This window comes from Orcinus orca, chromosome 5 (genome assembly GCF_937001465.1).
Source record: "Orcinus orca chromosome 5, mOrcOrc1.1, whole genome shotgun sequence".
NCBI classification, from domain to species: Eukaryota; Metazoa; Chordata; class Mammalia; order Artiodactyla; family Delphinidae; genus Orcinus; species Orcinus orca.
The window spans coordinates 3,911,678-4,055,856 of NC_064563.1; the positions used below are offsets into that span (position 1 = coordinate 3,911,678).

The following is a 144,179-nucleotide window of genomic DNA, read 5'->3' on the forward strand; positions in this document are numbered from 1 at the left end:
CTTCAGTTGTCAAAATATCTTGACTATATTCATATACTTATTCTCAAAAATGAACACTATATCAACTTGAATCAATTAACTTTTTTTCCCCTAAGTTTTATGCCATAGTCATTATTAGCAATACTTAATTAGTATAAAATACTTTGCTCTCCAGAATATAAACTGCAACAATAAATTAACAGAATTATTCCAGTTTTCATTTAAATTTGGACAAAAAGAGCTAGCTCGGAGTTAAGAAAAAACAACAACATAAACACAAAACAGAAGAATGTTGTGTTCAATTTTAAAATATTCAGTTGAATGAAACTATCCCAGCAGAGAAAAAAAACAAATTTATCATGTCATAAAAAATACGTTAAATTGGAAATGAATTAGAAAAAGAAATAGTTATTTGGAACGGCTATAGGAATTCTGCTTTAAAGTAACCAATTGAATTTACCCAGTAGGTTCACTTGAAGATAAAATGTGATTATATGAGAAATTTATAGTTAAGTAGCATTACATTAATTCCTTATTTTTTCCTAGTACACTTTAATATGTTTTTCTTTCCTATTCTTTGTACATACTTATCTTCCCAATAAAAAATAATAAATAATGAAGGAAGTGATGGGTAAATGAAATTTTATTTTCACTATAATTAGATTTCCCCTCTCAGAAATCGTCCATCTTCTTAAATCACTGTGAATTAAACTATAAGTGTTTCCTTTATTGCAAAATTCCATGCAAAGCATGCTAATCCTTTCTCAGGAAATCTCAGGATCATTCTGGTATAGCTGTGTTTACCCAAACTTTGCCAACAGTTTGAGAACATGGTTTTTAAGAGGATCTACACAAGTCTTGGACTTGCGGAGATATCAGTAAATTTGGGCAATTCTTCCTTGCCCAAGTGCTTCTTCACCTACATGAGTACCAAAGTTCTGCATTAACCCCCATCCCGGGAGGAAGAGAATTTTCTCATATACTAACTACTGAATTACACAGGTTATTTCATTTAGTTTTCAGAATAACCCTGCAGTCTGGGTATTAGTACCCACACTTTACTCAAGAGGCCAGTGAGCCTACATGCCTCACCCAAGGCCACATCTAATAATGGAAACTCAAGCTCAGTCCCCTTCCTCTCTATACCCAGGGCATTCGTCATGCTTCCTCCTCAGACATCATTGTTTACCAAAATCACTCTTCTTCTTCTTTCTGTATTTCAGGAGTTAGAAAACTATAACCTGTAGCACAAATGTTCCCTGTGCTTGTCTTTACAAAGTTTTATTGGAATACACACCCACGTGTTTACATATTGTCTGTGGCTCCTTTTTTGACACAACAGCAAAGCTGAGTAGCTGGGACAGAGGCTGTGGGTCCACAGAGCCTAAAATGTTTATTATTTAGCCCTTTCCAGAAAAGGTTTGCCAGCCTCTGCCCTATTCCATCTACATGTTAGATGAGAGAAAATAAGGCTATCTGTACAAGATGTATGTAAAAGAACAATTTGCAGAAAGATTTATATATATATATATATATATATATATATAGTATGACTCTGTTTTCGGAAGAAAGTTAACATTTGCTTCTATGTATACATATAAATACTTGCAAAGTTCATATGCCAAACTGTGGTTATATCTGAGGCATCAGATTATATAGGGAAACTTTCACGATATTTTAAATATTTAAATTACTTCAATATCTGCTTATGTGAATTTCTTTATTTCTTCTTTCTTTACTCACCAGGTATGGGTCCTCAGGCAGTTCCCTTCATCTCTGCAGGGCTCTATTTTATCTGTAAAATGAGGAGCTGGGTTAGGCAATCTTTCAAATTCCTTATAATTCTAACCCCCGCCGCTGTATTTAATGCAGCCGCCCAATTTCCTAGGATCATTTAATTTTGATAACTACCAATCATAGGGAAAGATGTTTGCAGGGGAAAACTATAATTTAAAATTTTCCATTTGTCATTTTTATTAGAAGTAACCTTCACAGACAACTCACTCTTCTCAGACCATTTCACTAGAATCTCTTTCACGAGAATAGTCACAGGAATTCTAAGATACCACTGTATTTATAACTCAGTCTAAAATTAATTTCTCATCAGAGAGCATAGCCAACTGTGATTCTTGGGGACAAAGGTTCTCTACCCCGATTTCAAGTTTGTTTTCTCTAAACATGATCTTTTTTGGTTCCCATTCTATGACTTATGTTTGCATTTGTAATTTGTTGACTTGCTTTTGTAAAGAACAAGACACTGAACTTTTGTCTTCAGAATGCTCATATCCTAGAAGTTCCCATTTCCTCTAAATTTGATTTTGTTTTTAGTTTTATTTTAAAAGCAACATTACAAATCTCAAAAATCATTAAATATATATTCCTATTTTATATCAAATATAAAGTACAGAACATATTTTTGTAATCATTTTGTGACGAAATTATGAAAGTTAAAATCAAAACAAGTACCCAGTAAAAGTGACCTATGGAGAGGATGGACACAGTCCCAGCTAGTGGAGGTGTACATCAGTATGATTTTCTGGGGGGATATTTTCAGTCATATATTCAAAGCCTCAGGAGTTTAGCCAAGAAATTTCACTTTTATGAGTGTACCCTAAGCAAATAATTAAAATTAAGGAAAAGGTAGACATCCCACTATTTATAAAAATGAAGAACTAGTAAACAAATGTATGTAAACAGTGGCTTGCTTAAGGCAACTGAGATGCAACAATGTTATTAAGTACTATGCAACCATTAAAATTATAATATAAAAACAATGTATAAAAGATCATGGGGAAATGTTGGTTCTAAAAAGTAGAAAATGGCTGTAAAATAATGCATATAATAGGATTCCATTTCTTGTGAAAATGTATATGTGTAAAGATTTTTATGTATGTCAGAAAGCAACTGGGAGGATGCCAGCCAAAATGTCAATACTGGCTACCACTTGGCGAAAGAATTATAGTAAATTTTTGGATCTTTCGGTAAATTTGCAATCTTTCTGCATTGACCACATATTATATTATCATAAGAATTATTTAGAGGCAGCAAATTATAGTTATAAACATAACTGTAAAGTCTCTAGATTATGTCTACCCATATGATCAGAACTTCATGGAATCAATCATTTCAATGATTCAGGAAGCATATCATTTTAACTGAATCTAAGTAAACAGTTGTTTTTTTTTGTTTGTTTGTTTTTTTGCGGTACGCGGGCCTCTCACTGTTGTGGCCTCTCCCGTGGCGGAGCACAGGCTCCGGACGCGCAGGCTCAGCGGCCATGGCTCACGGGCCCAGCCGCTCCGCGGCATGTGGGATCCTCCCGGACCGGGGCATGAACCCGTGTCCCCTGCATCGGCAGGCGGACTCTCAACCACTGCGCCACCAGGGAAGCCTTCATTCTTTTTCTTAGGGCAGTAGGTCATTCATTTCTGAGCTCTTTTTGAAATAACTTATAATATTGTACTTATTTGCTTTTTACTTGGTTTTGATGCACCTGCCGATTCAATTGTAAGCTCCATGAGGGCAGGAGTCATATCTTTTTGCTTCATTTGGCACAGATCTCATTAAATACTTCAGCGAGACTAGGTAAAAGAACAAAACAACTAAAGCTTTGCAACATCTTAAAATCAAAAGTCATTAGATTGGTTGGTCGGTTCCTGTAATCTCTAATGGCCCAAGTTTGGCAAAACATTTCCCGCAATTAACCTCTCAGAACTTACAGAACCCAACCACATGAAAGCAGAGTGTACTATATCAACCTCCAGTGTATTTATGGACACCAAGACCATCAATCTTGATGATCTAGGGAAAGTTAATCTTTACCCGCGCACTGCCCATTATTTAATTTTATGCCTTTAAAAGATTACATCTGATAAATCAGCCATAATCAAAACTTTGAACTCCAAATATAATTAACCAGAGGCACCCCAGTACCATTTAGGTGAAAGTCAAAGTGCAGGACGTTCACACTGAGAATGCTGCAATCTGAGTGGAATGGAAGTGCATGATTAGACATTGGTCAGCCATGTCCAGAGAGGAGAGTCTAATTCAGGAAATATTACGCACGCGCACGCATGTGTGTGTATGTATAAAATGCTGATTGTGCAGAACTCTGTCTTTACATCACCTATAAAGACAGGCTTCCAAAGCAAATTAATACTGTAAGCAACATGTTTTTCAAACAACTCTGTGTGAATCATTTTTTTCTAAGCAATAATTCAATTTCATGGAGAGCTTTTCTAAAGGACTTTATTTGTCAAGCTCTGAATACACTGCCTTTAGTAAAAATATTCTATTTCTTTAAAACTAACTGATAGCTGAGCTTTCTCCATTGTTTGGGCTAGTCTTCCTCCAGTAGGTTGGAATGAATTAAAGTTCATCATCTCCTTAAAATATAAAAGCAAGCACAAATACAATTTAAAGGCCAAGAAACTGAAACAAAAGAAGTTCTCATTTTTCCTTTGAAGCTGCTCTCAATACCATAGGATCCACAAATGAGGAAGCCTTTCCTACACCAAGTGATCAAAACAAAAATCGAAGGGGAAAGTTACTCAATTATCTGGTAAATTCAGTCAGTGAGGAAAGCCAACCTAGATTAATTGAGGCTCCATTTTAAGTACCGATTTTTGCTTATGATGTTTCTAAGAGATTAGGGATTTAAAATTCAGTCTCTAGAGTAAGCATTTTTGTCTTAAATTAGAAGTTATAAAATAACTCGATCAAAACCCAACTCCCATTCTCAAATGTAATTTGAAAAATTACGGAGACAACCACAAGTCACTTAACAATGGAATATCTTACTTTAAGTCATAATCAGTACACAAGAGTGCTTATTGCAAAAGATCCCTAAAATGTCTCTTCCCTACTGGTTTATAAATGCCAGTGGAACTGGTTTGCATGCTGAAGGCAACAAGCATGGAAGTTTCCGGCAGAAAGTCTTATAAAGCTTAAATGTAGCAGTGGGACCATTCCGACTCAGCCCATAAGCTTCAAGGTTAGAAGCTAACGTTTCAATGATCTACCTGATCATCAGTGGTGAATCACTGTGGAAACTGCAACAATGTCCTGGTATTTGGGCTAAATGGTGGGGAGTGCCACCATGAAATACTGCTTCATGGAGAGCTAACAATGAAGGCTCATAAACTAACGATATGGTTACTTCAAGGCTTAGTAATTTGTTCTACATTCAATCAATTTACATGGACTTTAGCTGGTTATTGGTCATTAAGGAGATTTTTCCCTCAGGATTCTGAGTAAGGTCAAAGGAAGAATTGCGCTGAGAGAGTATTTTATTTTGTATGTAAAGACAAATAACACTATATTTTGTTGAATAATTGAAAGAATTCTATCCTCTTAAAATGCTGATGGCAAAACCCTCAGCCAAAAGAAGGGTTTAATTATCTTCCCTGAGATGCACACAAGTATTAAACAAATCAACAGGTATTAGACATATACTGAAAATTCCATCACAATATAACCCGATACTACAAATGGCATTATTTCGTTCTTTTTTATGGCTGAGTAAGCAACATGGATGGACCTATAGATTGTCATACTGGATGAAGTTAAGTCAGACAGAGAAGGACAAAAATCATATATCACTTATATGTGGAATCTAAAGAAATGGTACAAATGAACTTATCTACAAAACAGAAATAGAGTCATAGATGTATTGATAGTAAACAATCTTCTTATTGGTACCAGAGGAGAAGGGGGGAGATAAATTCGGAGATTGGGATTGACATATACATACTACTATATATAAAATAGATAACTAATACACACTACTATATATAAAATAGATAACTAATAAGGACCTACTGTATAGCACAGGGAACTCTTCTCAGTACTCTGTAATGATCCATATGGGAAAAGAATCTAAAAAAGAGTGGACACAGGTGTATGTATAACTGATTCACTTTGCTGTACACCTGAAACTAATACAACATTGTAAATCAACTATACTCCAATAAAAATTTTTAAAAAACACCTTGCTACTAAGAGCATCTATTGCTCTGAGACAGAGTCCCAACTTTTAAACAGGTGGCAAGAATCTAGTAGGTTCAACCTTCTTCTCCCTTTACACCTGCTTTCTATATTCTGGAAAGTTTTCTATCAATGTCCAAACCATATTTTTGCACATATTAAGGTCCTTTATTTTAGACATTCGGTGTTGCAAACTGGTGAGCTACAGGTCAAATTGTGCACACAGATATGTTTTTGAGCCAGTACTCTTTAAGGCTGAATTTCAGTGCTTTTAGATGGGTCTATCTCTTTGGCTTCTCAGAGGCTCCCCTCTCCCCCACTGCCTATACCAGCTGTTTGGAAGCTTTCTCACACTGACAGTGCCTACCCCGCCTCTCATGGTTTGTTTTCCTATCTTAGGAGAGTGCCTAGCATGTGTCAGTCCTCTGCCACCAGCCTGTTGCCAGCAGGAAATTAATCTCTTGGCCCCTTTGAAACCTCTTCCTGCACATTGGGCTCTGAATCAAGAAAACTGCCAAGAGTTGGGCATGTTTCCCAGGATGATGATAGTGATTACTTACTGTCACCATGGACTGGTAAAATTAAACTTTCTTCCCATAGCATTTAATGATAATCATGGAATACTGGACATAGCACTGCCCACACCCTCCTAGATCCCTTTCGGAGCTTTGCACACATCAGCTCCCCAGGTGTGTTCACTCCAAACAGCCAGCACCTGTGACTCTTTGTGGGCTGATCATCAGATACAGGAGTAATAAATATGGCGCCGTGACTCCAGGTACGTCCTACATTAGTTCCAGAGCTCCCCAGCAGGACAGGACCTAAGTTACTCTCCAGCGTACTTTTCTTGATATGACCCCTTTGTTAGTCTCCTTCTCTTTCCTGTCCTACCCCTCCCCAGCTCTTCCTCTTACTTTCCCCCAATCCTCACCATAAGCTCTGCTTCTGGGAAGCCTACTTAAGACAGCTCATTTCCTAAATGGGAAGGGACTGTTCTAGAGACCCCGTAGTGTTCCCATAAAACAAGGTGACTCAAGTTGGAACTTCTGCGAGTTACAATCTCTGTACTATCTCTGCACATGCAATGCACTTTGAATTCTCAAGGGCCCTCAGTACATAAATCAGTTACCACAAGGATGCTTGAGGCTGACAGCAGAATCATCCATCAAATGCATGCCTGGTACTTGGCAACAGGTACTTCCAGGACATGCTAAATTTGCAATAATGTGCAAAAATTCCTGTTGCTGTCAAGGAACTATGGGACACCTTACCAGTTCGTCTCTCTTTTTTTTAATTTACCAAATGACAGGATTAATTTACAAACTGAAATCTCAAACCTCAATATGGTTGTGAATTTTAACTTTGGAATCATATTTCTGAAACGATGACTTTTAATTTGTTACTCTTGAGAACTGCTTTTTGGCAAAAGCAGAACGAATAAGCGTTAACGATGTAGCCTCGGGTTCAGAAACGGGTGTTATGAGTTTCTAATACATGAAGTATTTAAAGGCTGATGAGACAGTACATTATATCTGCATGGTAATTTAGTTCAGAAGTTCACAATTATTTTATTTGCAATATTAATTGCTTTTGTCTCTCAATAAATGACTCTGTAGGAAGTGGAATTCAATTTCATTCATTTTCAATAATCGAGATTGCTTTGAACCAGCTCAATAACTCTCACTCCTCTTGGCCTCCGATGTATTGCTGGTGGTAGCACATAAATAATCTCAGTTTTCCTTTTAGATTCCTAAGCAGAGCTGGCTTTTGGCAAAAGAGCTAAGGAGACACGGTTAGCTGTCCACACCCCAGCCCTTTGCTTTATGGCCTGTTCAGCATCCACAGTCCCCCTGCTTCTCAGCTTCTCACACTGTGGTCACCCCTGCCCCCTCTCTCCCGCCAAGGGCAAGTGGTAGGAGAAAGTGATTCACACACCTGGGATCTCGAGCCCCTTGCCTTTGCTCATCCTGTGCCTCTGCCTGAGGTGGCCTCTGCCTATACATCCAAATGCACCAAGAAGTGAGCTGGTGGGTCAAATCAAAGACCGCCATCTCCGCAGAGCCCCTGCAGCTCTGCCTGGGGTAGGAGGGAACATGTGGCCCCCCGGGCTCCTCTGCACCCCTCCCACCCTCCTTCAGCTCCTCCACTGGCTTACAGGTTTTCACATGCCTCTCTCCTCCACTAGACAACTGGCTTCTCAAGGTCACAAAGAACAAACCATTTATCTACATATTTCATGTAACGCTTAGCTATGCTCCTTGTTCCAAAAAAGTCTGAATTCAGAGAAAGACAAATACCACATGATATCGCTTATATGTGGGATTAAAAAAATGATACAAATGAACTTATTTACAAAACAGAAACAGACTCACAGACCTAGAGAACGAATTTATGGTTACCAGAGGGGAAGGGTTGGGGGGAGGGACAGACTGGGAGTTTGGAATTAACATACACACACCACTATATATAATATAGATAATCAACAAGGACCTACTGTATGACACAGGGAACTCTGCTTAATATTCTGCAATAACCTAAATGGGAACAGAATATGAAAAAGAACAGATACATGTGTATGTAGAACTGAATCACTTTGCTGTACACAAACTAATACAACATTGTTAATCAACTATATGCCGATATAAAATAAAAATTAAAGAATGTATGTATAACTGAATCACTTTTCTGTACAGCAGAAATTAATACAACACTGTAAATCAACTCTACTTCAATTTAAAAAATTAAAATTGGGGAGAAAATAAAGTTTTAACTTGTTTAAAAAAAAAGTCTAAATGAATAAATAAACCAATGGATGAATTAATAAGCAGTGCGTTAAGAGCGGCTTTCTGTGTTTTAGCCCCATGAAACTACTTTAGTTTCTGCAGCACAAGTTTCACTAACTCACCTCAGAGCCTTTGTTTATCCACAGATCCCAGTCTTGATTGGGTTGTACTGGTTCTGTGTCCCTGTGGACCCCCACCCAGCCCCTATTAAACTGAGGACCCCTCAAGGGCAAGGACACTGGCATCCACGCCCAAAGTAGGAGCTCAACCATATCTGTGGGATGAACGGGGTCATGGTGCCCTGTGGCTCCATTAGGTTTCCTTTCCAAAATTTATACTTCAAAAGATTCCAGGCAGGGTGTTTCATGAACAAGAGCAAAACAAAAACACAGTAAGAGCCACACCACTTTTATTGGACTTGCTACATGCCAGACACTATTCTAAGCACTTTACGAATATTAACTCATCGAGTTCCCACAACCCTTTGCGATGGGTGCTATTACCACCCCACTTTATCCATGAGGAGAAAAACACCAGGAAATGAAGCGACTTACCTGAATTTATTGACAGTCTCCCTTATAAAAGCCTGGTAATGGTGTCAGGACATTAAAAGGGACAGCTGATGTTGAGACAGGGAGCACCATCACAGCGTAAACCAACACATGGCTTCCCTTGTTGATAAAGTTTTAAACTGGGGGGGAGGGGTCAGTTGAGTTAAACAGGGGACTTAGTGATTTCCTAATTTTCATTGCAGATCCTCTCTTTTGGCCCTGATGCTCTTTTCTTATCCACATTTCCAGTATTCTCTTGGACATTTTCCTATGGTTTGATAACTCACACTCATTATGTCCACAAACAACTCATTCCTCTCCAGTTTCTGCTTCTAATCACTTCTCCAGTTCTGTGAATGGAATTATCATTAATCTAGTTATCCTGATTTGAATCACTGACCTTTTGCCCCTTTTGCTCTCCTCTTCCAACTGTCCTAGAGTGTTTTTCATTCCTTTCCTCACAGCTGTCCCATCCTTCCACACCCACTGTCCGTAAGCAGCTTTAGTTTTTTCCTTCCTCTCACCCCTGAAATCACAGCATCCCACCTTCTTGCAATACCTTTACATCCATCCTGTTCTAAGATATTTTGCCTACAGCCGCCTGATTTTTCTTCCTAGAGAGCAGTTCTACCCTAGCACCTTACTCCAAGGTTTCTAGTAGCTCTCCTGCTCTACTGAAGCCCACATGACTTCTTCTACCTGACAGTCAAGGTTGTTGGTGGTTGGTGGAGACACCTAACACTCATTCTCCACACCACATTTCCATAGAAGAAATTTCACTTCTGGTCCCTCCTTCAAGAGAGAGCAGTGTCAGAGAGAACATTCATTTCTGCCCAGTCTGGTAAGACTGAGGTAAAGATCTTTGTATACCCGTGATGTAGTCGAGCTTTGGCTGATTTCTGTTATAAGACATCCCTGGTCCCCTCTCTTCCACAGACTCCACCCTTGGGTCTAGAGGCTTGTGGTTGTCGACATGCTCTGTAGACAAATACATGCAAAATTTAGAAAGCCTGACTAAGTTCCTGTTCCAAACTACATCCCCCATGCTAACTTTATTGTAAATTCTGCTGGTAACTTAATTTGTGTCTGACTCCTGTTTCTGTCTGTCAAAATGTTCAGAACCCATAGGTGAAGGAATATGGCTAATGCCTCAAGAACCTCAATAAAAGTCCTCTATAACTTGGCATCAATTTATCTCAAGTCTCTTAACCAACTTTCAAAATGTTGACATGAAGGTTCTTGCCCAAGTTCACTACGGGTTGTCCTCCAAGTGCACCTAGCCCTCCCATGCCCTTATGTCATTGTGCATTCTGACTCTTCAGAGAACACATTTCTCACCATTTTTTTTTTTTTTTTTTTGCCTGAAAAATCCTGTTTCAGGGACCTTTTAAGATGTTACCTCCTCCAAGATAAAAGTAGTTTCTCATCTGCATGAACTCTCAGCTCACTCATGTTCTCTTCCATGAGTTAGTTCACCTTGACTTATTTTAGTTGTACTTTTGTCTCATTGACTTTTCTTAACTGTAACTTCTTTGAAGTATCTGTTGTCTGATAACACAGAGCTGCTAATGAATTAATAGTCGTATCCTCAAAAATCAATTGAATTGAATATGGGGTCTTATTTTTAAACAGAAAAAAGCTCTATTAGCAATAAATTTTCTTCCTGTACAAATTCAAAGATTTATCACCTGATATTTGCAAATACCCTTATCCTCCTCTCATGTTTCTCATATTTTTAAGCACTTAAGATTCAAAGAGGGTAGACTCTACTTTGATTTTTAGGTACAAAGCATCTTTAGACAGTTCTTCAAAAGTATTTGCAAGCTTCCTTTTTTCATTTCTTTATAAACCTCAGGCCAACACCTGTCTTCCTGCTGCAAAATCTCCCTCTCTCCTACATTTACAAATAGAATGACAATTGTGAGCATTCTCCTCCTCCGTACTTGTACTTTATCTGTGTTTCTCAATACCCCTGACAAGTAGTTGAAACTCTGCTCTATCTCAACACCTGCTTTTCCTCTGTGATGATTAAACATTTTCACTTAAAATTCCACTTCTGCCTTTTCTATGGTCCCACCTAGAAAGGCCTATTCTACCTATGCTAAACACAGCATATCAAAGATACACATTTATCTCTACTTCCTCCCTAAAGGCATAAATCCACAAAGTTAAAGAGAATGGGAGAGGAGATGACAGCAGATGAAAGATATCAACAAAATTTTAGTATCTGGAAAGCATACGGAAAACTTTGCAGACCAGAGAGAATTAAAACAGTAAATTGTAGCTTGAGTCAAAGAGGAGTGGATGGTCAGCAAGAACCAAGCCAGTTTATATGACAAAAGGAAAAGTCATCAAAGAATATGGCATTTTTGTCTAACAGCAATGTTTATACAATCATATGCATAATATTGAATGCTGATTGAATTAAAATTGTGCTAGAGCTATGTTGGAAAATGCGGATGGGAACTGAGTACATGAGTATAATATGAAAGAGTTAAATTTTGATCTTCTATAATTGGATGTCAGTAAATCATTTCCACTACTGAATAATCACAAACAGTGTGAAAAAGTAGATTAGAAACATTAAAACAGAATAAAAGAAAATTGCTGAAAAGTTGAAAACAGTTGCCCCAAGGGAGCAGGAATCATTGCTGGAAAATGCCGGAGCAGGGCATTGCTGCTTTGTCATAAGCCACGCAGAACTATTTGACTTCTCGAACCGATACTTTTCCTCTAAAAAGAGACCTCTTCACTCAAGTGTAACAGGACATAATTTTAATATTTCTGAAATCATGAGCCTTCTGAGAAGTAAAGCTTCATTTAAAAAGTATCACCTCAAAGGACAAATAACAAGTGCTGGAGAGGGTGTGGAGAAAGGGAGAACACTGTTGGTGGGAATGTAAATTGGTGCAGCCACTATGGAAAACGATATGGAGGTTCCTCAGAAAACTAAAAATAGAATTACCATATGATCCAGCAATACCAGTCTTGGGCATATAACCCGACAAAACTGTAATACAAAAAGTTACATGCACCCCTTTGTTCATTGCAGCACTGTTCACAATAGCCAAGACCTGGAAGCAACCTAAATGTCCACTGACAGATGACTAGATAAAGAAGATGTGGTACATATACACAATGGAATACTACTCAGCCATGAAAAAGAACGAAATAATGCCATTTGCATCAACATGGATGGACCTATAGATTATCATACTAAGCAAAGCAAGTCACAAAGAGAAAGACAAATACCCTATGATATCACTTACATGTGAAATCTAAAATATGACACAAATGAACTTATCTATGAAACAGAAACAGACTCACAGATGTGGGGAACAGACTTGTGGTTGCCAAGGGGGAGAGGGGGTGGCAGAGGGAAAGATTGGAAGTTTGGGATTAGCAGATGCAAAATAGTATATTTAGGAGGGATAAACAACAAGGCCCTACTGTATAGCACAGGGAACTATATTCAATATCCCATGATAAACCATAATGGAAAAGAATACGAAAAAATATATATTATATATATAACTGAAATACTTTGCTGTACACCAGAAACTAAAACAACATTGTAAATCAGCTATACACTTCAATAAAATTTTTTAAAAATATTAGCTCAAGGGTCTCATCTTTAGGATTGATCCTTTTGTAAAATATTGACCATTTCAGATAACTTTGGTCGTACGGTAATGAAATGTGTCTCCTGTGCTCAACTAAGGCCAGCCCTGTGGTGGTGAGCATGCCTCCTGCTGGGCCCTTTCCGCAGACAGTCTGGAGTGGGTTGGGGCAGAGCTTTCCAGGTTTGATTCTTGCACAGCCATCTCATCATACCACCTGCATGTTGTCACATGAAACTCCATGAGTCGAGAAACCTGACACACTTATATAAGCCTGGCATATGCTTTTCCATCTTTCTGAAGTTCCCTTCCTCATCTGCTTAGAAAACTCTTTTAATTATCCTTAAAAATCCAGAGTAAATATTCTTTCTTCCATGAAGCTTTCCTTCCCCAAATAGTTAAGGATCCTCTTCCTGTTTGCTTGATTCTATTACTTACCATGTCACTCACAACCAGTTACCTCTCTACATGTCTTCCCTTTACTAGACTTTGAGGTCTTTGGGAGAGGGAACTGTGTCTTATTTATTCACAGTGCCAAAAATATTTATCAAATGAACAGATCCAGGAACTTAGGTAGCTCCTATCAAATACCTGAAATGTTCATTAATTCTACAGGAAATCACCGAGAGCCCCACCATCCGCTTATATCTAAAAGTCCAGTCAATGTGAAGAAGCTGAGCTAAAATCCCATGCTTTAATTCTCAACACTACATAAGAGGCATTTTGCACAGACAGATGTCACAGAACTACATGTTCAAAGTATGCCCTCTTGCCTTTATGAACCTCAAAGCCTGTCCCAGAAAGTCTGCCAACGTTTTCATGACAAGCAACTCAATTGGAAAAAGAATGGCCAGAATGATGGAAATTAGTAAGGAAAAATTGCTAGTCTAGATCATACATATTCCAAAGTCAACGCTGAAATTCTCGAAACTCTAAATCAATATTTGGTGGACTTTTGACAATTCTCTGTCCAATCACATGAATGCTAAAGTCAGTAGTGGAAGAGGACAAAATCTGTCTAGAACTGGTAGAGAAAACTGTTTCTGATGAGCCTCAGCTTGCCCTTCCGAACCTGGCTCCTTTCTCCCAGTTCCTGGGATGTCAGTCTTCCACAGGCACCTCTGAAGAGTCCCACTGCTTATTCTGAGCTACTTCAACCTGGCCTGATCCACAAGACTTCTCCAAATCAGCTGAAAACTATGCCTGGTTTCATTTCTGCACCAAGGACAGTTATATCACTGCTGAACTAAAGAGAGACATGACCTTAATTTCTTTCTCTGCAGATAAATCTTTTTCATCCCCTAAAACTATAAAAGCATCGCTGTATAGAGCAAAACAATCAGATAAAGAGTAAAGAAATCTGAGAGCAATGTCTTTCCCCAGAGAATCCACTAGTTTTCTGCTACCATAAAGATTAATCAACACATGCAGAATGTCTCAGAAATTGAGATACAGTTATAAACATTTTTTTAACCTTAGTGAATATATACAAGCAAAACTTGGACAATGAAATAAGCCCTTGAACATCATAATACATTCCTTCAAAATATCAACATTCTGCTTTTACTGACATACGTTAACATGGGAAAGCTGGATGCATTTATTTGGGATATCATATGTTGGGGGGTAGAGATGCTTTGTACAAAGTATTCTGCAAGGCGGAGCCATTCAGTTGAACCATGTAGGAAATACAGATTGGTAATTTGAATGGCCCAAATCACCGAGTTAACAATTTTTCAATCCAGTGTTTTTCACTGTGTAGATAAGATTTATACAAAGTGGAGATGAAATGAGCAATAATCCTAGTAATCTATGCTAGCAGGACAACCTGTGTAATTCAGTACAGAAATGCTGGTAGGCAGCAGCATGGTGCAGTGGGAAGAGCAGGTGTTGGGAGCCCAAAGGACCTAGGTTCAAATTCTTTGAGCCTCTCAGTTTATTTCTCTGCAGAAATAGGGAAAACACAAGGGCCACTGTACTGAGTGACTGGAAGAAAGCCCCCAGCGTAGGCTTAATAAATGGTCATGATTATTCAAAATACGCCGTGGTCCTTCATCCTATTCTACCCATGGACACATGGCCTCAAGTTACCATGAAACACCATTTTCCTTAACGTTTATGGCGTCCTATCTAGTAGGTGTGGAGTCTGGGTGAATATTTTAAACACTCCCTTTTCTTCCTCCACCAGGATCTTTTACATAAACATTTTTTTTTAATGAACTCCCCGCCCCTAGCCTTTCCTTATGGATTGTGCCCCCGACCTAATTACACAAGTACCTGATGGGCTGGAACGCTTCCAAAAGGGCCTCTTAGGAAAAACAATCTGAAGGGTTCTCTTCCCCTTCTTCTGTAATTACATAATTACTCAGCTGACTAATATGAGTCACCGTGTGCCATTCTAATCTCCCAGGCACAAAACAGTTTTATTATTTTCCTTGGAACTACCTAATTACCCGACGGATAGCAGTAACTCCAGGGCTCTTTTCAGTAAGTAATCTGTAAAACTCAAGGCTGAAACTCCTCCAGAAGTCTTTGAAAATGGAGGAGAACTTAGAATATCATTCACCACATGAGACACTGGAGTTCTCGGGGACCAGGGTGGTCGGATGATGCACCACAAATAATTCTGGAAAAAAACAATTGTTCAGACTCTGGGCATGGAATAAGTTAATGAGGCAGATTCTCCCTGCTGGGTTTTAGGAAATAAGTGTTTCTGAGACAGAACAGCAGTGACTGAGAGCAGTTAAAAAAGAACTTAGCAAGCATTCCCGATACACGTGTACTTATTAATAAACTATATACAACTGCTGTGGCTGATCCATATATTTACTATTAGCGAAGCTTAATATTTTGATACAGCCTAAATAATAATAGAAATTATGATATTTTTCCATATCCCAAAGGATGTTAGTGTACCCTATTTTGGAAAATGCTGCCTTCTAGAATACCAAAGTCTCTAATATGTTCTAGAATTGGTTTATGATTGGCTTGTAGTCAGTCTCTATTCACTTAGGGAAGAGATTAGTAGACTGCCTATATTAATTTTTTTTCTCCTTTTTAAAAAGGAATGTGAAAAATACTCATGCAAGCCTGTGAGCACATCAGCCTATCCCAGGATATGTCCTAGGAAAGGCTCAGAAACCAACAGGCACAAGAATCTTCTCTCTATGTGGTTCCTGACCTTCTTCTTCCCCTAATTTCCCACCCAACCCCAGGAGTGGTGGATTTACGACAGCCTCTTTCTGGTCTCGAGTTTAAACGGTTGCACAGACTACGTGATTTAGAAAGCTAATATGTTGGCCTATGCCTTGGGTAACATAGATTTTCAATAAAAAGAAACACGTATTTATCCAAGCTATTGAACAGCTAGGTCTAATCAGTATTAACTCTGATCAAGCCATTTTCCAATGTATCATAAAATACTAAGTCATGGTCATAATTCAACTGTATCTAGAACTGTCCTCTATAGTTCATATTCATTAAAACATTTTAAGAAAAAGGCTACAAAAATGTTATTTTAGGACTAACAGAAATATTGAACCTAAAGAACTTCTGAAGCTTCACAAATACAGCTGAACCTAGTCATAAGCTTGTAATTTACTGAAGTAATTATTGATTCAAGTCCATGACAATGAATTTTATATTCCAGAGATTCACAGTTCCCATTTCTTAAAAGTTTCACAGCTGTTAGAAAAAATAAATTAAAAAAACTGTTCAGTCAAGTCTGATTCTTCTGGTAGATAAACCAAATCACACAGTGTAGTAGAAGTAGCTACGCTGAAGTCGTTTTGACAGTTGAACACAAACAGAGGCCCCAAACAATGCACACACAGAAACAGTACACTTCCCTGGGGGAGGAAGCTCTGGCCTTGAATGTCTAGAAGGGGCCAGCAGGCTGTGCATTAACTTAAACCTCTCAGATAACACACCTCACTTTCTCTTTGGGAAAGGCCTCCTCATCAACATCCCCTGCCCCATCCTGGACCCCAAACTTCCTCAATTCTGTTAACTATGGGAGAGAAGAGAAGGAAGCTTCCTGACATATCTATAAATGTACATCTCACTCTCTCTTCCCAGATTGGAGGTTTAAGACTGTCCTTTATTCAGCCATCATCTGGGAAAGCTGCTTTTGCAAGGAGGTGCTATACCTGTGCTTATCCCAGCTTTTAGACCAGTGATTTCCTAGAAACAGACCTGACATCTTTCTTCCTCTCTTCTCAGACCTCTTGGTACCACCAAACTAGACTTAAAGAGTTTTGAACCTTGTCATTGGGTATAGTCCATTCTACAACTAGAATAAAATAGCTTGAGAGACTTTGATTATCAAGTTGATGACTCCCCTTCAAGCTGTGAATGTGGATGGAAACTCTTAATTTTTTTAAGAGACATGGGAAAGCCTGAGAGGTCTGCAGAGCCTCAGCCCCCAGTTGGGATGGTTTGAGCTCCAAGTCCTGACACACACACACATGGTTTCTATTAAAACCCCTGAGAAGTACTTCTGTACAGCATCAAGCACACGTTTCCTCAGCAAGCCACAAAATAAAGTGCTATTAATTCTCACCAATATTCACAAAATGATTGCCTTTTATTGCATATGTCTAACCTCCTGACACGGTCTCGAGGTCTCCTATACTTTTCTGACCCATGGGCAAACCTCTTTGCATCTTAGGGAGCATGCTGGGGGGTCATAAAAATGTTCAAGGCTGCCTCAGTTATAAAGTCTAATATGCTATGCAGAAGGAAACCATACTGATGTAATTATAAGTAGTCTTTTTTTTTTTTAGAAAAGGAAAGATCTGCAAGCTTGCTTTTCCTTCCCTCTTGCTGAACTTTATGGTAGGAATAAGCTTTCTTTCTGTAGAAAGGCATTCCTTTTGAATCTATTAATATATCACTAGAAATTTTCCTTTTTTTCTCTTCTTTCTACCTCCTTCCCTCTTTCTTTCTCTCTTTCCCTTCCTTCCTTCTTTTCTCCCTTCCTTTCTCTCTTTCTCTCTTCCTCTCTCTCTCTCTCCCTCTCTTTCCCTCCCTCCCTCCCTTCCTTCCTCTCTCTATTTCTTTTTCACTTCCAAGTTCTGTTGAAAGTGGTTTTCTTTTCTAAAGTTATTTGAAAAAAAAAAACACATTACATTTTACATCTACTCTGACCATTCTCAAGTTACAAGCCTCTGAAGTGTGCTTGGCCTGTTGCTGGGTGTATTTATTACCATTAATAAATGAGTCGCTGGCATAAGAATGCAAATTTTATGTGGCCCATGTATAAATGAGCCTGTTAAGAATGACCAGATACACATTTTATGTGACTGCTAAATAATTATGCCATAGAAATACAGCTTGTGAATTCAACATTAAAGAAAGAAATGGATTTGAATAATGTTAGAATGAATATTAATCAAAACATGGTTTTAGTGAGTTAAGGTCATAAAAAGAGGACAAAGAAAATGTCTGGGTTTTAGGAAGAGACTGTGGAAGCTTAAGCTTACCATGACGACCTTTGATGGCCACTCCCATACCTTCATATCATTACAGTATGAAGACACATCCGAGTCACAAAACTGCTCTTATGTTTTCAACAGTTCTGTCTGTGAGGATGGGTATTGGATGAGGGCTCCTGAGGCTGTGTCTATAGAGGGCAGCAAAACTTACATCAGAGTTGAGAAAATGGCATCAGGTAACAGGGACATGACAGAGAAGGAGACAGACACAATCTTGGGGCTCACATGCAGAGGGGGATAGGACAGTCAATACAGTGCACTGTAGTGTTATAATCATGGTGGGTAGTGTTTGAAACCAGAGTTTTTTAAAGTGACATTTCCATGTCAAGCTGTCTCACGCAATCAGAAATCTGAATGTTAATTTAATGTCATTTCTCTAGCCTGACTATTGAGCGGCAGCTTCGGATAACAAGGATGGGCTCAGATCAGCTGGCAGAGGGGAGAGTCCAGAGCAGACACTAAGGCAACCTGCGAAGCAAAGCATGATGCAGTCAAAAATTCTCGGGTGTTGGAACGCTGTTACCAATCTAGAATATTTGAGTGAAACAGTAGTTACTCAGGCTTGGTCTGAAAACAGTTTCAGAACTTAATCTAAATCCCTAACGCCTTCACTAAATATTATAGTATCAGATCTCTTTAATTAGTAGATCTTTTGGTAAACATGTAGGGCTTGGGAGGGTTTCTTTGGCCATGCAATGTTTTAAAAATATTAGAAATCACTGCCAAAGCTTTAAAAATATCAGATTTTTCATAAACAACTACATATCCAGTTTCTTTTTTTTTTTTTTTTTGAAGTATGGGGAGGTCTGGCAATATTCCCATCTTAGCCTCACTCAGCAGGAACACAGCAGCTTTCAGCTTCTCTCTAGAATGGGAAGTGTGCCACCCACTTTACCATAGTCTCTTCCATTCCTGATGTCTTCACACCTTGGGGGATGTGGGAGGCGGACCTCACTGACTTTAGACACGTTGCCTTTGGAGGCAGCTGCTTTATAAATTTCAAGCTTTAACTGCATCACTAATTTAGACAATTCATGCTTTTCAGCATTTTGCCCTCCTCTATTCCATGGATGTTATATTATTACCTCTACTTTACTCAGCTCCTTTATTCATTAATTCCTGCATTTCTGTGGCAGTTCCAACTCCACCCTCAACTATTTATACATTTATTATTTCAATAGATACTTACCTATTATTTTATACTGATTGGGGATTGTGGGGAGCAAAAAGATGTATAAGGCACAATCGCTGTTCTAAAAGGCACATTCCATAATCTAAAAGAGGAGTTCAGAGTGGAGAGTAGCAGGGATTTAAAAAACTAATAGCTGTATACTGTTGGTGAGAATGTAAACTGGTGCAGCCACTATGGAGAACAGTATGGAGGGTCTGAAAACTGAAAATAGAGCTACTATATGACACAGCAATCCCACTGTTGGGCATATACCCAGAAAAAACTATAATTCGAAAAGATACATTCATCCCTATGTTCACAGCAGCATTAGTCACAAAAGCCAAGACACTGAAACAACCTAAATGTCCATCAACATAAAGATGTGGTGTGTGTGTGTGTGTGTGTGTGTATGTATACCTGAGTCACTTTGCTGTACAGAAGTAATTAACACAACAATGTAAATCAACTACACTTGAATAATATTAAAAAAAATTCTTAGCTGGAGAGTCATGTGGAAAACCATAATTTATTTATTTATTTATTTATTTTTTTGTGGTACGTGGGCCTCTCTCACTGTTGTGGCTTCTCCCGTTGCGGAGCACAGGCTCCGGACGCGCAGGCTCAGAGGCCATGGCTCACAGGCGCAGCCACTCCGCGGCATGTGGGATCTTCCCGGACCGGGGCACGAACCCGTGTCCCCTGCATCGGCAGGCGGACTCTCAACCACTGCGCCACCAGGGAAGCCCGAAAACCATAAATTTTGGTCTACATTTTGTAGGAGGACTAGGGTAAGACCTTTTATTTGTCCTGTGTTTTCCCTCTAAACTATGTTCTCTGTATTCTTCCCCTCTTTAAGGATATGGGGCAAGGTATTTGAGCTAGGGGGGGCAAAGAAAAGAATATGTATTTGAGAGCCAGACCCATGGGCCTTTCCCTGCACACTTTTCAAATGCAAGCTCTTAAGGATGGTGTCAAAGAATTTAAATATGTAAACGCTAAATGGTGATCTTGAAAAAAACTTGTGGAGAAGATGTATCCGTAGAAACATTAATCCAGCATAGAATGTTAGAGCTGGAAGAGATACTGTATTTTATAGGTGGGAAACTTAGGACTGGGTAAGTGACATACCTCAGGCCTTGGAGACAACAGTAACAGCCAGATCTCAATCTCAGATTTAAATATCCCCAGATATTTTTTGTTTCTAATTATCTAATAGTAATACAGACAATCCAATTATCTCACTGCTCACCACCCTCATCCTTTGACTTCTTTTATTAAATAAATTCAACAGACAGGTATTGAGTTCATTCTCTATGCCAAGCACTGTTCTGGGTGTTGGTGATACAGCATGAACCAAACAGCCAAAGGTTCCAGCCCTCCTGGAGCTCACATTCCAATCTTGAGTTGTCTTTGAACCCAATCCAGGCTTATAGCACACTAGGCAGACCTTAGACCCATAGCCCATTTACCTCCTAGGACTACTGGAACTATCCAGTGATACAACAACCACAAAAATGCAGTGTAACATCAGAGGGTTCTATAAACTTTTGTTGCAAATTCTAACACTTCAGTGACGGATTCAGCTCATTTGGCCAGTCATGATGTAAGAGAAACCATAGTAATTGATTCCATCCTCCTATAAACCACACAATATCGCCTACTGGCTTCACCTTAACCCAAACCTGGTGCAAATCTGTTGAAAGAATGGTGAGTCCACTAACTCTATAAAACAGGCCATGCAGAGAACTGAATATCATGTCTCAATTGCATCCTACAGAACATCCAAACTGAATTATTTGCTTTCCCAAAGAGCTTCAATTTTTTCCACTTCATTTTGTTTCTGTTGACAGAATTTTTTCCACTGCTTCCACAACATTTCAGACCAGAAAACAAAAATGTACATGCAGCCCACATTTCCATAAGTGCCCCTGGCCAGCAGGGCTCACCTTCAGGACATCACGGGAAGTACCATTAAGTGGACTTTCTCTAGTTAACATCTTTCTCTTTTCTGAGCCAAGTAAAACCCTTCCGTGAGGAGCTGTCTCTCCGTGGCTTTCTAACCCAATCTACAGACTGTTTGTCTACCATCCAACTAAAAATGCTATATAATTAAGTAGTCCAGCAGCCACATCTAATTTTCTGCAAAAACTCTGCAATGATTCTCCACTTCCACTTTTCTCCAAAGACAGCCCTGTGTCCATTCTTGACACTTCTTCAGACTGGGGAACTTCTAACAGGGACAAGACTCAAGAATTCAGCTTCTTATCCTTTAGATCTCAGCTTTCACCCCCAAACGGTCTCCTAGCTTTTCACAGCATCCAGTAATACACAAAACGATTGTAAAAGCATAATCCACTGTGGGCTTAGTTAATTAATGTCCATTTCCACCTAGAACATATCCAGATTCATATTTGTCTCCTCATGGCCGTGTTCCCGAACACCTGATATAATTCTTTCCACATTGGAGGCACTTAATACATATTTGTTGAATTAAAAGAATTAACAAATTAGACATAATTAGTAACAGCCAGATCTCAATCTCAGATTTAAATATCCCCAGATTTTTAAATTTTAAAACATCTAATAGCAATACGGACTGATAATCTGTATTGCCCACGACCTTCATCCTTTAACTTCTTTTATTACACAAATTCAACAGATACGTATTGAGTTCATTCTCTATGCCAAGCACTGAACATCATTTGAACTGCAAAATCTCTCTGACCAGGCTTACACAGAACAACATATTTTTCATCAACAGAATAAAAAGGCTTTGCTGGTCTCCCCATCGTCTTATTGAATTCACAGCCCATTTTCCATTGAGGTTTGGTCTCAACTCGAACCATTCCTGCTACTACAACAGGACTCAACACTCTCAGCATCTCACTTCTGCTCTGCCTCCCCCCAACTGGTCTTACATGCATCCCTTTAATCAAGGGCAGAGTGCATGAAATTTGATAGGCCAGCACATGAGCTTTATTTTGATGTATTTTTGTCAAGCCTGTACAGACAAGTGGAAAGAGAATTGAAACAGAAGCTGGGAAACACTGCCCGAAATGATGTCAGCAGATAACTTACAGAGTTTACCTTCCTACTAGTTTTAAACCTCGCAGGCAAAGTAGCCACTCTTTGTCTGCAGGTCAAATCCCAAGCCTGAAATCAGGGAAAAAAGGCAAAGCAAATCCCTAATAGAACAGTTTTCATCCTATGGTCTCAGAGATTAGATTTCTTTCTATTTTAACAACAGAGGTTTATGCCTCCCTGCCTTTCCAAATCATACCCGGAGGTTAGCAATATGGCTCCAGTCGGTAGCCAGTAAATCTCAAATAATGTATCGATAACTCTTCATGCTTTTTCTATTGTTCTTAAAACATAAGAACTGTCTCATTATGTTAAGAATAAAAGGACAAGTTTCCACACTTAAATGCCAAGCAAAGAAAGAAATCCCTGGGAAGCTAATAATGAAACAAAGGTGGTTTTCTTCAGCAGAACTGTGTGCACTAAATTGCTCTTTTATGTGATTTTTAGGGCAATTTGCCACTTTCTTGGCACCATTTCATCACTTTCCTTCAGCAACAAAAAGAAAAAGGAGGGCCACAATGACCTATATATTACAGCTCTAACAATGCACGGGCCGGACTCTCCCAGCACATGAGTCTCATTTAATAATGGAGATTTCATTTTCTTATCTAAGCTGGAGAAACTGGAGGGTACATTCTCATTACCCCAAGGATTTTACTGTTCCTCCCAGTTTGTCCATCAGAGAATTTTCATCTTTCAATGCTTCATTGTATATGATGACCCATGTGTTATACACAGTGTACCCATTGCATTCATTGTGCTATATATGATGTATAGGTTATACACAGCTCCATTTGATACAGAGCATGTATCAAATTCCCTCATCATAAAAATGGGGAAACTGGGGCCCAGAGATAGGATGACTTGCCTTCACCGATGCAGCCCATCAGGGCTACAGGATTCAACAGGTCTTAAGGTGGATTATACAGTTGAGAGCTTAGTGAAATTGGAGAGGTTTATAACCAATCTAAGCCTCATTTTTCCCATGTCTAAATGGGAAAATACCTATCTGGCTGGGCTGTTCCAGGGGTTTTCAATGAAAATCCCCCCACCCCCTTCCTGGAATGTTATTCCTCTTCTCTCCTTGGACTTGCTTTCCCCTTACTGCCTTGTGTCAAATTTCACATCTCCCCAGGAAGCCCTTGCCGATCCTGCCGACTACCTCAGGTCCACAGGCACTCAGGACACCCTGTACTTACTTCTCCATTATAATTTAGTCACAGTGGTAATTAAATGTGTGGGGAATTTGCTATGCAGTCTTTCTGCTCCACTAGATTATCAGCTCCATGAAGGCAGCAAGTCAGCCTCCATCTCTGGTCACTCTCACATACTCTGTCGCCTACCTCATAGTAGCTGTTCTTATTATGTACTAGTAAGTATTTGCTAAACGAAAATCAAAACACATATTCCATAAATGAAAGTCAATGTTCATGTTTCTTCTCAGCCCTTCTGGTGGCTGAGCCAAGAGACACATACGTAGCTCTTTGCACCTCTCCCAGGTCAGTCCATTCCTCTCTTTAAAAACGGCTTAGTCCATGGTTTCTGTGTATTGATAGCAGCTTCCTGATGTCTGACGTTTTATCTCTCGTTTCGTGTGAACAAAACAATTGAGGAAAAGTCAGTTCTGTGTTTAGCTCTTTTGGCAAAACAAACGTCCCTCTTCCCTTCTCCCCCCACCCAGCATTTGCCCTGAATTTGACTTCACCACAGTCTACATTAAGAACAACAGCTAAACCTTCTTTGAAACTTTATTCACCATGGCCAACAGGAAAAAAAAAAAAAAAAAAAAGGGCTGGTGAAATTCCTTTAAAATGCGCTTTAATCTAGCTGGAATGCCATAAATTGCTTCCAGATGTGCACGATACAAAAGTCAATCAAAGCTATTTATACTGACACTCTACAGTCCAAACAATCTGAAGCCAAATGCCATGTCTCTGCTTCAACAAAGCTATAAATGTCAGTTTTGTTGAATTTGGAGAGGTGTTGAAGAGTTCATGCAAGTTTGAGTTCTTGACTCTTTTAGAGCCAGCAGTAATTTTGAAAGGGGGGGAAATAAAACCATGACACACACAGACTTTTGTAAATCCCCAACTTCTCGGAGCATACACGACACCTCTCATATATGACATTGAAAGTCCCACAGGTTTGAAGACAATACTCAGTTTTCTAAGACAGAGAAATGTAGCTCTTGGACAAGACACCAAAGACCCCAAAGAATCTGGCCAGATACCCTCAACCCACCCTGAACACAAACAAGCACACTTGGAAGTCAGCTGGCTGCGTGGCCTGTAGTGATGCCTTTTTGACATCCTCGTGATCCTGACGTTCTCCAAAGCAGCCTCCACACAAAGACAGTTCATGTTGTTGGTACCACATGCAGGTACAGGTGTGAGCACAGCACCTGAGGTCCAGGTGGCCACCTGGGGGATTTGTGACATAGAAATGTTTGCTGTCTCTCTCCATATGAAATGTGATTCCAGGCTTTCTGCCTTATTCAGCCTCAAAACCTCAGTGTCTGGTGCACAGTAGGCCCCCAATAAATAATGCTGAACGAATGCATACTTAAAGGAAAAGAAAACCTATGAGTGTAGTCATTTCTTTTCAGGGATACACTTAATATCAGTGAATTCAGAATAGAAACTCCTGATATTTACACAGTAGATGGAGACAGCTTGGGCTATGGGGGCCATAGACTTGGGGTTTCAAATTCTACCCTGTGGACCGAGGAGTGGTGTGACTCTGTAAATGTTTCCTAAGGTCTCTGGACCTCAGTTCCCTCCACGGAGTGGGGTGGTCAGGAAGTCTATCTCCTGCAGTCCTGCAAGGATGCTGTTCTCCTTCTACGCCAGGCCTCCTCTGGAGCTCACTTCTTTCTTTTGTCCCCATGGCTGGCATTTACAGTGTTTGAAAAACAAAAGGAGACAGAAACAACTCAAATTTGGAACCAGAAATAATGGAAAATCCAAAAGTGAACCCTAGTCAATTCTCACCCAGATTGGCACAGCACCTGGGTAGAACTACATGAGCTTTCTCACGGTTCCACCTCCTATGAAGGGCCGTGGGAAGCACCACATTACAGCATTCACTGCCCTCTGGGCAGGTCCTGAAGTATAACCACCCTTGGCGGACGCAGGCACTGAGGCTCTGGGTGAGATCCAGCCACTGCCTGTCTCTGTAAATATGTCCTATTAGAGCATGCCACACCCATCCCTTTACCTATCGTCTGGCTACTTTCACACTACAGAGCAGAGCTGAGTTGTCACAACAGAGACTGTAGGGCCTACAAAGCTGAAATTAAACTGTTTACTATCTGGCTCTTTCCTGCTGACTCTATGAACTTGGGCTCTGAAGCTGGATTCCGTTTTCCGGTACCCAGATGATGGCACATCCCTTCCTTTGATTCAACTCAGGGAAGGCCCTTAACAACCTTAATCTCAGTTCTTCATCCATAAGATGGAAACAATAGCTACCCTGTATGGCTGGAAGAATTAGATGATTAGGTGTTGAAGCATTTAGCACAGTGCCTGGCACCTAAGAGTTAAATTAGCTGTAGCAGCTTCATCATTACCACCTATCAATATTTCTTGACTTATAAGGCATATCATATCACATGTGGGATAGTATATGGTAAAGGAAAAGGAGAGCAGCCTTTGTGTGGGAACAATTCAGAGGGTGGGGGCCATGGCCATAGGAAAGCTCCTTGTCTAAAAGGGGCAGTGACCCCTGAAATCCAGCAACAGATGTCACCTAGGAGTGTCAGACCAGGTTTTCCAGGTTTTTGGAATTTTTTTTTTTTTTTTTTTTAAGGAATGGAACTTAAAAAAATTTTTTTTATTTTTTAAAATTTTTGGCTGTGTTGTGTCTTCATTGCTGCACGTGGGCTTTCTCCAGTTGCGGTGAACAGGGGCTACTCTTTGTTTTCGTGCTTGGGCTTCTCATTGCAGTGGCTTCTCTTGTTGCAGAGCATGGGCTCTAGGCGGGCAGGCTTCAGTAGTTGTGGCACATGGGCTCAGTAGTGGCTCGCGGGCTCTAGAGCACAGGCTCAGTAGCTGTGGCGCACAGGCTTAGTTGCTCCACGGCACGTGGGATCTTCCCAGACCAAGGCTCGAACCCAAGTCCCCTGCATTGGCAGGTGGATTCTTAAGCACTGCGCCACCAGGGAAGTCCTGGTTTTCAGAATTTCTAAGAGACACTGGAGACTGAGATACTTATGTAAAATCTCCCATTTTTAAATGCTGTTAACTAATTAAAAATTTTAAAAATCACTTTGTAAGCCTAAAACACCACCAGTAGTCCTGTTTTTGATGTTTGTCTCGGTAAAAGAGAGAGGAGGAGGAGCAGAGGGGAAGGACCTTTGTGCCTGGCATAGGAGACGGCCTATGTTCGTGTTGGAGTTGACCTGGAATACCTTTGTTCTGCCATTAAAAACTATTTTAGTTGAAGGTTTGCTCTTAGCACATCTACTTTTGTGATATCAAACAAAAATTTGCATCCGTCTTCCTCCACCTAGAGAAACTACAGTCCATACACTTCCTGCCCACACCCATTCAAGCATTTATTTTACACCTACTATGTGAAAGACACTGCGTTTTTATGCTAAGTTGCAGAACATCCTACAAACCACAATGTTCTGGTCCTCCTGACACACACCTAAGAGATCTGAGATACATCCCAGCATCCACTTTTGGCCCCCATGGTGAACAAGTGAGCAGAGGCTGAGAAACACGCTCAGTTCAATACTCATTCTGCTGGGGTGACTGCATCTCACAGCCTCAGAACAACTTGAAGATTTTAACAATCCTTAATCAGGAGACATAGATTTTACCAATATTTAAATTGTCTACTCTTCACTATCTTATGGGATGAGGGCTGGGAGAGACCCCCATGTACTTTTCCGGAACATACGTTTTTCAGTGATGTCAGATAGAAGGCTTAAGCTAACAAATTGTGCTTGTGGTGCTTTGCATTGAGCCAACCTGGCTAAGCTGAAATTTGTTTCCCAGAAGCCCCTTCTCTGAACGGGTCAAGAGTGATGTGCCTGAGGTCTGGAAGCAGTGGTTATTATTGTCTCGTGTCCTTGTGTCTGGGGGCAGTTCTGACTTGTTCTTACTCCTGTCCATGTCCAGCTCTCCTTGACCACTGACCTGGCTGTCCAGTGATCCTCAGGCTCCTGGCTGGTGCCAGGCAGTGCACCCACAAGTGGGTGCACTTGTGCAGCCTCCCTCAGAACACTCCCCAACGCCCATTCCCTTTGCAGCCCCTTTTTGGGGGCTGGAGGTGCCTGTGTCTCAGATTTACTGACTGGCGACTTCTCTGATTCTCCCTTTCAGACTTTGACTTCCCAGTTCCTCCCACAGTTGAGTAAGGTCTGACTCCTACGATGAATTCCTTACCCCAAGACTCAGGGTGAACTCTGCTTCCCTGATGGAACCCAGACTGATACAGATATCATTTACTACAGATATGTGATTGCTATTTTGTCTCTACCCCACTGCCTATAGGTCCGTGGGGGACCAGGACACCGAAACTCCTTTCTTAAAGCTCCAGAGCCTCCTAATAATATCCACTCAATCAATATTGACAAAATAAAAGAAATAGGAACATTCATAGGATCGACACCATCAAACTATCTATTTGAAAAACAGAAGCACAAGTTTTATTAGTAGCAAAAGCCTAGGTGAATGCCTGGCAACCAGAAGACGTTTAATAATTATTTGAGTATGAAGAGAAAGATGACTTAAGCTGAGTGACTTTTCAATTCAACTTAACAGGTTTCACTGAGTGCCTATGGGTTGCAAAGTGCTGTATTCATTGCACGAGGTAATACAGTCGTCTACGATTGATCATTGACTTGTTTTCTTTTGTATGATTGTAAACAATGTGACCACAACCAACCTTGCCCTTCTATCTGTGAGAAGGTTTGCAGGATAAATGCGCAGAAGCTGTGAGAAGTTGTTAGAACAAAGGGTGGGTTCGGTTGTAGTTCCTGCCCCTGGCACCCCGCCTGCCTGGTCTTGCTGAAGCGCCCTCCACCTACCATCTCTGTTCTACCAATTGATACTACCACCAACAGTGTATAAACGTGCCTGTTTCCCACACATCCCGACCACTGCAATATACGATCAAGCTGTTCTACCTCTGCTGATCTGATCAGGGAACAATGGCATCTCAGTGTTGTTTAAAGTGAATATTGCTTTTGAATTTGAGTAGTGCCTGGAGTTCTCACCTCTGCTTCCTTTCAGCTCCACATAATCCATCAATAAACCAGTCTCACCCTGGGATGGATTAACTTCATAAGGCAATAAGGGATCCTCAGCATTTATGGAGCACTTCAGCTAATGACTGGAACTGGCTTCGAGGGGGAAAAAATAAGTGTTGCAGCTAATTATCCTAGCCCACAGGGACATTAACTTTTACTGTCTTTGTTTTACCATTCTTGCATCAGGTAAGTGGAAGGTGTGGACAAGCAGGCTCTATGCAGACTTTGGGTTAATGAAGATAAATAGGCAGCTCACTGATTGTGGATGTCTTTGCAATGCAGTTTCAATGGTGGCTACTGTTGCCAACACTGGCTAGTGTTGGTAGCAGAGATAAACAATTAGTGAATTTGTTATGTAATTATGGCCCTATTAATAGTTTTCTTGGGAAAGAAAATAATTTTGGCTTACTTGATACTCTGCCTTGATTACAGGGTTAGTAAATGGGTGTGGATGTTTAGGGGGAAAAAAGTCCTTCTAATGGCTTTAATCAGGACAAAATCTCCCAGGAATAATAAAATATTAACTATAACAATAGAATGTTAAGAAAAGTACAATTTATTAATTCTCTTACTGTATTTTTCCTGATAGGGATACTACTCATTCCAGCCTTAGGTTTCTTCGTTTATTTTTAGTGTCTGAGCACTGACATTAATTCCCTAAAACTGGAATGAGACCTTGGAACAAGTATATAAAGACATGGAATTATTTACAACTGCCCTTTTCAGTTGCTCTTACTTCATACAGAGAGAAGATAAAAAGTTGGATGTTCTCAGGTATGGCTGATGGAAACAAGTCTGTCCAGGGGCGGTTTCCTTCCAAGGCTCGACCCCAAGTGTTTGCTACATAGTGAAGCCAGGTGGGAGAGAACCCCTTAGCTAAGAGAAAGCTGGGGGTCAACAGAACAGGGATGCCCATGAACCTGTTCAGTTTCCACTGTGTTCTCTTTGCCCTCATACCTTCTCCCTACCTTCTGCTCCCCACCCCAAGGTTCCTCCTCCAGATATCAGCAAAATGTCTCTACTATGGGCAGGGGGGAAGGACAGGGAGGATCATAACATCCCTTTTCATTAAAACAACCATCTCTCTTCCCTTGGGAATCTGTAGGAAAAGCCTATGGGCTGAGAAGGGGACAACAAAACTAGCTTAGGACCTGCCCCATGTGTCTCGGTTTCATGAGAGTTTCAGTTCGAGGACAGACCTGCAGTGTACCCAGCGGCTCCCCACGTGGTGGTGGGGGAGCAATTCTAGCCCCCAGCGCACACCTGGCAACACCTGGACACATTCTGGTTGTCTCAGCTTGGTGGGAGGGGGTGTGACTGGCACCTAGTGAGTAGAGGTCAGCAACACTGGTAAACATCCTATAGCACCGAGGACTGCCACCCACAACAGAAATTTTCATGTCCAGTTCAATAGTGCTGAATCAAGGAACCCTAAGCACAGCAGAACAAAGGTTTCATACTCCTATAATGGAAGTAGACTGGGAAAAGCCTCCAGAATATAAAATCTCGGGATGAGAATACTCAGAGACTGATATTTTGCTGTATGTCCCTGTTGAAGGCGGAAGAGGGTTATTTTTGTTTGTTTGTTGTTTTAAGTTAACCAACATATATGTGAGTACCTAAAATGCACTGAGGATAAACTAGAAAAAAATACCCCAGGGCCTTTTCTCTTGAAGAACTTACCTTTAGGGTTACAGGGACCAGACAGACATATTTGATAAATTCAAGGGAGCTCTAGAATATGACACAGTGAAAACCAGCTCTTCGGATGGCAATGATTCCTCCACAGCTTTTCCAGGAAGCTGTAGGGCTTCCTCAAAGTCATGGGACAAAATACCAAATGTTCTCTTAGACGTTCCAAGTGCAGAAAGCTGAACTTTTCTAGGCCCCAGTTTATTTATTTTAATAGTGCTCAGGAGGAGGCATAAGATAATACAAATTATAAACGTTTACTAAATTAAACCTCAATACTGTTTTCCTCCCTCAAAAATTTATTAAACTTATTTGACTTTGTTGTGATTAAAAGGCCACAGCTATCAAGTTTTTAACCAAAGCCAAATCCGTGGAAGAATATGGAATTAAGTATTGTCCAACACTTTTTTATTGATTATAAATTTCAGAATCACGTTTCCAACCTAGCTTAATGGTCATAGAAAAAGGCAGAAGAAATTACACTAGGGTGATGATTTAGAAAATAATACAAAGTAATCTTCGGCTAGCATGGCTGGCTTTAATGTGTGTAGGGGCTGAATATAAAGTACAAGTTGAACAATGCAATATTTTTCCTCTCCCTGATCTTTCTCAATCTCACACAGGCTCGAGCAGAAGATAATAATTATTTTCCAGTAACATAATAATAATAGAAAAAGTATTGACCAGCAATACAATCTATTTGATCACCCCATATGACTCCATTCTTAGTGCTGAAAGCTCAATTTGATGGCATGAGATAGCTGTCTCTCAGAGGAATAAAGGGCTTTCTAGCTGCACCATAACTGAAGGATGTGATTTGTCTTGCCTGACACCATATTCTATGCGTCCTCAAATTCAGAAGCCCTGTCTCATACATCATCAAGCAGATATTTTCGCTCTGGTATGGTTTCTTGGACCTGGCGTTCTACAGCAGCGAAATGCAACTAAAGGATTTCTGCCTTCTACTCTGTCCCATGCTAATGTCCTTTTCCCATTTGGCTGAAATAGCAGCAGGACCCTTATTGCCCACTCCTGAGATGAAGAGCAGCACTGCTGTGCCACAAGGGACTTAACACTGGTTTATGGACTCAGAGCTCTCTAAGGGTTATCTTTAACACACAAGGTGTCCTGGAGTGCTAAACGGTGCTTTGGGGTGTCGAGGAAGTGGCTGAGAAATGGGTCAGAATCACATAGAGAAAAGAAAACTCCCCACTGGCCACACATTTTTTAAAGCTAAGAAGCCTCACCAGTGAAGACCAAGGAAAAGGCTCTCCTGGGCCATTTATCCATAAACGGAAGCTGGAAATACTTTCCACTTGGAATTTATCCCCAGGTCACTAGTTTTGAAGCAGTTATACAAATCAGAGTTAGGCCAAACTCAAGACCAATTCATTTAATTTATTTCTTACCCTTGGAGTTTACTTTTTTTTTTTTTTTTTGCCAGAGGCTCTTGCTTTCTAAGAAAAGGAAACACACAGTCCTTTGACTTCTGGGTTCCTCAGCACCGACCTAAGGTTTTATGAGGGTGGGAGGGATATTAGGGGGAAAGTCATGGAGGACAGACTCAGCTTTCAGACTGCGAGCGGGTCTTCGCCAAGATGCCCTGCTCTTCTGTAAAATGCTCTCTTTATAAGAATAGAATCGGCCAGCGCCCAAACCAGCTCCGCCTGATGAAAAAGGTCCTAATGTGAAGTGAAGTCCTAAAGTAGACGACCCTACACCGCAACTAGGATTTTGCCAGGAAGCCTGTCCAAGGATGTGCCTTTCTATCCTTCAGGGAATGAGAAATACCCACAGCCCTGGGATGGTGGTGAGAACAGGTCTGGGCCCCTCTGTGCCAGCGACAGGCAGGGGCTAGAGCTGGGAGAGGCACAGAGTCGGGCAGGTGGAGTGGGGGAGTGGTCAGCTCTCCCCGGTGAACAGTCTCCTCTTAAACCAGCTTCCCTCTCTCCCGACGGCCCGCCATTCTAACACACCTGACCACAGAAGCGTTCTTTTTCACTGCTCCTCCTTCCTCTTCTGAATCCGCTGTGTCTCCCAAACTGATGTCCTACCAGGCTAACGTCTTCCTCTCCCCAGTCTCAGTGTAGCCACCCCAGTCCATTATTTTAAATTACACTTTGGCAATAATGCTCCCTCTTCCTGAGCCCTATATCCCAAGCTCTTAATGGAACAGGTCTGAGAGAGGCCCAGGAATTTGCATTTCTAGCAAGTTCCCAAGTGATGCTGATGCTGCTAGTTCAGGGACCTCACCTTAAGAATCACTGGCCTAAAGAGATGAAGCTGGTGATGAACAAAGGGGAGAGAGCCTGACTCCCTGGAGCGTGCTATAGCATAGCATCCCATCAATGAGCCTGCGTCAGAGGCACTTGGAAAGGCCAGATGCCGTCCTCAGAGACCCTCGTTCATTAGGTCTGAAGGAAGGCCTGGGAATTTGCATTTCTAACCAGTTTCCAGGTGATACTGATGCTGCCGCCCCAGGGACCACACTTGGAGAACCACTGGGGTGAGGATCCCATCTCAAAATGAAGTGAGGTTGATCGACATACTGTAAGGTGATTATTTTCATTTCAAGTCAACATATAGTTATTTATAAGACAGTTCTGAAATGGTTATGAAGGCACATTTGCAGGAGAGTTTGAAAAATTCATGAGCCAATGAAGATGTCTATTTTTTTCAGAGAGCGCCTTAAATGCACAACCGCCCCACCCCCGTTTTTCTTTAAAACGATTTTTTCAAGAGTACAGCAACAAGGTGCCCTGCTGTGATATAGTCAAAACATAAAGTGTATACTGAAGCTTAACTAATTAACTACTGAACTGAAAGTAAAACCCTTCTGAGGTTGCTTGCACTTCTGATACAGTTCACATACCTGCTCTTCTAAGCCAGAGGCACTTTTTTTTTTTTTTTTGCGGTACGCGGGCCTCTCACCGTTGTGGTCTCTCCTGTTGTGGAGCACAGGGTCTGGACGCGCAGGCTCAGCGGCCATGACTTACGGGCCCAGCCCCTCCGCAGCATGTGGGATCTTCCTGGACCGGGGCACGAACCTGTGTCCCCTACATCAGCAGGCGGACTCTCAACCACTGCGCCACCAGGGAAGCCCCAGACGCACTTTTAAATGGGTTACTCATAATTGCCTCTGAGGGTCATAAAGAGATAAAAGAAGTCTTTGAAAAACATCTTTTTGATAACAATCTTGCTAATTATTAGAGACAACAGAATTATATTCTTTCTTTCCATTAAACGTATGTTCTGGGGTGATCGTATCATACGTTAAGGTACAGACACACACATGACCTTCCGATTTTTTTCTTTTTTTTGGCTTATAGAGACATAGACATAGAAAGGATTTGGCGATTATATAGTAAATGATAGGATCCCACAATTTTAGAGTTGAGAGGCTCCTGAGAAGTCGTCCAGAGGGGGGTGTATTTTAGAAAGGGGAAACTGAGGCTCAGAGAGGGCCCCCCCCCAATCAACAGGCTTGCTCGGGTGGGATTAGGGTAGGAATTCCGGTCACTGGACCCCCAGCCAGCTCTTCCATCATCCTCACTAATTCACTGCCCACCTAACCTAGTTCTCCCTTCAAACTCTTTCCAAACTCATTCATTCATTTTGGATTTTTCCTGCTTATTTTCACCCATATCCTGTCAGTCATCGTGTCCAGTAGATTCTCCCTTTATAATTTCAGACAAAGCTGTCCCACTTTCCCATTCCTGATTATAGAATTCTACTTAAGAGCTACATAACTCAGTGGTGTGCTGGAGCTGGTTGGTATTGGCTCTTGAGACCCAGTGTTAAATTTTCAGCAATTTGGCTGGAGAATTGTTAAACACGCACAGCCGTTAGTAAGAATGAAATTACATAAACTGACAAAAAGCAAATGATATCAACAGCAAAGATAACAAAAGACTAAACCCTCATCTCGTACTCATTATTTTATTACATTGACTATTATTTATGGTCTGGAGGTTATTCACGTCTACTGGATACAGATGGTGGCACTGCTATGGAATGATGCGCTTTTATCCATATTGGCCCAAGTCTGTGTTCGTGACATCATGTTGGTAACCTGAAATCAGCCATGATGGGGATATTTACACCACAGAAATTGGCAAATACTGCAAGTAAGGATTTTCCTCCCTAGAGAGATGTTTGTTAAAAATTTTTGAGTGCACCACTTGTTGTGTGCTGAACTGTGCTCCCTTCATGCCCTGAACTGAAGCCCTAATTCCCAGAACCTCAGAAGGTGACTATATTTGGAAATAGGCCTTTAAAGAGGTGATTCAGATTTTTTAAACAGTCATATTTGTGGGTCCTAATCAATCTGACTGGTGCTCTTATAAGAGGAAATCTGGATGTATAAAAGGAAACCAGGGGCATGCACACACACAAGAAAAAAACCATGTGAGGACACAGCAAGAAGGTGGCCGTCTGCAAGCCAAGGTAAGGAGCCTCAGAAGAAACCAAATCTACCAACACCTTGATCTTGCACTTCTAGCCTCTCAGACTGTGAGAAATTTTCTATTTAAGCCACATAGTCTGGCATTTGTTATGGTCGCCTGAGCAAACTAATACAGCACTGCATTTAGACCTGCTCACACACAGGGCCTTAACTTGAAGCCTTGATTTCTAGGTTTTATAATTCCCTTTCCCTCATATTTCACAACTTGATGCAAAAGTTCAGGTATCTCAGAAGGTCCAAAGATTTAAAGAAATTTATCATGGAGGGGGGAGTGGGGATGGTTACCCAGAATAACTTAAAACTCACTTTGTGCTATTCTTCTATTTCATGTAACTTGCACATCGGTTCTGACAACACACACTATCATTCTCAATAGTTTGAAATTGCAAACTATTAGGTTGAACTACAGGAAACTGCTGATGCTTGACCATTTCTTAAGCTATAAACATAGCAATGTCCTATAGTTCAATTTCATAAAATTTGACTATGTAGCTTGGGAACTGCCTTCAGATTTTTTATTTATTTTATTTATTTACTTATTTTTGTGCAGTACACGAGCCTCTCACTGTTGTGGCCTCTCCCATTGCAGAGCACAGGCTCCAGACGCGCAGTCTCAGCGGCCATGGCTCACGGGCCCAGCCACTCCACGGCATGTGGGATCTTCCCGGACCGGGGCACGAACCCGTGTCCCCTGCATCGGCAGGCGGACTCTCAACCACTGCGCCACCAGGGAAGCCAGATTTTTTATTTTTAAACCAGGATTTGTACGATTCACAGACAAATATTGTTTGTTCCACCGAGTGTTTATTTGCAATTTGAATTAACTCCCAACATTTAAAAACTGAGCAAGTGCCCTAAGAACTCTGAGATTCTGGGCTCCTGGTTGTACGGATGGTCAGGCAGAACTGCACCTGTGTCCCTCCTGGCAACTAGTCCCTCAAAGTGGAGCATATTCTCTAGATTGTTCCAGACCCTTGCACAAGCATGTTGCTATTTGTGTCACCTGCCTGGTCTCAGGCATATCTGTGTGGGTAACTATGAAACATACAGTTCCTGCTCTAACTTTCTACTTCCCTGGCCGGCTCACATCTCATCAACCAGTCGAATATATACAAAGTGAGATAACGCATCATCTGGGGTCAAGAGTGAAGCCCAGAAAGGCAGGCTCCCTGGTCTCAGCACAGCCCTCTAGGGCTAAGTTTGACATGATACAAACATGCCTTCATATTTGTGCACAAGTCAAAAGGAGAAGCGTTCTGACACCCTAAACCAATTGGTACCAAGGTTACTAATGAAGCAATGTGCTGACAACCCGCATGAATATTTGCTATCATCTGAATACAATTAAATGGCACTTAAAGTTCATCTTGGAAATGCCATATAAATGAAAATGTCGAAATTACTTTATTTCAGAAGGACAACCTCAAAGGAGGGATAGCAAGCCTTTATTCATACGATGCTTAAAACTTTTATTGGCAGATATGGTTTTCTCTAACCAATTTTTAGTTTCTTTAATTTCAAGGTTCCATTTAATTTCTTATCTTGCTGCAGCTGAAATCACTGTCTAATGGCTTTTTAGCCTGTTAGGTTACTTCTGATATTTAAGGCCTATTTTAGGTTGCTTTATTGATAAGAAAAGAGGCCTAAGAGAATTTTCTTACCTGCAAAGAAGATAAATAAAAATTGATCACAAAGCACAATTTGTTGCTTAATTAATGTTTACGATAGTCTCTATAATTACTCTCAAATGGTATTACTTTTAATCATGTCCGTTTATATGGATCAAAAAGTACAACACGATGTATCCCCAGAGTCTCAAAGTTAGGACAATTCACACTGAGAACTATTTCCAAAGTATTCTCTACTAGTTCTTTTGACTAATAGTCAGTAAATATTATTTACTAAATAGTTGCATTTTGGCTGTATCCACTAAATCACACAAACATTTCAATAACTAATAAAAAAAAAGAACTATCTAGTTTGCTCAGGGTTACAATGAAAAATCTACAAGAATCTTACACATTTCTATTTGTTTTAATCATCCCAATTTTCTAATTTGAGAGTAAGGGTTTTGACTGTTAGGAGGGCTCATTGGAGAGCATGTTATTGTGGTTGATTAATTATGAAAGATTCAGACATTAGAGCTTAATAGTCCTTAAGGATTATCTAAGGCCAATTCCTTCACTTCACAGACATAGAAACGAATGTCTAGAGAGAGGTAGTGAGTTGTTCACGAGTTCATGGTAAACTTCAGTCCATGATAACGCCACACTCACGTACGAGCACACACATACACACACACACACACACAGAGTCACACTCATGTCTCCTCCATCCCCCCCATCCACATCCACAGAGATTTCTGCACATTACTTTTTAATTTACTCTAAATTAATTTCTCCAGATGATTTTTTTATTTTTGTTTTTGTTTTTTTTTCCACACGCGGGCCTCTCACCGCTGTGGCCTCTCCCGTTGCGGAGCACAGGCTCCGGACATGCAGGCTCAGCGGCCGTGGCTCACGGGCCTAGCCGCTCCGCAGCATGTGGGATCTTCCCGGACCGGGGCACGAACCCGTGTCCCCTGGATTGGCAGGCGGACTCTCAACCACTGCGCCACCAGGGAAGCCCTCTCCAGATGATTATGTTGCCATGTTAATGACAGTTTAGATAGCTAGTCTAACCTATGGAGGCTTCACTAGAGAAACTCACATGAACTTCTGCTCTATTCTTTCACAGTTGTATTGCATATAAACATCAATGTACCACATTTTTATATTTCATACTCTCAGGACTAATCACGGTGGCAAAAATTCATCCCAAGTCCCTAGTAATAGTGATCCAGAGCCTGCAAACCCAGATTCTAGTTTGACTGGAACCCAAGAAGGATAAGCTCCCTTTGTCACAAAGCCATGTCACCTACATTTCCTTTATGTGGGAGGAAACCTTGGCTGCAGTCGGTATATTCTGTGATCGCCCATGAACACACACTGAGCTATGAGTCCCAGGCCTTCATTTAATCAATAAAAAGGCAAAGCCAGCTTTCATCTCAGCTTCAGTAAATGAAGAAAAGACAACAGAGCCCATCATTTTAACGGTGTTAGTCAATTAGTCTACTCAGGTGCTTGGAAATTACAAAAAAGGTTTCTTGATTAACCAGATCAGTGCTAAGCTTGTGGCCAGAATTTCCTCACATTACTATGGAGTGTAACCTGTGGTTTTGAGGGAGAGGTTACATATCCCAAAAGGTCTGAAGGTTGTCATGAAAATTAGGCCTACTATGGGCTCCCAGACCCAGACAAAGCACAAAGCCACAGAAAGAAGCCTCTTTCCTGGAGACCTGGAGCTCTCCTCTTGGGCAACAAAGTAGCCCCCCTCTGCAGGTCCAACTCCCTCCCTCAACCCATCCAGCCCCTCTAATTTGTTTTCCATGAAGCAGCTAGACTGATCTGAGCAAATGTGATCATCTCCTCTGTTTAGAGCCTTATGAGGACTTTCTGTTGCCTCGAGTATAACGATAAACCTCCGAGGTTCTGCTCCATCAGGTACACCTGACACAGCCATCCTCACCTCACCTGACTGCCTTTTCCTTCTGCTGCAGCCACACCTGCTCCCTTCCCCAGCTCTTCCTGACCACGCCACCTCCTGCCACCCCTAGTTAACCACAGTGCATCATTTCAAGCCTCAGCTCAATTGTCAGTTCTTCAGGGGAGCTGTTCCTGCCCTCCCTTTTTAGAAATGCAATCAAAACGACAACGTGATACCACTGACAGTACTAAGAGCTAGTAAGGATAAGGAAGAACTGGAACTCTTGTACATTGTGGTTAGAAATGCAACATGCATGGTCCTAGAGACAGCCATACTGAGTGAAGGAAGTCGGACAATGACAGATATATGATATCACTTATATATGGAACCTAAAAAATGATACAAAGGAACTTATTTACAAAACAGAAGTAGAGTCACAGATGTAGAAAACAAGCTTAGGATTACCAAGGGGGAAAGGGAGGGTAGGGATAAATTGGGAGATTGGGATTGATATATACACACTACTATATATAAAATAGATAACTAGTAAGGACCTACGACAACACAGGGAACTCTACTGAATACTCTGTAATGACCTCTACAGAACAGAATCTAAAAGAGAGGGGATACATGTACATGTATAACTGATTCACTCTGCTGTCTGTACAGCGGAAACTAACACAACATTGTAAAGCAACTATACTCCAATACAAATGAATTTTTAAAAAACATTCTAAAATTTTAAAAAAAGAAAGGCAGAATTGTACAGCCACTTTGGAAAATAGTTTGGCACCTCTACTACTGATGAACATATACACCCCTTGATCCCATAATTCCATCCCTGTCAATCTCATATGCCCACCAAAAATGTGTACATATTTTCATTAAAAGACATGGACTAGAAAGTCCATAGTAGCACTATTCTTGACAGACAAAACTTAGAAATGGCTCCCTTTGCTCTCTAATAGCAGAAGGGATAAGTTGAAGTGTACACATAGAATGGGATACTATATGACTTATACACAACTATATAGATGAATCTCACAAATGTAATGTTAAGTAAAGTAAGTTGATACAAGAAACCCACAAAAAGAACAAGCAATGTGATTCCTTTTATATAAAGTTCAGAAATTGAAGAAATATTTCATGTTTCACAGGTCAGGATATCGGTCACCCTTGCGGTGAGTGGTGACAAACGGGGGCAAGGGAGGCTTTTGAGATGCTGGTTATATTGTTTCTTTGTGAAAATTCATTGAGCTGAACATCTATGATTTGTTCATTTTTCTGCATGTATAATACACATTGATAAAAAATATCAAAAAGTCTCCATTTAGGTTCTGGAAATAACAAATACTCATTCTTTGTAGCACCTGTCTCTCAAAATTTTACCCTTGATTTGTGTCATTACTTGATCAATGCCTCTGTTGTCCTCTCAAGTCGTGACTGAAGTTCCAGAGTTTTTAATAATTATTACCCTCCAGCGCCTCACTCATTATTTATCAAATATTTGATAAATTAAAAAGGACAAATGCAGAAATGCCCATTTTCACAAACCAATGTCAATCTCTGATTATTTGATTATACTATCCTGCTTCAGTAATCTGAAGCATGGACCTGGGCAGCCCAGGTCCTGGGCGCCAGCACTCAGTTTGTAAGACCGGCATCTATTGGGCTGAGGCAGGGAGTGACTGCTCTGTCTGGTTGACCACTGTTCCTCTGGAACTTAGCACAGTATTTGGAACATGACAGGTTCTCAGTCTTTTGTGCTTATTTTTGTTGAGCGAATGGAAGATTGAATGCACATTAAATTGGATTTAGTATCTTTCCAGTGTACAATACCCTCAAGTGAACAAAAAAATAACAAGATGAATCCATCTGTTTTACTTCTCTCATCCTGGTTGCAATAACCTAAATGTATATGCTCATTTCTAAACTGTTGAGATCACAGCCCTGCCAGACTCCACTTCCCACTTCTCCTTGCCTCTTGGGTCCAGATACCATAGCATCTGGTTGTTCTGGTGAGTTTACAGCTTATAAGGTTAAGTTCTTAGCTCACTTACAGGAAGCCATCTTAGGGACTTCCCCGGTTGACTCAGTGGTTAAGACTCTGTGCTCCCAATGCAGGGGGCCCAGGTTCGATCCCTGGTCAGGGAACTAGATCCCACATGCATGCTGCAACTAAGAGTTCGCATGCCACAACTAAGGAGGCTGCCTGCCTCAACTAAGACGCAGTGCAACCAAATAAAGAAATATTTTTTTTAAAAAAACAGAAAAAAGGAAGACATCTTAGGGCACTTTTGAAGGAATCGGTAATAAACTATGGCTTCCAAATGACAAGATTATAAATAAGTTGATTTGCTACTTTTCCAGTCTAGAAAAACTCTTGACTGGCTTGAACATAGAAACTTTTAGGGAAGGTGATTAAGTGATTAAATATAGATTGAGGATATTTAATTTCTTACTTTAGGATGTAAAATTATATTACACTAGTAATATATTACTTTCAGAAATACTACTCCTCACTGTTTCAAACAATGTTACTAAAACTCCACATGCATCTTTTAAATCTGTCTTCACCGTCAAGAGAACCATAGTTTCATCTTCTAAGAATTTTCCAGAGTATCATTTTATTTCCATTTGAGATGCTGACTTTTTGAGTCCATGTAAAATGATGCCACTGGAAAATTTAGGTCAAGCCTTAAGCACTCATTTGTACAACCTTGGGATTCATTACTTATTTATTCATCCTATAAGTGTTTGTGATCTCCACAACATAGGAATTTGCTCTGTTGCTTTTGAAAGGGATCTTCAAAAGGCTTCCAGCTAATGAAATCCAACCCCATGTTAAACTTGTCTCTTTTTAAAAGAATGATTCTTTTCATGTGACCCCTATAGGTATTCAAAACCAGCAATGATGGAGGATACATTTCTCCAAGGAGGATTCTTGGTTGTTCAAAGTAAAGGGACTGTGACACTGTCCCCTACATGAGATGCTTTACAGAGACTTGAGTATAATTCCTACCTTTTATTCTGAAGGCTTGTTTTGAGTAAAATTTCCGTCTTCTATTCAGTCATATATGAAAGTTTCTATGCCCTGTGGAGGTTGGAAAAGGTGGTCCGTTCCCCAGGGTTTAGGGGGTGAGAGTTGGGCTGAGAGATGGGTAGACAGCTCCTTTGGGGCAGCTTGCTCAGAATCTACAGTGACCTGGAGTCTCTTTCATCTCCAAGTCCTAATTCTGAGTTCTGCCCTGCTGCCTGTGAAGCACGGAAGACTTCACAAGTCAGACCCAAACTGCAGCCCAAACCATTCGGCATGGGCCGGCCTGGGCTGGACAGGGCTGCCTTCCAAACTCTCCTGTCGTTCTCCTTGAGTACCTTGCTGAGTATCTTCCTAAAAAGCAAGGGAATAATCATGCTGTGTCTCAGCCTCCTCCACCCCGCCCCCTCCCCTGCAGCAAAAGGGAATGGAAATGAACACCCTACCTGTCTATCTTTTGAGCTAGTTACAAGGCTTGGTTATTGTCTCTGCTTCCCTCTCAGAGACAGATAAAAAGCTCTGATATTCACATTCACCACACATTAAGTATTAATGCAAATTAGGCTTTGTGAACCTTGAGCTGCAAAGAATTATTTTTAGAAGCTTATAAACCTATGAAGAAAAAGGTGATGGGGATTTGGCATCACTGGCATCCTCCTATATCCAAACTGGATTCTGTGTGCCAGTCACTAGCCAGCACACCCACAACTGCATGGCTTCCTCCCCTCTGCACTGCCCTTTGTGTACTCACAGCACATTCTGTTTTCCGTCTTTCTTTCGGGCTTCTCTAACAATCATGCTGACTTTCTTGCCTTAGTTTTATTTCTTGAATTTCTATTACACCTCAAATACAGTTCTAAATCTGATTCAACATTTTTAGGGCATTTTAAAAAATAACAATTACTCAACAATACTAGGCATAAAATTCCCTCTGCTCGGTACAGGGCAGTGGATGCTACGGTGAAATGTTCAAATGAGGTGTGACAAGGGGAACTCCACGGCTGTAATGAAAAGGTGATTTCCCAAGAGTCATCTCTTAGTTGAAGGCATTTAATTTTCAGAGTATCTCAGTATTTGAACAAGTTCTGTTTTTCCTTCTTTTCATGGTTTCAATAGGCTGTACTTCTATGCCAGTCATCAATGCGAACATGTTTAATTTGAAGTCTTTAGGTTTTTTAATGGGTTTGTGCATCAACCCCTGAGCTAGGATGGTAAGGGGAAAATGGCTGAAATGCAAGAGTTTAAAAATATGTGCTCCCACTTCTAGCACTGGTGAAAGTCTCTTACAACATCAATCACCAAGAAAACTTGCTGTATTTGAACAATTTAATGGGGGTAGAACTCAAGAGCTGGAAGGAATCACAGGGTTTTACTTATTAGCAAACTTCTGCCTGGGCAGGACAGGTGCTTACCCAAGGTGAGAGAGTCATGACTCAAAGCCAGACTTTCCAAAATTTCTGACTTCACTTACAATGGCTTTTCTAACTATATGGGATAACATCATCTTAACTTTGTAAATGAATGTGATTTGCTCATATGTCCTAGCTTTCAAGATAAAGGAGTGAATGTCTTCACAATTGCCTATCATGAGTGATGGGCTTCAAAGACAGAACCAGTGTGATAAAGGGGGTACCCTTCAATTATTAAGACTTTGAGGCATATTGTCAGGATATTAAAATTCTTGACCATTTTCTAAAATAATCTTTCTAAACTGACTTGTCTTTCTTCCCAGCAACTCCATATTTGATTCCAGCCTATGACAACCAGTTCAACAATTGGAATTCCAGGATGGCAGAAACCAGAATGGGAAGAATTACTATACTTAATTTTGTATAACAATGCACTTACCTACCTCTGATGGCCTACAGGTTCAGGAAATATGATTTGACTGTACTTGCTTTGCTCTGTGCACAATATATTTGTTCTACTAAAATACATCTGTGCTTGCAGTCATTAATTCATCCATCCAGTTAGGCACTGGAAAACAGACCTTCTAAAACTTCAAATCTACCTACATACTAAGGGTTGAGACTATTCTGTGTGATCTTTCATTTAAAAAGGAAATGATTGGCCCTGATTCGGAGGCAGTAAGTTTAGTAGTACTTATCAAAAGTGCCTCTTATTCTACCTTAACAGAAAAAGAATTACAGTTCACACAGTATTAACAAGCTGTCTTCCTGTTTCTATCTAACCTCCTGTCACATAGATAGTCCAACAGAAAGGTATTTGATCAATCAAAGAGCTGAACTCAAGCTAGTTATTAGGTACACTGCTTTCTTAGAATATTATATGAAAAGTGCTCCAGATAAGCCAATGCTCTAGGGGAACCCTGACCTTCAGATTCCTTTTAAATTTTATACTTGAATTAATGTTGATGGTAGAGTTATTAAAATGGCAGAATTTTTCCTTCCTTTTTTTTTCCCTAATGAATGACTTGTTTAAACTTTGGGAAGACATAGCCTGGGTTATGTGGGGTCTATGTGGAAAGAAGATCGTTTTATTAACAGTCAGAAGAGAAATTAATCATAACTGAAGTTAACTCTCATCTTAGAGATTTGGGAGCTTAGACCCTGAAAGGGGGGGAAAAAAAACCCAGTCAACTGGTAAACGACAGGGCCAGCATCTAAACATGGACATGGTAAACTGTATTTTCCAATGAAGGTGGCAACAATAACCATCATCCTATGTGCTCTTCTGCAATGTGACCCTGCCACTCTCCAGCAAGCCATGGAGTCTAACTCTCCTCTCGCTGAACCTGGCTAGCATTAGTGACTCACCTGTAAACAAAACAATTCAGTGAAAGTGATGCTATATGGCTCCTAAGGCTAGGTCAGAAAAGCCTTGCAACCTCTGCCTTGGTCTTTTGAAATGGAAACCCTTTCTGAGAACCCAGAGATGTTAAAGGATATAATGAGATAATATAGTAAAACACTAGTGTCTGGCTAGCCATTATCAGTATTTATTACATGTAAATGTCACCAAGGAGAGTGGAGGTGGCAAGAATAGTTCTAATGAGGAAATTTAGGATATAGACAAGATGTCAAAAGGGAGAGAGAGTTCAAGAAAGGGAGGTGGAGAAGAAGGAGGAGGAGGAGGAGGAGGGAGAGGGAAGAGACAGGAGAGGAAGGGAAAAGGGGGAGGAAAAGACTGGGGCACGAATATTAATACTATAGGCTCCACTCAAGAGAGAGTAGAGAGAGTAACTTACTGAAGACACTTGCTATGGAAACTGATCACTAAGTGAAAACAACACACAACCCAATGTGGAAAAAATAAATCATACAGAATACGATGTTAATCTATTTGAACCAAAGGGGTATATACTAGGACAAAAACGGCCCCTGATCATGGCCCCTGGCCCCTGATCATGATCTAAGATAACATTCACCTTTATTCCAACCTTCCCAATTGTTTAGACAGCCTGTGGAATTTCCCATCTCTCAGGATGGTGTAGGAGCAGCAGAAAGACTTCCTTGTATCTAAGAATAGCACAGAGGTGGCAGAAAGAGCTACCGGATCTTGAGCACACTTGAGGATGGGGAGAGGAATGATTTAGCACCGAGCAATGTGCATCAATGGCTGAGGTCCAGGTGGAATGAATGATGAACATCTCAGAGGATGTAAGCGTAGGCAAACGATGCTGGAACCCATCCTTGATTCCTGGGCACTATGTCCCTGAGGCTTGGCATGCTCTGAAGAAAAGAAATGCTATACAGACCATAATTAAATTTCTGCCACTCCAGTAGAATGGGATTGGAGGGAGCATCACAATAGAAATTAAGTAAAAATCCCCCCAAATAAACTTGTATTTTCAGCACACCTAAGTCTATGGTCAAATGATTGTGCTCAGTACACTTTTTTCTGAGCCCAACCTTGTAGAATAAATGATGGGTTTTATTGATGTTCTAATTAGAGTATTTCATGACAGGTGATTGAAAACTTCAAGCCTGCTATCTGTGAATGTTCTAAACCAATGGTTCTTGACCTGTGATGATTCCTCTCTCCCTCCTTGCCCCAGCAGAAATTGGTTAATGTCCAAAGATATTATTGGCTGTTATAACGGGAGGGGGGAGGGTGCTACTGGCACCTAGTGGGTCAAGGGTCAGAGATGCTGCTAAACCTGCTATAATCCTCAGGGCAGCCTCCTACAACAAAGAATTATCCAGCCTAAAGGGTCAATACCACTGAGGTTGAGAAACCCTGCACTAACCCTAATGCCCCAGTAGCAACGCTTGGACGTGAAAATGCAAGAGAGACTTACGTGCACAAGTAAAAACAGCCAAGCAATAGCTTCATCCCAGACCCCTGCTTCATTTCTTTCATATTCAAATTTGTAAGTACAGTGTGCTCTACATATTATTCAACAATACTAGCATTGCCAAAAATTGTTACAAACTACAAGTAGGTGACTCCCATCTCATTTAGACTGAATTTGCCCTTGTTCAGCTCCAAACACTTCTCCACTTACTCATTCAACCAACACATAGCAAACTTCTATTTTTCTAGCAAAGATCTGAAGATCAATGAGGAGATCATTGAAGAAATGAATACATTCTGAATTTTGGTAGAATGCCTTTCTATAAACAGAGTTAAGGCAAAATCTGAAAGAATAATCCATTGGGGCCACTTGAGCTGTGGTGGGAGAGCCAACATGGTATGGCTGGATTTACTTACGGGGAGTCAGAGAGCCTTAGGCTTATCAACATTTACAATATTTACAATCTGCTATTTGTTATCACTCTCTCTACGTGCCGTCCACTGACTTCCTGAAATGCCTTGCAGTTCATATTCATGTGCATTTAGTCTAAAAGCATGAAGTCTATTTCATCTATGACCAGAAAGAGAAAACATCTCCCTCCTTGGAATAACCAACAGTGTACAGAGGAATAAAGGGCTTTTAAAAATTTTAGACTGCATCAAGAGGAAGGCTATGGGAACCAGGCTCATTTTGTTGGCAATGTCTAAAGATGAGAGTAGATGAATTCTTCATATCAGTGGGATTATTGACAGATCTTATTAAGAAATTTTCCATATGCCTGGTTCAGGGAGAAAAGAAAAAACTCTTAGACAAATGAGGGACGGTGTCAACCAGCCCTTCCACTCTGAAGACAAAAAGATTCAGTTTATTTCACAGTTGCTCTAACAAGTTGTAAAGAAAGTATTCTCTCCCCATGAAAGATTCAGTTTTTGGAAAGTACGAAGTATTTCTCACACCTCTCCTTGAAACATACTGTAATGATAAGAAATTTAGAATGAACTTAAAAATATATGAATATTAAATTCCTTGTGTTTAACAGATTCCAACCTATAAGCATTTTTCATTCCCTCCTGTGCTTTTTGATTTAATGTAAGTTATTCTGATCAGTATTAATGGGAATTTTTGAGGTAAAGTCCCATCTTCATATGTATGCTTTTTTTTCCTTTTTTGCAGGACTGCAATTCTTCAGCATGCTATGTATAGGAAGCCATCTGCTTATATATACACACGCAAAGCCAGATTTTTCGAGACAACAGAACACAAAATGTGGAAAGGTCCTGATTATGAGCACTTCAAATCTGTTTGTATATAAACAAAACTCTTTCCCTGAATGTGTCACACTCATAGGGAAATGTAAAAAGGAAGTAGAAATGGTCTTATTCTTTAGGTACTACATAAATACATGTGAAAACAGTTGTACAGACAAAGTTAGGCAAATATAACCAAAGTAGATGGGGGGGGGTGAACATATAAGCATTTTGTCTGCATAATTATTCCTATAATAATATCCTGATTTCCCACATAGACACTACTCCCATTCAGTATGTTTCTAGTAGGGTTAATCTCATCCCCTTATTCTATGAATGTGTAGAAGAATATTCTAGCCTTGTCAAAAACATAAAATGTGCTGGTGGTCGTGGTGGGGGGGGGTTAAATATAGAGTTTTAGAATGTGTTCAAACTTAAAATGTTATCAACATAAAATACACTGTTATAAATATACACTGTTAGTAAGTTTCATGGCAACCATAAAGCAAAAACCTACAGTAGATACACAAAAGAAAAAGAGAAATGTAATCTAAACATAATAAAGTCATCAAACCACAAAGGAAGACACAAAGAGAAAAAAGGAACAGAGAGGAAGTACAAAACAACCCCAAAACAATTAAAATAGCAATAAGTATAACTACCAATAATTACTTTACATGCAAACAAGCTAATTTCTCCAATGGAAAGATTCAGTGACTGAATGGATTAAAAAGAAAGACCCATCTATATGCTGACTACATGAGAGTCTCTTCAGATGTAAGGATACACACAGACTGAAAGTGAAGGGATGAAAAGAGATGTTCTATGCAAATGAAAACTGAAAGAAAGCTGAGTTAGCAATACTCATATCAGACAAAATAGACTTTAAAACAAGACTGTATTAAAACACAAAGAAGGGTATCACATGACGATAAAGGGATCAATCCAACCCAACATAGGAGCACCCAAATATATAAAGCAAATACTAACAGACCTAAAGGGAGAGACAGAGAGTAATACAATAATAGTAGGGAATTTAATACCTCACTTATCTCAATGGATAAATCATTTAGAAGAAAATTAACAGGGAAGCCTCTGCCATAAAGGACATATTATACCAGTGAACTGGTTTTATATATATATATAAACTGGTTTTAAATGTATATATATATATATATATATATACACACACACACACACACACACACATATATATAAAACATTCTATCCAAAAGGATCAGAAGACACATTCTTCTTAAGTGCACATGCAGCATTCTCCAGGATAGATCATATGTTAGGCCATAATTCAAGTCTTAATAAATTTAAGAAGATTGAAATCATATCAATCTTTTCCTACAGAAATGGCCTGAAACTAGAAATAATTACAAGAAGAAAACTGGGAAAAACACAAACATGTGGAGATTAAACAACATGCTAAAAACAACCAATGGGTCAATGAAGAAATCAAAAAATATCTTGAGACAAACAAAAATAGAAACACAACATACTAAAATGTATGGGATGCAGCAAAAGCAGTTCTAAGAGGGAAGTTAAGAGCAACACAGACCTATCTCAAGAAACAAGAAAAATCTCAAGCAAACAATCTAACTTTACACCTAAAGGAACTAGAAAGAGAAAACCAAATGAAATCCAAAGTTAGTAGAAGGAAGGAAATAAGAGAGATCAAAACAGAAATAAATGAAATACAGACTAAAAAGACTAGAGAAGATCAAGGGAACTAAGATCTCATTCTTTGACAAGATAAATGAAATTGACAAAACATTAACTAGAGTCATCAAGAAAACAAGAGAGGGCTCAAATAACTAAAACCACAAATGAAAAAGGAGCAGTCACAACTGCTACCACAGGAATACAAAGGATCGTAAGAGACTACTATGAACAGTTATACACTGACAAATTAGACAACCTAGAAGAAATGGATAAATTCCTAGAAACATACAAACTTCAAAGACTGAATCATGAAGAAAAGAAAACCTGAATAGACCAATTACTAGTAGAAGATTCAATCAGTAATCAAAAACCTCCTAACAAAAGGAAAATCCAGGAACAAATGGTTTCACTGATGAATTCTACCAAACATTCAAAGAAGAATTACTGACAATTCTTCTCAAACTCCTCCCAAAAAATGAAGTGAAGAGAATGCTTCCAAACTCATTTTATAAGGCCAGCATTACCCCCATGCCAAAAGCAGACAAGGGAGCTGCAAGAAAATTACAAGCCAATTACATCATATCCCTGATGAACGTAGATGCAAAACTGCTCAACAAAATGTTAGCAAATGGAATTCAGCGATGCATTAAAATGATCACATATCATGACCAAGTGGAATTTATTCCAGGGATGCAAGGATGATTTAACATCTGCAAATCAATCAACACAATACACCACATTAACAAAATTCAGAATAAAAATTGTAGGATCTCAACAGATGCAAAAAAAGCATTTGATAAAATTCAGCATCCATTTATGACAAAAGCTCTCAGCAAAGTAAATATACAGGGAACATATCTCAATATAATAAAGGCCATATACGACAAGCCCACAGATAATATCATACTCAGAGGAAAAGCTTTCAGCTTTTCAACATTAAGATCAGAAGAAGACAAGGATGTCCCCCTTGCCACTTTTGTTCAATATAGCATTGGAAGTCCTAGTCACAGCAATAAGGCAAGAAAAAGAAATAGAAGCAATCCAAATCAGAAAGGAGAAAGTAAAACTATCCTTGTTTGAGGATGACATGATTTTATATATAGAAAACCCTAAAGACTCCACCCAAAAACAATAGGGCTAATAAACAAATTCAGTAAGGTTGCAGGATACAAAAACCAACACAAAAATCTGTTGCATTCAATAAACAACTATAAGAAAGAGAAATTAAGAAAACACTCATTTATAATTGCATCAAAAAGAATAAAATGCCTAGGAATAAGTTTTTCCAAAGAGGTGAAAGACCACTACACTGAAAACTATAAAATATTGATGAAAGAAATTGAAGACACAAATAAATGGAAAGATATTCTGTGTTTATAGATTAGAAAAATTGTTAAAATGTCTATGCTGCCCAAAGCAATCTGCAGATTCAGTGCAATCCCTATCAAAATTACAATGGCAGTTTTCACATAAATAGAACTAACAATATTAAAATTTGCATGGAATCACAAAAGACCCTGAAGAGCCAAAGCAATCTTGAGAAAGAACAGAGCTGGAGGCATCACACTCTCTGATTTCAAACTATGTTACAAAGCTATAGTAATCAAAACATTATGGTATTGGCATAAAACAGACACACAGATCAATGGAACAGAACAGACCTACACACTTATAGTCAATCTACAACAAAGGGGGCAAGAATATATGACGGGGAAAGGACAGTGTCTTCAATGAACGCTGCTGGGAAAACTGAACAGCCACATGCAAAAGACTGAAACTAGAATGAATCTTACACCATACACAAAAATTAACTCAAAATGGATTAAAGATTTGAATGTAAGATTTGAAACCATAGAAGTCCTATAGGAAAATATAGGCAGGGCTTCCCTGTTGGTGCAGGGGTTAAGAATCCACCTGCCAATGCAGGGGACATGGGTTCAAGCCCTGGTCCGGGAAGATCCCACATGCCGTGGAGCAACAACTACTGTGGCCCATGTGCCACAACTACTGAGACTGCGCTCTAGAATCCATGAGCCACGACTACTGAAGCCCGCGCGCCTAGAGCCCATGCTCCACAAGAGGAGACACTGCAACAAGAAGCCCATGTACTGCATCGAAGAGTAGCCCCCGCTCACCGCAACTAGAGAAAGCCCACGTGCAGCAATGAAGACCCAATGCAGCCATAAATAAATGAATTAATTTTTTAAAAAAAGAAAATATAGGCAGTCAATTTCTTGATATTGGTCTTGGCAATGAATTTTTGGATCTGACTCCAAAAGCAAAGGCAGCAAAAGCAAAAATAAACAAACAAGACTATATTAAACTAAAAATTTTCTGCATAACAACAGAATTCATCAACAAAGTGAAAAGGCAACCTACTGAATGGGAGAAAATATTTGCAAATCAAACACCCAATAAGGGGTTGATATAAAACTATATAAAGAACTCATACAACTCAACAGCAAGGAAATGATCAAATTAAAAAATGGGCAGAGGACTTGAACAGGCAGTTTTTCCAAAGAAGACATAGAGATGGCCAACAGACACATGAAAAGATGCTCAATATCACTAATCATCAGGGAAATGCAACTCAAAACCACAATGGGATATATTACCTCATACCTGTTACAATGGCTACTATCAAAAGATAAGAAATAAGTGTTGGCAAGGATGTGGAGAAAAGGGATCCTTGTGCAGTGTTGGTGGGAATGTAAATTGCTGCAGCCACGATGGAAAACAGTATGGAGGTTCCTCAAAAAATTAAAAATAGAACTACCATATGACCCAGCAATCCACTTCTGGGTATTTATCTGAAGAAAATGAAAACATTAATTCGAAAAGATGCATGCACCCCTATGTTCATTGCAACATTATTTACAACAGTCAAGATATGAAAGCAACATAAACGACGTATTTCACCTATACGTGGAATCTTAAAAAACAAACAAAAATGCCAAGCTCATAGATACAGGGAACAGGTTGGTGGTTGCCAGAGGTGGGGGGTGTGGGAGCCTAAAGGTACAAACTTCCAGTTATAACATAAATCAATCATGCAGATGAGACATACAGCATGGTGACCATAGTTAATAATATTGCATTGAGTATCTGAAAGTTTCTAAGAATGTCAATCTTGAAAGTTCTCCCTATACAGAAACAAAAATAAAGTTTGAAACTGTGTTTGGTGAGGATGGTAACTAGACTTACTGTGGAGATCGTTTCACAGTGTACACAAATACGGAATCATTATACTGTACACCTGAAACTAACATGTTATGTCAATTATACCTCAATAAATTTTTTTTAATAAAAAGTAAAAAGACTCTTCAAACTTCTATTACTGAATAACAAACTACCCCGCTTAAAATGATAACAAAAACATAACAAAATGATAACAAACTACCTCAGTGGCTTAAAATGATAACTATTTTATTACTTGCAAGTCTGTGGATGAGGAATGTGGGCGGGGCTCATTGGGGTTGGACCATCTCCACTCCATGTGGCATTGGCTGGACTTACTCATTCAGCTGCATGCTAGCATCTGGACTTAACTGGACATAACTGGGCCCCTGGTGCCAGCTGTCAGCTGGAGGAACTCAGTTCTCTTCCCTGAAACTGTTCGGTTAGCATTCCCTCTTCCTCCAGGGCCTCTCCTTCTAGGTGGCTGCTCTTTCCACAAGGATAGACTTAATTTCCTGACATGAAGATCCAAAGAAGAAAATAACATAGCACAGGGAGATCAGCTCGTTGTTTGTGACCACCTAGAGGGGTGGGATAGGGAGGGTGGGAGGGAAGGAGATTCAAGAGGGAAGAGATATGGGGTCATATGTATATGTATAACTGATTCACTTTGTTAAAAAGCAGAAACTAACACACCATTGTAAAGCAATTATACTCTAATAAAGGTGTTAAAAAAAAAAAAAGAAAATGAATAAAAGCAGAAGCTTCCACGACTCTTGAAAACTGGGCCCAAAACTGGCACAGCAGAACTCTGGCACATTCTGTTGGTCCAAAAAATAAAACAACCTGCCCTGTCTCCAGGAGTGGGGAAAGAGATCCCATCTCTTGATGAGGGAAGAGACATTTTGTCATACTGTTATAGAATGTTACATTGCCAAACAGCATTAGAATCGGAAGACATCTTTGGGGGGGGGGGTGCGGAATATGGCCTATGAAGACCTAAGCTACACAGCAACCAGGAAAAAAGTGTTCTGTTTCTGCTCCAAGTGATAATGGCATAAAATATACGTCTATTCCATCTATCACATGAGTAGGGACCTGCCTGAGAATGGATAGAACCCATAGCTGAGAGAGGCAGAAAGTTCAACAAAGTCCTGACAATATTATTTACGTACCTGAACAAAACCATTCCTGAATATAACACTGTCCTGGACCTTCTAGTTTTTAGAGTCAAAAAATTCTTTTCTGTCAGTTTTAGTTGTGTTGTCACACTACAAGTGGAAACAATCCTGAATGACACAGATGGCTGTCTATGCAGAGAGGAGGAACCAGCTCAGCTCCCCCACCTGAACCTTGGGGCTCTGGGTAAGAGACAAAGCTGTCTGACCAGCACTTGGTCCCTCTTTTCTGCAGCCCTTACTTCTCCATCAGCACCGTTCAACAAGGCCATCTTCAGGCTCTAGGATGTACAGTGCTTGATTCTCCTACTAGAATTGGATGAGTGTTTGTTGACCCAGTGGCTGACTCTGATCTTGTCATGAGATGGGGGTGAATGTGATTAAGGGCCCAAGCCAGAGATCAGGGCTCACGAAGCAGCCCCAAGCACGATGGTCTTCATGGCAGGGCAAGGACAGACACAGGAAAACTAATCACAAAAGTCAAAAGATGAGATGGTCAGGGATAGTGAGGAAAAGAGAACACATTAGGACAATGGCTCAGAATGAATTCAGTGAAACCAAAGCAGGTTCTAGAGACCTATGTGATGGCAGGAGACACTGCCCAGGGGTGTGCCAGCTAGGTGAAAGCAACTGCATAGGACCGGATGACTATTTCATCTGGGCCATTTCAGGGAGACAAAAGTGGTTCTCACATTGACCTAAGGATCTGAGATAGTTCTGAGATTCTTAAGCAGAATTAAACTCTTCTCTTCATGTCAAAGTTTTTCTTAAACCCTGACTTGATTCTTGATCTAATGTAACCACTTGGTCATTTCCTCAAGGGAACTCTGTTTGCAACATGCTTCCTGAGTCTATGGTGACTCGAGTGGACTAGGACTTGAGAAGAACAAATCAGGTTTGCAATGATAGAAGGGTCTGAGCAGATGATACAGTTTACTGAGACCCCTTACACACCCACTTGTGCTTCCTCCATACACACCAATTATTTTATGTATTTAGTCCACTTAGGGTTTGACCTAAGGAAGACATAAAGGAGATTCATAAAACAAATAATAATAGTAGCTATTATTATTACTTTGGAATACTAGCTACGTACCAGAAGCTATGCCAGTTTGATCTATGGAACTGACCTTCTCATTATCACCATTTTTCAGGAGTGCCCATCATATTGTTCATGTACATTTTTGTTCATTCCAAAATTGGAATAATCAAATTATTTTGACAAGAAAGCAAGGGTCGCAATACTCGTATCAGACAAAATAGACTTCAAAACAAAAGCTATAAAGAAAGATAAAGAAGGACACTATATAATGATAAAAGGATCAATACAAGAAAATGATTTTACACTTGTCAACATATATGCACCCAAAATGGGAGCACCCAAAAACATAAAACAAATACTAACAGACATAAATGGAGAAATTGACAGGACTACAATAATGGAACATTTTAACACCCCACTGACATCAAGGGATGTCTTTTTCAAGACAGAAAACCAATAAGACAACAGAGATCCTAAATGATACAATAGAACAGTTAGACTTAATTGGTATCTTTAGGGTATTACATCCAAAAAAAAAGCAGAAAACACATTCTTTTCAAGTGCCCATGGAACATTCTCTAGGATTGACCATATACTAGGGCACAAAACAAGCCTCAACAAATTTAAGATAATAGAAATGATTTCAAGCATCTTTTCTGACCACAATGGCATGAAACTAGAAATCAACCACAGAAAAAGAAACAAGAAAAAAACAATTACATGGAGACTAAACAATATGCTACTAAAAAACCAATGGGTCAACAATGAAATCAAAGAAGAAATTAAGCAATTATTCCATTTCAAGAGCATGGTCTTCATACATCTCTTTATTTGTATAGATTACTTCTCCCCTAGAAATAAGATAAAGCATCTCATTTTTCCTAAACCTAAGGGAAAAGAAATCTAAATCACCTCAAACAACATTTAGAAGCTCATTCATTAGAAAGTCAAAATATGCCAACCTGTGGAAGCAATGATACAGGACGTTTTCCTCTTCAGGCCTCTTATGTGTGACAAGACAGTTAAAATTGAAATCTATGTATCATGCAAGTTTCTAACATGTGGATGAGAGCAGCTAACAGTCCTATGCAATGCTGAGCCCTCCATACAGGGCATGTCTGAAGCTGGCTGACTATCTAAATTCATGTGGAGCTTGTTAAAAATATTCATTCTGCTGCCCTTCTCCAGACCTTCTGAATCAAAACACCTGGGTGTGGGACCAAGGAATAGCTTTTTAAACACTTCCCAGGTGACTCAGCTTGTCAGCTAGATTTGTGAACTGCTTTCTTATCCATAAGAAACTGCTTTAAAAATCAAAGTAGATTTCCTACATATTAATAATCTTTTAGGATGCTAATATCAGCTTGGAATATTTAACATATGTGTCAGGACATTTTTGAAGTGCCTTCAATTTCCTGTCAGTGTTTAGCTGGGCTGATATAATCCAGAGCCATGAGACATGCAGACGTTTACTCTGCCTGAGTTGGAAACTAAATGAAGCTTAATTACTACTTTCTCCACTGATATTAAATTTATATGGTATATTGGAATTGTTTGTCACTATTTCTCAGTGCGAGAATTCCAAGGCAGCTTGGGTGAAGTCTGTGCTCCCTGCTCTATTAGCGTTGTAGCTTCCTGTGTCCTTTGCTTGGAACGAATGACTTTCTCTCGCCCCAAAATGATGAGGAGGTTCACCATTCTCTAGGTACTGGATCAAGACTCCACTCTCTGACCAACTCCATGCCTTAGTGATTATGTTATTAATTTGAATTCATACACTTACTTATATTGTGCCTTAGATAGAATTTGATTCCTAGCTGTGGGTCTGGTCTTCAAGGTGGATTATAAAGTCCACAAAGGACACACCCATTTCTTTTCTTTTTAAAAAATATTTATTTATTTATTATTTATTTGGCTGCACCAGGTCTTAGTTACGGCATGTGGGATCTTCATTGCGCGTGTGGGATCTTTAGTTGCAGCATGCAGGATCTAATTCCCCGACCAGGGATCGAACTGGGGTCCCCTGCATTGGGAGTGCGGAGTCCTAACCACTGGACCACCAGCTAAGTCCTCACACCTGTTTCTCTGACATTGTTTTCAGGCTTGAAGCACTACCGCAGAATAGGTAGTGGATGGATGGATGAAAGAATGACCTGGATCGTAAAACACAACTGGATTTTCAGTAAGCTGCTACAATTTCATTGGTCAGTCTAAGGCCAAGTCAAGAAAGTTGTACACTTGACCTCTTTGAGCCTCAGTTTCCTCATCACAAAATGGAAAAAAAAGATGAAGGACAAGATAATTTCTAAGGCCCCTTCTAGTCTAATATTGACAACATGGATCTAAAACCAGAAGGAGAAATACCCCAACATTTCGCTTCACAGTTAAAAATATGTTTTAAGTTCATGTCAATTTTTTAAAATGTCAGTGGTATATATAGACGGACCAGTCCCTAACCTCCTTCAGCTTTTGGTCAAGCATCACCTTCTCAGTGGGATCTTCTCTGACTACCGCATTTAGAACTGTAGCCTCTCACCAACTTTCCCCTTTCCTTCCTCATTTGCTCCATAGCAATATCCCATCTGATTCTTTATAATTTGTTTCTTGTGCTTATTGCTTCTTTCCCTTCACTAGGATGTATGTACATACAGGCAGGGATTTCTGTCTGACTTACTTCTGTACCCCTAGCACCTAGGCAGGCGCATTACAGGCATTCAATGGATACTTGTTGAATGAAAGACTCAACAAAAAGTTAACAGAATAGACATAAATTAACTTGATTCAATGCAAGAAACAAAAAGAGTCACAATTCTAAACAGGTGTCATGTACACTGGGCATTGAGGGGGACGTGGAAACAGTACAAAGCCTTGCTCTTGATGTCACACGCTAAGAAAAAGAGAAGTCTGGAAAGTGAGATGGTTAGGAAGACCATAAATAACATGAGGCAGGATTGCAAATATATCAAGCAGAACCACATGCAGTACTTTGTGTGAGTTTAAAGGAAGGAGTGATTTAATCCTGACCAGAGAAGGATCAGGGAACGTTCAGAACTTCGACTCTGGGTAAATCACAAAACCTCCTGAGCATCCTTCTGCTCTTCCAGAAGAACAAAACATGGCAAACTTTCTCACAGGGATACTGTGAGGGTTCAATGAACATGCCCACCTCAGGGCAACCAGATGGAAGAGGCTCCAGTGTGAGCTGAACCTGGATCCCTATAATAATTTGTTGCTCTGAAAACAAAGGTGCCAAACAAAGTGGTTGACAAAGATTTAAAACGGTGGAAATATTATGTTACATAATAAAAAGTCTGCATGCAAAGCAAAACATCACACTTCCCAAAGCTGAGATACTTATATATCAGGTTCACTGAATATTATAATTATACAGATAGAGGGTTTTTTAAAAAAAAATCTTGTACAAACACATCTATAAAACTGACTGTCACGGCAATTCTTTAACATCAGATTTAAGTAATCTAAAAAATTCGTATTATTTGTGTTAGTTTAAACAGGGCAGAAAAAGGAAAGTTTAAGTTTGTGGAAGGCTTGGAATCACTGTGGGAGAGGCTGTGATTTAAGATCCAGAATCTGATGGAGTAAGATTGTAAAACTCATCAGATGTGAGTCTTAAGGTTTTCTTTAGTTCCTCTGTCCTTTGGCCCTCAGCACTGGAACCCTATCTTACAAGAGGAAGAAAGGGGTGAGTAACCTAGGAAAAGCTCTACCTGAGTTGAGGTTATAAAGCACAGTCTGCCAAGGGGTCATGGCCTGGCCCTTTGGACTGGCAGAAGGTAAGAGGGGCTACTTGAATCAGACAGCCTGGCTTTTTAAAAATAAGAAACAGCTTTGACGTCAGCGCTGTCCCTGAACTGAACTGCTTAAAGGTTCAGATTGGGTTCAGTTAAATTATCCCTTCCTTCCTGCTTGTCCCCCTTCCACTGCTTCCCCTAACCCTGACAGCATGGTCACGCCACTCTGACCTTCCCAGACAGAACACGGCCAATGAGCATATTTATCACCACCCTTCTAAGACTTCTGGAACGAGGCTTATCCCAACTCACAATGCCAGAGCTGGCAAGAGAGAGTGAGGAAAGGTCAGCTGCAGTGGGGCCAGAGCTGGGACCCCTTGGGGACTCGAGCAGTGGAGTGCCTAACAGTTCTAATGAACCCATGAAAAGTGCAAGTGGAGACTCCTATTCCTAAGGGGATGGCTTGAAGCTAGGGATCTGAAAATAACTCTCTGAAGTTAGAGTTGCTTACTAGAGCCACAGTGTTTGAATTTTTACGCTGATAATTACTTACTTTTGTTTGTGAGGAGGACTGCAGCGTAAGAGGAGAGAGACTTAAGGTCACAATGGTTTTGAGTAGGATTGTGGATATTGGATGAATGGAATATTTTCAATGTGAAAATATGAAATATATGATTATTTTAAAAGAGAAAAGTGATCCATAAACTCAGTCACAAAAGCATAGACCCAGGTATCTATACTTACAGATAAGTATCTTCTGTCAGTCTTTCCACTCTGTACCCCCATAGCCATGGTCTTTTTCTTAGAGTCACAGAATTTTAGAGCTATAATTCTGTAGTTAGACAAATACAACCAGACTTAAGTGATCTGCTCAAGGTCACTGCCTGATTGTGGCAAAGCCTACATTTCATCTCCTGATCCTTGCATCAGGGACTTCTTAACAGTCTCATTGCTTCTTTGGGCAAGGAGATTTCATTTCATTGCTTTTAACTCTGAAACAAATTCAAGATTACTAGAAATATTAGATCTTCAGAAATTAAAAAACACAATTAAGAGGATACTACTTGTTACAATTAGGATTCAACAGTAATATTATCTTTTACTAGTAAAACTTCAATATAATGAAAACTGAACTTGATAAATAAAATTTGAAAAGCATGTAAAGCAAGAATGTCATTGTTCACATGACCAAACTATTTACCACTGGCTACACTCAACTGGGAGTGTCTGTATCAAATGCCTTGAGGGTCAGGCTGCTGGTGCCAGTGTGAATCAGACAGGGTTAAAGAGATAGAGAGGATTGCTTTTTGGAAGTGGCAGACTTACAAGGCATTAGAGAAGTACCATAGCAGTCAGGACCTGAGGAACGAAGAAGGACTCGCACCGAGGCAAGCCCAATATTCTGCACCAATTTCCCCCTCAAGGTATCTGAAGACTCTTAAAGCAGTACGCTTGAGGAGCTGAAAAGATGAGAAGAAGGCAGCTACCCACAGATACAACCTGAGGAGTGCTTTCCCTATCTCACAAGACTGAACCAGAGTTCAGAGCTGCCAAGACAGCTAGGACCTGAGAGACCAAGCTCCTGCAGCAAGGCAGGCAAAAGGAACCTGCGGTGATACACCTCAGGGTGGTGGTGATCTGTGGAGGAGGAACTGGGGAGGGTCAGGGAGGCTTAAGGTGGCCTTCTACCACAGAGTAACAAAGTTATAGGTCATGATATGGTTCATTGCAAGCGCTGAGATCTGTACAGTCCGCCCAAAGGCATTCAAATTTACACTTCCTAAAAATTCTGTACTAGCTGAACAAAATTTTATGAGCTATATTTCAGCCTGTAGACCAAGGTATCTCTGTTTAGACGACCTCTTACAAGAGCTACAAATAAAAGTTTCTATGTATGATGTTCCAAGCTTCAACTAAAATGAGATGACAGGGCATTTTATATGTCAAAAGGCCCAGCAGTGAATTACTCACATCTGGGGTGGCTTTGGGTGGTGTGCAAATTTGGGGGATGGAAGGCAGAGTATAAAGGATTCTCCAAGGAAGTGAAAAACCAGACAGATGAGGGTTTGCTGTGCAATTTTCTTGACTTTTTCTGTGTTTGAAATTTTTCATAATAAAAATGTTGGGAAAAGAATAATTCACTGCCGACAAGGGATGAAACATCAAACTAACAACGCTATCATTTAAGAGAAAGGTTTAACTCAATCAGGGATGTGTGCAGTGATATTACTAAAAAAGCATGGTTTAAATTTTTCTAGTAATTGCTTTCTCTTGAAGCTACTTATTAAATTTACCTTGCACTTGCTTAGAACACTTTTCATAACAGAAATGGGCTCTAATTCTACCTCTGACTCGTACTTGCTAAGTGGCCATGGGCAAGAAACTGAAGAAGGGACTTCCCTGGTGATGCAGTGGTTAAGAATGCGCCTGCTAATGGAGGGGACACAGGTTCGAGCCCTGGTCCGGGAAGATCCCACATGGCGCGGAGCAAATAAGCCCGTGTGCCACAACTACTGAGCCTGTGCTCTAGAGCCCATGAGCCACAACTATTGAGGCTGCGTGCCGCAGCTACTGAAGCCCACGCACCTAGAGCCCATGCTGCACAAGAGAAGCCACCGCAATGAGAAGCCCGCGCACTGCAATGAAGAGTAGCCCCTGCTCTCTGCAACTAGAGAAAGCCCAGGCGCAGCAACAAAGACCCAACACAGTCAAAAATAAATAAATAAAATAAATAAATAAATAAAAAGACAGTGGGTTTGAGTCCCCTCCTAGTCAGGATCATGGGTTCAAGTCCCAAATCTCACGTGTGGGTGGGTCAGAAGGAGTGTGGTTTCAGAGGGACTGCCACTTTCCTTTCTAGGAACAAGGAAGCCAGTATGGCTACAGTATATGAGAAAGGGGAAAAGAGTGGGAGGTGAAGTCAGGGAGGTGGCAATGGGCCTTCCAAACCTTGACTTTTATGCTGAAAGAAATGGGAAACCATTGAAAAGTTTTCAACAGAGAAATGACACAATCAGATTTACATATTTCAGAAGGCTGCTCTGACTGCTAGGTAGAGAACAGACCACAGGGAGCATAGTGGCCAGCCCCCAAAGTGGCCCCAGTGTTCCTCTCCTCAAGTACACACAGCCAGCCCCTCCATATCCACGGGTTCCACATCTGTGGATTCAACCAACCATGGATCAAATTGGTCCAGGGAGATGGAACGCCAAGGGTACTATGCCATTTTCTATGTGAGACTTGAACATCTGCGGACTTTGGTATGGAGAGCAGGTGCTGGAACCCATTCCCCCAGTGGATACTCAGGGACGACTGTATAGTCCCCTCCCACGACGAAGTGGGCTGACCCATGTAAACAATAGGATATTGCAGAGGTGATGGCGTGTGACTTCCAAGGCTAGGTCATAAAAGACATGGTGGTTTTCCATCTTCTTCTCTCCTGGATCACTCGCTCTGGGAAAACCAGCTACCATCTTGCAAGGATACTTAGCCCTTCAGAGAGGCTCATGTAGCCAGGAACTTTCTCAGCCAGCACTAACCTGAGTGAGTTGCCTTGGAAGCCAATCCTCCAGCTCCAGGTAAGCCTTACAGTCCTGGTCCACAACTTGACTGTGACCTCATGACAGCCCCTGGGGCAGAGGCACCAGCTTAGCTGCTCCCGAATTCCTGACCCGCAGAGAGAGTTAGATGACTAATGTTTGTTTCAAAGCACTAAGTCTGGGGGTTGTTCGTTATACAGTAACAGATAACCGATACAGGCAATGGTGGACACAGGGAGGGCAAGGATGCAAGCAGGGAGATCGTAGACTATTTCAGTGACGCAGGTGACCCAGTGTTCTGAACGAACTGGTAGCAGTAGAGGCAGGGAGAAGTGGTTTGATGCTGAACATGTTAGGAAAGTAGGACCAACAGAATTTGCTTAGAGATTTGATATGCGGTATGAGAAAAAAAGAAAGGAATCATGGATGACTCCAGGATTTCTACCTGAATGATTAGCAGAGTGGAATTTCCATTGGCTGAATAGGGAAAACTGCCAAAAAGAACAGGAGTAGAGAATGAGAATTCAAAATAATCAAGCATACAGTATTGCTCCATCACTGTTTGAAGAGTCCTAGTGATACAGTTTATATTTTATAAAACTCTAAAAAATATGACTTGAATAGTTGATTTTCACATCTAATAAATATAAAACTGCAACTTAAACTACTTCAACTTTTCAGCTGTCTCAGTCCTTACACATCAAATTTGAGAAAGGCTCACTACTGGGAGTGAGTGGAGGCTGGACCATGGCATGGGGATCTAATGACAATGCTATGTTTTCACTAAATTCCATTACACTTTTCTGTTTTGGGGCACACAGAAAGAATGTATTTCCAGGGTCTCAAGGTATTAGGTTGGGATATGTGACTGCATTCTGGCCAATAAGATATGGCGGTGAAGGATGTAGTCATACATGGCCCTGAACTTAGAACCATCATGTGCCAGCTTCATGCTCTCTCTTCCCTTACTGCTGTGATGTGCTGAAACGGTAGCATCTTAAGACAGAGGAAGCTGGGATCCCTGAAGCTCCATGTGGAGGAATGTGCGTAAGACCTTGTGTGAGAGAGAGGACTTTTTATAGGCTCAGCTACTGAGAGTTGGGGTTTATCTGTCATCACAGCAAAACATATCCTGTGCTACCAGGCATGACTGTCAGGCTCTGATGAGGCCCATCTGATTTCTCAGATTTTGTGGCCAAAAGGTAGCCTGCAGCTGCCGCCATATGCTCTATAAACTGTACGGTTACAGGAGTACAGATCCCATGAGTGAAAATGGAAGGTAGCTTTCATGAGCCTTTTCTTTGGCTTTTCTCCATCTATCCTTCCTTATCTCTCCCCAGACAAGGAGTGGATCCTTACTCCTTCAACCCATAAACTTTGTTTAAAAAATACCCTTATTCTAGCAAATATCATATTTTCGTATAACTAATTATGACTCCCTTAAAGGTAGACTTTGTCTTCATTTTCTGCTTCTGTGAGTGCCTAATACACAGAGAGTACCAAATAAATTGGTGGACATTTTAATGAGTATTTGTATTTTTATCCATTAAACCATTTAGCTGTACTATTTCTGTCATAATATATGAAATATCTATGAAACTGACAAAAACATATACCAGTGCTAATGTATACCTGACAAAAGTAGAGTCAAGAGGGAAGACCATCTCGTCATTGCCAGTGTTATTTTTGATTTCACAATAGACTTCATTTTGTAACTTTAGTGCCACAACAATAACCTGCCTTTGGTCTCAGGTATGCCCTGATACGCTGAGCCTTCCCTGCCAAGCTGATCTGACCACATCTCATGTCTCTTCTGCTTTTCCTTCCTGTAATTATTCCTAATGAACTTCATTTCAATAGCATGTTTTTATTGTGCATGTATTAGAAGAACAATTCAAGCAGAGCTAGAAAACAGTAAGGAACGATGCTAAGCAAAGGCTGTGAGGGGTGAGACGGAGGATGGCCGTCAGACCATCACAGAGAGGTCAGAATGGCTGAATATCCAACAGCTGAAAAGTCAACTTTACACCAATTCAGAGAATACTGCAAAGCCAGTAGGTCTATGGACAAGGATCTTTTACTGCTTTAAAGTGATCACAGTATAATCATAAGTAATACTTCTATAACATTTAACAGTTAACAGATACTTCCGTAAGCATTTTATATAGATACATGCAATATATATGTATTTGTGTGTGTGTGTGTGTGTATATATATATATATACACACACACACATATATATCTGAATATATGTTCAACTGACTTTCCCAACAGCTGTGGGATAGATATTCTCATTATTCCCATATTATAGATGAAACCGAGGCATTAAGAGGTTACTTACTTGTCCAATGGTGAGGTGATACACTGTGGAACCAGTGTGCAAAAGAAAAACGCAGAATACACACTCTCAATCTCTCTATCTATGTATTATACACACATAGTCTAATTTTGTCCCTAATGTGTATGTATGATACATGCATACATATGTATATGTACAGATATTTTATGTATGCACATATGTACATATATTTCCAAATATATATGTAGCATAGAAAAAGCTGATGGGAAACATGCCAAAATATTAAACTTTCAGCTTTTTTATATTTTAAAAAATATCTGGGACTTCCCTGGTGGTGCAGTGGTTAAGAATCCACGTGCCAATGCAGGGGACACAGGTTCCAGCCCTGGGCCAGGAAGATCCCACATGCCGCGGAGCAACTAAGCCCGTGCGCCACAACTACTGAGCCTGCGTTCTAGAGCCCACAAGCCACAACTACTGAGCCGGCGTGCCACAACTACTGAAGCCCGCACACCTAGAAACTGTGCTCCGCAACAAGAGAAGCCACCACAACGAGAAGCCCGTGTACCTCAATGAAGAGTAGCCCTCGCTCGACACAGCTAGAGAAAGCCCACGTGCAGCAACTAACACCCAACGCAGCCAAAATTTAATTAATTATTTTAAAAGAGTTTTTGTACATTGAAAAAGCAGAGTGATACTGGTTTAAAATAAAGAGAGAATATTTCTCCTCTTTCATGTTTTTTAAACAAAAAAATTCTACTTTCTGTAGTAAGCTTTATAATCTAAAAAATAAAGTTAAAAATAAATAATAAATAATGTTAATTTTTAACCTAACAATAAAAAGATGGATGCACACTAGACCTAGTGAATTCCACTCTACACAGCAGCCCGGTCTGAACAACGCCCAGTGTGTGGCTGCATGATGCTCATTAGTTGATTCCTTCCTTCCTTCCTTCAGGAGCACCTCCTTTGTATCAGGTACTGTTCTAAGCACACAGGGACATTTGTAAACATTTCATGATGGGAAGGTTCAATTTCACAGTGAGATGTAAATTACCCTGCCTGGCCACAATTACTGTCAGGAGAAGGCATCTGATAAATGTTGGGTTGAAGGCTGAGATGCATGAAGCAGAGTACATTTCAACTTGAGAAGCCAGTAAGTCTATGGTTTACTGCCAGAAGCCAGAGACTTGTAAGCCATAGACTTGTAAGCACTTCTATGCTTACAAGCCAAAAGTTAAACCAAAATTCCCTCCCTAAATCCACTGCCCACGAATCTCATGTATGGATGGTAGTCACAGGATCCAGGGAACACACTTTCGTGATCAAAAGAGCTACGAGTAAGAAGGGGATTTGAGATAGGAAAGAAATTGTTCAGATTAGTTGCATCTACCACAAATGAGACGGAGCAATACTTATCAATGTTCCTCAGGCCACACATTCTGAATTGATTTCTCTTCTTACCAACTGCACAAGCGAGTTGGGATCTACATAAGTGGAGACATGAGCCTAAGAGCTGATCTTTCTACTTAATTCTGGGGATTTGGGCCTGCTGCCCATCACGGAGGTGTTTGCCATCATCAGTGTGTGAAGGAGCCCTCTCCCACCACTCTTATTTCTTTTCCACCTGAAGGAGAGGGGACAGTTGAGAATAAAGGCCAAAATATCCACATTACTCTTCTGCTGAGTGGTTTGAGGGCGTATCAAAATTTCTTATGAAAGACATTGGCTCCTTTGAACAAATGAGAAGCTAGGTGGAATGTCTTCACATCCATAAAACATGGCCACTGCTAAAAAGTTCTAGTGGTTGGCAACTGCTTTTCTTTAGAAATAAAAACCACCGTTGGTTTTGTATTATGTGCTTCGATTAGAAACATTTTACAACTTGCCTTTGTTTATTTTCAGCAGTGTTAGTAGAAAAACTGTCATCTACTTACGATGATGAATGTGACCCTTATTCACCTCCTTCTCTCCCCATTCTCACAAAGTTTTAAAGCATTGTTACTGAAAATTTAGAAATTGTTTGCAAACACACTTTGTTTGGGGGAGCTCATTTCAAAATCAAGTCTCTCAGCTTCTATGTGAAAACTAACGTAATTGAAACAACTGCTCTTCTCTTTAAAACAAATTTAATTTTTCTAAATACTTTCAATAAACAAATACATATACAGTTGACCTTTGAACAATGCAGGGGATAGGGCTGCTGACCCTCCCCTCAGTGGAAAATCTGTGTATACTTTATAGTCAGTGCTCTGTATCCACGTTTCCCCCATATCTGAGGTTCCCACATATCTGAGGTATCCGTGGTTAGGAATCCATGAGTTTAACCAACCAGGAATGATGTAGCACTGTAGCATTTACTATTAAAAAAATCTGCATATAAGTGGACCTGTGCAGTTCAAACCCATGTTGTTCAGGGGTCAATTGTATATAAAATCTATAGCCTTGGTGTACTTTTATATAGTGGTGCAAACTCTAGCATTTATGAGAATAGAATTTTGCATTCCCACCAGCAATGAAAGAGTTCCTGTTATCCCTCATCCTCACCAGCATCTAGTATTACTAGTGTTTTGAATTTTCAACATTCTAATAGGTGTGCAGTAGTATCGCATCACTGTTATAATTTGCATTTCCTGATGACATGGAATGTGCAGCATTTTTTCATATGCTTATTTGCCATCTGTGTATATTCTTTGGTGAATTGTCTGTTAAGGTCTTTAGCCAATTTTTAACTGAGCTGTTTGCTTTCTTATTGTTGAGTTTTAAGTGTTCTTTTTATATTTTGAGTAACAATCCTTTACCATATGTCTCTTTTGAAAATATTTTCTCCCAGTCTGGGGCTTTTCGTTTGTTTGATTATTTCACCCAGAGCCTAAGTTTTTAATAAAATCCAGGGGTACAAGATAAATTACACCCGCCAGTTGAAAAACAAAACGATTTTTTAAAAAGCCAGGGAAAATTTGATTTTAAAAATCAGTTTTGCAGGTCAAGAGAGAACTTAAGGTTTCTGTAAGAGAAAAAACCCTAAGCCAGGTAAAAGAAACTGCAAAAAAGGAGGATTTCTCTCTTTAAATAAGTAAGAAATGAGCCAAAATCATCATGGCCCATAATTAAGTGAATACATAAACATATCTGGGTAGTTCCCATGGTATTGTTGGACGTGACTTTTTCTTATTTTCCCCTGAATTTGCAAAGTCTATAAAATAACTGTGTTATTTTTATTTAAGTTACATGGGGCTGGTCTAAAATTTACAACCCAGAAATAAGTAAAGCACCAGTACCTTAAATTCGTGAAACTATCAGACTCCCTAAGTCACTGCACCCATGTGAAAGTTGAAATTTTGTAGTTGACATCTGTTGTTTTGACTTCTCAGCATCCTGTCTCTCTTCTGGAAATATAAGACCTTTTTCCTCGTATAAATTGCCCATCTGTCTCTCTACTGTTTGAAGCCTGATCTCCATTGCCACTGAACTGGGTGCATGACCCTAACTAGCCATGTGGCCGTTTTCCCTAGCCAGAGATCTCAGGAGTGAGTTCAAGATTCAAGCCGAGCAGAGCTAGTCAAAATATCTTCTTGGATCAATGTGCCTGTTGGGGAAAAAGGGTCCGTCTCCCTCTCTTTTTCTTGCTTCCAAGGCTCTAAAGAAGAAGTAATCCTGGTGCTCTCTGGGGCCACCTTTGCTACTTGTGAGGAGAATCTCCCTGAAATTAAAATTCACACAACAGACCCAAGAGATGGAGTGACAGAGAGGCATACTGCCATGACTGAAGCCCATCTACCTCTTCTAGAACTTAACTAGGAGCTAAGAAAGTCTTTTGTGCTTCAGTAAGTCTAAACTGTATCGTGAGTTCATACAACTGAAAGAGTCTTGAGTACTAGTAACCTTCTCTTGCCATTTTCTTGTTGGTCCTTAATTTGCATACTGCAATCCAAGAAACACCCGTGTTTCTTTCTCCTCTGCCTGTATCTGACCATTTGATGTCATCAACTACTGACTTTAAACAAGTTTACACAGACATGTACAAAGTACACACCTGTAGATTTTGATGCCTTAGCTAAGGACCTACCTCACAGCACCATGCTCATGGGATGGGGGTTAGGGGCAATTAGAAGCTTCCTTCGCTGCAGTCCTAAAAGTCACTTGAAGAATTCTCCAACTTGACAACGCACATCAGCAGAAGCTCCTGGGAATAGATGACTTATACAAAAGTATAGGGAAGAACAGGCTTTGGAAGACATTTATGCATGCTACATATGGTAAATTTGTATAGCATGGCTGGCTTATACCAGAGGTTATACTATCATGCAGGATATCTTTAATCGCACATCATGTGATGAACATTCACCAAATACATAAGAGGACTTACATCTCTAATATAGTATACCATTCTAAATCAAATTAGAGGCTGTTTATCAATACAACAGAAAAAGGGGATATAAAGAAACTTGTCAGGTAGGAAAGTACATGGCACACTTGAGTTTGTCTGACAAAGATCCCATTCCTCCTGGAATAGTTAGGGCTCTGGGGTTATATACAAGTTTTGGTCTAGAATTCAACGTAGTTCCAAACCAAAATCCTATCAGCGATTTCTTGGATGCTTGTCAAATTAATTTGAAACTCATATAGAAGAGTTAAGTATCAAGAAAAAGTAAGAAAACTCTGAATTAGAGTTAACAGTGATATGGCTAACACAATATTGTAAGTCAACTATATTTCATTTAAAAAAAAGAGTTAATAGTGAAGTGCCACTAAACTGAACAAAGACTAAGATGCAATGTAAGATCAATAATACTTAAGACAAAGTGGTACTAGTATAAAGCTAGACAAATAGATGAAATGGAGCAAAACATAGGGGGCAGAAAAGTCCTACTATGTATTTAAACTTGGCTTATGTTTGCATAAAGAGAGCAAATCAGATTCCTCTCTGATATCATATTTGAAATTTCCAATAGATTAAAAATAACTAGGAAAACAAAAGTTCAAAATTTTAGAAGTATAACTAAGTACACTTACTATGTTGGATTAAGTAAGATTTTTTTAAAACAAGATATTAAAAATTCAACTATATTGAAATACAAAACTTGTATATGACAATAAGCAACATAATAAAAGTTGGAAATCGAACTGTGGACTGGGCAGCTATATTTGCTTTGCATATAATTCATAAAGAGTTAATATTGAACACAATAGTAAAATAATGCTTAAATAGAAAAAGAACAAATAATAAAAATAAGTCACAGATTGGATAACCCGAATGGTTAATAAATATATGAAATGATGTTCAACCACACTGATAATCAGAAAAATATCTATTAAACATCAAGGAGAGATGATATTTCAAACCCATCATCAGGTGACCATTAAAATATCTTGCAGTATCAAGAATTGGTGAGGATGTAGGGAAGTGGAAACTCTAATAGTGGTAGGAGAATACTGATGCTACAATGTTGGAGAGCAAATTCTAATTGAGTAGCTGAGTGTTTCCCTATGACACAACCATTCATGCTTGTAAGTATTTACCTGGGAGGAACTCTAGATCCAGGGCTATTGTTTAGCTGGCACATCTGACACAGCATCTACTCTTGTTGTTCAGTATCCCATTCTGATGGGCTGGCAGCACTCATGCTGCACAGATTGTTAAATATTTTGACTATCACTATTATATAGCAGTTAAACTGATTGACAAGATCTATATCTAACAATAATTTGATATTATTAAGTATATAACAAAACTTTAAAAAATCAAGTTGTAAAAGGCAAGTACACTGTGATAGTATTAAGGTAAAACGTCCAAAGAGAAAGGCCAAAACTACATATTGTTTAAGGAAACAAGCCATATATGGCCATATATGACCACAGTACAAATGTATTAACAGATGAGCTAGAAGTACACTCACCCACTTCAGGAATGTGACTACCTGCTTATGGAGCAAAGGAAGGAGATGGGATCGAACAAACAAATCTTCAAGTGCACATGGCATGTTTAACATTTTCAATGAACATTTATTAAGACTCATAGAAAGGAACATGGTATTAAATTTTTCTTCATATTTTCTAGTATATTTGAGAGATTTTATAATTAAAAAAATATGGTAACTATAAAAAAAAAAAAAGATGAGGACTGAGCAACCTTGCATTTTTTACCTTGACTGAAAGAGAGAGATTTACTTCAGGGCCTCAATGTCTATAACTAGTCACACCTCCTGAGCTCAAAGGATGGCTGATTTTATTTTATTTTTTAAATTTATTTTACTCAAGTCGAGTTGTTTTACAATGTTAATTTCTGCTGTACAGCAAAGTGATTCCGTTATATATATATTCAATACACACACACACACACACACACACACACACACACACATTCTTTTTAGATTCTTTCCCATGATGGTTTATCACAGGATATTGAATAAAGTTTCCTGTGCTACACGGTGGGACCTTGTTGTTTATCCATTCTGTACATAATAGTTTGCATCTGCTAAAAAGGATGACTGATTTTAAATTCAATCATCCCAAATGGTAAACCAGTAGAATCATATTAATCACAGTCTGAAAATATAGCAACAGATAATATTTACATGGTAACCATGGACAATACCATGACATGAGTGATCCAGAAATCAGTATCACATTTGAAATGTCTTGGTTAAAGGTTTTCTGCGGAACAATTACAACCAGCATCTCAACCAAGTTCATTCCAAAACAGAGACAAGTTCTCTAATATTTACTGTAAAATGTTCCAATTACAACTAAGAGTGATAATTAGGGGGGAATGGAGCAAATGTTCTTAAAAGGAGAGAAGTCAGCACTATATTTTTTGTTGGTGTTATTTGTATTTTGTTTTGGTTTTGTGTGTGCGTTTATGTGTGCCCGTGCGCGTGTGTGCGTGTGTGTGTGTGTGTGTGTGTGTGACCTTTGGGTCTGGATGTATCTGGGGGGCAGGGGAGCCCAGATTGGGGGCCGGAAGAGAGCCGTGTGGCTAAAATTCAAATCTATTACCTTACTTTCAACTTACCCATTTAAAAGTATGTGGTGAAATTTGAAAATTCTTTCTCATTTTCCACCAGACCTAAATAATCTATTTTTTCCTCAAAACCTGGTCTTTAGCTCTGCAGAACATTTCCTCAGGAGGGCTATAAAGTCTCTTGTCTTAAAAATGGAATATATTTCTTATGTGGCCCCAAGGCAAGTGACTACTATGATGGTTTTGCATCAGAGAAACCCTCTCCTCCTTTCTCTGACCCCCCTGCAGTGTGTATTTAAGATAAGGATTCCATGTGCCCCTCCAGGATCATCATTTTTCACACTGCATTATTTCTCCTTCTGAAACCCTGTCTTCCTTGCTGGTCTCCTTTTCACAGCCACTAAATCACTTTTCTGTTACACTTCCATCCTCTTCACCTTCCAAAATGCTTTAGTTGGGGTGAGTCTTTACCTTGAAATGTTTTAATAAAAAACGAGGGAGGGAGACTAAAGGAACAGAGATTTTGAGATACAGGTGGCAGCACAACAGAAAGAGCAGATTGCTAAGGGTTATTTTTTGAGTAAGTACTTCTGAATTTTATGCTATGAATATATATTCCACTCATTGCCCAAGATTTAGTCAAGCAACTCCCTGAAGGCTAATAAGAATTACAGCACTAGAAGCTGGGGGGTTATATTAGAATTTTCTTGGGAGACAGACATTTTGTTTTCAAACCTGCATTTTTCTGAATGAGTATCAGATTTCTGAAAATGGAAAGATGACCCCTGCTGAATTCTGAATGTTCTAGAGTCATGAGATTTTGATAGGCTACTTTTGGTTTCTTCAGCCAGACTAAAGCATAACGCCCCACAGAGAGGTGAAACTGTTGAGGTGAGCATTTCCACTCTTTCCACAAAGGGGCAGAAGTTCACAGCACAGCTATCAGGAGGTACCAGGAGAGGGCTGCCATGTGACTCGCCATGCTGATTTCCAGTGAAGTTTCAGTACTGCTTAGCTTCTCTGAAATAACATCTGTTATTTGAACCATAAAACACACACACTGCAATCTTCCAGAAATTAACTACACATTGTTTTTACTCTCTTGTTTAATGATCTTTATGAATCAATTAGAACAAAAAATAGCATTATACAAGCAGAATCCAGAGAAGACAAATTAAATTTCAGCGACACAACATGAACTACTATTAATATTTCTTTAACTAAAACGACAAAAACCATTTGGACATTAATCCCAAAGTAATCAACAAACACTCAAGACTCATTTTGGAAAAAAGTAAAACTCTGACAAGAATGAACTGCAGAACTGGAATTTTTTCAATATTTCAAAAATAATTTTTATATTCTAGATCTTTGATTTTATCTGCATGGTAAATATTTTCTCTTGTAGTTGAGGAGGTAGAAGTTGCCCATATGGTTAGTTATATTGAATAATTTCACATACACAAAATATATTTGGCATTTTTACTACACTGGAAATATTTATTAGAATTGAACACGCTTTGTATAATTTTAAAGTTCTACCCAACACGGGGCAGGAACACCCAGACATTCAATAAATATTTCCTGCATCAATGAACTCTGCACAGTGTTCAGAATCAAACAATTAATAGGCTAGCACTTAAAATCAGCTTGTCACCACTACAGGTGATCTTACCCAGGGTTCTTAGAATTATATTCAAATATTCCAAGGCTGGGGAGAAAAGTGTGCTCGTATTTAATCCCATAAATATTGTATGGTATATTTAACATGGACACAGATGAGCGCTAAGTCTCTGTTGTTAGCCTATTATTTTCCTCTTTGCATCTGCCCTGTCCCTTCTGCTAGTGTGTGGCTGCGTCTGCAGCAACTGCCATGCGTGGAGGCTCCCGGCTGCCAGTGTGGCAGCAGGCACTGGCCTCAGCGCTGTGACGTAGCTATTTAATGAACACAGCTTCTGTAGCTACTGTGTGAAGTACAAAAGGGTAGAACTGCCCTGGAAAAGGCATGGCTTGTAAAAATGGAAGAAAAATGAACAAAATTTCTGGAAACAAAAGGCCCACACCTCCTTCTCCCAAAGGCAAACATTAACTCTTTATGTTTTGCCAATCTAGAGGTTCAAACCAAAGGGTCCTTGCCATGTATTTTTTGAATCATGATCCTTGTTTAGTTTTTTTCCCATGCGGAAAACGTGTAAGGTAAAATTGCTCTGTGTAAAATTACCCAAACTAAGCAAAGGTTTGTCTGCTGTTTGTTTATCCCTTTAGATTTAATAGAGAAGTCAAATCAACTTTCTCCTTAGCATAACACAAACACAATATTGTTCAGTTGGGAAATATTCTCATCAGAAATAACCATGAGCAAAATGCGATGGCAGTGATGGAAACAGTGTAGCCCAGTTGTGGTTTTTTGCAATCTCAATGCCCCATTAAATTCCATGGTGAGGAAGGTCAATTCTTAGGATCTGTTACAACATGCAATAATCTGTAATAATCAACATCAACTACTAAATTAGAATGTGAGCAAGTGGAAGACATATTAACTGCTAATATTTTGGGGGAAAAAAACAAAAACAGAAAACAAAAAAAATCCTCATCATTTCCACACTAGCAGTGTTGGTGAGTAACTGGATAGAACCATCTACAATGTAATGGAGAAAAAAGAAGCGAGTATGTATTTAAGGCATTTACAGAATCAGTGAACAAGATGACCCCGTGAATTCAGAAAGTCAAACTCTCCACTTCGCATATGAGAACACTTGCCCAGGTGGTTGGCAGAAAAGTTCAGATTAGAACAGGTTATAGGTTATTCTTTGCGCACTCACATTTGACTGAGCTGAAGATGTTAGGTGAATTTTTTAAAACCCACTCCCCCCGACACATATATTATTTTCTTTCCCTTCTCCTATATTTTTCTTGTAATATTCCCAGGACCTAATACAATGCGTCTCACTAGTATGTACTAAATAAATATTGGCTGAATGAATAAATGAACAAATGAGTGAATGATCACAAACATACTTCTACACTATATATAATTGTTTTATGCTTGTTTCCAGGTGGTTATTGCTTCATATTTACTAACATTTCCACCTGTTCTTTGCTACTTCGGTTACTTTTACACCGCAACGAACACCTTCATTTGTCTGGTTTATTTCTTCCCTTTTGCTTGGCTTAGCTTAAATTTTCAGGAAAGAATTACCAGATCAATAGGAATGCACATTGTAATGACGCTGGATTATACAGCCAAATTACTTTCCCAAATAATTTTATTAATCTATAATGATCTAACAGCGTAGTAGCAGAATGGTTCCATCACAACCTAAATTGTAGTGAGAATTATGAAAAATGAAAACCAAGTAAAAATTAATTGGAAATTACTTGTGCTTTTCATTTGGTTTATTTTATTGCACTGGCTATTTCTACATGTCTTTTTTTTCTGTAATTGCATTTATCCTGTTTTGAGTTATATTTCATGTTCCTTAGTATCTTATGTGAAGTCTTAGGTGACGACCACCCCCCTCCCCATATTTTATAAGATAATCACATTCTTCCACACATTAGGCTTTAGCCATGAGGCTGAGGTCATGGAGGAGAAGCAGGACAGACTGAAGGTACGCTTTCTTTTAAACATTGATAAAATATCCTGAAGTGAGATTCGTAGAAAATATAACCTATCTACAAACATAAGTTTAAAAATCAATAATAGTTCTCTAACAGTAAGACAAAGGATAAACAAAAGGAAAGCAAATGATAAGGATGTAATATGCATTTTCATACGGAAGTGTCCGATACAATTACACTAGAAGGCATAACAAGGTTGGCAGACGTGTACATTGATATCCAAGTCATCGGGAAGGTGACAGCTACAAATTCTGATGAGCACGTGTGTGTTTATTGGCAACTGAAATGCCAGCAGGGGCATTACTATTGGCAATGTGTGCAAATTTACAAAGAAAAATTCTTTCAATTTGTTTGCTTGTTACATTCTTGGACAATTCAGTAGCGATACTTAACATACGTGTGTGTGTAAGTGTAAGAAAGAGTTATAAATGTAGGCTCAGATAATTTTAAACAGGCTTCTTATGACAATTTCTGGAAGAACATGTGAAGGCCATGCAGACACAGGATGTATATGTGGCTAGATGAGGCTCTCATGCTTTGAAGGTTGTTCAGCATCCCTGGACTAAATGCTCTAGAGTCCCCGAAACATTATGATGCCCAAACCACAAAATACCCCAACACATTTCTAACCACTCCCACCCCTGGGATAGTATAACTACTATTAAGAGCCACTGACAGAGAAGCTGGGGCTGGATAGAGGGAGGGAGTTTTAAAAAGAACAACTACTACTACAACTCCAGGGAATTACGGGAAGAGGAGAAAAGGGTTAAGACATTTTGTGTTCTGAGCTCTCTTCTATTTTTTTTGCCCAGAGGAGAAAGTATTACATAAACAGAAAGGAAAGCAGAGGGACCCAGTGGACCCAGGACCATGAAAGGAGGTGTGCTCCCAGACCACCCCATCCCAATCCCACCTGGACAAAGACAGCCCAGAAGCTAATGAGCAGCTCAGGTGGGTGGGCAGAAAGACAACCTGAGTTGAGCTTTCCTAAGCAGCCTGGGTTCCTCTGTAGCTTGGAAGAGAGCCTGAGAGGGGATGTACAGATGGGCCAAGAGAAGAATTAGGCTGGAAGAAGGGATCATCAGGAGGACAAAGTGGCCCTGTGTACCTGAGTGGGAGTCCCGGCTCATCTAAGGGAGGTTATAAAACTGGGGAAAGCAGAGGTTGAACCAAGTCAGCAGAAAGAGCAGCTGGGCTCTGACCAAGCTGAGAAAGCACCCAGGCCACCAGGCCCACCAGCTATAGATGTCATCTGGCCACACATGCCAGCAGGGCATGCAGTAACTAGGCAGACACGAGACACCCCTGCAAGAGAGGACGGCTCGGGCCAGAGAACAGCATGGAGATGATGAAGGTACAGCCAAGATTCCCTACTGCTCCCCAGTGTCTTAAGGTCACATTGGCCAAACTGCTCTCCAGACAATCGGATACCATCTCAGAGAATTCAGAAGCAAAAGGACAAAGTTACAAGATCTCTGAACATTCGTACCTGAAGAGCTTCAGTTTGTTACCCCCTCCTTCACAAAAACCCTCAAAATTTAAATTATTGCACTGGACTAAGACAAAATTGCTGAACAGAACCAAACTAAGTATTTAAATCCCCCAGGATTTAACTAAGTATTAAATCCTGTAGGATGGGGGGACATAAGATCAAATCATAGAAAAATTAAACATACACATTCTCTTTGTACATCTCAGTGTAACACGAGCAAACTTCCAAATCTCATTAAATCATCTAGTTAGAATTTAATTCAGGGCTTCCCCTGTGGGCAGTGGTTAAGAATCCACCTGCCAATGCTGGGGACACGGGTTCGAGCCCTGGTCCGGGAAGATCCCATATGCCGCAGAGCAACTAAGCCCATGTGCCACAACGACTGAGTCTGTGCTCTAGAGCTCACAAGCCACAACTACTGAGCCCACATGCTACAACTACTGAACCTGCGTGCTTAGAGCCCATGCTCTGCAACTAGAGAAGCCACCGCAATGAGAAGCCCCCGCCCCGCAACGAAGAGTAGGCCCCCGCTCGCCGCAACTAGGGGAAGCCCACGTGCAGCAACAAAGACCTAATGCAGCCAAAAATTTAAAAAATAAATAAATTTATTTAAAAAAAGAATTTAATTCAATAATTAATCCCTAGAATGTAAGCTCCATGAAGGCACGGATTTTACCTGATATTTTCTCTGTTGAGTCCCCAACACCAAGAACAAAGCCTGGCATGTAGAAGGTGCTCCAAAAATTAGTGAATAAATATTAATTTTAATAATAACAATACTAATAACTATAATAATAGCAATGCATATTTATTAAGCAATTAACATGAAGGGTATAGAATTGGAATAATCAACCCATGCCACCTCTCACCATGAAAGCCACATTTTAACCTCAGTAGTTCAACTGATATTCATCAGATTCTAACCCCAAATCCTTAAGCTATTCACTGTGAATGAAGTACAAATGCATCCTTAATTCATTTCAGAAGTTTATTTCAATTCAAATGATTAATTAAAATTAAATAAAATTTAAGATTTACTTCCTCAGTCACACTAGCCCCATGTGAAGTGGCCATCCAATGCCATATGTGACTTGGTGGCTCCCATGGTGGGCAGTGAGCTCCAGAAGATAGATAAACATTATAGACCATTTCCATCGCCACGAAAAGCTCTATGAGACAGTGCTGACTAGAGTGTAGTCACTTCTAGCCGCCTCTAAGGACCCCTCCAAAGCTTCCTCCTCTTCAAAATATGGATGGTTGAGAGAAAGTGTTCCTCTTACATCTTGCAGTGCCTGAGAAAAGCTTTAAGTGTTACACTGGCTGATAGATACTTATTTGTAATTTCTTATGTGTTTCTCTCTATAGGAAGACTTAGGGATATTGTATAGTTGTTTATGTGTATATGAACTTGCAGAAATCAGGAGCCTAATGATTCCATAGACAGTCATATTGGGAGGGAACATCATTATTTAATGGGATGATGAAAGTGACGGTGACTAAAATAAGGAGATTTCTTCATCTTTCCTTCAGAGCCTGTGCTGAGTCAGGTCAGGTCACAGAATTGGGCACAGGATGGGATGTGAAAAACAAATGCATGGAACAGCCACTGTGCTAAACTCCCACTCCACATGTGGGCTTCTCTTCAAAGGCAGGACTTCTCAAAGTTAATATTTTTTCACGGTATTGAAAAATACATCAATGCTTGACATGAAATCATGAAATTTTTTGATCCTCTGCATATAGAATTTATGGGATAAAGTAATGTATTCTGTACCCCCCAAAATCAAACTGTACCAAGCCTAATTTATGCTGTTTTTAAAAGTTCATTAAAAGTCAGAAGATTAATATCCTTATTTCCCCACTTGTGGAAGCCACTGTCCAGATCTGATGTACAATGCAACCTCCCTAGATAGGTATGTGTTACCAATTTTACAAAGACAGCTTTCTAAAATTGCACTTAAATTTTTTTTTTTAATTTAGGTTTTGGCACTTAAAGAATAAGCTTTAATTATGTATGAATATCACTTACAAGAAAAACTCCACTGTATCAGATGCATAAGAATTATTAAATCAGTATATTTCTGATTTAAAACACAAATGTTATTCTAAATCTATTATTAGAGTTATATATGTGTTAAAAGCTAAGGATCACTATCATCTCAAACAAGATTTAGCTTCTCACCTTTTTGTTTTCAAATAAAGGCAGGCTAGAGTCCAAACAATAAGGCTGTCCCCCGCAAAAAAATAAAGGTTAAATGACTAAACTCCTAACTTCAGTTTCCTCATCTGTTGAATTAGAGTAATAATTGTATCCCCCTCACAGATTTGTTGTGAAAAATAAATGACATCATGCATGAAGATGACTGGCGTGGTACCTAGCATATCACAAGTTCTCAGCAGATGTCAGAAGTGGTGTCATTTATACGATCTCATCTGTTAGGTTCTGCTGTCATCTTGGAAATGACACCCTCTGCACTGGGTACCACCAGACACTAGAGTCCAGGGGGCACAAGAGCCAAGGGTACAGAGAGCGCCCAGGTGAAGAACTGGTGAACAACAGAAGGTAGCCCGCTGAACTGAATCTCACATTGATAGGGACATCACAGCTGTGGGCTGCCAGAACAAGAGCATCAGGAGCCAAAGAAACACACTTGGTGTCAGAGGCGTGGGTTCAAATCCCAGCTTAGACTAATGAGTTACATAAAGCAAAAAATTCAAGCAAATTCCTCAGACGCTCTGAGCCTCAGTTTCCTCCTGTATCACTTAGTTTAATGAGTGATCAGCTCACAGGATTTTTAATAAGACTGGATCACCATCTTTAAGAAAGTAGCCAGCAGTTAGGTGAAAGAAGGGCAGTTCTCGTACATGTTTATGAAAAGGGAGGTGCTCATTAGAGAAAATGGTTTGGGCATCCAGTGGAAAGTAATTCAGCTTACATTAAACTCACAAAGCTCCTGAAAAGTGTTCCTATACTGACTTGGAAATAGAGTAGGTGAAATGGCAGTCTTGATGGAACCATCTGAAATACAGGCTTGTGAACCAGAACTGCTCCATGACAAAGTATTTATAAGCAATGAGGAAAACATAGACTACGTTTCACACAATAGTCTGTTTTTCTACCTCAAAGGACTATCCTTTTAGTCCTCTCTACTCTAGTACTAAAATAAAATGCCTTTCTTACAGGTGTTAAAGTAGATGGTGACAAAGAAGCTGTGCATGTGTGTTTAAAAGACTTTACTAGAATTTATTTTAATCAGAAACTGTGTTGCCTCAATGCTTTTATTTAAATTTACTCATCTGTGAAATTCAAAAGTCCAGTTTTGTACAATGAAAATCTGACTTCTCAGGGAGATACTGTGATTGATGTCATCACTACTGTGTAACCAAAATGACAGCAGCAGAAGCACCTTGGCTGTTCCATATCACCCCTCACAGACAACATTCAGAGAAACAGCTCTATGGGGTAGGTACTTTTCAGCATGTTCTTTTTATAGATGAGAAATTGATGATGCAAGGGAAATAAACATGCAAAAATGTGACACCCATTTTTATATCTGTATAATATTTGTATGTATAAAAATACAGGACTTCCCTGGTGGCGCAGTGGTTAAGAATCCACCTGCCAATGCAGGGGACACGGGTTCCATCCCTGGTCCGGGAAGATCCCACATGCCGCGGAGCAACTAAGACCATGCAGCACAACTACTGAGCCTGCACTCTAGAGCCCGCAAGCCACAACTACTGAGCCCACATGCCCCAATTACTGAAGCCTGCACACCTAGAGCCTGTGCTCTGCAACAAGAGAAGCCACCGCAATGAGAAGCTCACGCACCACAACGAAGAGTAGCCCCGCTCGCCGCAACTAAAGAAAGCCCACGTGCAGCAACGAAGACCCAATGCAGCCAAAAGTCAATAAATTAATTAATTAAAAAGAAAATACATAGATTGACACAACTTCAAAAGACTTATCATTTATTATTTTCTATATTATTCAAAATGAATACTGTATTGAAATTACAAACCACTTTTTCTCTCCTTGTGCCTAAACAGGTAATTTATTGATTATAGGAAGTCTTATTTTTTTAAAAAAAGTGGCCAAATATATTTAAAGTAACCGCAAACCTGCTTTGGCCAGTTGTTCAATAGTAATTGTGAGGCAGAACTTAAAATGTGCTTGCCCGCTGGTGCCTGCCCTCTCTTGCTGTTCTTAGAAGCCCATGTGAATAAGCCCAGGCTTAGCCTGTGGAACGATGGAAAATACGTCACCCATGCCCAAGTCAACAGCCAATCTCCGGATACATGAGTGAGGCCCTAGCCAGCCCTGTCCACCACACCCCACCTGTCAGTTAACCATAGAAGGAGGCAGCCCATCTAAAATCAGCCAAATTCAACCCAGCCCAGAAAAACTTGTCCAGCAGAATCATGAGCTAAATGAACAGTTGTCAGTTGAAGTTACTACGTTCTAAGGTGGTTTATTATACAGCAAAATTAACGGATTCTTTACCCCCAAAAGGAACGTATGTTATTTTGTCACGAGAAACATGAGAACTGAAGTCTTAGAGAAAGAATTAAGATCTTTTACCCAGTCATTACCAGGAACATTGCTTCAGGGAACCCTTTTAATCTGATTTATGTGGTTAGTATATAAAGACAACTAGTCAAATTGGATAATGTGGCAGATGGTGTCGGATTTATGCATATTTATGGAGCACATGTTTAACTGTCTACTTTGCTGTCCGTCTTTTTGTCTCTCAAATAGATGATTACTTATAATAATTGTGATACTTTAACTGGCTGACACTCTAAATCCAGCTTCTTCCTTTGGAAGCACTAGGAAAAAAAAACCAAACCAAACAAAAAAAGCCACCAAAGCTCCAAAGAGCTATTCTAATTGTTTTACAGTTTCATTGGAAAACATCCTGTCTGTTATGCTTGCTTCCTGAAATTCTAATGATAATAGTGTTTGTTGCTACTGCTTAATTCCCCCTCAGGGTGTCTGCCTTTTACAGTTACAACTACAACTGGAAAGTCGTCCAACCACATGTTCACATCAATTTACCCATTAATTTATTTGACCTGTTAATCCATTAGTTACTCTCCCGGTAATCCATTAAACTGCTTAAAATAATATTTGCAGTCTCTAGTGTGGGATGCCTTTGGGTCAAAGATGATGAACTCAAATTATTAATGATGATGCTATTTTATTCATTTTGGAAACTTTGATAGCGCTATAAAGCATACTGTGAATGCCTTCGTAATTACATGACTGCAGAGGAGAACATAAAGGCCAGTGATAGGGCAATAACTCATTCCGAGGCTCCTACTATCACTCAGCCGGTTCATTCTGTACCCAGGAAAATATGCTGAAAGACACGTGTAAGTGGAGGAAACTGTATACTTGGTGCAATCAGAGATAAATGGGAAGGGACCAGATTTTGCCCTTAAAAGATGACGGTGTGAGTTGAGGAGACAAATTTACAAAGCAACTCCTTACAATTCAGAGCAAGAAGGAAATCAAATACTGTTCTAGCAGCTCACTAGAGGAAACATAGGGGCTTGAGCCGACCCAGGAAGCACTGAGGGATGATCCAACCTCTAATCCAAGGTCTTACGATCAGACCTTACAGGATAGAGACAGATACTTTAAGGGAATGAATCCAGCCAAGGGAAAGAAAAGCAGATGGGCGTGGTGGCAACCGTGACCAACTACAGGGTTTATATCTGTCAATGGTGGCAGCCACCACGTAGTTCTGTCCACTGCTACGGAGGACCATGAGCTGAATCACCAGATCTTCTGACTTTTCATCATAATGTGGAAATCCATAATTATACGCAAAATCATTTGCTTCTGAGGTATTTGCAACTAACTCAATTTTTTTAAACTACACAAAGCAAATAAACCACATCAGTGGATTTACTCTTGAAGATAGGCAGTTGGTTTGTCACTTTCATGACAGAAAGCATTCATGAGCAAAGTATGGAAGAATGAAAAAGTACAGTGAGTTCAGGGAAGAGTGTGGGTCAAAACAGTTGAAGGGTGCAGGGTGTGATTAATTAATGGAACAAGTATCTGAGCTATATTAACACATTAAGTCATCTGAGAAATATTTTCAACATTGATAACCAAAACAGTAAAAGCTGAGTTTGAATTTTGTTGTTATTGTTCTTTAAAGTGTAGCTCTGACTTTAAGCATCCCTGGTCTGTTAAGCATCTGCCCAATATCTTTCCTGCTCTGCTTTTTGTTAGACTTCAGAGAGAGGAGAGGCGACGAACATAAACCAAGGTCAGACGCAGAGGATGGTAAAGCGACCCCTGACATTCCTGTTCTTAATCAGACCAAGGAGTGTGCTAAGAAAAACACACACTGAGGTGTGGAAACCATAACATATCACCAGGGAAATGAGAGAGCAGGGTTGGTTAGAAATGCAAGCCACCTGCTGATACTGTACCCTCGATAGTAAGAGACACATATGAATAGAAATCCCTGAGTCTTAAACTAACGCCCACCTCCTCTTTTGTCATTTTCCCAAAACTGTTTCTCATAAGTGTTAGGTGGCCCCCCTCTGCCTTGCCACCTCAGTCACCTTCAATCTCACTCCTGGGTGACCTAACACAGTCTCTCCTCCTCCTTCTGATGTCCCCCAATTTGATCAAAGATGTATGTCCGTTCTCTGCAATGAAGTATTAAAAATGTCATAGGTCAATGCCAAAGAACAATACCTGAATGACATTACAAAATAACAAAGAAAGCATCGAAGGGCAGAGGTATCAATTTAGCTGTATTTTTCACCTCTCTGAATAAGTTTCCCAACTCACCCACCGTAATAAAACCAAGCAGCCCTAAGTGCCTTTCAATGCTAAGCCGCGCACTTTTTGGAACACAAACTAAAACATGCACTAAGAAGGCAACACTAGTACCACGTTACTTTTCCTCAGGGCTCTGCAACTACAGATTCATTCACAGTTATCTTCCTTAGGCTTCACAAGAGGATTATAAGGTGATATTATTATTGGTGGGGGGAGAGTGAGGAAGCCTCGACTCAGCTGGCGTGACAACTCCAATAAAAGTGACAGAACCAGATAACTGTCACAGTAACAAAAGGATTTACTGAGGTTTTACTATGTAGCAGGCACCTTCTCAGCATTTGACATGTATTCTTTCAATTAATCCTTATGACCCAGTGAGGCAGGGACTAAATGGTCCTCTTTTTCACAGTTGACACAACTGAGGTACACAGAAGTAAAGTAACTAAGCAAGGTCATCCAGTGACCTTTGGGGGGGTGGTGGAATTCAAGTGAACCATTTGCCCAAAGCCCACCCACTCCATGGCCATAAAATATTGCCTCTCCACAGGCAAACTCTAGTTTCCTGATTCCAGATCTACTACCCTTTTAATTCTGCCCCAATTGTTTCACTCACAAACCTGAAAGACAAAACCTACTACTTTTTCCATAGATTAAGAGAGGATAGGTCATTAGCCTTCCTCAAAATGACTCCAGTGAAAATATTTCTGGCTCCAGACATTATGAAATTGTGTTACGCTTTAGCATGACCACTCTACTCCAGGATTTGGGATTTCTGTATTTATTTTTATATTCTCCTGGGCACCCCAAAGAATGCAAATACCTGACAAAAATACATTCAATAAACGAAAGTGGAAAAATGAGGGGAACACACTTATAGGCGTTATGAGACCTGAACCCTCACTGGAGGTGAGTCTAGTCATTATGGCCACGAGAGGTCGAGAAGCCAACATGGAAAGGAGAATAATTCATTACATGAGACACAGTTTCTATAAATCAGAACTTAATTCCAGTTCTGTCCTTAGAATCAAAGGGCTGCACCTTCACAAATACCTTACCTTGGTAATATTTCCTATCACTACAAACAGCTCAGAAGTGAGACCAGTACAAATGAGCACCTACTTATGTGCTGTTAGCAAGGAAACTGCTCACCACTTCCCCACTAGACCAAGGGTGCCCGAAGTACTGCTGTTACAGAACTCTCTTGAATACCAAGGGAGGGCATTACCTTTGAGGACTTCAGTGACAATGTGCAGGCTACGTGGCAGAGAGAAGATTGCTAGGGTGCCCCTCTACACATCCCCACATTTGCACTGACGCATTCACCAGATTAGCCAGTGATCACTCTCAATTTCAACAGCTTGTGGGCACCATCTCGTGGGGAGGGCATAAACAAGCACCAACGTATCCACATGCACCGACGTATCCACACACCATCTACAGCTCCTCTCTTTCACGTGTTCAGAATACTCTGAGCCAGCCCTTACCAGTCTTGGGTGTGCTTTCAGAATCTAAAGTTTTCTAAATGTTAAAAAGGACTAGAATGTAAAAAGGGGATCGAGAGCAGTGGTCTGATAAAAGAGTTTCTGTGGCAGCCAGGTACCGAAAAGAAGATTCAAGAACAGTTGCAAGAGATAAATAATAACGTTATTCCAAAGCTAATGTTTCATGTGACATATGCAGAAAAAAGAGGCTATTTCTCTTAATGATGTTTAGCAATGAACAGTCTCTTCATTCTCTTTGATTTGTAAATTTCTTTAAAATATCAATCACTCTAGGCACAGCCTTTATCTAACCAAATAAGCAGAAAACATTCCCACAATTCTAACCTTACTTTTTTTTTTTTTTTTTTTTTACAAACGAAGGAGGCCTGATTGTACCCTATACAATACATGCAGGGGAAAAAAAAATGAACGTTTTGTAGTTGGGTAGAAACTCAATTTGAAAGGGCTTTGGTGATAAAAGTGGGAGAAAAAGCAAAAAAGAAAAAGGAAGATGTTATTAAAGAAATTTTCCTGGTCCCTTTTGTTCTGTTCAGGCATCATTTGTCAGGTATGGAAGCCCTCTGCTGGTCAAGATTGTATACAAGGCCCTTTACCAGAACTCTGAAAAAGACTTTTTAAAGAGAAAGTAAAGATTTTTTTTTTTTTCTTCAAAACTGCAGTCGGACTTGTCTCTGAAATCTCTTTTAAAGATTAATTAAATATTGATTTAGCCTCAATAAGTTGTTTTGTGAAAAGAAGAGAGACGTTTATTCCAGGCTCCTACTGTTGCCAGGTGCATTTCTGTAACTGAGACTGTGAGCCACACACTGGTGGGGAGCACACCCGCACACGGACTAGCTCCTCTCCTTTGGTGTTAGGAAGTGTTTCTCATCCTTGGGACTCGTAGCTTTGGCCAGGTTTCTTGATTCCCCAAGGCAACTACGTTTTCCAGGATTTGGAGGGTTTCGTTCTAAAAGTTATTCTGCTTCCTGAATTTGGTTCATTAAGCAAATAATAGTCATAGTGTAATGGAAAATAATCTCATTCTGAGAGGAGGCTAAAGTCAGGCTAAAGCAGGCAGGAGAAGGCAAATGAGATCAAGAAGCCATGAGCGTGACAACACGGAGGGGGAGCCATTAGGCCCTAATGCTTTGGATACAGCACAGCTGACCAAGGACAAAAATAGATGAGTTCCCAGTGCTTTGCCCCTGTGAGAGCCTCCTTAATTAATTCACTGGCGTTTATATATTAACGTGCTTCTTTGCTTGATGTTGCAAAGGAACTTGCCTAGAGCTCACTCCATTTCAAACAGCCAAGGGGTCACGGAGAGAGCCACCAGGCCCTGTGGAACAATACACAACCTCCCTCTATTAAAGAAAAAAATAAACAAAAACAATGGAAAAAAACAAAATTTAAGGTACCTAGAAGAGAAACTCACAGGGTGTTAAAAGGCATGGTTCATTAGTAGGCACAAATTACTGATGCAGAACAAAAAAGAATAAATAGTGAAGGTTGTAGAGCTTGGCAGCCAGGCTGAGGGGGTGAAATTATAACTGCACATTATTTAACCTTCTGTGAATCAGTTTCTCATCTGGAAATGGGGATGACAACAGAATGCACTTTACAAAGCAGCTGTGAGAATTAATGAGTTAACACAAGTAAAGGGCTCAGAAGAGTACCTGATACACAGTAGTAATCATTTACATTAGGTAGTACCATCAAAGGCAGTGGTTTTTAACCAGGAGTGATTTTGTCCCCAGCAGATACTGGGCAACATCTAGAAGCATTTTTGATTGTTGTGACTGGGGGTGCTACTGGAGTCTAGAGGGCAGAGGCCAGGAATGTTGTTAAATATCCTACAACGCACAGGACAGCCCCCCAACAATAAACAGTTATCTGGCCCCAAATGTCAATGGTACCAAGGTCAGGAAACCCTGACCTAAGGATATATTTCAAAAGACTACAGATGAAATAATGCCATCCGCAGCAACATGGATGGACCTAGAGATTATCATACTAAGTGAAGTAAGTCAGGCACAGAAAAACAGATAACCGTATGAAATCACTTATATGTGGACTCTAAAAAATAATGTAAATGAACTTATTAACAAAACAGAAATACACTCACAGATATAGAAAACAAACTATGGTTACCAAAGGGGAAGGGAGGGGGAGGGATAAAGTTAGAATTGGGGATTAACATGTACACACTACTATATATAAAACAGATGAACAAGGACCTACTGTATAGTCTAGGGAACTATATTCAGTATCTTGTAATAACCTATAATGGAAAAGACTCTGAAAAAGAATAGATATATACATATATGTATAACTGAATCACTTTGCTGTATACCTGAAATGTTGTAAATCAACTATACATCAATAAAAAACTAAAAATTTTAAAAAAAGACTACGTGGAACACAAACCCATTATAGGTCTCTCTCTCACAAACACATACACTTAACTTTTAGAAAACCAAACACTTTGTTTTTGTAGACACTGTTAAGTGCATGGTGTTCTGAAGCCTAGATCAGGTGACTCTTAACTTGATAGAGACGGTTGTGTGTTTTGCTGGTGGCCAAATGGCCTCTGGGAGCGCCAGTTTCCTGACCACCCCCATCACCCGTGCTCTGCGGTGGTCCCTCCTTTCCCACTCTCTGAGACATCTGGAGCATCATCGGGACTCTGTGCCCCCACCGCCCTTCTCATAGTGTGGCAAGCTGCATGGAATCCTCTCCAAATGACCTGAAAATCTCAGATGATTTGTCCCACAGAAATGATGAGTTATTACCTTTATTAGTAGAGGGCTGCTTGACCTAAAAAAATTAATTCCACTTTTACAAACTCTCAGATACAGAAAATGTCCAATTGTAATGTGATTTATCAGTTTCATCATCAGTTAATACCCACAAAGCTGAGCGATGAAGCCATGAGTCCTGTTAGTATGATTTCAGCAAGAACGTGAATATGTTACTTCCAAGTTATTCATGGCACAATATTTGCACAATGTTTGTTTTGGGTCCGGAAAAAGAGGGGAAAATTAGAGCTGTTGTATAACTATCCTAGCAGGGAGGCTCGCACAGTAGATGCTCAATAAATATTTATTTATTTAACAGCAACCCTTGGCTCCTACTTATCATTAAAATTTATAACAGCAAAGCAGCTTTTAAACATGGAATACTGCTTCACAGTCTTCAAAAATGCTTCCTCAGTTCCCTCCCCATTTAATAGTTTTAACAAGACATATTTCATTGAAAACATGAGAGAAGCTAAGTTCTACCCCGCTTCCTGCCCCCTCCAGGGTCCACTGCTTGCTACTGTCAAGATTCCAGAACCCACTTTCTTTCGCATTTTGCCTTTTCTGCTCAGCGTTCCAATCCCACCAACATATTTTATGTTGATGTCAAGAAGACTCCTCCTATAATCATATTTTATTCCACGTTTTAATAAAAAATAAATTGATAAGAATTTTATACCATTAGCCTCCAAATATGTAGAAACAAGAAGTGTTATGTAACACACCAAAGTGAAAAAAAAATTCAAAGCTCTAATGCTCCACAGGAAGTTGCAATGTTCTATTCTTTTCTACAGTCTATGGTTATAGCTACAGTGTCAAAAATCATTTCATCCACAGCATTTTATTTTGGGTCTGTTTCAATAAGGAACAAGAGGTTGCATATTCAAATATAGTGTCCCCAAAAGGCAGCCACAATTTTCTGTCTCACCTCCTCTGACTTGCTCTGCACCTGAGCCCAGTATGTGTATAAAGTGTGGGGTCACATCACGTGCATGCACACACACACACACACACACACACTCTCTCTCTCTCTCTCTCTCTCTCTCTGACGGGACGTCCAGTCAATTGAAAAGAAAGAATGGAGCTCTTCAAAGATTGGGAGAAAACCTTTTCAGTGGAATATTTTGTGTGTGGAAGTCAAACTGTTTTTCCCAGGAACACCTCTCAACATTTACGAAAGCCATTGTGATGCATAACTTACCCTAGCAGATTGTACTGGCACTGATAGATTCCTAGTACAGATCAATTTCATAAGAGGCATCTCAATAACAATTCGAAGGCAACCTTCAGGTGCTCAAAGATTGGTGCGCTAAAAATTCCAGTTTAAGTATTAGATGAGTTTTTCCCCTCAAAATAGGAAGCCCTAATGCCATTATAACTACCAGGAGGTATTCAGGGGCAGAACAGCCTTAAAGGGAAAAACGGTAGATAATGAATTAGAGAAAACAGTCTCAATGTGCTCAGTACCGCCTTTCTCTTGCTGTGACCCATGGATCACTCAGTGTGGGAACCACTGCTTTTGAGGTTCTGCCACTATCTTGGGACCTACGGGCAGACTATGACCCAAATACCAAATCCAATTATCAACTGCCTAATCTTGGATAAGTGTCCTAACTTCTCTGAACACCCATTTTTTAACTGTAAAAGTAAAGATAATAATGCTGATTTTAGAGGGTTTTGTGGGGATGAAATAGACAAATACAAATAAAGGGCTTGGAACATAATGGTGCATTCTCTTCTCTGTCTTGGTACCCTTGTTGCTTGCTTCTCACCTCTCTTTTTCTGATAAGCATAAACTGAAGAGCTGTCAAATTATTCTCTGTTTTGCTTTTTAATCCCAGCCACATTTTTGACTTAAAATACTCCTAGAAAAGACATGAAAAATCTTCATTGCAAACTGCAGTGTAAGTCCAAGGAAGTGACTATATGGGGTTCATGGCCGAAAGACCTTAATCCCACCGGGCATTAAGAAACATGTTACTAACAAATCTCAAGTTTATGAACTCAGGACTCTGTAAATTCTCTTAACTTAAACACATGCTTGGTGTCTTTGCAGACTGGCAGTCTCCATGAGATTTACCCCTCATTGTGTCATGCAAATAACCCTGAGTATGGACATTCTAGAAGAAACACCAGGAAAACTTCCAACCAATGGAAAAAAGAAAAAAAGAAAACCTAAAGGGAGCAGCATGCATTTTTAAAAATCAGGGTGTAAGAGAATTTTAATGACTTTATTTTTTGTTTAATTAAATTGCCTTTATGATCACTTTGGTAGACATATGGGAACCAAATAACTAATTAAGAACAGAAAGAGCAGTTTTCTCTTTGCCTTTACTAGAGGGTATATAAGGAGAATGACTTGTGAGTAAATTATTAATTCTCAAGTTGACTGAGTGCTTCCTGATGGCTGAGGAAACTTTCTAAGTTTTGTCCACTTGTAACTGGACCCTCCCCCAGATTGCTGATTGAACTTCAGATGGGCACCTGACACAAGAGTGCCAACCCATTGTGGGCCACAGCCCTGAGTTATGCTAGCGGAAGAGCATGACAGCTTTCTGGCGCTGCCTTGGGTCAAGAACTGTCCTCTGCTTCATACTCCCTGAGCCTGCAATGCACAGTGGCTCTTATTCTGGAGTCCCTGTCTCCCTAACTTCCCCACACATACTCCTGTGATTAACTACCCTTTATCTGAGATACCTTGAGTGGCTTTCCTTTTCATACAACCAGATACAAATTGAAGCAGTGACTGTAAAGATTTCGGAGGATGAACAGCCAAAGTAATCCTGAGAAAGATAAGTGGAGCTGGAGGAACTGGGCTCCCTGGCTCCAGGCTATACTACAAAGCTACAGTAATCAAAACAGTATGGTACTGGCACAAAAACAGAAATATAGATCAATGGAACAGGATAGAAAGCCCAGAAATAAACCCATGAACCTATGGTCAATTTATCTATGACAAAGAAGGCAAGAATATACAATGAAAAAAAGATAGTCTCTTCAATAAATGGTGCTGGGAAAACTGGACAGCTACATGTAAAAGAATGAAATTAGAACATTCTCTAATATCATACACAAAAATAAACTCAAAATGGATCAAAGACCTAAATGTAAGGCCAGAAACTATAAAACTCTTAAAAGAAAACATAGGCAGAACACTCCATGACATAAGTCAAACCAATATCTTTTTTGGATCCACCTCCTAAAGTAATGAAAATAAAAACAAGAATAAACAAATGGGACCTAATTAAACTTAAAAGTTTTTGCACAGCAAAGGAAACCATAAACAAAACAAAAAGACAACCCACAGAATGCGAGAAAATATTTGCAAATGAAGCAACTGACAAGGGATTAGTCTCCCAAATAAACAGCTCATACAGCTCTATGTCAAAAAAACAAACGACCCAATCAAAAAATGGGCAGAAGATCTAAATAGATATTTCTCCAAAGAAGATATACAGATAGCCAAAAAGCACATGAAAAGATGCTCAACATCACTATCAGAGAAATGCAAATCAAAACTACAATGAGGTATCACCTCACACCAGTCAGAATGGCCATCATCAAAAGGTCTACAAACAATAAATGCTGGAGAGGGTGTGGAGAAAAGGGAACCCTCCTTCACTGTTGGTAGGAATGTAAATTGGTATGGCCACTATGGAGAACAGTATGGAGGTTCCTTACAAAATTAAAAATAGAGCTACCATACGATCCAGCATCCCAGTCCTAGGCATATATCTGGAGAAAACCATGGTTTCATAGGATACATGCACCCTGATGTTCACTGCAGCATTGTTTACGATAGCCAAGACATGGAAGCAATGTAAATGTCCATCGACAGATGACTGGACAAAGATGATGTGGTACATATATACAATGGAATATTAGCCATTAAAAAGAATGAAACAATGCCATTTGCAGTAACAAGGATGGACCTAGAGATTACCATACTAATTGAAGTAAGTCAGAGAAAGGAAAATATATGATATCACTCATATGCAGAATCTAATTTTTTAAAAAAATGATATAAATGAACTTATTTACATCAAATTTATGGTTACCAAAGGGGAAATCTGGTGGTGGTGGGGGAAGAGGGATAAATTAGGAGTTGGGATTAGCATACACATATTACTGTATATAAAATAGATAACCAAGAAGGACCTACTGTAGAGCACAGGGAACTCTACTCAATATTCTGTAATAACCTATATGGGAAAAGAAGCTCAAAAAGAATGAATACATGTATATGTATAACAGAATCACTTTGTTGTACACCTGAAACTAACACGACATTGTAAATCAACTATAACAAAATTTTAAAAAATAAAATTTAATTTAAAAAAAGATTTTGGGGGAAAACAGACCTAACAGAATCATCCAGAGAGTAAATTTTTTAATTATATTAAAATTCTAGAATGAACCAAATATGGAATTATTTTGATGGATTATTCTTTCTGCAGGGCATAGAAGGAAAAAACTAACCATAACTCTGTGAACTCCAAGCACTTAATTAACCTGATCAAAAAATAATTTTTATCTTATGTTTCATTTGACTCAAGAATTACTTTATTATTAAAAGCCAAATTTCTCTGTTGTTAAGAGCTAAAAGCATTATGTATAACATTCTCATCCTCTGAAAGGCTAAACGTACAACACTTTCTGGACCCGTATTAAGTGTCAAACCCTGTCCTAGACACTGTAAGTAGAGAGGAAAGGATAATTCTGCCCTTCCAGTTATTTCCCTTTTAATGTGAGATAAAGACATGCATACAGACTATCATATTTCTGAAAAAATTTGAATGTCTTGACAGATATATGGAAGCACAGAGGGGGCAAGCAATCTGGCACAGAAGGGGCGTGGGCTGGGGGTCCTTAGAGGAACACTTCATGGAGGAGGTGATAAATATTGTTGGCCTGGGAATGAAGGGCATGTCCAGCCATGGAAAGTGTCACGGGAAAATAGGGGAAATAGTTTGGGGTAGGTGGAGCAGGATTCCACGAGAGTGGGAAAAATCTACTGAAGATGAAGAGTCTTCTCTGACATTTACAGGGATCTCAAATTTATCCTGGGGTGTGAAAACGGAAAGAATGAAGGATTTGTTTGAGATCATTCTTATGCTGGTGGTATGGAAGGCGGTTGGAAGGAGCCAAGCCATGTTTAGGGATTTCCCTATAATTGTAACCAGGTAAGAAATAACTGAACCCAGAGTGAGGCAGTGGAAGCAGAAATTATGAAGAAGACACAGATGAGGCATTTAGAAGATAGAACAGGCAGTATTTGGTGACATTAAATATACAGGTGCAAGAGAAGATTACATTTAATATGATTCCCATATTTCTGTCTTTGGCAACTGAGTGAAAGATAGTACTATTTTCTTTCTGCCAGACACAAGCAGCCACAGGAGCAGATGAGCAGACACGGAGGAGAGGAAGGAAGAGCTTAGCTCTGGTTCAGCCCTGTTCAATTTCGCTTCCTAAGAGAGTGGTTTTGGGCAAACCAGTCACATTGCAAAGAAATGTTGATTATTAATAACATTTCTTGTTAAAAAAAAAAACACTGAGTCTCAAGAGCAGGGTTAAGGTTGAATTATCCAAATTGTCTTTGGAGATCAGCACATTAGTTTATACATGCTGTAACTTGTCCATACCAAAGGCTTTACCTTGATTTCACTTTGCCCATGTGATGGGTGAATGAGCTGGGCTTAAGTCCAATAAAACTGATGGGCAAATTGCTAACGCAAAGCAATGAAGACTAAGCACAAAGAACTCCTATGGGGATATAAACTTTTGGTGAGCATGTGAGAAGAATATAGCTTAGTTTAGAGCCAGAAAACTAGAGCAATGGTCTATGTACGAAATGAGGCCAAATTTGAATAAATTATCTGGAAAATTCTCACAATTAGCAAACAGTTTTGCTTGAAAGCTCCAAATAATCAAGGTGTGAGGTGTGCCTGTAGCTTCATAATATCTGGATAACAATTTTGTTTTCTCTTATCCTGTGAGTGATCATAGCTTTCCTCAGAACCAACCTTTTCTCCTCTTCTTCACAGTTAATGGTGTGTACACTGGACCTTCCTCTTGGCCATTTGCTGACTCTCCAGTAGAATGCTGGCACCAACTGGGAGAACATTTGAGGTGTTCTCTCTGGTTCCACAGGCTGACAATTTTGATGGGCCTGTTTTCAGCCAAAGATTCCTCAGTAATATTAATAAAACAATCAGTTTTGTTAGAACTGGAAGAAGCTCTGGTTTTAGACCTCTTAAGGAGGAGCAAATAACGTTTCTTCGGGTTTCCAGGGTGTTGAGTCCCTTTCCTATTGTCATAGGGAAGACTAAATCTGACTCCATATTGGATCTGTTTCTTTTACCTCAGCATTTGTAGTCTACTGCTTTTGCTTCCCGTTAAGAATGTTGCCTAGAACCTGAAATATACAGGAGAGCCCCTTCTCAAGGCTCTGACCTTTAAGGCGATAACACTTTTCCATTCATATAGAGATAAAAAGTTGCAGAACAGAGAATAACTTCTGTCTTGTTGGAGGTTTACAGGAACGTCATGACCTGACCTATGTGGACAGCTGAAGAACAAAGGATTCCTGCACCAAGAAGTTGGTAACAACCAACCACACCCCTCCCTCACCTGGCCTTTAAAATGCTTTGCTGAAACCCTTCGGGAAGTTCAGGATTTTGGGGGGCATGAGCCACCTGTTTCCTTGCTTTGCCCTGCAATTAACCTTTTTCTGTTCCAAACTCCGACATTTCAGTTTGTTTGGTCTCACTGTGTGTCGGACACACAAACTTGTGTTCAGTAACACTATGATTCAGGGTCCCCTAGAACACAAGCCAACACTTCCCAAAGGTGCTGTGCTCTACGTAGGAGGCAGTGTGGGCTTCGGTGCTGGTTTCTGTAGTGCTCTGTCTAGACCCCACTTTAGGAGGGGCACTCACCACCCCTGCTGCCTGAAGTGCTGTCTGCTGTCGGCTTGGCTGAGGCAGCTCTGGAGATCTCTCTCAGCAGAAGAGAGACACCTGTTCACATGTCAGTCCTCCTCCACAGGGGCAGCCAGCATCTAACGGCCTATTGGTGTGGAGGATGAAGATCCAGCCCCTTGGCCTCAATTCTGGGTAAGCCAAGAGAACCACCCCAATGGCAGAGCTCATCGAGGGTTTGGCTGAGAACCACATCTGCTGTTGCAACCGTATTGAATTCCTTCTCCTATCTGATCCAGCTTTCCTCATTCTGTCACGGGTATAGATCCCAAGGGCACTTTGCAATAAGCTTCCAGTGTGTAAATATACAGCTGATAGTCTGTTTCCTGGGGAAGAAGACTAAGTCCACTTCCTAAATTGTTGTATGACCTGTAACCATGATCAGTCACTGTAATGTTAAGAAGAGCCAGCAGATCAGCCTTCATCAGAATTGAGACCAAGTTACAGATGTATTCACGCATGTGGCATCAGTTAATAATTTTTGACAAACAGTTGTCCTGTCTGTGTATTCTTCCCTGGGTACAGTTGCAATCCAAGAATTATAGCTGGGATTACAAAATGGGAAGCAAACAGCTTGGGGCCAGGTTTTCAGATTCTGGTTTCAGAGCTAGGTTGAATTCGTCTGCAGTTGGTTTTCACCTTGTTGAAAACCAGCCTCAGGAACTCCAGACCATTAAGACATGAGTGCTAACTCTTCTTCATAGGAAGGTGGTTAAAAAGAAGGTTCAGTCACAAATCCAAAGCACCAGCAGTTACTATTTGAGTGCCTTCTGTATATCAAGCCCTTTACATCTTTTTCCAGTTAGTCAGGAAAACAGACTTACAATAAAAATATTGTTATCTCCATTTGACAAATGAGAAAGTTGAGATCCAAAGATGTTTCCAATTATTATCTTCATCGTCCTCCCTCTTCCCTCATCCTCTTCAGAAGAAACATGTCTCTCTTTTATCCTAAAAATATTTCCTTTTGCCACTTCCCCCAGACTTGGAGAAAGGCCCCAAATTCTGCTCCATTAGCAGTAACAGCTCTCTCTCCTTTCTTTCTCACATGGTCTTTCTGTAATGGGGTGGACTGGAAAAGTCACTTGATAACATGTCAGCATCCCCAGGTTCTAGATTCTTGGAGTTGCCATAGTTATAAAACTTTGAGCAAATCACAACCTCTCTGCACACTGTGAAATGAAGGAATTGAATCTGTTCCGTGATTTTCTAAAGCTGCCCCAAGGAGCACATCTTGACTTCTGATTTGTTCGTGATTTCCTGTGGCAGAAGCACAATTTAGGACTCCGTTGCTGTTTAACGGCCCATAAAATGGGGTCTGATTTTTCAGCTGTCAGAGGTCACATTGCAGAGGAAATAATAGCTCTGAGCCCACGTTCAAACCTATTTATTCTTCAGAGTCCTTTCTGGAATCCAGACCAGTGGGCACGTGCCATATTTTAAGATGAGTTTTCAAGGTCCCATCTCATTATCATTTTATAAAATGTGTAGATATATCTGCTGAAATTGCCCATTGTCATTATAAGAATCAAGTGGACTCAATGTGTTAGAATATCTGGAATTAGAAAAATACACAGAGGTGCCCAGAAAAAGAGTAGGGACAGAAAGCAGTGAGGCAGGAAAGTCAGGGGTACATGGAGATGGGAACAAGAGATGGGGGAGGGGTTAAGAAGAAAGAAGGAAAGGGAGAAACAAAGAAGTAGGAAGTAAGGAAGAGGAGGGATGTCCCTGTGCTTCAGTGGTTAAGACGTCGCTCCCAATTGTAGGTGATGTGGGTTTGATCCCTAGTCTGCGAACTAAGATGCTGCATGCCACAAGGTACCAAAAAAAAAAAAAAAAGGAAGAAGAAAAGGGAAAAAACTGGTCTGAGTACAAAAAAGGACAAAACAACTGATGAAGCCCTAATTTAGTGTAAAATAAAGAAACCTGAGTGGTCAGCTGTCTACGTCCTTCCCCCAGCACTGGTAGTGCCTTTAACCTCTGAAGAAAGTTAATCTCCTCGACAAGAAGTCAAGCAAGAATCGAATGGGTGGAACACATCACAGATGTGATAATAAGAAAAAAGCTTTGGAAGAGGAGTGGAATGCACAGAGTGGGAGTAAAGCAAAGTGAGTTCTATGTTTGATTTTGACAGAAGAATTGTTTTTGAAAAAAAATCTGTAATTTCCTAGGCACAAAGCCCTCTTCTGACATATGAGATCATTTATCTACTATCTCTTCAGTGCCTATCTATCATCTAGCTATCCATCATCTAGTTATCTCTATGGCAACGATCACCACTGCACGGAGGTGTTTTGACACCCCAGAACCTAGCTTCCAGAGCAGGGATCTGTCACCTGAGGTGAACACATTGCAAAGGAAGTGTTCTGGGGTCCTTTCTTAAATGCACTGGCGTTTCCAAGGTAGCGTTTCCGAAGACTGTATTGCTTAGCATTGTAAAGTGAGGTCCTGGCTCTTCAAAGCAATTGTTACTAAGATGTTTCCATTTATTTTAGAAAATAAATCAGGTATAGATTGCTTCTGCAGGTTTGGCTTCCTCATTTTCTCTCTCTCTTTTTTCTCTTTTGAATACGCATTCCTTCCTCCACCGTGCCTGCTGGCAAACTTCCAAGGATTTTTATCAAATGTTCTGGGGAGTGAATTACTCATTTTAAGTTATTTAAATGAAAGAGATGCATAATACCACTTCACATTCAAATTTCATGAAACCCTGCCCATGACCTCTTTTATCTATATGCATCTATATGCTCTCACACCCCAGCTCACCCTTTCTATGAGCCTCTCCCTGGAAGGGACTACACCTAAAACGGAGTCCACTGGACAGTAAACAATCAAAAAGATTTTTTTTCTGGCCACAATTCATAGTTTCAATACTATATATTCTTTCATAATTAATGTGCATTGTAAGCTATGCTACGTCTCTAAATTACACAGCTTCTGATGCAAAAAAAAAATAGTTTTACTACATGCCTTTGTTACCTTTTAACATAACCTAATGAGTTGTACAAACAATTTAGAGAAACTGAGGACTGGGTTTAATGTCTTTGTAATGAACCCATCAGGAAGAGAGGGAAGAAAGAGGGCAAAAGGAGACAATGGGAGAGAGACCGGCTTCAAAAGCAGGTACAAAGAGCAGTCTTCCGTAGCCATTCATTGGTTTAATTAATGTTTATTGAGCACCTACTGTGCCAGGCACTGGGCTAGAGGCCAAGGGAGAGCCAAGCCCACACCATCTTGCCCTTATGGGACTTAGAGAGGAAGCCATTTGAACTCAAAGAGTGAAGTTAGGACTGGGTGGTAGTGGAGGAGAGATGCATTTTGGAAAAAGAAGGCCTAGAAAAGCATTTGAAAGAGGTCAAAGACAAGTTTAAAAATCTCAGGAAATGTGTGTGCATTTAATTCTGTAAACTTGGGGGAAAACTCATCTAGTTAACATATAGTGAAAATATTATTTACAGTACATTTCCCTAATCATTGTTTAAACCACTGAAAGAAGCAAATGCTACTTTTTAAAAAGGAAGGTTATGGACAAGGCTGAATTAGCTGTTTCTGTCTAGGTAAACAGATGATAAAATATTTTGATAATCACCTCTAAATACAAGGTCAACTGCAATGCACTGCCTACAGCAAAAGTGTATCACCATGTTTCCCATATTTCAAATGTATTCTCTATAGGAAACCGAACATGAGTCAAATCCCACTTGGCTTTATCTCTAAGGTTAAATGAGAAATTGTTGGGGCTTCCCTGGTGGCGCAGTGGTTGAGAGTCCGCCTGCCAATGTAGGGGACACGGGTTCGTGCCCTGGTCTGGGAAGATCCCATGTGCCACGGAGCGGCTGGGCCCGTGAGCCATGGCCGCTGAGCCTGCGCGTCCGGAGCCTGTGCTCCGCAACGGGAGAGGCCACAACAATCAGAGGTCCACGTACAGCACAAAAAAAAAAAAAAAAAAAAAAAATTGTTTGCCCTGAATATTTTCATGAATGTGAATGAGAGGAGGGAATGCCCTAAGGAAGAGCATCTCTCCTCTTGCATCTTCTGCTTCTTTGGGGGATCACTGGCATTTGTTTCCTATTGACTAGATGATTTTTGTTCTCTCAAATATCCACAGACAAGTGCTTTGGGCCTGGTTGAAGTCAGATGTCCCAGAGTGCGTGTACCAGAGATGGGCCTCTAGTAGGGGACTGTGAGAAAGTATTGATCCTGGGCTTCCCTGGTGGCACAGTAGTTAAGAATCCGCCTGCCAATGCAGGGGACACGGGTTCGAGCCCTGGTCCGGGAAGATCCCACATGCCGCGGAGCAGCTAAGCCCATGTGCCACAACTACTGAGCCTGCACGTCTAGAGCCTGCGAGCCACAACTACTGAGCCCGTGTGCCACAACTACTGAGCCCACGCACCTAGAGTCCATGCTTCGCAACAAGAGAAGCCACCGCAAGGAGAAGCCCACACGCCACAACAAGGAGTAGCCGCCACTCGCCGCAACTAGAGAAAGCCCGTGCACAGCAATGAAGACCCAACGCAGCCAAAAATAAAAACAAATAAATAAATTTATAAAGAAAAAAAAATAAAGTATTGATCCCATTTAGTGTGGGGTTCATTTTCTATCTTGGGTGTCCAATGACTCCTAAGCCTTGCACTGATGGCCACAACTCTGGCCATCGCCCCCTCAGCCTTTTGTGCTCTGCATGCCCTAACTTCTGCCCAGTCCCCCAGGGCACAATGTTTTCCCCCCTCTGCCTGGATCCTGCTTCCTGCTGCCCCTCCTAAAGGTTTGGCCAACACCATACACTTGAGGCTGGGCAGTGACACATCAGGAGACCGCTGAGTGGTAGAGCAAACACATAACTCCACCCTTGGACAAGATTCTCTCCAGGCCTTTCACGTGGTTCCTCCAACTGTCTAAACTCTGTCATGACATTGTCACCTGAGAAGTCACTGAAAAGGTGCTGCTTTCAAAACATTTGCTCTGGAGAGAATAACTACCTGGTATATCTCTACTAGCTAGGCTCTGCTCTCCATCCCCATGTCCTTTGGGTCCCTGACTCTCCCCCTCCTGAGCTGGGCTTGGTGTCACTCCACACAGGTGCACAGCCTCTCAAACACTCAGCACACTGTGCTGAGGCTGTTGGAACCTTCCAGGAGACTGGGAGTTCTCAAACATGAGTGCACATCAAAATCACCTGGAAGATCTATTCAGCTTCCTGGGTCTCTTCCCCATGGATTGATTCAGGATGGGGACAGGGTAGGGCACGAGCATTTGCATTTGTAACAAGTTTCCAGGTGATGCTGATGCTGCCGTTCCCGGGACCACACTTGAAAACCACTGTGCTTTCCTTGTATCAATTGAGCTTGGTGTGCTCGAGCTCTCCTTTATATAACACGATACCTTTTCTTTTTTTTCCGTTTGCCTAATTGCCTACTGTTTTCAATTTATATTTTCCTTTTTCTGTTTCCTCCTCTCTTGCCTATGCCTTGGGTCTTCCAGTAACCCTGCTGGGCTTGGTTTAGCTCTGCTCACAGCAAACAGGACAACAATGGTTCCCATCTCTGGCTCCATTATGTTCACCTCTAAAGTATCAGATGTAGTTGCACATTCTCCCAGGCAAACTTATCTGTGATATTTCAAGTGTATTTCATGGACCAGAATAAACTGGCATATTTGAGCAAAGCCCTGTTCTGGCTCTATTAAAGTATAAAAACTGGCATGAAAATCAGGTCTAATGTAAACAGGAGGTTATTATTACTTAGAATCCTATAATGTGCCCATCATATGGATCTCTAGCACATTTGCAAACCCATTTTTACATAATTATGTGAAGAACATGTATTTTATATGAGATGGTGAAATTAAATACAAAATAGAGCATTTTGAAATGGCTGTAATGTTTTAAATGAAGAAATGAAACTGTTTCGAGACATATGCAGGAGAGAAAATTTATAGACAGCAGTTTTTAAGAAGTTCTATTAATTCCAAAGAAAACACAGGATGAAAATGAAATATGCAAAGAATAAAATAAGAGGTCTCCCATAAAGATCAGTCTATGTGATTCAAGTGGCTAGGCTGCCTCCTAACCGTGTGAATTTTACAATGTGATGCTCACCCATATTAGCATTTCAAGGGCACAATACTTTTGTTACACACTGTTGCGACTGCAGTAATCTGTCCCTTCCTTCTGCTCTCTAATCTCCGGAGGCTCCCAAAGGGAGGAGGATATGGCTGGCTGGTGAATCTTGTCCCTACACCTGTGCCAACCAAGCCTGGTATTTTCTAACCAGTTGCTGGATATTGGTGGAAAAATTAAAGGTACAAATCAAATTCATCTTGTACCCATTCCATTCAGAAAGCATGCAATTTATAATGCAGCTTTTGGAATTGCAGAGTACTTTATTCCATCCCAGAGACTCTAGTGTAATGTCCTACACAAAGGTTATTTCCAGCAAAGCTTACAAAGATCTAAATAAATTTTAGATCAAATGGAAAGACTCAAAAAGCATATATTCTCATTTTAAAATTTAATAGTAATATTTTGTTTTTAATTTTTTCATGTAACATGTCTCCTTACATAAGCATAAATGTATGTGAAGTTGTTTTACAAACTTTAAATTGCTATATTAGTTATTTTTACAATTTGCCTTTCATCCAATTTGATCCTCAGTTGTACTGTGCACCTTCTTCCGAGTAGGTGAGCTGGAGATCCACCTATGTGCACAATCTGTTCTGGGGGAGAAAGAGAATTATATTTTCCCCATATCCTAGAGGGAGTTCTTTGGGTGTGTTCTGTAACACCTCCCTTCAGCGGTGCCTGCAGCCTGACTTCGGGAGAATGAGGTCAAGAGCAGCTCCAGTGGGAGTTGCTCTGTTGCTTTGACATTGAGAGCTGTGGATCTGAGACCAGGTGGAGAAAATGCAGGGAAGCTTCCCAAAGTTTGTTGGTGGCTGATGACATGGGCCAAGTGGTACCCGAGGCTGGGAAGGTCCCAATCCTTTAGCAGGATCAGGCTGTATCTCTTGACCCTGTTCTACAAACTGAGGACAACTAAGAGTATTTTCCAACTGGGAACAGGTAAAGGAGGTGATCATAGGGGTTATATGGATGGAACATGAAATAGCACTGAGTCACAGCACGAGAGTACTTTTTCCTCTTAAATTTCTTTCAGCCTTCATTAAGCAAATAGAAAAGAAGCCCTAGAGGTTTCCTAGCCTAAGATAAAGGGACCCAATGGAAAGGATGGGAATAAACAAACATCTTCTCAGCTGCTTCTCATCTACACTCCCTGTGGTTGACTTTCCACATCCTGCTGATGAAGAATGCAATGCTCCCAGCTAAAGACAGAGGAGCTAGGATTTGAACCCAGAATTCTGGTGTTATCTGCATTTATTTCTCCATCTCCCTCTGATTCCCCTTCTGCCTGGACTTTCCATCATGGTAGACAGAGATGTCTGCTTCTATAACTGGTGCTACTCCAATGGGTACATGGAGATTTAAGTCCTGGGGATGCTAACACTTCCTTCTCAAAGACCTTTTCAATCATCTCTAATAATCTGAGCACAATTCCTCAGGCCAGCTGGCCCTAGAGATGAGCATTGAGTCATGATCTAAAAGAGGCACAGGGTCTGATTTGGACTACGGTAAATGCATCTACAAGGGGGTACTCGTCATTCTACATGGAGTAGGTTTGCAGTCCGGTGGCTGCAGACCAGCATATAAAGATATTGCAGTGGCCCAATGTGCCAAGGGAATGTCTTTTCACTTCTTGGCAAAAGAGGGTCACCAAGAATAAGATTCTGGAAATATATAGGTTCAAAGAAGCCACATTTCTTCAGTGCAATAGGAATTGAGTACATAAGACACCCATAGAAAACCACATGGGGTAGGAAATCTTCTTCAGAAACTGTTGCTTAATGTCAAGACTAAACAGTTGGGCCCCAGGAGATGCTAGTCAACCATCCCCCAAACTTCCACTACCACCACTTATGTTTCACGGATATAAGCATGTGCGTGCATGCATGCACACACACACACACACAGACACACACACACACAGACACACACACACACACACTATCCTGATCTAGTTTCAGTTTTATCCCTGGGGATCATATGATGCCCAAAGGCTGATGTAGGCACTCACCCCTCAAAGAGTATACAGATTCCTTTGAAAGGGAAAAAAACAAAAAACAACGAAAAATATTATGGCTCCCTCCCCAGTCTTGACAGATTCAGTTTATTGTTACATAAATATGCATAAACATGAAATTGTAACTCCTTATGTCTGAAGTGCTCTATATCCATAAACAAAATAAGGTTATAAAGAAAAACAAGTATGTAAGATTATAAAAGAAATTAATAAATCACTTCTCTTCAATATAATGGCTAATATTAGTTTATTGAAACCATATTACTGTTCCCCATGTGAATGTGGTCTGACTGGAAGGGCACAGCTTCTATGGTGTTGTCACATCACCACTGCTTTGTGCTCTGTAGAAATTTATTTTTTTTCACTCTAGTTCTCTATTTAAACCACTCCACAACCCTTAATGTTACAGACACTTCATTGGCACAAACACATTATTATCTCCATATTTAGTCTGTCTCTGTTGCTCCCTGAATAATGTCCTACAATTAAAGTAATACTAGTTGAAAAAGCACTAACTTGATAGTAAATACCATCACAACATGGTCATCCAGATGATCAAGAATACACTCAGATCCATTCTACTTAGATTACCACTGCAATAAAAACACACAGAACACAGAACATCTCACTCAAGGAAATTCACCAGCCCTCAAGAATATACTCAGAGATGCAGATTTGAGAACAATGAACTTAGCTCAGAGGTGTCTAAAAGACAGAATCCATACCCTACAGACAGACACAGGGTCAGACATCTCTAGATTCAAATTCCACCTCTATCACTTTTATTTTTGTGATTTTTAGGCAAGGTGTTTATTCTTTCTTAACCTCAGTTTCCTCATCTGCAAAGCCACAAGAGCAGCCCTTCTAAGAACACAACAGTATGGATAAAATGAGATGATGCTGGTCTAATATTTAATACGGTAAGTCCTCAATAAGGTTAGCTATTTCTACAATTTTAGCAACACTCATTCAGCAAATGTTTGTTGCGTGTCAAGCACTGGACTTTATGCTGGGGGCTCAGAAAGAAAAAGCAGAGTTTACATCCTCAAGGGGATCAAAGTCTGTGTAAAGCACCTGAGAAGACAGGACAGTGGGACCTAAGTGCCACACGCTAAAGAAATGCTCTAAATATACTTATTGACTGGGGATTGGTTGTCAATCAGCTGCTTTCTTGCCAATTTTAAACGGCAATACAGTCCAATCTTGAGAAGTTTGTGAGGGCAACACACAAGGATGTAAGTGAGGTTTACCACGGGTTCTGAAACAGGTAATCATTGACACGTTTGGAACTTCATGATTTCCAGGAAAAGGGAGTGAGCTGGAGTCCCACCCTGACACGATTTAGGGTCCCAAAGCTCCCCAAACCTCTGCAAGCAACACATGCCATGGCAAGAGCTTCCTCAATTGTTACATACAAGGAGAAAATGTGTCTCGATTTTGTAGTTCACTTTTGCTTTGAACCAGAACCATTCTTTTCCTCTCTCACTTTTATTTTGAAAATTAAAGCTCAGGAATGTTGGATACTGAAATGAAATGTCCTTCTAGAAAGTTTCCAGCTTCAGTGCCATAATGATCTCAGCAATGGGCCCCAGTGAATGCTAAGTTTTCAAACTCACAGCAAGACTGCAGATTCTGATCTTTGATATTCTGTCATTCCACTCTGCTTATTCAGAAAATGGATCCATCTGTAGGTGCAAAATGCAGTTTTCAGGAAAACGGCACCTCAAAATATTCTGACACAATGTTCCATCAGCAGTCCTTATTGTTAGACAAATAAAGACCATGAAGAGCCAAGAAGACCTGCTGACATCTGCTCAAAACCTGCACCCGCATTTCCTTGTCTCTCCTAGCATTAACTCAAGCTAGAATTCATTTAGGTAATTCCTTAAGCTCAAAACACTTAGCATGTCACATTTCCACCAAGCCTCATTTATATAATTAGTGCTAACATATGGCCCACAATCAACATCGGAGATTTGGAATCATTTTTAGCATGCCGTTAGACCTGAAGGGGTATGGATTCAATATGGAGGGAAGGGAATTAGGCATGCAAATTCCATTTGCAATAACAAGAGAGTAGCAATGGAAATGTACCCCCAAAAGGTTCAGCTGCTAATCACATAGCAAGCAGAAAGAATTACATTCTTAATAACCTTCACCAAGTGCAATAAAAGGAAACAGAAGTTTGTTTTATGGGATGCTTTTGGTTACTATTGCTCCCCCTAAACTCAGAAGTATTTTACAAACCAGTGCTACCAACTAAGATCACCTCAACAGAATTCTCCCGTGCAGAGTCGGCTTACAGTATCTGAATCAAGACATCCTCTTGGCATCATTCACTAAGAGTTCATAGCCAACACTGTATGATTTACAGCGATCATTCTTTCCCTGGATTGCACTCAGTGGTCTTCCTATTCACGTTTCACTGAATTCTTGTTCCAAAACTTGGTAGCCCAAGTCTACTCTTATTCCTTTCATTTTTTTAGTAGTTAAAAAGCTCTGAGATGATGGCGGATACAAGAAAAAGTATGGCTAATTGATGTAGCCAGGCTCTAGAGTCTTCATAAATCAAAAATTGAATCCATAAGTTAATGGAGAAAGAATTTCCCTAAACCAACACACCTCATTTTTTCTCATAAATCAATATCACTATGCTCTTGATAATAATACTCACCTACACATGCCAGGCAATATAGCGCAACAAATGTAATACCACTTGATCCTCACAAAACCCCTCAAGTTGAAATGATCTTGATTTCACAGATGGGTAAACTGAGGTCTCCTGATCTCAGGTCCCTCAAATCGTAATGGAAGAGAAATACACAGCTTGTGTTTCTAATGACTATGCTATTCTGCTACCAAGTTCTTAATTCCTTGTATACCTTTGAATTCTCTATCTTTCAGCCTCCATGGTTAACTAGCCGTCAAGTCTTGTTGACTCTTAACACCAGAATTACTCAAATCTGTCTGTTCATCCCAAGTTACCTCATTAGATTAGGGCCTCATTATCTTAAGTACAAATTAGAGTAAATAAACACTAAGATCCATTTCAAATTTAAGGTTTGATGCATCTATTTGTTGCTTTCTAGATGGTATCTTCCCAACACTTGATAAACAGAGCTACAGAACTGCGTGGTTTATTATTAGTTCTCAGTACCTCGTGCAATAGTGGCCCCCAGGAGGTGTTAAAATGGACAAATATCTAGATGAACCAGGAATTATGAAACCTGGGTTCAATCTCATTTTTACCACAAAACAGATGTGTGAGCTTGAATAAATCACTTAACTCTTCCAAACTTAAATGAAAACATCTGTAAAATGAGGCTATAGGACCAAAAAAATCTAAGAAAGCTTCCACATCAATACGACCGAATCATTCCTGTAGTACAGAATCTCTGTCTTCCCTTTGGGAAAAAAGTTTATAACCTTCAGCCTGGGATCCTGATTAGCCACACTTTCTTCCCATGGGAATGTTTGATGATACACAAAGAACCACAAGTGCAAAACCTGGAATTACCCCAAAGGTTTGGGCCTCCCAACCTTGTAAACTGGGCAGTTACTTTAGGTAAATGTCAGTCTTAGCTTTGAAAGGAGTTGGAAGCTAGATTCAAGACTTTTACATGCTGGTCTAGGAATGAAGTATTTGACAGTCCACAGGAAAATGAGGCAAAGATAAAAACAATAGTAGTAAAATTTCCATCAGGCCATATTTATTCAGTGTAAAGGAACTTCTTTTGTTCTATGATTCTTCATTTTTGCATTAAAATCATTGAAGAAATAATGAGGTTTTTTGAAAATATCCTTTGACATAATAAACAATTTGGCAATCCAAAGTTAGTCCAATATCTCCAGGAATGCCCAGGAAGGCTCCATTTCCCCTAATAATCACTTATTCTAATTTTGTTTATGATGACTTCCCCACATAGGGTACCATATAGGATACTATATGCTTCACCTATGACTATTCTTTTCTCTCTTTCAGGGTCTATTAGCTCAGAAGTGAAACCCCTTTAAATTCATCTCCATTCTAAAGTATCAGCAATAAATAAATTTTATATATATATATATATATTTTTTTTTAAACAAGGTGTTAGTACAAGAAGGGGATTCCATTATAGCATGGGATGATAAGCAACTTAAAATTTAATGTTGCCTGGCTTTGTTCTTAAAAGTCCTTTGGGCAACTCCATCTCAGATAATTCTTCACTGTCCTTCTTCTCTACCTGGTTCCCAGTCCTCATTTTCTCTCTAAATTCCTACACTTCTCACAAAGAACATATCAGATGAGGAAACTTAAATGCTCCAAGAGGTTGACTAACTTGCTAGAGTTGACAAAGTCAGTAAGGGACAGAATCAGACCCCAAAGCCAGAGCTGCGTAACTACAGAGCCCATGCTGTCCCTGGGTCCCATCACTGTCAAGTAGCAGAATGAAATCCTGGGTCCATGCCTTTCCCCCAGTATGTGGTAAGTTAGATTGGCTGCTTATACTGGGAACGCACATAGGCAGGAACTCAGCTGGGTCCAGCTAGAGGAGGGTGCCCGGCAGGATAGTGCCATAGAGAAGCAAGACAAGGAAACAAAAAAACATAGGAAAGGAATTAGATGGAAAAGAAATCTGAGTTGTTACTTAGCCAGGCAGTTCACTTGAATGATTATTTTGAAAACTAAAATGATATAAAATCCTTCTGATCCTCTTATCCCGTTGTAAAATATAACAGAAAATGGGATTAACTGAGATCTTTAAACAAAAGACATAGCTCCTCCTTTTCCACACTGCATCTCCTCTCCACACTGTCAACATCACAGACCTGGATCTTAGTCCTGAGAGTTTTTTGAGCCAATGTAGCCATTCCCACCCACAGATCTGCTCCCGTTATTTCCATGGCTGAACATAAGGGACTATTTGGTATGAAATTGTCAAATGCAACTCCTTTGTACTATGAAAACATGAACCCACACGCTACAGCTTTGACTGCAGACACAGACCACTGCCACCATTTAAAAGGAGACGTGTCTGTCTACATTACTGCCAATGATGACTTTTCTTTTCTCCCGAAGTCAGCCAGAGAGTGTTTCAGAGCTCACTTGAACTCTTACACTGCCATCCCCAAAGTTCATTTACATAATAAAGTTAAAGTGGGCTTAAATGAGAAAAATTGTTTTGATGAGAATCATAAAATTTATCTAAAACGAGTGCCATTTGCTTATAAGGAAACGCATGGCACAAACTGTTACTGGTGGGTATAGATTGCACTGTGTTTAACATTCCTCCACACATGTGTGCATGTATGTTAATATCATACTCAAACCACATGTGTTCATGTATGATTACATAAAGGCATTTGTGTGATAATAATGTGCTAACGAATTAACTTCCAGGATTAGAAGAATGGGAACCCAGGGTTAACTTTGTTGGTTGTGCAAATAGGCTCATCAGCTATGATGGTTTCCATGGAAGAATTTAAATTCTAAAAATCATTATCAGAACAGTTAATCTGAAACTAAAAAGTGCTGCATATAGGCTTGAAAACCAGAAACAGTGTTCATCAAAATTGGACCCTAATGAAACTCTTTTTGATTAGAATATTTAGGAAGAATTTACCTTTTCTCTGACCTGATAAATATTTCCTATGGCAAAAGAAAAAGAAGCCTGGCTTTATCGTAATTTAAAAGGACGATTTAAGGCAGTTTGCATTTGTCACCCCTGTAAAACTATAGAACGGTTTGGCAGTTTTTCAAAAAGTTAAACATAAAATTAACATATGATCCAGCAATTCCATTTCGAGGTATATACCCAAAAGGATTGAAAGCAGGGACTCAGACACTTGTACATCAGTGGTCACTGCAGCATTATTTACAGTAGCCAAATGTCCATCAACAGATAAATGGATAAACAAAATGTGATAGATACACACAATGGAATATTATGCAACCTTAAAAAAGAATGTAATTCTGATACATAGTACAACATGAGTGAGCCTTGAAAACATTATGCTTAGTGTAATAAGCAGACATAGAAGGAAAAATATTGTGTGATTCCACTTGTATGCAGTACCTAGAACAGGCAAACTCATAGGGAAAGAAAAGTAGAATGTAGGTTACCTGGGGCTGGGGAAAGATGAATGGGGAGTTATTATGTAATTGGCACAGAATTTGTTTGGGATGATAGAAAAGTTCTGGAAATGGACAGGGGTGGTTGCACAATACTGTGAATACACTTTATGTTATCAGTTGTACATCTAAAAATGGTTAAAATAGTAAATTTTATGTTATGTGTATTTTATCACAATAAATAAATATATATATATTAGTCTTTCTGAGTTCAGAGTTATTAAAGCTTAGGATCACAAGACAGTGAGTGATTCTGTCTGTAAATTATTACTTTTTTTTAATTGGAGAGAAACAGAATATCTACTGGGCTGAAAATAAAAAATAAATCTATGGAGGAAAGAAAAGGCGAGCTGTTCCCTAAAATCCAATCATGGATCACTGAAGTCCTAGGGATCTAAAAGGACAATATACCATTCTTTAACAAATTCCATAGAACAATGAAGACTCTAGGGCTATAGCAGAAATTTTGAAAAGGAGAGGGAAGGTGGATTGTAGACATAAAAGTGCCAGTGTGATGCTTCTGAACTATAAAAAGGTAAATTTCATATGGTCCCAATTAAACCTGGGAGGGTGCCTTGCCTCTCTTCCTACCCTCACCTTAATATTGGCCCAGCCAAGGTTGATCTGATCACCTCTCAAGTCGTCTACCTCTCCCTCCAAAACAGCACCTCTACCTGCACATCATGAACAGTGTGCATGTGTGGGTGTGAGGGGAAAGGTGGGAGGGAGGAGGTTAGCTCCGTCTATATAGGGGCCAGGCAGTAATGTAACAGATCCCGTTGATCACCAGTAAGTATGTTCACCCTTGTCACCTCTGGTCACCTCAAGGTTTAGTTTGGAGATTACAGATGCAGTGTTGCCACTCTTCTGATTTTCCCAAAAGAAGCCAGAAATCTGGACTGGGATTGAAATCTGTTAATTTTTTAAATGTTGGCTCAATTTTTTAAAACACTGTGCATGCCAAATAAAACATCTGTAGACCCAACTCCCTCCACCCAGCTGCCAGTATATATCCCTCTGCTGTATACAGATGACCCAACTACAGTGAGCAATTGCCTGAATAAATGTTTTGATGCAGCCTCCAAGCAGATTTAGAGTTTCCTTTCTACGTGAAACCACAGAGGAATGAGAGTCTTTCCCATCCTCCACATAACCCCTGCCCTCCCTCCCCCCACCTTCCCTTCTTCATTCCCTTTAGCTGATATGGGCCCTAAGATTTGCCTTGGGATCTTGGAATGGAAACAAGTTCCATATCATTCAGGGCATACGTGCATTTGGGTGGCGAGGTGTTGCTGGCAAAGTGAGGTAAGGATGGAAAACCAGATAAAGAGGGACAGGGTCTCCACTCACCCTTGGAGTGAGGGCAAGTTCTGGCACCTGGGTAGGCTCTTTGGGTAAGAGTTACTTGTGTTAATAGGCCCTCTTCAGCTTACTGCACTGCACACAGAAGCAAATTCACATCCATATATTGAATCAAATTGAGTGGCCACTAGTTGTTTCTGGCAGAGAATAGAGAATTGTTATGGAGAAGGATAAAAGGACAAAAATAAAGAGAGGAAGGAAGACAAGAGTTTATTTTTCATTTCCATATGATATATGTTTTACTAGTTATTAAAAACCAGGCATGCCTCAAATGAGACAATTACTTTTCGAAATGATATCCTTAAATTATACGAAAAGATGAATCTTACATTCTTTTATAGACAATAGTCAAGAAAGATTTATTTTTACTTCTCATGACAGCTTCAACAGTCATAGAAGACTAGCACTGAAGATTTACCCAGACTCCTTGTAGATATTTAACCCAGGGATGGCCTCTTCTCTTGGAATTTTGGCAAAGAACACCCTACACACTCCAGAGCATTTAATTAACTGGAGACCATTCTCAAGTACACTTAATTATAGGTCAGTATTCTGACTATATAAATCATGGAAAAGGAAAGGAAATGACACAAAAGCCCTAGACTAATATAATTTATAGCTATCTTAACAAACACAAGGAAAGAATGGTACTGTGCTATAATTAAAGATTAGGTTAGTGCCAAAAATCATAACTTTCTTCCTGGCTTTAAAAGCAAATGTCATGTTAATGATAGTTAACTTCTGATTACGCAGGGATGATTATATATAGTTTGTGGATTATCTATGCCCTCGTTTTCTTTCCATCTTCCTCATGTTGCTTTATTGCTAATTAATCCCTCTATCAGAATTCTGATTAAGGAAAGGAAGAGAAGTAGAAAATCAAATTAGTCATTTGGGCTGATCGTTAGCTGCCTCGGATAAGAGTCTTGGTTAAGCTAATGTGAAAAAAATGCCTTTCTGGACTTGTTCTTGATAGTACTTCCTGACTTTTTAACTAAGAGTATCTGAAGTTGAGCATCCTGAGAAGGTTAAATATTATGTTGTAGATTATAGTCTTGAGATATTTTTATTTTATTGTGTGACCTGAGGTCCCAACACATAAAATTAAGAAAACGTCTTCACTCAGTATATTAGTTTATAAAACAAACAGAATCTCAAGAATAATTCTGTACCCCAATCACCATCACACATCTCAAAATTATGATGCTAAATAAGAAGGATTTACACCTATGCCGTATCCGGTACAAGCGTGGACAGGGTGATACAATTTAGAAATGAAAAATTCAGAAGAGTGCTTCTAGAATATAATTTTGAGACCCTAAGAGGATTTTTTTTAAATGGTACATTGTGGCTCTTTAGAAACCACACTGTTTCCAAACAGTTAAGCTCCAGAAGACGTCCAGATCCTCTCAAATAATTATTCAATTGGTGTATTCCCCTAAAATATGAACAAAATTCACCTACTCTGTGCCAATTCATCAGTGATGAAATCAAGAAGATTAACACCGAGCAGAAACAATGAGACTCTGTCAATAGGCCTGCAATGAAAATCAGCCAGCAGACGGCCCTGCATCGCAGCTCAGTCAGTATTATGCCATATCAGCGTCGTCACGTAAGAAGGTAAAAACAATCCAGTTTCTGAATCTAGACAAGTTCCGCTCATCCTGCCAGGCCTGCCTGAGGACACCCATCCATCTCCCAACGTCAGTCATCTGACCCTAGCAAATGGCAGCGCAGTCCAATTCCTGAGGATTATGAAAGATCAACACAAACCTGGTCGTTTTCCAATATCTACCTATAGAGTTAGAGGTGCAGATATTTCCACACATTGACAACAGATCTTTAAAAGTCAACTCACTTCTGTGAAATCAGAGGAGACTGGAGTTGCAGGCTGTGGCGATTAAAATTAAAAAGGCACAAAGCTTGGACAGGGTCAGTTCCAGGCTTTCATACTGCCTTAGGTTTCATTTTGGGTTTTTGTTTTTCTTTAAGGCATGGTAATTTTGTTTGTTTGCTTTGGAGGTCGTACACCTATGGCTTTCCAGAGAGGGAAAGGAATGAAGTGCGGTTTTCTCTTGGTAACTATTGGAGCTCAGTGGGATGTATACATATAGAATGACATAATGCCTTTGTTCTATACCTAAATGTAACAAAGCAATTTGACTTCTGCTTAAAACCTGCAACAGGGTATGAAAGTGCCTTATGGATTAAATTAGCCAGCTACAGCCCATTACTGAGCTTTGTGAAGAAAATGACAAACATTAATAAACTTCCGCCTTTCAAAAACACCTACCTCTGGAAAACATAAGTTAATGCAGTCACAGTCCAAAAGGAATGGAAACCAATATTATAATACCACATGATATGGTTTGTTAAACACTTCAAGTCTTTAGGGTGCTTTTCGGAACTGCAAAATATTTCTGTCATCTCCCCACTGTAATTTGGTACTCCAAAATACCATTAACTTTTAAATGTACCAATTTGCTTTATGCTGCTTGATAAATCTTATTTGTCATTCACAGACTCTAAATTCATTTTATACCTTATGATAGCTCACTTAAAAACTTTTTCCAGTGCAGCAAATTCCTCAATGATATTTGGTCCTAACAATACAGGAATACAGCCAGGCATTTTCTTCTTTGACATTAAAATGGATATAATTATTTATGGTAGGAAAATTATTTATATTTTGATTATGGAAGCAACCAAAGAACTTACTAAAACTCAGTATAGCTATAGCCTAAGAGGTGTGAAATTATTAGTTTCATGCATTAGACCACAAAAGGACAGAAGTTTCTATTAACAGAGACGTCCAGCTTATTCAACCACAGTTTATAGACCAAGACCAAATCCAACTTAATAAAAGTAAGAAATTCAGAGTGTACGGTATATTCCCTCAGCAGACATGTAAGTAAGAAAGACAAAAGCAGTTTAAATCTTCAAAGTCATCTAAACAATACGTTAAAAAGAGCTATTCTTACCAGAAAGGTCTTCCAGATTATCTCTGGGTTATGTTGATTCAGGCTGAGATGTGCGGGTAACTTTTCCACCCCTCAGCCAGAATGGTAGGCGAGCAGTCATCAGACTGACAACCATTAATGCATGGCATCTGATTTTTCACACCGGAGAGAGCCACAATGGAATGGCTTTGCCTTTTCCCTACTCTGGCTAGCTAAGACCAAGGACACAGCTGACTTTCACAAGTCATGATGAACACAAAAAAGCAGACAATACCTTTTGGCAAAATAACAATTGAAATCACTCCATTATTTATCATTATGTCCTTCAAAGGGAACTTACTTCACTGAGAAGCCGGGAAGTCTCTTAACAAGACAAAAACGTCTTTCTCTGAAGGTTCCAAGGGTACTGAAAAAGTTTTCTAGTCTCTTCTTTAGAATGTATGTAGTTTATTACCTTATTGGAAAATACAAAGAAATATAAATGGATATATACATGTTTATGTGTACTTCAGTTTAGAACAGCAACATTTTGTTTTTTAATGTTTTATCTGATGCTTTCTTACTAGATTATGTCTTTATATGCTACAACACAAAAATAAAGGGATTGTGAAAAAAGTGGTCATAAACCTATTTATGGATATTTTATTTTTTCAAATAAATTGTTTTAAAATGTGTTAAACTGGCCATTGTATAAGTAAGGCTTCTCGTCTTCTAGAGCTTTCATGTCTCTGAGTGTTCTAGAACCATCCTGCTCTTGACAAGCTCAGCTATGGATACACACGCTAGGTGTGGTCCCAATTCGCTCTAACCACCAGTCCACACTGCTGCTCCTGGCTGGAAGAGGTAAAAACTCTACTCAAAGACAAGACTGTGAAAGGACAGTGTCACTAAGAAACTAACAAGACTACCAAGATACTCAATTTTATTTAAACTGGCTTCTGAAAAATTCCTTATCAGTGTTCAAAACAACATTTAGGATATTTTTTTTTGAAAGCTTAGAAAAACCATGTAAAACGTAAAATATTCTTTCCTAATACTTTCATAATTTAAACATTCATTACTTTCATGAAGATCTGTAAAGAAAATCTGAAGTGAAATACTATTGTTATTGGTCTTCCTCAATCGAAGGTCAAAAATTCTACTTTAAGAGACTGAAAAGATGTACATATTTTACCCTTGCTTTGTAAAAAAAAAGATTCATATACAGGGAAATAACCTTAAATTGTTTATCTCTTTAATTATGCACCTTCTTTCTTCCTAAAAATTATTTTTCCCTAATTTATGACGTTATGGCTTCACACTGAAAAGTAACAAATCTGAATCATACTTCATTTAAATTTTCTGAAAGAACACAGATTTCTTCACCTCTAGTTCTCTCATTTAAGGATGTTTTATCAGTAAACAAATTATATAGGCTTCCCCTCTTCCATAATGATTAATTACTTTCTCTGAGCAGGGATAGAAACAAAAGTGGAAGAAAGATCAGCACCTCTACGAGTTCCGTCAGCCAGTGGTAGTTTTCCCAACTGCAATAGCAATTAATTATAATTCAATCCTGCTAGATGTTTCTTGTTTCATTAGTAAATAATATTTTTCTGGTCACATATCAAAACCTCCAACAGTCTCTCTGAATAACTTGCTGAAGACAATACTATTTGTCCCCATATAATTTTTTTTAATTACTAAAAATAACAAAGTAGATCAATCTGATAAACTCAGCCCAGGATAAACATATAGAAGGCTTTGAGGTTGCTGGAAAATTACAACAGAGATATTCAACATACAGATATATCTATGAATATGTATAAAAAATGTGTGCATATGTATATACTTAGAACACATTAAAATGCACGTTTAATGAGCTCTTTAGAGGTGCTAGCGAATATGAACTTAATGGCAATTAAAATGATAAAAGAAAACATATATAAGCACCTTCAACAAATCTAGCAGGTAGGAGTCACTACACAATGAGACAAATGTATGGGTCAGTGCTGGGGCTTCCATGCCCTCATTCTGGTGCTGGGGCATTGGGAGTGGGAGAGAGGCTGGTTCAATTTTAGAATTGTGACTTTGAGACCTGCTGGGAGTCACTGCCTTCTTTCCCTTTTTCTCTGCTTGTCTTGTGGATCAAGAAGTGCACTTAATCCCCCTGGGTGAGGGCCACACTCTAAGGTGCATCACTTCTTTCTCATCAGAGCATATGGTACATGGAATAGCTAAAAAAAAAATAAAAACAATAAATTTTTCTTTCAAGCAGCCTCCAAAACTTGGGAAATTTTGTTTATTGTGGAAATCAAAGGTATCCAAAGATACAGCTTGGCATTTAGTTGGAATCCCCTCAATTTTTCTACCCAATAGTTTTGTGGAAGGACATATAAATTTAGAAACGTTAAGGGACCAACAGAATGGTAACTGCTCTCCAAACAACTAATAGGAAGACAGAGCCAGACTGGACATTCTCTACCCTCATGATAGCAAAAAGTGCCTAACTCAGTCAACAAATCCTTAATGAGCTCCTGCTATTTGCCAGAGGGCTGCCCTGTACTGTTGTGCCAGTGTGCACTGCCCAAATCCTGGGGTCACCATTTACCCTGTAGAGTATAGGAATACCACAGGCAGATGTGTGTGAGAATGCTTACCAAGGCACATGAGAAGCCTACAGGAGCTGTTCAGTGCACGCTTCTGTGACCATACCCATCAGTCCTTTGCACCAGATGTGGTGCTAGACCCTGGATTATGTACACAAATTAGACAACTCCCTGTAAACTTCATAGAACAGATGACATTTAATCTGGTCTTGATAGATTTGTAGAACTGGGGTTGGGCAAAGGGAAGTCAAGATCACTGAAGTATAAAATCAAACAGCCATTGGGATATTTTGCGCTTCTTGTATTCTAGCCATAAGGGAAGTGCAGATAAATAAGGTGGAAAATAAAGAAGGTCAAATTAAGAGAAGTCTTAAATGACATGCCAAGAAGTGTAAGGTTCTTCCTTATGTGGTTAGAAGGTGGGGGAATTTTCATGCAGGAAAGAAGAGGAATAATTGGGTCTATGCTCAAAAATATATCCTAAGAATCAGTGGTTCTCCCCAAATTATTTTCAGTTCAATGAAGCACAGTCGAGTGGTTAAAAGCATGCACTGTGGAGCTGGACTGTCTGGGTTAGACTCCCAACTCCTCTAACCTACAAGTTGTGTGATCTTGAGCAAATTACTTAACTTGTTGGTATTTCTTCACCTTTATGGGGATGCATATCTCACAGAATTGACTTAAGGATTAAGTAGTTAATATGTGCAGAGCATTTAGAATAATGTCTGGCAGAGAGTAGGCAGTGTATAAGCATGTGATGGATAAATAAGTATTAACTGAACTCTTATCATGTACCATGCTTTGGATACCAGACATTGGGGATGTAAGGATGAAAAAGACAAAGAACCACCTGCTCTGATGGAATTTACAGCAAAGCAACATTCAATGCCCCATCGAATGGCTTTCACTGGTCTTCTTTAATGGTTGTGAATTAAAATTACTTCCGTTTGGGGAATTTTGTTGAGAATTTTAAGACCGTAAGTACAACCATATTTTGCAATTCCAGCAGGACTCATAGACACAAAGTTAATGGTGGTAAAGCTTCTGCCCCTCAATGCATCCCACCCCCCTTTCATTCAGAACCATCAAAGGGTAAGACCCCCAAGCACACGACCCTCACAGGAAAACTCTGTGCACTCTGTCTAAATGCAGACAACTGTTGTGTTACAATTGTACTTTACACTTGCTTATGTCATTAACTGTGGGGTTTTGTTAACATCTTTATTGGAGTATTACTTTACAATGTTGTGTTAGTTTCTGCTGTATAACAAAGTGAATCAGCTATGTGTATACATATATCCCCATATCCTCTCCCTCTTGCATCTCCCTCCTACCCTCCCTATCCCACCCCTCTAGGTGGTCACAAAGCACCGAGCTGATCTCCCTGTGCTATGCAGCTACTTTCCACTAGCTATCTATTTTACATTTGGTAGTGTATATATGTCCATGCCACTCTCTCACTTCATCCCAGCTTACCCTTCCCCCTCCCCGTGTGCTCAAGTCCATTCTCTATGTCTGTGTCTTTATTCCTGTCCTGCCCCTAGGTTCTTCAGAACCTTTTTTTTTAGATTCCATGTCTATGTGTTAGCATACAGTAAGTCTTTCTGACTTACTTCACTCTGTGTAACAGACTCTAGGTCCATCCACCTCACTACAAATAACTCAATTTTGTTTCTTTTTATGGCTGAGTAATACTCCATTGTATATATGTGCCACATCTTCCTTACCCATTCATCTGTTGTTGGGCACTTAGGTTGTTTTCATGCCCTGGCTACTGTAAATAGGGCTGCAAAGAACATTGTGGTGCATGTCTCTTTTTGAATTATGGTTTTCTCAGGGTATATGCCCAGTAGCAGGATTGCTGGGTCGTATGGTAGTTCTATTTTTAGTTTTTTAAGGAACCTCCATACTGTTCTCCATAGTGGCTGTATCATTTACATTCCCACCAACAGTGCAAGAGGGTTCCCTTTTCTCCACACCCTCTCCAGCATTTATTGTTTGTAAAGATCCTTTGGACCCACCTCTTAGAGAAATGGAAATAAAAACAAAAATAAACAAATGGGACCTAATGAAACTTAAAAGCTTTTGCACAGCAAAGGAAACCATAAACAAGACGAAAAGACGACCCTCAGAATAAGAGAAAATATTTGCAAATGAAGCAACTGACAAAGGATTAATCTCCAAAATATACAAGCAGTTCATGCAGCTCAATATTAATTGTGTTTTAATAGACCCGTTTCTGTTTTCAGTGTGTTAAAATGTTCTTTGGCAGTATGACCTATAAAAAAGAAAAAAAAATTGTTGCTGTTTTTTCTCATTCAAATTAAAATATTCTGTATCAAAGTAGACTCCAGAATGCTGTCAATATCCCTTTTAAAATATACCTAGACATGTAACTTATTGAGCTATCATACTGTGCTAGATTATTATTCACAGTGAGAAATGAAAAAAGGTGAGAAAAACCACAGTAAAATAGGTAGAGTGAGATATACGTTATTCTTCAAAATTATTAAGAAACATTCTTCATAGTTACTCCTTCATACTTACTAAGAAAATGTTTCTTAAGGAGTCAATCCAAAGAAGAAGCATTGACCCCTGTAGCAGCACTGCCCAGGCATTACAGGTAGGCCATACTGATTACATTAATATTGCTATCAGGTAGAGTTTGGAAGTTTTGGTTCGTCTAGAAGTGCTAAGGAGCAGAGCTGAGAGATGGAATAAAAAGAGAGAAAGGAGGGAGAATTTAGCAATCTAGCTGCTAGAAATGAGCCATAAATTACTGTGTTTTTTTAACTCTACATCTTCAGAATCTAGCATGGTGTTTACAATTATGTAAGGGGATTCAACAATTATTTGTGTAGTGAATGAATAATGACCAGTGTTTTTTTAGCTTTTTGGTCTAAAATCATGTTTTCAAACAGCAGAATAAAACTGCTCTTCTTTGCTCTTTTGTAAGTGATAGTTCCAAACCATCATATTATAAACTACAGCTCAGGACATTTTTCCCCTTAAAATGCATTTTTATTGAATATCATCAGTCACTTTTCTGCTTACTCTCAAGAGCATGGTGAGATCTTCCTATAATTTATCCATAAGAATAGCTAGTGCAATGTGCAAACGCAGAGATTTCACTGTGCACTCTAACTTCCAAATCATTTATTAAAATATTAAGTAATGCTAGTACTCAGGTTCATCTGTTAAGAGATTCCATTAGTAACCTGTTGTTCTCACTCTGTCTTCTCTTGGAATATCTGAAAATACTTTCTATTTGTAAATGTGTTTGTTAATTAAATTCAGTATCTTATTTTCAAAGAATATTGTAAATTTGACATAATAGTAGGTGGGAAAATATTCATATCATTGCTTTTACACCATGTCTTTTCTAAAGCCCTTTTTCTAAACAAAATAGGCATTTCACTGTTTACAATAAAGACTAGGAGAAAACATGATCAATATACTAATAGTGTGATCATTTCTGGGTAGTAAGATTCTTTTTTCTGTATTAAAAAACAACCCAGTTTCTAGGAATTACTAATGCAAAATAAAGATGATTTGTTATACCAGATTATTTAGAAGCACTATATGTGTTCTATGAAATAAGAAGAGAGAACCTCTAAATGGAAGAAGAGTGCTCTTATAATTGGGGGGAGTTTGAGTGAGAATTTGGTGGCTGAGAATGTGAATTAACCCCAAGTATCTATCTGGGGAGGAACAGTTAGATCTCACTTGGCTCTAAAAACCACGAGAAAGGGACTTCCCTGGTGGCACAGTGATTAAGAATCTGCCTGCCAATGCAGGGGACACAGGTTCGAGCCCTGGTCCGGGAAGATCCCACATGCCACGGAGCAACTAAGCCCATGCGCCACAACTACTGAGCCTGCACTCCAGAACCTGCGAGCCACAACTACTGAGACCGTGTGCCACAACTACTGAAGCCCGCGTGCCTAGAGCCCGTGCTCCGGCAACAAGAGAAGCCACCGCAATGAGAAGCCCGTGCACCACAACGAAGAGTAGCCCCCACTCACCGCAAATAGAGAAAGCCTGCGCACAGCAACGAAGACCCAAAGCAGCCAAAAATTAATTAAGTTTTTAAAAAGGACCACGAAAAGCATCAGCAGACAGTGAGATAAGTTTCTTTCTCAGCAAAAAATGTTAACACTGAAAAACCAGAACCCCAAAACAAGAACTTTCAGTGATTGAGTCTAAATTAAAAAACAATTAAGACTATGGGAAGAGAAGGATCACTTGGCTGAAAGAAAAATCCTTTAAAATTGAAGAAATTCTTTTAAGTATAAAAAACTTTCAAGAGTTAAGGACTATCTGTTGCCCTCAGGTCTTTCCATCTTTATATTCAATGATATAATGAAAGCTGTTAAAGTGTAGTTACTAAATACATGTTTGTACCAAAGTTTAACCCATGTATTACACTCTTGATATGTAATAGATGGACTATACTTTGGGTACAAAAAGCATTTACTCTTTGGAATCGTGTCCACTAAGACCAGGGATACTTTTGTAACGGGTTAATTAACCCCTTCATTTGTAACACTGTATAAGCAATGCTTTCCAAGCCACAGGTTCCTTTGCATGTTTCTGAGTTTTGACCATAGTCTTCAGCTCATATCAGAACTACCACAGACACTCAAGTATTTAAGACATGATAAATAAGCAGATGTTACACAGAGTTTTCAACTCAATACATCCCCAACCAAAGACAAAGATCATGGCCACTGTATCCCATTGCTGCGCAGAAGCCACATGGGCTGCCTCATGTAAAAACACGTCCACTACATGCAATTCTTTTACTATCCTTTTAGGAACAATGGAGTACATAGCTTACTTGGGGATTCAGAACTGGGGAACTCAGAACAAGTTAAGTGATTCCTATATAACAATAAATAAATGTAATGATAGCTAAGCTCCTTCATGAAAATTTCCAGGTTTCATTTTTTTTCCTAAACAGATCCAAGAATCTAGTTAAGTATCAGAGTCATTGAATGAAGTATTTAATTTGATAATATAAGGACAAAAATGGCTCTACAAGAAAAATGTAATTTGAGGATGAGGGCGGTTAGGATAACAACATCACTGGATCAATCTATCCTGCTGGTACAGTAACGGGAGGATGACAGAAGTGCATTCTTCTCATCTTTAGGGGTCTTGTGTGACTCTGTAAATTAATGGAATCAACCTTCAATGGTTCCTGTTTGGAAGTTCAGCTGAATTATGGCAAGAAAACATTAAGACTGGCCCTTTCACTTCATTTCTTAAGCCAAGCACATTTGGCTTGAGAATAGGGTAGTGATGGGAGTATCATATTAAGCCTCATTTGGGTAATTTATCCTGATCTAACAATAAACTATTTGAACAGGATAATTTGTTCTTACAGCAGCCTAGAACATAGCATCCAGGGGCTTTGGTTTTCAAAAGCATGCTATATACTTACTTACGCTTGCCCTGTTGTCTTCTCCATCCTGATAGATCCAAAAACAAAGTCCTTATTTTTACCACAAAAATTGCTCTTAATCTCTCTTTCCTTAGCAACCCCATTTCTCCATCAGGTTCGAACACTTTAAAGCCATCATTAACTCATCCTTCTTGTCCTGCTGACTTGCTTAGCTTTCCAGTGATATTTTAGCACCATCCATGGATAACTGTTCCTTTTCTCAATTCAGATATATTTGTGGGTCAGTATTATCTCTCCAGTTGAACCTGTATTTGAAGGCAAGGACTGTGGCATTTATATTTGAAGCACCACAGAACTGAGCAATGAGCTGCTGGGAAACAATGCTTTGGTTCCCACCACTCAGGGTAAACTATACCCCCAAATGGGCTTCAATTTCATATGTCCTTCACTGCAATCTGGCTCAACAATACTATTATCCTCCTCTTCTCCTAATTCCTAATATCCTAATGTCCTACTGCTTTTGCTTCATTCTCTTTGTTCAAAGACTCAACATTATTGGGATCCTATAGTACATGAAATGCCAGGACATGTCTTCCCATTAACAACCCGCTGCATTCCCAAAAGAGTAGAGGGGGCTTTCAAAACTATATACCATCATGAGATTTTTTCTAAAAGGAGATATCGAAAACAAATATGGCAGAAAATTAACAATTTGTAAACCTAGTTATGAGTAAATGGAGTCCACCATGTTTTCTGTGCTTTTATATGACTATTAGCATTTTATGATAAAAAATAGATTGAAAATGAATAAGTGAGAATAATATATTCTTGCATTTACCAAGTATTTGAATGCCTTGGGTATGCCAGGGAGAGTGTAAGGTTGTAGGGATAGAATTTTTGCTTCATTAATTAATGCATCTCAGAGGGCTGGGGAGAAAGAAAGGTGAGAATAACAAGATTAGACCCTTGTTACTAGGTCTGTGCAAAAAGGATATTGGGGCAGGGGTGCAGGGGAGGGTGCTAGTGTTCAGCCCAGGAACATGTGAGAAGGGATTGCATTGTCTGGAGAGAATTTTTAAATATTTTAAAAATACCAAAAAAATGCTTGTCTGCATTTTATTATTTCCGAGCTTCAGTGATACTAAACAATTTCAGTGATAAAATACTCCTTGCCACTGTCTCTTCTCCTCAGTACATTGCTAGTCTGTGCAATTCAAGGCCACAGTTCTTTTCTAAATACTCAGAAAGCCATATCTGAGGCACCTGAATCAAGGAGTAGCATCCACCACCATGGATCTGGCACAGGGAGTATTTACTTCCACCAGCACTTTGCACACTATTAACTCCTTTATTCTTTACCTCATTCCTGGGGTAAGGAACTTACTCTGCAAGAAGTTAAGACCCTGGCCTGAATCACACCCAGCTGCTAGTGCAAGGTTCTTAACCCAGGCCCTGTAGATCATGTCCTATAAAGCACAACGCTGCTATGTTCCTCCCAAAACATGGACATATTCAAATGCTCTAGTATGAGATCTTTGACAACACAGGGTTGTTACGTGGCTTTATATGCTGACGGAGCAAAAATATCCAGATGTGTGCTGCCTAGTACAGAAACCACCAGCCACAATGTCTCAAATGAAAATTAAATGAAATTGAAAATTCACTTCCTCAGTGATACTGGTCCCATTTCTTGCATTCAGTTGCCATATATGGCTGGCGTACTGGACAGTGCAGACAGAGGTCATTTCTGTTACCATGGAAAGTTCTATTGCACTCTCCTGTTCTGGAGTCTAAGGCTTTCTCAACCATGTTTCTTCAGCGGAGCCAAAGGATGCAGAAATCCATCTGAATAACTGTTTTCACAATGTTCTCAAAGACGTTACAAGGTCACTACCATTCTAGATGCAGGGGATGTCTTAGGACATTGGGGCTTAGTTCTTTCTAGGACTCCTGTTGAAAAGGGCTGATTCTAAACTCCTACAAAAATGGAGAGCTTATGACTAGAAGACTGTGATTACTGGATGCTGACAGTTGGAGTCCAGACCCGGCTGAGTCACCAGATTTTACCCTTGAACAAGCCATACAGCCTCAGTGGGCTTCAGTTGTTATTATGTAAAATGATACAACTTGGCATTTGATTTCTAAGATCTCATTCTGTTGAAATTTTTAAAAATCTACGATCACAGAAACCACCCTCCTCACCTCTTCCTACTCCAAATGGACTGTAAGTGCTCTTAAGAAAAATTAAACATTCACCACAACCTACGAACAGGAATATCTAGGTATTTCCTCACACTCTGCCAGATTTTTAAGCTTTGTCAGCTACTAAACTCTAGGGCTGTTCAGTCCCCTTTGTTTTCTCAAGCCTTCTCAATAATTCCATGTGATTCAGCCAGCTGTCTTCAGGATTAAAGAGTCTCCTTTAAGGTGATTCTTACACCTTACCCTAAGTGAAGGATCTTTAAGGTTACTGCTAAGTCTACTAGGGTTTATTCTTGATACCCTTGCCCAATATTTCAGAAAGCAAATTGTCAGAGCTGAGACTTTGCCTCTACATGCTGCAGATTCAAAATAGAAAAGGAAGAAGGAAGAAAAAATGAATGCCTATATAAGGTTTTAAAATAACGATTCTATAATTATTGGTAGATCTCAATGGATTTAGTACATCACTAATTATACTGCATTACTGTCAAATGAATTCTTTTAGCATGATTAATGTTATTATGCCAAATCCCAAATTAATTCACAATGAGTATCTTAGAGTCTCAGCAATGCTTTTAAAGGAGGGAAAAAAGATGACAAATTAAGCTGGGCCATTATAGTGAAATAGAGAGAGGTCCGCTATCTAAGCACTTCAAATATATCGCTAGATGAACCTATATATTTATGAAGCACCTTTCTGATCTTAGTTCAGTTTTGCAGTAGATTTCCCAGCTGGGAAAATAACGTGCTGAATGAATAGCTCAAATACTCAGCGTCTTGACCTTTTACCCTTGTCTGAACATTTCTATTGTTTGTGTGTCTTTTCTTGCAAGCTGCCACAAAGAACCCAAGAACAAACAAGAAATATAGTCTCTTTATCAGTTGAATTTTTAATTTATAATTACTCAGTTATTTTTCTGATACATTTAGCCTTGTCCAGTTGTCCCAGGATTTGGGTGTCCCTAGTCAAGCTGACCAGGGAGACCCTGAGGGTTTACAGCCTGAGACAGCAGCCCCCCACCCCCTCTCAGGAGGAGATTCTCAGTGCAGCTGGAAGCAGCTGGCTGCAGCATTGAGCATTTAATCTTTCTCTTCTGAAGGAAAGGCTCTGTATTTCAAACGTGACCCACCTTCTTTACATCCTTTCCCAACATCCATGAGGTAGCCTAGTGCAGTGGTAAAGAGAATAGATTGAAGGTAGGCACCTTGCCTGTATGTCTGGGCTCTCTCAAGCCATGTGTAACTCTGGACAAAATACTTCTATCAGACTCAGTTTCCTCATCTATGAAATGGGAATAATAAATACCTCCTATAAATAACTACAGCACAGGACTGTTGTGAAAATTGAAGGGTTTAATAATGCCTGGCACAGTACCTAGAAAAGTATACGTGTTTGATGATACAAGTTAGCTTTCACTGTTACCTGTTCCCTGCAGAGGAAGGACACAGTTAGCAGCAAAAACCCAGTATTGCCAACACCATCAGCAGTCACTTCCCCTAATACCAAGTATTACGTTAAGCACTTAGCAAACTATTCACTTAACCATGTAGATCTTCATTTCCTAGGCTTAACCAGACAGCAATGACAGAACCAGTATTTGAACCAAGGTGGTTGAAATCCAGTGCCTACAAGTTCATTTATAAAACATTAATGAAGAAGGCGATATCTTCACTTTCTATGAGGAAATGGCACCTTAGCAAAATTACCTTGCCTTAGCTCATGGAACCATGGCATGCAGAACTAGGGATTCAACTGCATTTCCTGACCCTAAGGATACATACCATATGATAACAGACCTATGAGGAAAGCAGCAATGCCAGGCAGGTAACAGAGGACTGCATCCAATCCGAAATCTCCAAGTCAGCAAATGCATCAATCGATACCAGACTCAGGGCATCTGAAATGCATCATTTCTTACAACTGTTGTCTAAGAACTGCTACACTGGGTCACTAATTGCACAGTTATCCTATACAAATTAATACCGTTCCTGCTATTTTTACTTCTTGGTCTAGGTTCAGAAATATTTCAATAAGTCTCAGCATCAGAAAAAGTCAAGAGGTAGTTAACACCAAACCCGTAAACCATAACAGCCCATGCTTAAATTCCTTTCGAAAATATATGCAGTAGTGTTCTTACTGAGATCAGGGTGGGAAAGTGTGAGGAGGAATTGGGGATGCGGGCAGTGGCGGGCATCGCTGAAGACAGGACAGTTCTTTGGAGAAAGGTGATACAGTCTGCGCTAGATTATATGGAAGGGTGGTGAAGAGGGGATGATTAGTGTCAGGGATTTGAACAAGATCTGCACGGACCTCCTCAATGATTGGGTGCTGGGAGGAAAAAGGTTGAGCTGAAGACCAAAGTAGGAAACTCATTGGTAAACACAGGCATGTGGTTGTCAGGACTAGAAATGCTGTGTTGACATAAGGTCACCTAAATGCTGGTCTCAGGAATGCCTCATGTTCATCTAAACAAAGACAGTAAGTGCTCCAGAGTATGGAGCTGGGCTGAACTCATGTGAGGTTGGAAAAATAGAGGAAAGGGTGGTATGGACTTCAGGGAGCAGAGGGAGGCAGACAAGTTCATTACACTGGGGAAACCGACATTTTTCCCATTGGCTTTTCACTGGCTGTAGAATAAAAGTATGTAGCACAAAGCTGGACATGCAACAGAATCTCAGTATCTGTATTTGGGATGAAATAATGAACCCAAAGAACGGATAGGTTCATGGGCTACAAATTGCCAGACTGCTCAGTGTTTTAAAAATTGGGAATTACCTTCCAGCATTTATTTGTTGAGAGACTTTACATAGAAACCTGGATTTACCATCTCTTTTGAAAAACAGAGCAATCTGTCAACACTGGCAGCACTTAGCTGGAGCTGAGTAGTAACTGCTCCCTTAGAAAACAGGCAGGTGCCCTTTGACCTGTTTCCACCTGCTTGGGTTTGGAGGCATCTGTCCTAGCAAACCCTGACCTAAAGACATGGCTATAATAGTGGGAATTATAGACCGCAGGAGGGAAAGTGATGCCATAGAAGGATTAATAGAGCTACTTGGGAGTGAAAGAAACTTTGATTTGCCACTCAAACCATATCACCTAAGCAGGAGTAACTGTCTCACTCTGCTCCTGTTGGGGATGTGCTATAAATGCAGCCCCCAGTTAAAAGATGATTGGCAAAGGTGAGCAAGACTGATGGGGATTGATAAACGCTGAGCCACAGGCAGAGAGCAGGCTGTCTGGGGGAGTTTATGACCCATGGAGTTGAAGACAGAATGGACACAGGTTGTGGCATAAACAGAAATAGAATTCAACACAATGGATTGGACAGAAAATGGAATTGGAAGTCAGGAAAGAAGAGTTCCCTTCCAGTGCATCTGCCAACAAGGGTTGTGACCTTGCCCACGGCTGCATCGTCCTCTCCTTAGCTCTTGACTTAATTTCATAAGGGCATGGAAACTAACAGCTGAAGCTAAAATATTTGAGAGACCTGGAAAATCAGAGTGACAACGGCTATGGGGAATATTGCCATTTTATTTTAACATTTTTATTGGAGTATAATTGCTTTACAATGGTGTGTTAGTTTCTGCTGTATAACAAAGTGAATCAGTTATACATATACATACATCCCCATGTCTCCTCCCTCCTGCGTCTCCCTCCCACCCTCCCTATCCCACCTCTCTAGGTGGTCACACAGCACCGAGCTGATCTCCCTGTGCTATGTGGCTGCTTCCCACTAGCTATCTATTTTACATTTGGTAGTGTATATATGTCCATATATACACCACCACTCTCTCACTTTGTCCCAGCTTACCCTTCCCCCTCCCCGTGTTGATTCCAAGTTTTCCAATTTTAAATCTCTGATTATCCTTCCTGAGCTGGTTGTAAGGCTCTCTATTATATATGCAGGAAATTTTTGCTCCACAAATTAATAGGATTAATAAGATTTCTTTTGGACTGTGACCTTAATCTGGGGTGGGAGGGACTGTTTAAGGATCTCAGCACATTCTTGATTTGTATGTAAATGGTGCTGCTAATTGCCAAATTGAAAGAAGCCCCAGCAGGACCTCTTCATGGAAACACTTGGTTAACAGCTACTTCACATTGTTAGTGCTCTTGAAAAGTAATAAAATTGCTTTTTATTTTCCAATAATCTTAAATTCAGTCTCTTCAATGTGTATGACTGGCATTCACCCAACTTCTGTAAACAGAAATTTAATTATTATCTTCAACACCCACCGACCCAGCAAACTTGAATAATACCCCATTTTTCTCAGTTGAGGATTAGCCCTCAAATGATATAAACCAAAAATTACATTAAAAAATAAGTCTATATGTGTCTAACAAAGTCATCACAAAATGCATGTACGAAAACCCACCCATTTTACTTCGTAGGCAAAGACCACAGACCCTCCTTGAGCTATGCTAGATTTCTCTTCTTGCATCAAAGCGGATCAGAGTTCATCAGTACCACAGGAAGCCGAAAATGAGGAGGAACGGGAAGTTGCTCTTTAGCGCTCTGGAAAGTCTGATGAGAAGAAATTAAAGGCACCACAGCCAAGAAGGAGACAGAGTAAAATTAGAAGTCAGATAAGGAACTAGAAAAGCATATACCATTCAGGCTCTTTCAGGAAAGATATCGACAAAACCCAGTACGTATCTTAGGAGCAAATACTTTCATCCAAGATTAAGATCTCTGAGCCAAAAAGAAACAGTGAAAATCTAGCCAATTCCCCTACATCATCATCATCATGGTAATAAGGGTTGACATTTAAGCTCTCAGTGTGCTAAATGCTGTGCTAAAGTACTGTTTATCTCATTTGATTTTTGTAACATTAGTAAGAAGTAGATACTACCATTATTCCTGTATTACAGAGGAGTAAAATAAATCATAGAGAGGTTAACTTCTAGAAATCACACAGTAAGAATGAAGGGGATCATATACCAGATTCCATTCTCATAGCCACAAAACTCTACCATCATATCACTGTAGAGAGAACCCTGTTTTTTGAGTTCCGCCAGTCTTTATGTTTCACAGCTATTTGTAATAAATGGGAGATACTAACATATTCCTGTTTTAAGTGTACAATTCAGTGATTTTCAATGAATTTACAGACATGTGCAACCACAGCCATAATCTAGCTTTAGAACATTTTCATCACCCCAAAAACAGCCTTCTTGTCATTGGCAGTCCACACCTGTTTCTTCCTAGGCAGTCATTTACCTATTTTCTGTCTCTATAGATTTGCCTTTTCTGGACATTTCATACAAATGGAAATGCAGAGTATGAGATCTTTTGGTAACTGGACTCACTCATTTAGCAAAATGCTTAGGCGATTCAAGCAGGTCACGGCACATATTCGTAGTCTGTTCCTTTTTACTGCTGAGTTACATTCCATTGCATGAATAAACCGCATTTTGTTTAGCCCTTCACCAATTGGACGTTTGGATTATTTCCAGTTTTTGCGACTATGAAAAATGGAACTCTGAGCATCCCCTTTTAAGTCTTTACAATCATACCTCATTTTACTGTGCTTCACTTTAATTGCACTTTACAGATACTGTGTTCTTCACACATTGAGAGTTTGTGGCAACCCTGTGACCAGCAAGTCTATTGGCGCCATTTTTTCCAACAGCATTTGCTCATCTCGTGTCTCTGTATCACATTTTGTAACTCTCGCAATATTTCAAACATTTTCATTATTATTACATTTGTTATAGTGATCTATGATCAGTGATCTCTGAAGTTACTATTGTATTTGTTTTGGGGCGCCATGAAACACATCCATATAAAATGGCAAACTTAATTGATAAATGCGTGTGTTCTGACTGCTCCACTGACAGGCTAGTCCCCCATCGCTCTCCCTCTCCTGGGGCATCCCTATTCCCTGAGATAGAATAATATTGAAATTAGGCCTAATCCTACAATGGCCTCTAAGTGTTCAAGTGAAAGGAAGAGTTATACATCTCTCACTTTCAATCAAAAGATAGAAAGGACTAAGGCATGTCAAAAGCTGAGATAGGCTGAAAGCTAGGCCTCTTGCACCAAACAGCGAAGCTGCAAATGCAAAGAAAAACTTCTCCAAGGAAATTAAAAGTGCTACTCCAGTGAACATGAATGATAAGAAAGTGAAATAGCCTTATTGCTGGGCTGAGAGAGATGAGGAAGCTGCAGAAGAAAAGTTTTAAGCAGAGCTTGATTCATAACTTTTAAAGAAACCATCTCTGTAACATAAAGGTGCAAGGTGAAGCAGCAAGTGCTGGTGTAGAAGCTGTAGCAAGTTATCCAGAAGACCTAAGATCATTCATGAAGGTGGCTACACAAAACAAAAGATTTTCAGTGTAGAGGAAACAGCCTTATATTAGAAGCAGATGGGGGCTTCCCTGGTGGCGCAGTGGTTGAGAGTCCGCCTGCCGATGCAGGGGACGCGGGTTCATGCCCCGGTCTGGGAGGATCCCTCATGCCGCGGAGCAGCTGGGCCCGTGAGCCATGGCCGCTGAGCCTGCGCGTCCGGATCCTGTGCTCCGCAACGGGAGAGGCCACAGCAGTGAAAGGCCCGCGTACCGCAAAAAAAAAAAAAAAAAAAAAAAAAAAAGCCATCTCATACTAATGTAGGTCTTACTTAAAAGCGAAATGGCATGTTGCAAACTTTCAGAAGGTGGGGGTTACCCGTATCTGTAAACTCTGGTCCTTTAGTGGGCACAAATTACTTTAGACTCTTTTTTTTTTTTTTTTTTGCGGTACGCGGGCCTCTCACTGTTGGGGCCCCTCCCGTTGCGGGCCTAGCTGCTCCGCGGCATGTGGGATCCTCCCGGACTGGGGCACGAATCCGTGTCCCCTGCATCGGCAGGCGGACTCTCAACCACTGCGCCACCAGGGAAGCCCAAGATGGCTTATTTTGGTAAACACTAAAATCCTCTTCAGGTTTCTTTCAGTTAGGAAAAACATTTACTAATGTAGGCGTTTTATAAAAGTGAAGTGGTGTACTGCAAACTTTCAGAGAGCAGGGGAAACCTGTAATTTCATGTGCCTCTCCCCCCAGACTTTATTATGAAAATTTTCAAAATACAGAGAAGTTGGAAAGATTGCACAGTGAATATCCATAGATCAGTTAGATTCTATAATTGTTAACATTTGATGTGTTCACTTTATCACGTATCTATTCATCCATCCATCATCTTACTTTTTGATGCATTTCAAAATAAATTGAAATGTATATTATTAAAGTTTAAAATTGTTTTCAATATTTTATTTTTAAGGCAAGTATATAGTGAAATGCACAAATTTTAGGTATACCATTTGAAAAACTTACATACTGTTTCTCAGTTTTTGAAAAATTCGCGTACTGTTTTAGCTCAAATACTATCAAGATATAAAATATATTTATCATCCCAATTTTTCTCATGTCCCTTCCCAGTCAATTGCCCCCACTCCAACAGCCATTGTTTTGATTTCCTTTATCATAAATTAGTTCTGTCTCTCCTTCCACTTCATAAAAACTTCATACAAATGGAATTAGATAGTAGGTACTCTTGTGTAATGCTTCTTTTACTCAGCAAAGTATTTCTGAGATTCACATATGTTGCTGCTAAGTGTCCCATTGAATGAATGTACTGAAGGTTGTTTATGCAGTCTCCTGTGGATGGACACCAGGGCTATTTCCATTTTGCAGCAGCACAACAAACTTGCTATGTATCTTCTTGTACAAGTTTTTGTTTTTTTGGGTTTTTTTGTACAGCAAACACTTAGGAATGAGACTGATGAGTCATAAAATAAATGTGTATTTAATTTTATGAGAAAGTGCAAGACTTTTTTGCAAAGCGGTTTTGTACCATTTTACACTCCCACCAGCAACATGGGAGATTTCCCATTAATTGTTCCACATTGCCACCAACATACTTTATGGGAAACACCACTCTCCAGGAGTGAATACTACTCCCTAGAACATCAGACATCATGGGTGTCACAGAGGATGAAATAATAGTTCTACAATATTTCTAGAGGGAGTGAGCAAGTTAGCCAGTCCAGGCTTCCACTATTGCAAACAGGAGACCAGGACCGCCGCAGGTGTCTAAGGGACACTAAGATTCAGCAGAAAAAGCCCTGGAGTAAAACATCACTGATCAAGAGACACAAGACTATGTTGGTCTTCATCTCCTACTGCTTTTCTGTGGGGCCTTAGGAAAACCAAGGTTAGAAGAGAATCAAGACTGGTGGTCCCTATGAGTCTTTCCAACTTTCCCTTTTGTCTTCTTTGGCCCTGTGACCGAGTGGAGGAGAATGTCACACTTCCCTGCAAATCATGAAGGCAGCTCTCTCTCTTCACTGTGTCCTACTGCTTTCTGTGAAAGCACCTTTTTCTTTTTTCTCTCTCTCTCCCTTCCTCCCTCCCTCCCTCCCTTTCTTCCTTCCTCAGACATAAACACTTGTGCTCTCTTTACAAGGAAATAAACGGATAGGGACAGGCGGGGTTTTTTTTTCATCAATTCTCCATGTCCACTAGCCAACAAACCTCCTTCAAGCTCTGAATGCTCTCTACTCCTGCAGTGGTTAACACTCTGCTTCCTCTGCACAAAGCTGTCCTCTCCTTGCCCCTCCTCCAAGTCTGCTTCCTTCAGCCTCAACCTGGAGGCACTAGGGCTTCCTTTTCCAGCTTGGTGATCAAGCGCTTCATTTCTTGACTTCAGAAATCCCATTCCTTCTCCTGGAGGATATCTCTACAGATTGATCATTCAATTTAATGCTTTACCTCTTCACCTGCATTTGTACAGACCCAGAATCAACTGATGATATTTCCAGAAGAATACTGTTTGGTGAGTCACCAAGGCTGAGAAAGTCACCTCATCTCACATTTCAGCTGGAGCAGATCCAAAGTCACACGTCACACAGACAGTGCTGCATAGCAAATACATATGTAATGCCTGAAGATGTTTTTCCTTTTCTGAGAAGTTTAAGAAGCTCTTTCATTACAGATGGCAATAGGCACATGAAAAGATGCTCAACCTTGCTAATTATTAGAGAAATGCAAATTAAAACTACAATGAGGTACCACCTCATACCAGTCACAATGGCCATCATCAAAAAGTCTACAAATAACAAGTTCTGAAGAGGGTGTGGAGAAAAGGGAATCCTCTTACACTGTTGGTGGGAATGAAATTTGGTGCAACCACTGTGGAAAACAGTATGGAGGTTCCTCAGAAAAATAAAAATAGAGTTACCATATGATCCAGCAATCCTACTCCTGGGCATGTATCCGACAAAACTATAATTCAAAAAATACATGCACCCCCATGTTCATAGCAGCACTATTCACAATAGCCAAGATATGGAAACAACCTAAATGTCCGTTGACAGATGAATAAAGAAGATGTGTTACATACATACAATGGAATACTACTCAGCCACAAAAAAGAATGAAATAATGCCATTTTCAGCAACATGGATGCAACTAGAGATTATCATACTAAGTGAAGTAAGTCAGAAAGAAAAAGACAAATACCATATGATATCACTTATATGTGGAACCTAAAATATGACACAAATGAACCTATCTATAAAACAGAAACTGACTCATGGACATAGAGAACAGACTGGTGGTTGCCAAGGGGAAGGGGGTTGGGAGAGGGTTAGAGTAGGAGTTTGGGGTTGGTAGATGCAAACTAGTATATATAGAATGGATACACAACAAGGTCCTACTGTATAGCACAGGGAATTATATTCAATATCCTGTGATAAACCACAATGGAAAAGAATATTAAAACAAGAATATATATATTGTGTGTATGTATGTGTATATATATATATATATATATATATATATAAAAAAAACTGAGTCACTCTGCAGTGCAGCAGAAATTAACACAGCATTGTAAATCAACTATACTTCAATAAACAAAAAATACTAAAAAAAAAAAAAAGCTCTTTCATGAAAAAAAAATCGGGGCATTTATTCTCCAATTAAGAAACTTGTCCAATGGATCAGGCATGATTTCCCAGCAATTGAGGAATGTGGCCTTTGGTCTAGAGCTGCCCTGCCCAATATGGCAGTCACCTGTCACATGTGCTACGAAGATGTGCTCTAAGTGTAAAAGTCACACTCATGTTACAGAGGGTACAGCAATGCTAAAATATGCTGATTATTTTAAAACATTTTTTGCACATTGAAATATTTTTGGATATACTAAAATTAAATGAAATTGTTAAGATTTCTCCTGTGTCTTTACCTTTCTCAATGTGACTATCAGAAAACTTAAAATCCCATATTTGACATGAATCACATTTCCATCGGACAGCGTGGATCCAGAGCATTTTAAAGGAAGGTCTTCCTTTCCCAACAGTTTGTTCTTATCCACTTGACCTTGAACATTTCTCATCTAAAGTCAACAGAATAAGTGCTTCAGAAATGTTTCTTATAGAAGGTTTTTTTTTTCCTCCACTAAGTACACAGTTTTAAACAATCACTTCTATCTTTCAAGTCTGATTTTTAAAGTCAAACAGTATGGATCTCCATGTGCTACACATGGTAGCTGGGTCTCCTGTGCAAAGCCAAGGGGCTATATCCACTTTCAAAGGCAGGACAAGTGTCACAGAAACAGATCACAGAGAAGCATATTTGTAACATGCATGTGGTCAGGACCCGCTAATAGTATCTCTGTTAGTACTGAGATGACCACATCCTTCTGACCATTGTATTCTAAACATAATCAGCCTAAGATGTCATATGTGCCATATCCAGAGGCCTCCTTTTATGAGCAGGGTGAGGCCCACCTGAGAAGGAGTAATGCATGTCTTGCCTCTATAATCCTGGAGCATCCCTTCCCACCCTGAAAAGCTTCAAAGCTTCAGAGTGGCAATACTCCAGGAATCCAAGACCTCTCCCCTGCCCCATCGCTGAGATGCCACAGGAAAGCCCTGGAAAGGGTTATTGCTCAGGAGATGTGCACATGTCTGGATCCTTCCTGTGCTACTAAGGGATGTTGCTTCATTTATACATTCCCTGCCTCTGATCCCTGAGTGGTAACATGCCGGGGCATACAGAGGGAGGGGTGGTGTAGGACTTGGAAGGATAGCATCTCTGATCCCTCTCTTTCTAACGATGCATAACTACTAGTGTCCTGCACTACACAATTCCATGTGTTGTTGGCACTGTCTCGGCCACACCCATCTTCTCCCTGTGGCTGTAGCTACCTTCCACATCTGAATGACTTGTACATATTTCCACTGCAGAGAAACAGACAAGCTGGCTTTACAAAGAGCTTTACAGAGATAGTTTGATTTCCAAAACAAATTATTCTATTGCTAAGACACAGTGAGTAAACCCAGACTGTTAGTGGGTAGTGATGAAGTACTGTGTTAGACTGGACATCCAATGTTCTTATATTACTTCTAGGCTTATTTATAAATTTATAACTATTGACCCGACCATTAAAATTGATACTTCTCAAAAAAAAAAGTTGAAAATACAGGACCATAAAGACCAATGTCCATGATGAGCTCATGAACAAACCCAGATTGTGAATCATCCTACTTTAAAGCATGTGATTGTTTTTGATGGAAGGAATTCCTGGCATATTGTTGTCCACTAGTTATGACAGACATAGGGACATAGGTAGAAAGCTACAATATTTTCTGTAAATAATACTTCCTAATATATTATTTCATTTAATTTCTTTTTTTGTTATTGTTTTGGCTCTTGGATTTTCATTCAGTCTGGCCATCACTGTCTTACTGGTTGGGGAGATCAGCTGGGTTTGAGATTTTTTGCTGTTATGATTATTCTTAGGGCACAGTACTCTCTGTAGTGATAACCTGTGTTTAGGGTTGGGTTAGTTTTTCAGAGCACTGCCTGTTTGCCTTTTTTTTCTTTTTTAGTATCTTTATTGGAGTATAATTGCTTTACAATGGTGTGTTAGTTTCGGCTGTATAACAAAGTGAATCAGCTATACATATACATATATCCCCATATCTCCTCCCTCTTGCGTCTCCCTCCCACCCTCCCTATCCCGCCCCGCTAGGTGGACACAAAGCACCGAGCTGATCTCCCTGTGCTATGCGGCTGCTTGCCACTAGCTATCTATTTTACATTTGGTAGTGTATAAATGTCCACGTCACTCTCTTATTTCGTCCCAGCTTACCCTTCCCCCTCCCCGTGTCCTCAACTCCATTCTCTACGTCTGTGTCTTTATTCCTGTCCTGCCCCTAGGTTCTTCAGAACCTTTTTTTTTTTTTTCAGATTCCATATATATGTGTTAGCATGCGGTAATTGTTTTTCTCTTTCTGACTTACTTCACTCTGTATGACAGACTCTAGGTCCACTCACCTCACTTAATTTCAACCTTGCTGTTGTAGAAAGAAATTAATGCATAAATTCTTTCTACAAGTATATTTTTCACTCTTCCCATGCGTTAAGAGACAGGTGTTAACTGTATTTCTGTATTCAGTAGTATAGGTGATCTCTGACTTAAGAAAAAAAAACTTCTTACATTTGCTGTGTCCCTACAGAGTTGTCTGTAAACTGAAGTAAAAGCCAGAGGAAAAAAACCCTCTGTTAAGCCAAGAATAACTACCTTAAATGTATACTGTCACTTCAGATACTCATGGGTCAAGCTTTCTTGAAAGAAGAAAGACCTACCTGTACACCACAAAAACATCACCAAAAATCATCATTAGATTCAAATTCTTTCTAACCACCAAATCTATTGGGTAGTTATTGAAAATACTCATGGAATACTAATTTTAGAAAGGGTGTTAAATGCAACTTAGTTTAATCATATAGAAAGATTTTCTCTTCCTGAGAGAAGTGGTGGCTTCTACTATTTAAATACTCCCAGTGATAGACCTCGTTGCCCTGTTCCCTGGTTCTATTTTTATCTGTTTCTATAATTATTAAAAGATTCTCTCTGTTAAGCTGAACTGTATCTTCCTATAACTCCATTTCCATCCTCCCTACAGGGCCACCCCATAGCAAGCCTCATTCATCTTATCACCTGACAAATATCATGTTTAAAGACGCCAAATATTAACTGCCACTTGCTGAGATTTTACTGTGTACTGGGCACCATATTAAGTATTTACATGTATTATGAATTCACTCCTCATAGCAACACAAAGAAATAGGTGCATGAATCCTCCTTCTACAGGGGAACAAATGGAGCAATGGTGAGGTTCCCTATCCCATCAGAGACAACCTAGATAGTGGAAGAGTGGGCTCTGAACCCTGGTGCCTGATACCAACACCTGCACTCTGGACACCCAAAGACACACATTTTAACCTGAACTGGTTCATGTATAGATCCTCTACTGCCATCCATGGAGGAAGCACAGGACCCAGGTTTATTCAAACTTTTGCAGTGTTAAGATGATACTACTTTACAGAAAAAACAAAAAATAAAAATTGAGTAACTCTTTGACATTAGGTAACACTTACGCTTGATCCCACTCCGTGGAACTATTCTTCCTAACCTTTTTCTCCAAATATGCATCAGAAATTGTTTGTTTCTAGTGTTTTCTTTCAGACATATCAGCTCATTCAAGGGTTGGCGTTCTGAAAGTAATTCTCAGAAGTTTGTACCACTCCTTTTTACGTTACCTCGGTAAAAAGTTCCTCTCTATATTTTGTACAAGTTATTTTCTTTCACAATCGAATAAGCTGCACAATCCCAACCATGTCACTTACTGAGAGGTCTGTTCATTTATTTCTTAAGAATTCTAATTCTCTTACACAGTATATTGCAGCTGTGAAGAAAGCCAAATAAATTTCCTCCAAGAGAAAATATGGTTTTATCCTAGAGATACTTTTAATTATTAAGCAGTCCAACTTAATTCATCATTAGGGCCCATAATGAAAGGCAATAAGGCAATTCAGAAGGAATGAAGCAGAGGTGCTATAAAATAAAATATAAAGTCATAACATTTATCACAGCTTGAAGGAGAGAAATTTATTCTGCTGGAAGCAATAATTTTAGATGTAAAACTTGAGCTGTTAAAGAACTTATGTCCACCCTGTGGTACATAGAAACTGGTTAGCTGTTCACAAAATGCAGTTCCTTTCCTTTTGGACACAGTTGGACTATATTCCTTGTGGTTGAAAGTAGCCAGATGTGTGAGTTCTGGCCAATGGAATGGAGCAGCCATTTGGGGGGTCTGCACATAAAATCCTTCCTTGTAACTGTCCAGTCTTTTCTGCTTCTGGTTAGCTGTGATGGAGATGACCCCCAGGCCAGTCTGAGACCCATACATCGAAAATTGTAAGGCTACAAAACGGAAGGAAATGGAGGCTTTAAATTCGAACTTGGAGAAGACCTGCCAGATCAGGAGGACTTCAAGGTAGACTCTTAGGTGAGTGAAAAATAAAGCTCTCTTACATGAGATTTGAGGGGTCCAAGTTGTATCTATCATAGCAGCTAGCATTATTTGAACTAACACAGCTCCCGTTAATAAGCATAGATATCCATGGGTCCTGAGAAATCACAAAGCTTAATATATTTACTCTATATTTTATTTATTAATTAACATCTTTATTGGAGTACAATTGCCTTACAAGGGTGTGTTACTTTCTGCTTTATAACAAAGTGAATCAGCTATACATATACACATATCCCCATATCTCCTCCCTCTTGCGTCTCCCTCCCACCCTCCCTATCCCACCCCTCTAGGTGGTCACAAAGCACCAAGCTGATCTCCCCGTGCTATGTGGCTGCTTCCCACTAGCTATATATTTTATACTTGGTAGTATATATATGTCCATGCCACTCTCTCACCTCATCCCAGCCTCCCCCTCCCCCTCCCCGTGTCCTCAAGTCCACTCTCCACATCTGTGTCTTTATTCCTGTCCTGCCCCTAGGTTCTTTAGAACCTTTTTTATTTTTTATTTTTTTAGGTTCCATATATATGTGTTAGCATATGGTATTTGTTTTTCTCTTTCTGACTTACTTCACTCTGGATGACAGACTCTAGGTCCATCCACCTCACTACAAATAACACAATTTCGTTTCTTTTTGTGGCTGAGTAATATTCCATTATACATATGTGCCATATCTTCTTTATCCATTCATTTGTTGATGGACACTTAGTTGTTTCCATGTCCTGACTATTGTAAATAGTGCTGCAGTGAAAACTGTGGTACATGACACTTCTTGAATTATGGTTTTCTCAGGGTATATGCCCAGTAGTGGGATTGCTGGGTTGTATGGTAGTTCTATTTCTAGTTTTTTAAGGAACGTCCATACTCTTCTCCATACTGCCTGCATCAATTTACATTCCCACCAACAGTGCAAGAGGGTTCCCTTTTCTCCACACCCTCTCCAGCATTTATTGTTTGTAGATTTTTTTGATGATGGCCATTCTGATTGGTGTGAGGTGGTACCTCACTGTAGTTTTGATTTGCATTTCTCTACTGTTTGTTGGCAATCTGCACATCTTCTTTGGAGAAATGTCTATTTAGGTCTTCTGCCCATTTATGGATTGGGTTTTTTTTTTTTTTTTTGATACTGAGCTGCATGAGTTACTTGTATATTGTGGACATTAATCCTTTGTCAGTTGCTTCATTTGCAAACATTTTCTCCCATTCTAAGGGTTGTCTTTTTGTATTGGTTATGGTTTCCTTTGCTGTGCAAAAGTTTTTAACTGTCACTAGGTCCCATTTGTTTATTTTTGTTTTTATTTCCATTTCTCTAGGATGTGGGTCAAAAAGGATCTTGCTGTGATTTGTGTCATAGAGAGTTCTATGTTTTCCTCTAAGAGCTTTATAGTGTCTGGCGTTACATTTAGATCTTTAATCCTTTTTTTTTTTTTTTTTGGCAGTACGCCGGCCTCTCACTGTTGTGGTCTCTCCCGTTGCGGAGCAAAGGCTCTGGACGCGCAGGCTCAGCGGCCACGGCTCACAGGCCCAGCCGCTCCGCGGCATGTGGGATCTTCCCTGACTGGGGCACGAACCCGTGTCCCCTGCATCGGCAGGCGGACTCTCAACTACTGCGCCACCAGGGAAGCCCGATCTTTAATCCATTTTGAGTTTATTTTTGTGGATGGTGTTAGGTTTCATTCTTTTACATGTAGCTGTCCAGTTTTCCCAGCACCACTTATTGCAGAGGCAGTCTTTTCTCCACTGTATATTCTTGCCTCCTTTATCAAAGATAAGGTGACCATATGTGCATGGGTTTATCTCTGGGCTTTCCATCCTGTTCCATTGATCTATGTTTCTGTTTTTGTGCCAGTACCATACTGTCTTCATTAATGTAGCTTTGTAATATAGTCTGAAGTCAGGGAGCCTGATTCCTCCAGCTCTGTTTTTCATTCTCAAGATTGTTTTGGCTATTCGGGACCTTTTGTATTTCCCTACACGTTGTGAAATATTTTGTTCTAGTTCTGTGAAAAATGCCATTGGTAGTTTGATAGGGATTGCATTGAATCTGTAGATTGCTTTGGGTAGTAGAGTCATTTTCACAATGTTGATTCTTCCAATCCAAGAACATGGTATATCTCTTCACCTATTTGTATCATCTTTAATTTCTTTCATCAGTGTCTTATAATTTTCTGCATACAGGTCTTTTGTCTCCTTAGGTAGGTTTATTCCTAGATATTTTATTCTTTTTGTTGCAATGCTAAATGGGAACGTTCTCTTAATTTCACTTTCAGATTTTTTATAATTAGGGTATAGGAATGCAAGAGATTTTGGTGCATTAATTTTGTATCCTGCTACTTTACCAAATTCACTGATTAGGTATGGTAGTTTTCTGGTAGCCTCTTTAGATTCTCTATGTATAGTATCATGTCATCTGCAAACAGTGACAGCTTTACTTCTTCTTTTCCAATTTGGATTCCTTTTATTTCTTTTTCTTCTCTTATTGCTGTGGCTAAAACTTCCAAAACTGTGTAGAATAATAGTGGTGAGAGTGGGCAACCTTGTCTTGTTCCTCATCTTAGTGGAAATGGTTTCAATTTTTCACCACTGAGAACGATGCTGGCTGTGGGTTTGTCATATATGGCCTTTATTATGTTGAGGTAAGTTTCCTCTATGCCTACTTTCTGGAGGAGTTTTATCATAAATTGGTGTTGAATTTTGTCAAAAGCTTTCTCTGCATCTATTGAGATGATCATGTGGTTTTTCTCCTTCAGTTTGTTAATATGGTGTATCACACTGATTGATTTGCGTATATTGAAGAATCCTTGCATTCCTGGGATAAACCCCACTTGATCATGGTGTATGATTCTTTGGATGTGCTGTTGGATTCTGTTTGCTAGTATTTTGTTGAGGATTTCTGTATGTATGCTCATCAGTGATATTGGCCTGTAGTTTTCTTTGTGACATCATTGTCTGGTTTTGGTATCAAGGTGATGGTGGCCTCGGAGAATGATTTTGGGAGTGTTCCTCCCTCTGCTATATTTTGGAAGAGTTTGAGAAGGATAGGTCTTAGCTCTTCTCTAAATGTTTGGTAGAATTCTCCTGTGAAGCCATGTGGTCCTGGGCTTTTGTTTGTTGGAATATTTTTAATCACAGTTTCAATTTCAGTGCTTGTGATTGGTCTGTTTATATTTTCTATTTCTTCCTGGTTTAGTCTCAGAAGGTTGTGCTTTTCTAAGAATTTGTCCATTTCTTCCAGGTTGTCCATTTTATTGGCATACAGTTGTTTGTAGTAATCTCTCATGATCCTTTGTATTTCTGCCATGTCAGTTGTTACTTCTCCTTTTTCATTTCTAAATCTGTTTGAGTATTTTCCCTTTTTTTCTTGATGAATAACCAAGAGATCACTGAAGAAATCAAAGAGGAAATCAAAAAATACCTAGAAACAAATGACAACGAAAACACGACGACCCAAAACCTATGCAGCAAAAGCAGTTCTAAGAGGGAAGTTTATGGCAATACAATCCTATCTCAAGAAACAAGAAAAATCTCAAATAAACAACCTAACCTTACACCTAAAGCAATTAGAGAAAGAACAAAAAAATCCCCAAAGTTAGCAAAAGGAAAGAAATGAAAATCAGATTAGAAATAAATGAAAAAGAAATGAAGACACAATAGCAAAGATCAATAAAACTAAAAGCTGGGGGGCTTCCCTGGTGGTGCAGTGGTTGAGAATCTGCCTGCTAATGCAGGGGACACAGGTTCGAGCCCTGGTCTGGGAAGATTCCACATGCCACGGAGCAACTAGGCCCGTGAGCCTGCGCGTCTGGAGCCTGTGCTCTGCAACAGGAGAGGTCGCGATAGTGAGAGGCCCGCACACTGCGATGAAGAGTGGCCCCCGCTTGCCACAAGTGGATAAAGCCCTCGCACAGAAACAAAGACCCAACACAGCAAAAATAAATTAATAAAAACTCCTACCCCCAACATCTTCTTTAAAAAAAAAAAAAAAAAAAACCTAAAAGCTGGTGTTTTGAGAACATAAACAAAATTAATAAACCATTACTCTATATTTTATATTTACCATTACATGTCATCTGGTTATACTAGTGTTTATTTATCTTTGAATGAGTTTTTGCTAAGGAATTTCATTATTAGATGGAGTAAAAAGAGTGAAACATTAATGTTAGAAGGACTAGGCCTGAGGGAGAAAACTATAAAACTTACTTGAAAGCCTTTGAAGGTAAGGTAGAAAGGCTAACAATTTAACTTTTTCCCAGCATCCTCCTCCCCAGTTTCTAGGCTTAGGTAGAACAATATTTAAAATAAGAAATTCAATATTTAGCTTTCCAAAAAATGAAAACAACATGAAAAAGTAAAACAGGAAGCGTTACAGAGTAAGACCGTCCTAGGTTCCTATCCTTTGCTAAAAATGCAGCTAGGAAGACCGAGATTTACATTTGCTGTGAGAATTAAATAAAACATTCAAGCACCTAGCATATAGTAGCTTTTCCATAATCCCTGACTAGAATAATTGAAAGCTGACATTCTTCTTTACTTTTTAGACATATTTCAGGGAAAATATGTTGAAGTTAGACACTTGGTAGAGAATACACACACAGACACATATATACACATGAATATTAACAGTTACTCAGCAAGTATAGGCATCTATGCAAACATGCAATATATACATTATTAAAGTCCTTATGCCCTGGAAAATTACACATTAAAAGTCAGAGGTGATAGAACAAAAATAGGTCAGGGCAGACCATTCTAAATTTATGCACCTTGTGATCAGAGTACAAACAAAATAACAAGCCTAATAAAAATTCTGGCACAGTCGAAAGACATGATGAATCCTTAGTAAATAAAACTACAGTATATAAAAGAATTTTAATTTACAAACAAACAAAAAGGGTGGGGTAGCCTGATGGAAGTAAGTTAAGAGAAGATTAAAACTGAGTCTTCTTCCTGCATCTTGCAGCAACATGGATGGACCCAGAGATTATCACACTAAGCAAAGTAAGTCAGAAAGGGAAAGTGACACAAATGAACATATCTATGAAACAGAAACAGAATCACAAACATAGAGAATAGACTGGTGGTTGCCAAGGGGTAAGACGGTGGGGGAGGGAAGGACTGGGAATTTGGGATCAGCTGATGCAAACTATTTTATATAGGATGGATAAACAACAAGGTCCTACACAATAGCACAGGGAAATATATTCCATATCCTGTGACAAACCTTAATGGAAAAGAATATGAAAAAGAATATATATATATATATATGTATAACTGAGTCACTTTGCTGTACAGAAGAAATTAACACAACATTGTATATCAAACATACTTCAATAAAATGTTTTAAAAATTGAGTCTTGGAGACAAGGTAAAAATGCCAAAAGATGAAGACTAGCATAATAAATGCTTCCCAGACAGAACATGTAGGTACACCAAGTCAGGAAAACACATGTAGAAATGGGCCAATGCACACAACCACATTCCCTCATAGCTTACTGCATTCAGCTGTGTTAGTAAACTTTAGTATGTTAAACATTAATGTGCCAGGAAAAACCAATGTGACCGCCATGTTTTTTTCTTTTTTACTATTCTTTTATTGAAGTATCATTAATTTACAATGCTGTGTTAGTTTCAAGTATACAGCAAAGTGATTCAGATATATATGTGTGTGTGTGTATATATATATGTGTGTGTGTGTGTGTATATATATATATATGTATATATATACACACACACATTCTTTTTCAGATTATTTTCCACTATAGGTTATTGTAAGGTGTTTAGTTCACTGTACTATACAGTACATCCTTGTTTTTTACCTATTTTATATATAGTAGTGTGCATATGTTAATCCCAAACTCCTAATTTATCCCCCCCCCACCATGATCGCCATGTTTTGACATCACTCTCCTATTTACCAACTGTGTATGTGTCAATGTGTATTACAGAAACATGTATTACAGCAGAATAGAGTAGGGGATCAACGAATATTTGTTGAATGAATAAATGGATAAATAAGTGCCTTACAGTTCTATGGGGGTAAAGACAGGCAAGTAATAAGAATATGGAGTATAAAATTTGTAGCATAAATCCTGACTTGGGTCCAAGTCGACAACTTATTGGCATTTAATCTCTTGGAGACTTGGTTTCTTCCTCCTTAAACAGTCCATCATGATAATAACTTACTTCCCAGGGTTATCTTGAAGAGTAAGAAGGATTTCTTGAAGAGTAAACATGCTTTGCTGTGTTTAATGGACTATACAAATGATTAGTTACCACTATTACCAATAGCGTGTTTCTCTGTTGAAGTGCTCAGCAAATGAACACTTCGTGGAAAACTGAGGATTCGGCTAGATCATGATGGGGAGTTGCACATGGACAGTTGAGGGATCTGAGAGAGCAGAGTGTGGGTCGAGGTTACAGAAGATGGAAATAAAATAAATTCACATTTTACCCAAACAATAGTGAGTCAACTAGATTGATAGGTTACTGCTGATAGGTTTTTGCTGACAGGTTACTGCTGGTAGGTTACTGCTGATAGGTTACTGCTGACAGCTCCTAGGACTAGAAACGTAAGATGGAGTTAGTCTAGTAAGAGGCAGTACACATCAATGCATTTCCTTTTTTATTTTTTTCCCTATATCTTCTCTACAATGTGAATTAACTTTCATGTTAGCCAAAAAACACAGAACTCGCCATTTCTCAAGAACTACACAATTTTAGAGCTAGAAAAGGCTTGGTGTTTATATAGTCAATTTATCCTCCTCCCACTAAGGTCTTTGATTTGACCTTATTTCTGCTCCTCAAGAAAGCATTTCCAAACCAAAGCAGCTAAATTCTGTTCATTATGTTGAACTAAGCTACACACATGTATTGGTCTTATCAAAGAGAAGATCCAAATTGTTAGGCTTCTTGCTTCATTGATTTTCCTTGACTGAAGCCGTTCATGTATTGGCTTTCAATGTGCAGAGCATATGGTGACTGCAGTCTCTTCTAGTATAGATTTTACTGCTACATATTTTAAAAAAGAAAAAGAAAAGAGGTGTTTGCAAAAAAAATAGTAACATTAATATATATAGCTACTGTATGTTACAC

General features: G+C 39.7%; 1 long non-coding RNA gene across 1 annotated transcript; it reads right to left on the bottom strand.

The window, feature by feature from the left end:
• Positions 1–1,721: 1,721 nt before the first annotated feature.
• Positions 1,722–112,922, bottom strand: LOC125964470 (uncharacterized). Its single transcript, XR_007477519.1, has 4 exons — positions 112,870–112,922; positions 8,459–8,498; positions 5,800–5,856; positions 1,722–1,774 (listed from the first exon to the last, which is right to left on the bottom strand). It is a non-coding gene; the product is annotated as an uncharacterized LOC125964470 (long non-coding RNA).
• Positions 112,923–144,179: the final 31,257 nt, after the last annotated feature.